The following is a 138661-nucleotide window of genomic DNA, read 5'->3' on the forward strand; positions in this document are numbered from 1 at the left end:
GAGGCTAGGAATAGAGGAGGCAATAGGGAATGTCATTCTGAAGGGCTGAATAAGGGCGCCGATTCAAAAGATAAGTGGCGGTGGCAAGCGCCTCGGTCCAGTATGGGGCGGCCAGGGAGGCGTGAATAAGTAAGGTGCGAGTCACGTTATTGAGGGTGCGGAGGACATGCTCGGCTTTCCCATTCTGGGGAGAGGTATAGGGACATGAGAGGGCAAGTGAATACCCCGAGAAATCAAAAAAGATGTGAGTCTTATTGACAAACTCGGTCCCGTTGTCAGCCTGGACGCTTCGAACGAGAAGACTAAACTGCGTATGAGCATAGGCGCAGAAGTCAATGATGTGTGTGGTGACTTCAGACTTGTGAACTAGAGGAAACATCCAACAAAAGTGTCAGAAGTCGTCCAAAATGACGAGGTAGTAGTGATAACCAGAGACACTAGCTACGGGAGAGGTCCAAACATCATAGTGAACTAACTCAAAGGGAGTAAAACTGTGAGAGCTAGAATGGGAAAAATGTAACTACACATGTTTCCCTGACTGACATGAATGACATAGAGTATGATTGTCTTTATTACAAGCAATGGATGAATTCTGTTCAAGTGTAGTGATAGTGGCAGGACCAGGATGACCGAGACAGAGATGCCACAAACTGGAGGAGATGGTGAGGCCGGCATGTGGTGCTGCAAAGCTGGCTGCTAGAGGCATGGTGTAAACATCACCAATGCTATTGCAGCGAAGAATCACGTGTCTAGTTGGAAAATCCTTGACAGAAAAACCAAAAGTGTCAAACTCTATGGTGCAGTTATTGTCCTTAGTAAACTATGGACAGAAATCAGATTACGAATTAAAGAGGGGACAACAAGGACATTGTTAAGACGAAAATGAGAGGTGGGGGTGGTGAGGGTGGAGTTTCCATGGTACGTGATGGGAAGGGTGTAACCGTTACCGATAGTAATGGAGGAGTGAGAGGGAGGGAGGCGGGAAATAAGAATACCATCCGAAGATGAGATGTGACCAGAGGCACCAGAGTCAACGACCCAGCCGCCGTTTTGCAGCGCCATCTGGTTCAAGGTAGCAACTAGACCCGCCTGGTCCCAGGTTGACGCCTGAGTGGGCGCCTAAGCGGAAGCGTAGGTGGCGTGGGCTTGCAGAAGGGGCTCATGAGGCCAGGGGCGCCGGCACACCAGCCCCCACCGGCCTGCGCACCGGCCTGCTGGAAGCTCGAAGCGCCATAGGCGCCGGCCCCTGGACTAAAGCAGAACCACGGGCCGGTGGGCCGTGGGGGCCCGCTGTCGTGGGAACCATCACCGCTAGAGGGCGCCTAGAAGCCGCTGCCACCCTTCTTCTGCTGTCACTTCTTCTTGCCGCCGCCGCCGCCGCCGGTCTGAACAGAACCAGACGACGGGCGACACCCGCCCGCACAGCCGGAGGATGAAGATGACGAAGAGTTCCCGAAGAGGAGGGCGGTGGAGTTGGAGACCTTCTCCTCGTTGGCGAGGTGAAGTTCCTTCAGGACGAGCATGTCCCGGCGACTTGTACCATGTCGGCCATGTATCCGGCTGAATAATAATCAGTTTATTCATATGAATCCTTTCTTGCCTCCTTCACCCTTAAGGCGATGCCCTTCGCATCGGCTATATGAACATGAGTTAGTAGGCATCGGCCGTGAGAGCCCGATATGCTGTATTATCAGCTAAGCGTCTACCCATATACTGGGATAGTATCTTTTCAAATATCTTCCGTTCAGAGCTCTTGTAAATTCTTCTCCCTCGAAGGTCTCCAGTATGTACGCATTGTCTTAAGCACATTGGCTAATCCGGTACGGCTAATGATCACTCTTCCTTTGCTTCCGTGCATCATCCGATACGTAAAGCTATATCTGGCAACGCACGCGCGCATAGTATATTCATTATATTGGTTCATCGCACAGGCTTCGCAGCCGCGCGCGAGGCCTCCATTTTTGAACTACACACGCGCATGCATGTCTTTCTTTTTACTTTTTTCTTTTTGAAAATTCACGCATGCATGTCAAAATGAGGATTTATTTTGTTTGGACCTGGCTGTAATGCACGTGGTTCGCAGCTGACTTTTGGATTCATAATGGTTACAAATCTCTTTCTTTTCCTCTACGTTCTTTCTCGCCGGTTCTTAGAGCTTTTTTAGCGGCAACTCTAGAACAATTAATAGCAGAGCTAAATGGAGCTACAATGAGTTATAGACTTATATATAGCTGTTAAATTAGCTAGATAGACCCAAATAGCAGTCTCTGCCCTGAAAAGGCTATTTAGAGAATGAATTGCATCAACGTAACTTGTTAGAGTAATAAACCGCTTCCCGCTCGTCTGACTCTCTTACTATCTTCGCTTTCTACAATCTATAACACCCTTATCTCTTTACCCACACATTCATCTCTACTGCTAGATCGGTCTTCCTATGCATTTCCTCTATGTCGTCTCAGACTCTCCTACCCTAACCTGAACTCTCTCTCCATCATGCCCAAAAGTTAGCTAGAGACGGAGGGGACGGAGGGGGTACGTAAAGGTTTTTGAGAAGCGCTTCACACGACTACTACTACAGCTCGTCATCTATCCCCTACATCGGCCAGTCACACGGCTTCGTCGTCTTCCCCATTTCATGCGAGTCGTTAGAATTATGGTTTATCCGTCTACAAAAGTTTAGTAATATGTGCGCCGCTCTTTGATCCAATCTTTAACCATATTATCTGATATATCATGGTTATGATATCCATGCACCAAGAATTTCATGCTAGGGTTTACTCTTGTCATGATTTATTTAATTTAAAAATCAATAATATTGTAATTATCTAATTATATTCAATAAAAGTTGTGGCAGGACGAGAAATCGTATAGCGTAGAGGCAAAAAAGATTCATGTGCGTGAAGAGGTTACTTGTAAATTAAAATACTATGCCCTACTAGCTACCCCTGTTTTCTTTGGGGTCGACGACCGGACGACGAAGCAGCAGCCATATATGCATGCACGCTCGTCAGCAACCACTGCTGCTACCTGCTGGCTGCTGCCGCCGTCACTACACCAAACGAAGAATCTGCAGGGCAGCAGGCTGCTAGCTACCTGCTGCGCCGCGCTAGCTTCCTTCGGCGTACGTCTCCCGGCCGGAAGAGTATTTTATCCGCCTCTGACCTCTTCCGGCGCGCAGAGGCAGGTCAATCCGCCCATGCAATATGCAAAAGGGGAAGGCAAAGCGTATTCAACGCTGCGTACTTTTCTTGACGACGACGGTTTGGTGATCGCAGATTCGCAGACGCCGGCTATATGCTATATATACATCTTGTCGCGCCTCAAGAGGTTCTCCAGCAGCAGAGAAGAAGCCTCGATTGGCCCATCGCCATTTCGGAGCTCGCGAGCTACAAACCTTCTCGTCGGCCAAGGGCCAACACAGCACCAGGCCACCAAACATGTCGACGGCAGCGAAGGCGAAGAGGTCAGGGGTAATCAGCCTGCAGGGCCCGAGGCCGCAGCCGCTGAGCCTGCCGGCGGCCGCGTCGCCGCCCCGGCCGTCCAAGAGACCCCACGTGAACGGCGGCGATGACGACGACGACGCCTGGAGACCGGCGGCGGCGGGGCCGGTGATCGTGTACGAGCACACGCCCAAGGTCATCCACGCCCGGCCGGACGAGTTCAAGGCCCTCGTGCAGAGGCTCACCGGCTGGGAACAGCCCGTAGTTCAGCCGGCGGCAGAGACGACGACGTTGTCGCAAGTATGGATGGCAATGGGTACAAATTACCCACGTGCCCGCGGGTAAAAACCTGTTAAGGTGAGGATCCGGGTGCCATTTTGCATCCACGGGTACGGATGCGGGTTTGCGTTTGTGCCTGAGGGTAAAAAATTTGCGGGTATAAAAATATCATACCCGTGCCCGCAAACCCGCCTGACATGTGGGCCACCTGCACAAGTATATAAATGATTTTCTAGGGTTCCCCTTATCCTCCCCAGCTCCCTTGGACCCCAGCCGCACTCCCGGTCTTCCGCATGCCAGGCCGCACTCCGCGACAGCGCAGGTAGGCGCGGCTTCCGCTCGATGCTTCGACCGCTCCCACGCGGCCATGCCTCACGCCGCCTCCCAGTTCCCCGCCGGCCACCGCTCCATCCACCCTCGCTCCCCCGCCACCACCTCCCCGCCGCCACCGCTCCGCCCACCCTCCTCCCCACCGCCACTCGGTCTGCCACCCGCCGCCCGCTCCGGCGGTCGCCACCAAAGAGGCCGCTCTGCCTCCCGCCAGCAAGGCCGCTCCGCTTCTCCGTCGGGCACCGCCCTCTCCGCCGCCCCTTTCGCCGCCGCCCTCAGCCGCCCGCCAGCGACCGGCCCCTCTGCTCAGCGATGTACTCGGACTCCCTCTCGGCAGTCGGCGGCGCCAGCGGGGGCTCCTGAGCCACCGGTCCCTTCATCTCCTCCGCGTCTCCGCCGTGGCTCTCCCCATCCTAGCCTGCCTCCGCCTCGAGGTATTCGACGGAATGATCATCCTCGTCCTTGGAATTTCCGGTGCCGACTTCGTCATCGGGCTCGACGCCGTGTGCGCGGAGCAGCGCGGCGTACGACACGACGAGCTTGGAGACGGCCGCGAGCCGGTCCTGCAGCTCGCGGTCCCGCTTGGCACGGCCCTTGGCGAGGCCTTGGCGCTCGTGCGCCTCAATCATGGCCACGACCTTCTTCCGTTGCAGCTGCGCGATCATCAGCATCGTCTCCTGGCCACGGTCTCTGCGATGCCTCGCTCCGCGTCCAGCTCCACTCGCAGCGCCGCCGTGGTGTGCTCCGCGGCCTCCTTCTCCGCTCGCAACCACCACACCGCCCATCTAGCTCCTCTGCTCTCCGGCCACACAGCACCTTTGGTGGTACTCTGGCCCTACCCAGATTGCCACGCGCTCTCTGTACTTAAATACCTCAAAAAATTCCACCAAGCCCCATATTCAAGATGATGTACTCGACGTGAAGCAGTAGAGAAGCAGAAGAAGCTTGAGGGACACCTCTCCAGAGAGCCAAGAGCCGTGCAGTTGTCGGAGGCTAGCGTAGGCGAACCTCTGCCGGTGTGATCACCCTGCGAGGAAGATCACACTGTAGTTCTGGAGCTTGAAGTCATCAAGATCAAGGTAGGATCCCGGTAGTGATCTCGTGATGTACAATCATTCATGGTGAAGTAATTGCTATATTCATGTTCTTAGCGATCTAGATATCTTCTTTGATGGTTTTATACTTTATCAGGTTTGCCTGTTTTTTAATCTATGAATCGATGATAGATTGCTTAGGGTATTCTTGTCGTCGTGTTGACCAGATTTGCATGCCTGATCTACCAATGAGTATGACACGTTCTCGTGATCGTGCCCTTAACCTGCTTGCGCTGATAAAGGTGATCGTAATAGGATCTTTCTTGTGTAAGGTGGGGGTTTCGGGATCCAGACCGGAGGTGTAGATTTAAAGATGCTTTTTACTAAGATCATATCTACCGCTATCCTTTCTAGCCGCTGCTACTCTTCCACCATCCCAATACACTCGATGCTGCCGTTGTGTGGGGCATTTCGATAAGCATCAGCGCGAGGACAGGAAGGAGCCGGAGGAGCCGCTTCGTGGGTGCTTTGCATGTGGAGCTATTTCTTGTTATGCTGTTTAGTAGGGCTCCTGCAGAAACCAGTGCCGGAGCCGTTTGAGGAGCCCTGCGAAACTTGCCAGAAGTATGCCATGCATCACCATGACCACCACCTATTGAGCCAACAGTTTCAAAGTGCTCCTCTACTCTAGACCTACCCCCATCAAGCGGATATCTACTTCCCCTCTGCGGCCTCTTCCCTCTTCTTGTCTTGGCAAGCAGCTATCTCTTAAACTTGAACCATTCCTTAGCTATGGCACAGAGGCACTCATAATTGTTACTCGCTCCATTACATAACTTAAGACATTTTAGTTTTTCACGACCATTTTCTTTCGAACATCTTCTTTCGCCGACAGGGATACCTCCTAAGTTATGGCACAGAGGCACTCATAATTGAGAAATCTTCTTTTGCCGACTTCTTCATGGTGAGCCTGCCCTTCATCTCCGATGGCATCGCGCGCAAGATGGCGGCCAACCCGTGATCCTTGGCACGCTCCTTGCATACTGCCTCCACGGCATCCTAGAGCTCCATCGCCTCCAGGGATACCTGCATAACCAAGGACCACTCATGATAATTGGTCTTGGTCAATAGCGGCAACTCGACAGTAGCGGCACTCGCCACCGTGACCGGACGTGGTGAGCTGCTAGAGCCGTTGTTGTCACCAAGGTCGATGCACGGCGTCTTCAGCCCAAGGGACGACATCTTCGATCACCTTTGCTCTGAATACCACTTGTTGGACCTCCTAGGATCTCTCAGGTGCACACATGCACCCAAACGCTCAAGAACAGAAGCAGCGGGAGGAAGAAGATGAACAGTAGCACGAACTCACTGTTGATGGTGACGAACGCCTGCAGCGCACACACGTACGCTGGAGTTTTTCTTGCTGTGTTTACAAACGAGCAGTACAGGAGGTTTTATAGCTAGGCTGACGCCGGTAGCACGAACTCCACACTGCCCCTACTCTGCCGCTCGATCCGCATGCTCCGGCCGCGCGCACGGCGCGTACCAACGCGCTCGACGCGGCTGCCTCCAACAGATCGCAACAGCCCCTACTGCATGCATCTCCTCCACGCTACATACGCGGCAAGCTGCAGACTGACTCAAACTCACGCACAGGCCCGGTCCTGAGGTTTTGGTGGCCCTGGTCGAGAGTAAAAATTGGGACCCTTAGTATGATTGCAGCATCAGCAACAGTATAAATGAAATGTACTTATAAACTCTTTAAGTGCATCCAAAAATAGCACCACAAAATCATATACATTTTATAGTACCTTAAAGTTTACTTCTGCAATTTTTTTAATACATCGGTAATTGAAAACTAGGGCAAAGCTAAAAATAAGTAGCTAATGAACTCGAAGGAATATTATGGATTACCAAATGGAACTCACAAATCCAAATAATATTCACCCTAACCAATGTTCAGTCTATCAATTTTCTACCATGCAGCAGAGGATGGGCAACTTTGATCACTATTAATCAAAGGCTCCAAGTATTAACCATCAAACACCAATAGATAGCCGACACTAGCATTAAGGCATAGAGCGCACAATAGGCGACTCGGCAAGTTCGTCAGCGTTAGAGAAAACGGAGTTGCCGCCGTTTCGGCATGCTGCGGGTGAGATCAGATTAGAGCATCACGTCACGAGAAGAGGAGTCGCACATGCTGCATAGCTAGCTCGGGCAGAGGGCCAGCGAATCGTGTTGTTGGTTCAGCAAGGGACTTGCGTGGCTTCTGGCCTACGCTGCTCAGCAATGCTCATCCTTTGGGCCTACACACAGCCTGCTGTACCTAGGAGGGGGCCACTTTGTTTTGGTGGCCCAGGGTGGCCGCATAGCTCGACCCCCCTCAGGGCCGGGCCTGCGCACGCACCACAACTTGGATCGCCACACGACGCACTCACGCCACTGGGTTTATTCCCAACATCTTCTTCCACAATCTCGAGCGGCAGAGTGGAGGCCAGGAAGACGACGAGGAGGAGACGGCGCAAAGGGGCGCCTTTGAGCTCCCCTACCTGGAGAGCGCCACCACGGTCTCGCTTCACCTAGGGTTTCTTGGCCTCACCGTGCCGCCCGCCGGCGTCTTCGCTCGGCTCACCGAGCTATGCCTGGATCGCGTGCGGGTCCACAGCCCATGTGAGCTTAGCGACGCTGTGTCCTTGCCGTGGTGTCCGTGCCTGCAGAAGCTCACCGTCCGTGGCGCCTGGGGGCTGGGCAATCTCGCCGTCCACTCCGATTCTCTCCAGCAAGTACGTGGAGCTTGATGAACTCCGCGGCTTGTGGCAGCTCATCATTGTGGCACGAGCTCTCAATTAAGGACTTGACAGTTATGCACTGCTTCTATTACGATCAGAATCAACCTGTTGGCAGCATATCCTAGCACCTTAGCTTGTGAACCTCACGTGGATGGATCCGTATGACCCGAGCTCCGTCCATCTTGACGAGATGGAACATCTCCAATTGCTGAGGCCTTTCCTCTTTCTTGTATATGGGCAAGATAGCTCGAGACACAATAGTTCTTGTTTACGTGTCTTGGAGCGTTTCAAGGTCATCGAATGTCTTTCTCTCGTATTGGGCCTATATGTGGGTGAGTTCACTTCCTTTCTTGCAATTTTTTTCATGTTTTCCTTGCCTGGGAACTGTTTTGAAAACTGGACACCAAGGTCCACGCATTTGTGCAATGTGGACAGGAATGTCTTAATAAAGGCCATACAGTAGACGTTTGCACAGTGTATTGAAAGGGCAGATAAAATTAAGTATCTTCCATATGATAGTACTTAATTGTACCATTATTACTTAGTTATAGAACATTGAAACAAACTGGTGCTTAGTTATCAAGTAAGGGATGGCTGGTTGTCTGTTTATCGCAACAGATTAATTGTGGGGAGGATATACATTTTTATCTAGATGATAGTGGTATTTGACAATATCCCTGGGAATAAGTTTCATTTTTTTAGTACAGAATTAGCCAGGCTTTGTTATTGTTGGTAGAGAACTATCATGCAATTTTATTTGTGGTCGCAATGCATGGCGGATTTTGTGTAAGAGAAGTAGTCCTAAGTTGACTAGTCACATAGTCGTAACAACCATGGGAAGCTTGTAAGTTTCCGGACTCCCTGACATTATGTTTTAAAACAGAAGAAAAAGACCTAGATCTAAAACACGGTATCCACCAGTATCGCGTTGACAAGAGCCCCGACACCCGCCGCTGCGACGCCATGGCGATGGCCGCCGGAGCCAAGAGGGAGAGGAGGGGAAGGCTTGACGAGGATGGAGAGGAAGAGCTCGTCGACCGCATCAGCCGCCTCCCGGACGGCGTCCTCGGCGACATCGTCTCCTTCCTTCCCACCAAGGACGGCGCCCGCACGCAGGTACTCTCCTCCCGCTGGCGCCCCATCTGGCGCTCGGCTCCTCTCAACCTCGACATCCGCACCGACGACGTCTCGCGCATCCTCTCCGCGCATCAGGGCCCCGGCCGCCGCTTCTGCGCTGAGTTCCGCTACTTCAACGACGACCCCGGCGACCCCTCCGCGACCCTGGACCGGTGGCTCCGGTCCCCCGCCCTCAACAACCTCCAGGAGATCAAGTTCCACCTCGGCATTACCATGGAGAGTCACCCGCTGCCGGCATCAGTACACCGCTTCTCGTCCACCCTTCGCGCCGCCAGCTTCGGCGGCTGCGCTTTCCCGGAAGGAAACCGCGCCAGCCCGCTTCACTTGCCACTTCTCAAGCAGCTAAGCCTTGGGGATGTCAGAATCTCGGAAACTTCTTTCAATGCCTTGCTCGCGGCCTGCCCTACCCTTCAAAGCTTGCTGCTAACTAACATCTTGGGCTGCTCTCGCGTCCAAATTGTGTCCCAGAACCTTAGAAGCATTGGTTTTCGTCATACTTATTATCGTGATGGACACACCAATTTGCAACAACTCATCATCAAGGATGCCCCATATCTAGAAAGGTTACTTTGTATTGAAAATGGTTCTGCGCAAGTCACCGTTGTCTCGGCACCAAAACTGCATGTTTTGGCACTACAGAGTGTTTACAACCTCACACACGACGTTGGCAGCACAACTTTTCAGTTTGGTAGAACAGTTTTTCAGGTATCACTTCCCTTCTCAAGTTAATATTCGTCACGGATCCAGGACCCTTTTTTCGAACAAACGGATCAAAGTCCCCTTGTCTGATCATGATGTTAAACTTATTTGTATTATGTGCTTTACTCAGAGATCATGCATTCCTAGCTCGACGACGGTGGTTCACAGCATGAAGGTCTTAGCTTTAATCCAGCCGGATCTTTGTTTGGATATGGTTATTAACTTGTTGAAATGCTTCCCCTGCTTAGAGAAGCTGTACATCGAGGTGATTAAACTTTTCCTCCATAATAGGGTGTCATCTGCATTCCTTTTCCTCCATTCTAATGCTAGGTCGTTACTATTGTCATGTTCATTTTGCCTTTTCAGACACAGAATGGAGGGAAGAAAAATACTTGGTGTCATAAATACAAGAATCTTATTGGTACCCTTGAAATTCGTCTGAAGAAAATTGTGTTGACAAACTATCGGGGCAACACATCACATTTTAACTTTGCCAAGTTCTTTGTTTTGAATGCGAGAATGCTACAGTCAATAAGGCTTGAGTTATTTCATCAAAATCCTAGCCCACATGGATTGAGAGACAGAATGCACTGCTCCAAATAAAAAATGCTTCAAGGGTCATACAGTTTGATTTTGTGGCTAAAAACAGCTTCTCTTTAATGCTTTCCTTTCTGTTTGCGAAGCAAGTACATGATTTGTCAATAGCTGACCCCTTTGTAAAGCTTCGTGATCGGACGACGACGACCATAAAAACCCTCTTCTCCTGACTTGGAGGTAATGCTATCCTTTTCTTTTCTAAGACTTGAGTCAACATGGAAGTGATGGAATGCAATCTACATCTGCATTTCTTGGCACACCAACTCCTGGTCTGCTAGTTGCCCTAGGCATTTTTAATGGTTTTATTCATACCGACCTGAAGTTTATGGCTTCTGTATATGAGCTATTGATAGAACCATACCTGAAGATTCAGTAGTAATTTTAGTCACCATTCTTTGCGGTAAACTAAATAGTAAAACAAGAGTCATTTTAGCAATAAAAGTCATACTTCTCCAATCCATTAGAGCAACTCCAGAAATAGTCCGTACTTGAGGTCCCTACTTTTCTGAGTAGGGGCTCTTACAGAAAAGGCTCTTACAATTTTCTGGGGCTGTGATTTTCACCATAAACTCCACCAACAGCCCCTACTATTGGTCTTACAGGTATGGTCCATCTGTCAGTGTCCTTTCATCTGTCTTCTTCCTCTGCTCTTTATCTCTCTGTCCGGCACTCTTCCTCTCTGCTCGATTGACGAGCTCAGGGTGTTTCTTGCCTCTCCGCCGACCAAAATGGGTCGCCTGAACCTCCACCACCGCGTGCCTTAAACGGCGAGCTCGGCCGGGCCATGGGAGAGCTTGGCTGGTGGTGGGAGCAGGTGTGCTTGGAGCCGGCGCGGTCTGCCCAGCCGCGATAGGAGCATGAGCTCCGCCACCGCCAAGAGCTCTCCCTCCATTGCTCCAGCCTTGAGCTCTCCTACCGCTGCTCGAAGCTCGAGTTCTCCCACCACCTCGTCCCCGCGAGATCTGGGGCACCACACCCAAGGACGGCCCAGGAGGAGCTCCATCGCGAGCTTGAGGGAGAGCGGCATGGGCATCTTGACCGGATTCGGCTAGGTTATGTCGGCGACCACATAGGCCAAGATATGTCAAGGAAGAGGTGCACGTGATGGTGGCGTTCTTGGGAAGGTAGATCCCGGGGAGGAGGAGAAGGAGATGACTGCCTGTTGCGATTTGGGAAGCGGCGGAGCTCTCGGGCGGCGGCGGTGCTCCGGCCGTATGAGCAAAGGCAAGGCAAGCGGGAGGAAAACAACTGCAACAGAAAAGTAGGGACCTTTCTAGCCACCCGTGGGAGGAGAAGAGGGGGAAAAGTAGGATCCTCCCTAGAGCAAGGACCCAAGTAGGGACCCGCTGGAGTGGGTTTTTTCACCCTTGGTCATACTTTTTGAGTAGGGGATTGAGTAGGACACTTGCTGGAATTTCTCTTAGCTTTTGCTAACATATCTGAAAACTAGAAATTCATGAGTTCAGAGGTTCTGACAATGATGTTTTATTTGTTAATTTTACTAAGATTTGGTCCTCGTTTCAGTTAATGATGTTTTATTTGTTAATTTTACTAAGATTTGGTCCTCGTTTCAGGCACGAACTGCATTCTCACCAGCTTTCGTATTTGTGGCGAGTCGTGAAAACCATGGAACTCATCTCCTCGTTGAAGAGAAATCCACGAGTTCAAAGGGATCTGAACATTGATGTTTCTGTTGTAATTTGACTTTTCAATCGGTTGGGACTGCTGCAAAAGTTGACGGTTAGCATTGTCAAGGAAGTAACCGCTACTAGTACCTTGTGATCTAAAGCCCCTCTGAGCTTGGTGCGGTATGCTGTGACTGTGTGCCAATGCACGTACTGAAACCTTGCAATGATATGATAGCCCATGTTGGTGTATGCTATTTCATAAGGCCCTGTTTGGAGAAGCCTGGTTGTATGACCAAAACCAGTGTAAATTCTAGATCCAAAAAATTTTACATTTGAAACTAAAAAGGTTGTTTGGGTAGCTTGTAAGTCCATTAAATTTACCACTGTATTGGACCATTCCAACTGGAAAATAAAAAATGCCTGTCGAGCCCCCACTAAAAAAACGACGGATGTCGGCATCACCCTGAGGCTTGCTTGCCGGCTGTCATGTCCAGCAGAGCTTGATGCTAACTGAGAGCATCGGCTGCTCTTGCATCAGAATCGTGTCCACCAGTACCATTAGAAGTATCGGGCTGCGCCATTCTTGTGGAGGCATCAAGATATGCCAACTCATCATCGAGGATGACCCGTGTGTCTAGAAAAGATTACTTCTTTTTGGACAACACTTGAGCGATGCTGCAGGGTTAGTCTTAGTTGGGGGTTTCTGGGGCGTTTTTGAATTTTCAATTGTTGGGTTAGTTGCATTGGTTATATTTTTCTTTCCTCATGCATAGATAAACCAGTGCAGCTCACTTGGGATTATATCATTTGCAAGTCAGAGGGAGGGAGACAGGGAAGTTTGTTTCTGCAGCACAGTCAAAGTGCAAAACCGGGGCAATTCCCTTGTGCTGACTGAGTTACGAACTTATATACTTTTGATTTATGAACTGTGAGTGATGACTTATGATTTATCTTATGAGTTCTGATTTTTTTTATGTTTGCACTTACGCCTGGGCATGTACTTATGAAATATGAGCTGAAATTTGTGACTTTTTTATTTTTGCATAATCGCTAAATTTTGTTGGTCCTTATGAAATTATGTTTTTTACATTGGAAATTACTAGAAATTTGGTATAAACATAATGTTTGGAAACTGGAATAAATTTGGTACAAATTCATAGAAATTAATAAACACTTAATTATGATTTCTATGATTTCATTTATATACCTTAACGTACATGTAATTATGATATCATGTGTTTTTGGAGTAGTTGAGAACTTGAGATGGCAGACGACGAGAATGCAAGGTTTATGCTGGAGGACATTATTGCTGGTTGAGATAACATAACGTACACCGAAGAAGAGGGTAACCAGGCGGACACGTACCTCAACATGTCCACCGATGGTGATGAAGAGCCCGAGCAAAACCTTGCCGCGGTGGAAGATACCGTCGAGGTATATGTTATAAAGGTATATATCATTTATAACGTTTTCCCATCCACAAGGTCTTCTTCATTATTACTATGTACTAATTAACAAATCTTGAACTGTTAGCCTTCTGGATCGACGAACCCTAAGAAGACCCGAGGTCGAACCATGGTGATGGATGGAATGCGGAAGCTACAGATCACAGAAGTGTCAAAAGACGGCAGGCTGGTTGCTCCTGACGATGTGGCAAACAAGTACGTGCCTTAGATTGGGGCAATTGTAAGGGACAACATGCTCATCAACTTCAAAAAATGGAGAGGCAAAAGAAATGATCCGGACGTGCTCCTGCAAATAGAAAAGGATATGTTGTGGGAACAGGTCAAGCAACATTTCATATTTCCCGATGGATATATTGAAAAGGATGTGAAAGCGTGGACGCTGAAGAAGATGGCCACACAATTTCAAACTTTCAAGAAGATGCTAGTTGCCATGTACATTAAGGAGGACAAAACTCTGGATTTCAACAAATATCCAAAGTTGAGGGGCCACTGGGATGCATTTATCGACTACAAGAGGAGCAACTTCGATATGCAAAAAGTTGACACCAACATTACAAATGCTAGTCAGAAGAAGGAGCACCATCATCTAGGGCAAGGTGGTTACAAAATAGCAGTGTCCAAATTTCGCAAGATGGAACAAGACCTGATCGATCGGGGTATCGTACCAGCAACTCATGAGTGGAGCCAACGAGCTAAAAATTGGTTTTTCGCTCATGGAGGCAAACTGAGCCAAGAGGATGGGACGTTGATCTTGACTGAGGAAATACGTCTGGACGGCGAATAGCTCGTCAAGAACATTGAAGATGCTAAGGCTGGGAGGTTGAAGGTGGACCGAGAAATTGATGAGCTTACATTGGCCCTCGGGAATCCTGAGCACCCAAGACGTGTCCGTGGGTTCAGGATCATTCTGTGGAAGTACGATTTCAAAGACGACAGCGACTCGTACAGAAGCCACAAGCGAAGAAAGGATCGGGCTGAGGAGAGCTGGCGGTGCAACCTAGAATCTCAAGTGCATTCTGTAGAACAAAGAATGCATGACGAAGTCAATTGTCAAGTGGCCCTTTCCCAATCAGGAGCACAGCCCAATCCACAGGACCAGCAACAGTTCGCTGTTGATTTCATCAGGCAACGCACCTCATGTGAGCTGCATGTACCGGTCGGCAACCTGACTGTTAAGATATACTCTTATACATAATTAATATTTATGCAATAATCTTCTCAATCCATCGATCCGGCCACCACGCCTCGTGATTGGAGTTTAATAACATCTTTATTTCTACTATATGTACAGGTAGCGTACGCGAGTGCCTTACCAATCTGGGCAACTCAGACGAGCCATGGCATGGAGATTCCACCTGGCTATGCTAGTGTCTCGGTAGAGCAGCTCGTTGATAGCCAATATGAAGGCTATGAGCTCGAGCTCCCGGGAGGTATTGGGGAAAGGACACTAGCAGATGCGGTTCAAGGAGGCATCATTCTATGGCGCAAATGCTCTTGGAAGAACTCGAGCCGCAACCATCTCCTCAAGTGTCAAGACCAACTTCTCCACCACGGTCAGTTCCAGGACCGTTAGCACCAGGACCATCACCATCAGGACCTTCAGCACCAGGACCGTCAATGCATGCTCGATCAAAGTCTCCATGTCCACATCCACCTAGCAACGTTGACGACAACAACACCCCTCCCCGATCACCGATGATACCGGGACTAAGAGCAGTCCTGAGCAAGGTACCTGCAGCCCCGATCAAGGAACATGCACCCCCGATCAAGGAACCTGCTGGAGCCCCGATCAAGGAACCTGGAGCACCACTTATTAAGAAGTCGCGACCACCGGCTCCCAAGCCAGCACATAAAAAGAAGAAAACAAATAAGGAGCCTGAAGTGACTCCTGAGGAATGCTGGGATGCAATGACTCACAAGGAATGCTGGTTCAAAATCCAAGCAGAATGCAAGGAGAAGTTTAGGAAAAGGGCTGAAGAAAAAAAGCAAGGGAGATGGAGCCACAACCAGTAGTTGATCCAAATAAATTACAATTTTTTATTCAGATGTTAGATTCAGCCAAGGAGGCGATTAATAAAGGGAAAAAAGAAAAGGAAAGTCATCTTCAAGTAGTGTTGATCGCCGCCTCCGTCATCTACCAAAAGGAGATGCTACAAGGATAGCAGCAATGCCCTTGTCTCAACAAGAACAAGTATTGAAATTCATGGAAGAATTGGGAGTGGGACTTGATGAATGTATATATCTAGGTGGTCACCAGCCAGCTGCTTCACAACGAGTTCAACCGAGATGGACATTTGAGTTAGGAAAGTCTCTGGTAAGGCCTGAGTTGGTAGGGAGTCTATCACCAAAGATGTACGAATTCCATGAATGGTACATGAAGACGTCCGCCGACCAGACTTCCATGTTCGGCCTTAACGTAAAACCGATAGATTTTTACGGTGAAGGCGAGAAATACCTCTGGCTCAAATTCAAAGATATATACGAAGTGTACCATCAAGATGCCCTAGATGTCTCTCTCATCAGCGCCTGGGCTCTGTAACTATACGTTTATCTATATGCAAATTTTGGACCATATCATTATTTTTTATGCATGCGTCACCCTACTAACTTTGTCTTCCTTTTTATGTAGGCTGCTAATTCAGGAGTGCCAACAAGAAGGATACCTCCATGTTGGCTTCATGGATCTGTCTGTAGTTAACCAAACCCAACTACGAGATTTTACAGATAAAACGTTGGTGGAATGTTTCAATATGCTGGACCTTCAAGGTGGCAAGAGCAACATACTACTTCCATACAACTTCAAGTAAGTGTTTGTACATATACCGTCTATAGTTTCCTTTTCCTTATCTGATTAATGCATATTTACGTACACAGTTACCACTAAATCCTAATAGTAATTGAGCTTGATAGAAGCCGAGTTACTGTCCTTGATTCCTTGAGGAAACCACTAGCGGAGTACCAAGAGATTCAAGACATCCTACACTTGTAATTAATAATTCTGGACCTTTATCTCAATACAAAAGTGTGTTTCCTAAATTTTCGCTGAACATTGTATCATTCATTATTTTAATCCGTAGGGCATAGAGACAATTCATCAAAAAACGACGCCAAGGTGCATTCAAAGAAAAACTTACATAGGACACAGACTTCCCTGTATGTATGAAGTTTGCATATTTTGTACATTCTATATGACGAATATTTTATAACTTATTTTTTCCTACTGAAGTGCTTAAGACAGGAACAAGGGAATAATCTATGTGGGTACTATGTCTGTGAGAACATGCACAGTTTTCTATCACACAAGGCCAAGTTGACGCCGTTGGAAAAATAGGAAGTACGTAAAATAAAACTATTAATAGCTAATTATTTTCTAGCTCCTTATATTTAATTATTCTGCATAATATTCAAGACAAGATCTTGGAGAAAAAAAAGAATAGACACAATATGCAAAAGTCTCGTAGGATTCCTGGTGGACGAGGTGATAAATCTACGAGAATTTCATTACGGTGGATGAAATTAAGAAGCACCGAGCAACACCTCAACGGGAAGACCTTGACGGGAAGATCCTAGAGCTATATAGCTAGCTAGCTAGGAATTAATTGTAATATATATATATACACACACACTAATTAAGAATTGTACATATACTAGCTAATTGTATAAGCTAAGTAATAGTTTAATTGATTCGTTTAAATACTAGTTTGATTGATTTCATTATAGAAAGACTTGTCAACTACTAAAGGTTAACTACGAACTTTAGTCCCAGTTTGTAACACCAACCGGAACTAAAGGGGTCTGTCCAGCGTCTAGCGTGGCAGCCCCACTAGTCCCGGTTGGTTTTAGAAACGGGGACTAAAAGGGGGTCTTATATCCTGTTTGAGAGATCCGTGATAAAAGACCCCCCCCCCCCCGCCTTTTATCTCGATGGATTAATCCCGGATGCATTTTCGGGAGATATGCACCCTATGAACTAGTACTAATACCGAGTTCTCTTCCAATGGCTCTTCAGGTATAGGGGCATAGTTATTTTTCTCACCTTCATTCATGATGGATCCATGTTCCATAATTTGGCTGATCAAGCTGTGTGTAAATTCTATGCTTAATTTCACTCACGGATCGACTGTTGCTAGCTTGACGACAGTGGTACCAAGTGTGAGCGTTCTAGCTTTATCTCGTATGACACCTTGTTTGGATGTGGTTATTAACTTGATGAAGTGCTTTCCCCTCTTGGAGAAGTTGCACATGGAGGTGACTCTCTGAACCAACAATAGAGTGTGCATTTTGCGATCTTTAATTTGGCCGCTTATTAGTATTATGTCGAAAGCTAGGCTGACCAATTTTATGTTGGGTTTGCCTTTCTAGATAACACACGATAGGGAGGAAAAAGCCGTCTGATAAGTATCGGTAACCTATCGGTACTCTTGACATCCGTCTGAGAAAGATCGTGCTAGCATACTTTCATGATACGAAGCCGGATATTGAATTTGCCAAGTTCTTTGTAATGAATGCAAGCGTGCTGGAGTCAATGACGCTTGAGTTAAAACTTGGAAGTGTTGGCAACAACGCGTGAATTAGAAAACAATGTAAGCTGTTCCAGGTCGAAAAGAGGGCTTCGAGGCATGCACGATTTGATTTTGTATCTCGTAATGGATCATTTAGTCTTCCTCGTACCAAGCAAGTACATAAACTGTCAATACTTGACCCCTTTCAAAGGATTCGTCAGTGGGTCTGGTAACACTAACGGGAGATATTTGGTTTCCATTGCTTCACATTTGTTATCTCTTTTCATGGAATATTGTAATTTATCTTCCGATTTGGTTGCAATATGTTTCATTTTTAACGGAGAAGAGCTCTTGAGATGCCCATTCTTCTTTTCCACCTGGTCGTCATTGGGATGATTGCGACAACCAAATTATATTAGAGCGAGGTGTTAAGATATACTACCTCCGTATCGATTTATTTGATGTTGACTAGTTCAAAAATAAACTATGCAATGTCAGATTAATCACTACGGGATACAGTAGGTTTGCCGAGTGCCACGGCAAATCCCTAAAAATACTCAGCAAAGGCTTTGCCAAGTATAACACTCGGCAAACATCACATGGCATAAATTTTAAAGGCAAAGAGCTCTTTGCCGAGTGTTTTTTGTCCAGCACTCGGCAAAGATTTTGCAGTGTGCTAAACTGACACTCGGCAAATATTTTTCGGAAAAAATAAAAAAAACCCACCCACCTCGCCTGCCGCCACCACCACCACCTTCATGCCGTCGCCGGCACCACCTACATACCTGTCGTCGGCCGCACCTTCGATGAGCTCGTCTTGCCCCCTTGAGCTGCGCGGCGGCCGAGCCCCCTCCGCACCAGAGCTCCATCCACCCCGAGCGTGCAGTCGCCGAGCCCCCTCCCATCGAGCCGCCGCTACCACCGCCCGGATCTGGATCCCGCCGAAGCCCCCTCCCCTCGAGCCGCCACCGAGCTCTGGATCTAGCCGCTGCCGAGCCCCACCCACCCCCTCGAGCCGCCGCAGAGCTCCGGATCTGGCCACCACCAAGCCCCTTCCCCTCGAGCTGCCGCCGAAGCCCGGAGCACCGGAGCCTAGCGCGCGGTGGGGAGATGTGGGAACGGGCGGCCGGGATGCAGCCGATGGGATCTTGTCGCCGCTCCTCGCCCAGCCACCGGTTGGGAGGGGGCGGCGGCGCCAGGGGAGGTTGGGCGGGAGGGGGTGGCAGGAGAGGGAGGGGGGGAGGAGGGGGCTGGCGGGAGAGGGTGGGAGGGAGGGGGCCGGCGGGAGAAGGAGGGGAGGGAGGAGGGAGAAGGAGGGTGCGGATCGGGAGTTGATATAGGATAGGAGCTTTGCCAAGTGTCCCAGATTACAAATTTGTTTTATTTTTCTCCTTTTCTGAGTTAAAAAAAGACCTTGTTTGCCGAGTGCCAAAAAAACACTCGGCAAATCCACATCTTTGCTGAGTGTTTTTTTGCGGCACTTGGCAAAGAGGGGGTTTGCCTAGTGTTTTTCGCGTAGCACTCAGCAAAGAAATTGTGAGTGCCCGAAGAATTGCACTCAGCAAATTGACTGTTTCCGGTAGTGAATTATATGAGTTGGAGGGAGTATTTTGTACTATTCAGCTATCTATGAATTGTAGCAAACCGTGGAGTACCATAGTTTCTCCGGTTTACTTATAACAGTTTATTTGAAATATTAAAAGCATCCATCGTTTCAAACTTATACATTATCTCTATACATTTAGAAAAGTATGACTAGAGCATGCTTAAAGGAAGTACATAGATTTACATGGCTGATATTTATTTATCACCCTAAGATCAAGTATAGCTGATAATTGTTGAATTGATCATCATCTTCAGGAATAGTATGCTACAATTACTTTTGGCATGCAAACTTTGCCAAAAGGAAAATAGAGTGCATAGTTTCTCCTCTCAAAGTCGACCACAAATGTTGATAGTTCGGCTGCCCACTTAGCAATTCGACCGGAAGCTTCTCTGTTGTAGAAAAGATCTTGGAGGGGTTGGTTCGTGACAGCTATAATTCTGTGTCCCTCAAAGTAGTGACGCAGTTTGCGAGCTGCCATGACCACCGCATAGGCAATTTTTTTCTAGTTCTGAGTAGTGCAGCTTCGAGCCACTGAGGGCCTCAGGAAGCAAAATATACTGGAATTTGCCTAAGCTTGCCCTCAAACTCTTTCTTCTGGATGAGGGCCGCGCTGACTGCGGTACCCAAGGCTGAGATGTATAATAATAGTGGCGACTTCGGTTTTGGCAGACACAGCTTGGTCATGGACTGCAGATAATCTTTTAGTTCCTAAAAGGCCTTGCTCGGTTCAACCCCCCAATGAAAAGTTTTGGAGCTTCGCATGGTCTTGAAGAAGGGTAGGCTGCGCTCTGCAGCACGGGGGATGAATCTGTTGAGGGCAGCTACTCTCCCAGTTAATTGCTGAACATCTTTGATCGAAGATGGCTCCTTCATGTTGAGGAGTGCTTGAATCTTGTCGGGGTTGGCTTGAATACCTTTGGTTGTGACTAAGCATCCCAGCACCTTGCCTCTTTGGACCCCAAAGACACACTTCTCAGGATTCAATTTTAAGTTCCCAGCTCTGAGGTTGGCAAAGGTTTCCATGAGGTCGCGTATGTGATCGGCCCTTCGGTTGCTCTTGACGACTATGTCGTCAATGTAAGCAAGTATGTTCCTGCGAAGCTGTTTGGTGAGGATGATGGCTATTATTCTTGAGAAAGTTTGACCAACATTTTTTAGCCCCTCTAGCATTCTTACATAACAGAATGTTCCAAATGGGGTTACAAAGCCTGTCTTTCCCTCGTCTTCCTTCTTAATTCTGATCTGATGGTAGCCCGAAAACAAGTCTAACAAGGAGAGCATCTCACTATTAGCAGCATCGTCGATGACTTTATCTACTCTTTCAAGTGGGTAGTCATCTTTGGGACAAGCCTTGTTAAGATCTGTGAAGTCAATGCACATTCTCCATTTCTTGTTCTTCTTCTTTACTAGCACAGTATTTGCCAGCCACTCTAGGTAGAGGATAGGCCTTATTACGTTAGCTTCGAGCAGCCTGTCCACCTCTAACTTTACTGCCTGAACCTTTCCGTCAGACATCTTTCTCATCTTCTACTCTTTTGGTTTCGCGCCAGGCATGATATCGAGGCTATGCCCAATGATTTCTCTGTCCACTCCTTGGAGGTCACCTGCCAACCAGACGAAGACATCCTTGTTCTTGTTGAGGAATTCAACTAGCTCGTGCTCTTCTTCTGGCTTGAGGTTGGCACCGATAGTGATGTATCTGCCAGCGATGTATCCGTCCAGTAACACCCTCTTGGTTTCTCCATCTACGCTAATTTTAATCTTTTCTTTGTCCCTCTTTGGCTCAACATAGGGCTTTTGTTTTTCTTGTTGGTCAGCTTCGGTCTGGTTGGCCAAGTGATGAACATTCTTCTGGCCCGGAGTTGTGACCTTTTCAATGTTTCTTGTTGTCTGTTGATCTCCATACACAGTGATGACTCCTTTCAGAGCTGGTATTTTCATGCAAAGGAACAGATGCCTGATGGTTGCGTTGAACTTGTTGATAAAGCCCCGACCGAGGATGGCAAAATAGGGATAGAGAATTTCGACCATGTCGAAGGTTATTCATTCCATTCGAGCGTTGTCAAGGTTTTCAAATGAGACTAGTAGTGTGATTTTTCCCAAGGCTCTCACTAGCCTTCCACCGAAGCCAAGTAGGGTAACCTCGGCCGGCTCGAGAAGGTGAGGATCAATCTTCATTTCTTGAAAGGTGTTAGCGAAGATGATATCTGTAGAACTGCTTGTATCAACCAATACATTCCCTATCTCCCAGTTGGCTATAATTGCCTTAATCACCATCGCATCGTTGTACGAAGCAGTTTTGAGCTTGAAGTCCTCCTCAGTAAATGTTATTGGCATGTGTGCCCATTCTGGCTTCGTGGGAGGCCCATCAGGGATGATTGTGTTGATCTGTCTGAAGTAATCTCGCTTCTGTCTCTTATTGTCGAACTCGAGGGAGTTTCCACCGGTGACTAGCATGATCATGCTGAAGGTTGGTATGGCATTGAAGTTATTTTCAAGAAGCTCAGATTGCGAAGATCCTCAAGAGATTGGTATTATCATGCCATAGGTTGGGATGGCTTTGGGGTTGCTGTTTGGTGAATTCAGCTCGGCTTTTGGGATTTCATTCGGTATGTTTGGTGGTGGTAGTGGTATCTCATGGCGAGGCTGTGGCTGCGGTTGGCCCTGGTTTGGCAAAGCTTGTGAGAAGTGGGGTTGGAAATAAGGTGAGGGTTGCCAGGTTACTGGCTGGTGGAAGCCTGCGAGGTTGGATTGGTTTGGAAAATACAGCGGGGGTGTGAAGAAAGTGGTGTGGTGAATAGTTTTGGGTGCTTGAGCTGCTGCCATTGCTGCCTCCTCCACAACCTTCTTTTCGGCTTCTTTTTTAGCCTTGACGTCGAGCGTCATTGGGCACCAATCCGTGCCATGATCTAATTGTTTTCCGTGGAAGGTGCAGTACAGCGGTCTCAGCTGCCTGTGATTGGTTGGCTTCAGGGGTGTGCTGGCTCGCCCTCTTCCTGGTCCTGAGTAGCCCCCTGTTGGCCGTTACCGAAGTTATTGTGACTTCGGTTGTGTTGCTGGTGGTTGTGGCCTTGATTTGGGTGCTGATTGCCCTCAATTGCCATGATTTGGTTGGCTTGGTGATGGCTATGACTTTGGTGTTGGTGGTGATTTTTGCTGTGGCTAGAGCTTTGGTTGTGGTTATAATTTTGGTTGCGGTTGTAGGGTGAAGCCTTTGATTGTTTCTTTCTGCCACCCTTCTTTTTCTGACCTGATGTATTTTTCCAGTTCCGCGAACAAGGCCTCCATGTTTGCCGGTTTCTTTCGTGTTAACTTCGAGGCTGTCGGGCCTAGGTTGAGTCCCAAGCGGAGATCGCAACGCTGTCAGCCACGCGTGGTGTTTGCGACCGAAGCTGAACAAATCTTCTGACGTAGCTTGTGAGGGGCTCCTTATCTTTTTGCTTGCAGTGAAAGAGATCAGCCTCATCGCTTAATGCTTGATGAAATCCTTGGAAGTTCTGGTTTAGCTTCGTTTTTAGGTTTATCCAACTGCATACCGAATGTGGAGGGAGTAGCGAGTACCAGTTCAGTGCTGCCCCTTCACAAGCGATGATGAATGATTTTGCGAGGATAACATCGTTGCCACTGGCCGAAGCTATGGCGGCCTCATAACTCATCAAGAATTGGCACGGATCTGTTTGTCCATTGAACTTCGGTAGAGTCACTGGCTTGTATGTTGCCGGCCAAGGTGCAGTTTGAAGTTTGATTGACAACGGCGAACTTTTGTCGATTACCATGCACATGTTCATCGCAGGTGGCTGATTGTGCTGGCCGAAGCCGGGGTTAGTGTAAATGATTCTTTCGGAGCCGGAGTTGAAAGCTTGGTTGGGTGGTGGCATTGGCTATTGTGGCGTGCCTTGGAGGTTCTCAAGCTCGTGTAACTCTTGCTATAATTCTTCGAACTGCTTTTTTACCTCGTTCAACATTGCTAGCCTGTTGGCTGCTTCTGTTTGAGCTTGGATTTGCTGTGCGAATCTTTCCTTTTGCCTCTTCACCTCTTCAAGCTGTCATAGGACCGAGGTTAATTCGTCTTCTAAGTCACTTGGGTGTTTATCCTCGGTGTCTGGTTGCGGTTGGTCCTCATTGGTGTCGTCCTGGATGGAAGCTGCCTTCAGTGACCTCGCTCTTAAGACATCTTCTATTCTCTTATATCGCTCTTCCTTATCTGTCAGGACCTGCTGGGCTGGTTCTGTCGAAATGATCTGTCCTTCTTCTGTGACTTCGGCTTGCGTAGTGGCTCTCTTCTGTCCTTCTTATATGGTTTCTTGGTGACCTGAAGCACGGTGGGCGCTAAATGTTGGGCCTCAGCTCCTTGCGAAGATAAGGCACAACGAAGCTAGCGCAACACAAGGGAATGTGAACCGTTACTTCAATAAATGTGGAACGTGAAAATTTACATCGGGGTCGGTTCCCCTTTTATAGTGTCCGTCGAGCTTCCGCACTTTACACATCTACCCTCACACATCCTTACATTTGGGTCATTTGTGGGTCACGTTTTTTAAGCCACCCGGTAGCTCCACAAATCACGCTCTCCAAAGGCTCCGTGACTTGGCGCTCCCTTGTCGTTCCCAGTCATTGCGCTTCCCGGCTTCGCTCTCAAAATCCTCCCAGCTTCCTCAAAGCTGCATCTGCCCGACTCAGCATCGCTCGACGCCCCCGTCTTCGGCCGGGAGGCTGGAGAGAGCTTCGGTATTCGTAGCATCGTCAACCGTTCCCCCTACATAACCTGCCTTCGGTCACGCACGCCTCCTTGCCTCCGGCTGCAGAGGATAGGAGCGGAGCAAAGGTTATTGGGTTAATTAAACATTCACCAGCGACTCACCTTGCCTTCGGCTTCATGCTCAACTTCGAGGAACCTGTTCATCAGGGTGCGCCCGAAGCTCGAGCATTCAGCTCGAGGCTAGCTCCTTCTGGGATCCCAACATATTGGCAACTACATTTGACACCTCTCGTATGGGTGATCATATGATTGAGCAATTTTGTGTTTTGAATTTTTAATTTGACCGATTAATTGATCCATGAAGATGGCGACCGGCCAGTCATTGGTTACTTGGAAGGGTTTCGGTCAACGTGTGATTGGGCCAGAAATTAGAGCTGCGGTGGGCCAAAAAAACGATTGGGCCAGAAAAACATGCGCAGAAGCCCAACTACCTCAATGTACTTCGCGGGAGCGGCCGCGTCTTTCTTCCCGATCTCCACTTCTCCCCACCTGCCGCGCCGCGCCGCGCCGCCATCGCCATGGGGGTGATCACGAGAGCCAAGAAGAGGAGGCTGGAGGAAGAACAAGAGCTCGTCGACCGCATCAGCCGCCTCCCCGACGGCATCCTCGGCGACATCGTTTCCCTCCTCCCCACCAAAGACGGCGCACGCACGCAGGTCCTCTCCTCCCGGTGGCGCCACATCTGGCGCTCCGCTCCCCTCAACTTCGACATCTACGGCAATCCTGTCAGGGAGATCTACAGCATCCTCTCCTCGCACCCCGGCCCCGGCCGCCGCTTCACTATCGACATGCGCTACGTGCGGATCGAAGACTACGCCGCCGCCGCCGCCGCCGCCGCGACCCTTGGCGCCTGGCTCTGGTGCCCCGCCCTCAACAGCCTCCAGGAGCTCGAGTTCTACCTCGGCCGTCCGCCTGACATTCCACCGCTACCAGCATCAGTACGCCGCTTCTCGTGCACCCTTCGCGTCGCCAGCTTCGGCGGCTGCAGTTTCCCGGACGGGAATGCCAGCGCGCTCCAGTTGCCGCTTCTCAACCAGCTGAGCCTTGTGAGTGTCAGAATCTCAGAGACCTCCCTTCATTCCTTGCTCGCCGGCTGCCCTGTCCTTGAGAGCTTGCTGCTAAACGACACCAAGGGCTTCCCTCGAGTGCAGATCATGTCCACTAGCCTCAGAAGCATCGGTGTGTGTTCTAGTTCGGGAAAAGACAGGTTGAGGCAGCTCATCATTGAGGATGCCCCATCTCTTGAAAGATTACTAATTTTCAAATGCATGAAGATGGAAATCTCGGTAATATCTGCGCCGAAATTGAAAATTTTGGGGAAGCTTTCTAGCATCCAGTTTGGCACCACAACATTTCAGGTACCAGCATCATTCTAACTTCCACCTTCATGAGCAATCCAAAGTCCCTTTGCGTGATCATGATGTTAATTCTGTGCTTAACTCAGGGATCAAGCATTGTTACCCTGACGACGGTGGTGTGCAGTGTGAAGGTTTTAGCTTTGACCGATGTGAATCTTAGTTTGGATGCAGCTATTAACTTAATTAAATGTTTTTCCTGCCTGGAGAAGTTGTACATCCAGGTGACAAAACCTACTATTTAACTGAGCGTGCATCTGCACTCTTTTGTCACTTGAATCAATGATTGGTCTAAATCTAGGTTTACAACTAACAACAATTTTATGTTTATTTTGCTTTCTTAGACATCAGATTTGGGAGAGACAAATACGTGGTATCGTAAATACTCAAATCTTATTGGTACCCTTGAATCGTAAATACTCGAATCTTATTGGTACCCTTGATATCCGACTGAAGAAAATTGTGTTATCTTACTATCAAGGCAACAAGTCACATGTTAACTTCGCCAGTTTCTTTGTATCAAATGCGACAGTGCTGGAGTCAATGAGGTTTGAGTTAGATGATCGAAACGTTCGCAGCGTGTGGATTGAAAGACAGCGTAGGCTGCTCCAAATCGAAAAGAGGGCTTCAAGGGGTGCCCAGTTTTATTTTGTATCTCGTAACAAATCGATTGGGTCATTTTGCCATATGTCTGCAGAGCAAGAGCAAGTGCATGATTTGTCAACAGCCGATCCCTTTGAAAGGTTTCACAATTAGGTCTGATTCCATTCACCATGGATTAGCTATACTGTTTTGCCCAGATCGACTTGATCAGTCACTCGTTAGTGGTGTCTTGACATTTGTTATCTCTTTTCCTGGAGTACTTTCATTTGTTACGAGATTAAATGCTATATCAGTTAATTTTAAGTTTCCTCTCTTTTCAAATCATCCAACAATATCAGTGAATCTTAGATAAGTTAATTTGCTCCTCTTTTCAGGCACGGGCTCAATGCCCACTGGGTTGCATTTGTGACGGGACACCAAACTGGAAAACTGAGGAGCTCAGAATTGGAGTGGAAATCCTAGAGGGTCAGAGCATTAACTTGTTTTTGTGAAGTGGCTATTCAGTTGGGCAACAGCGCTAACAAGGATAGTCGCAACTTCAATTTTATTCAGTTACTGAGAACTGGCAATTCAAGGATTTGTGCCAGATGTATGATTTGCAAATTAATATTCTCCAGACCAGAAATATGCATGGACGTTTATGTGTATCCAAACATGGTTAAGGTGTTGTATGCATATGAAGCCTAAGGTGCTACTTCAAATCACTTAAAGAGCTAGACGTAGTTTATTTAAAATGTATGGCATGTACTGGAATGCTTGAGAACATCAATATTTTATCTGATCCTTCTAAGCATGTTAAGCATTCTACATTTTCAATTGCTTTATGTTTGGTTTCTTTAGGGTTTAGGGTTTAGGATTTTAGGGTTTAGGATTTTTGAGTTTTATGATTTAGGGTTAGGGTTTAGGGTTTAGGATTAGGGAAGAGATTATTGGACAGCCTCAGCCTGAGGTGCTTCACTCGAGATCAGTGTTTGAACCAAATGCTTCAGGTCCATAGATTTTATAACCTCTAGTGCCAGCCTGCATTTTAAACAAAACATATGACCACATTAGAAAAACAGTTTATATTTAGATAATAAACATAACAGAATAAAAGAGAGATCCAATAAAAGAGAGGATCTGAAAGACTATAACCTTATATATCTGACAGATTCTGAGGATGTAGATATGATGATTCTCTACCGGAAACTTCAAATTTGCCGAGTGTTTTTATGTTTGCCGAGTGTATTCCCTCGAGCACTCGGCAAACAAGTTCTTTGACGAGTGTTGTGCTAAAAATACTTGGCAAAATAAAAACACACGGCAAAGAGGCAGGGTTTGCCGAATGTCAAAAAAAACAACACTCCGCTACCCCCTCCCCAGATCCGCCACCCCCTTCCCTCCTCCCGGCTCCTGGCTCCGTGGTGGCGTGGCGGCGGCGGGAGGCAGCTTGGGCGGTGTGGTGGTGGCGTAGCGATGGCGGGAGGCACCTCCAGCGGGCGTGGTGGCATGAGGCAGCTTGGGCGACTATCTGCACTGGTGGTGGCATGGTGGCGACGGGGAAAGGGTGGCAGCGGCATGGTGGTGCTGGTGGTGGCGAGCTGGTGGCGGCCGAGGAGGATCCTGCTAAGCCTGCTACTGAGGACACCAAGGGCGCGATAGCGACAAGGAGACCGACGGTAAGGACGCGGGCAGCATGGACCAGGCGTCCACCGACAACGCCAAGGACCAGAGTGTCGAGCAAGCGTTGACGGACACCAAGGAGAGCGCCAGGCTAGTGGTGGCTTGTTTTTTTTATTTTTTTTCGAAAAATGTTTGCCGAGTGTTTTTTGGGCACTCGGCAAAGTCTTTGCCGAGTGTCCGACAAAAACACTCGACAAATATCGGTTGTTGTTAAAATTTATGCCGATGTTTTACCGAGTGTTTTTGGGCTTTGCCGAGTACCCGGGTACTCGGCAAAGATATTGTATCCCGTAGTGATTGCATTCTGGCAGTCTGAAAACACAGTCTAAGGGGGTGTTTGGCATGGCTCCACTCTAGAACTACAACAACTCCACCAAGAAATCCAGCCAAACACCTCAACTCCAAAACTCCATGGAGCAGCCAACTCCATGGAGCTGTAGTGCAAATAGAACTGGAGTTTTGGAGCACCTCTTTTGCTGCTCCAAAACAACCTCTTTTGAACCTCCTCGTGGAGTTGGTGGGTAATTACCCACGAATGCCACTTGTTACACAAAAAATGTTTCATTCTGTTTCCTCCCTCCCACCCGTGACTATTTCCCCACCCCAGTCACCTGTCGCCCGTCGCCTCCCCGCCGCCCGTTGCCGCCCCGCCTACCGCCTCCCCACCGCTCGTCGCCGTCCCGCCCGGCCGCCCATCGCCGCGCCCCGCCTGCCGCCACCCCGCCGCCCGTCGTCGCCCAGCCCCGCCGCCCCGCCCCCGTCGCCCGTCGCCGCCCCGTCGCCCGTCGCCGCCCCGTCGCCCGTCGCCGCCCCGTCGCCCGTCGCCTTCCTGCCGCCAGTGGCTGCCCCGTCCCCGTCGCCCGTCGCCCCACCGCCCGTCACCTCCCCGCCGCCCCTGGCCGCCCAGCCCGCCGCTGGCTGGCCCCGTCGCTGCCCCGGTCCCGCCAGCCGCCCTCGTCGCCGCCCAGTCCCGCCGCCCATCGCCGCCCCGGCCCCGTCGCCCACCAGGCCGGGTAGCCACAGCAGGGCGCGCCCCATGGCGGTGGTGTGCGTGTCCCACTCGAGCAGCTCTTCGCGGCAGACGGCCGGGATGCGCGCCGGGTCAGGCCGTTGGGGCCCGAACGCGATCTGGACGGTGTCGCGCCAGCTCGTGATGGAGGTCCAGAACAGATCGACGTTGGAGAAGTACGAGACCCCGCCGGCCATGGAGCGGCCGTAGTGCGCGGAGCGCTCGGCAGCCGGGAGCTCGTTGAAGGCGCGCACGGCGGCGAGCGCCCACGCGGGGTAGTCCTCTGGGATGCCGAGGGCCTGGTAGTGGTTGATGAGGTGGAAGAAGCCCCAGCTGCGGGTGGCTTCGGCAGCGGCGGGCGCGGGGAGTGAGAGGTCGACGACGGGGATGGAGACGCCCGGGGGCGCGAGCGGCGCGGAGGCGTAGGGGTCCGGGTGCACGAAGAGCACGGGGACGGAGGAGACGCCGGACTCGACGAGGCCGCGGACGCCCATGCAGGCCTCGTCGAAGGCCTTGAGGAGCGCGGCGCGATCGGATGGGCTGCCGGAGCGGAGGGGGACGCCATAGCCGAGGCCCTTGGGATTGCGTGGAGGGGCAGACGCTCACTTGACCGAGAGAGATGGATGGTGCTTAGGGAGGATGACAAGTGGGGCCTAAATTGGGGGCAACAATGGCAATACACACTGAAATCGATCTTTTTTGGAGCTGAGAGCACCCATCTAGCCAAACACACCATTTTAGTTCTGGAGTTCTGGAGTGGAGCTGGCTCCATCTGGAGTTCTGGAGTGGAGCAGCTCTACTCGGAGTTCAAGCCATGCCAAACAGGGCGTAAATGCAGTAGAATTTGGGTAGGGAGTGAAATCACTACAGCACTTTGGGTGATAATATAAGAGAGTGAAAGGACCAAAACGAACTCAAGAGTGGCAACTAGCATACTGAAACTATATATACTATTATACTGAAAGGAGCAAAACAAACCCATGAGCAACAAACTAATATACTGAAAAAAAACTCAGATGTAAATAAGTCGCAATGTACATTCTTAGTGACCCTATTGTTGCTCCAGATTTAGAAATTGGACTAGCTGGTAGGAAAATCATCATCTTTGAAGTTTATCATAAGATTTAAACATTTGGCTTATGCATCAAACGAGATGTGTAGGAAACGAACCTACCAAAACCAAATTGGATCCCAAAAATATAAGAGTAATGAAATTATGTACCTGGCAAATTGTTAAACTGATAGATAGCATGGTGGAAAAGCTAACTGCAGATTTCGCGATATGCAGCATTGATTTCGCGCTGGTAATTAAGCAGATGGAGGGGAAAAGGATGAAGGTGGAAGACGAAGAGATGAGGCGAAAGTGGGGGAAACGAGGAAGGTGGAAGACGAAGAGATGAGTTTGACTGTCACACTTTCCAGCATTGATTTCGCGCTTTCCAGCACTGATAAGTGCCCCCCACCCCTGACCTCCTCTCAGTGACTCACTCCGATTCCCCAATCCCATGGCGATGGCCGCCCGAGCCAAGAGGGAGAGGAGGGGGGGAAGGCTTGACGAGGATGGAGAGGAAGAGCTCGTCGACCGCATTAGCCGCCTCCCGGACAGCGTCCTTGGCGACATCGTCTCCTTCCTCCACACCAAGGACGGCGCCCGCACGCAGGTACTCTCCCCCCGCTGGCGCCCCATCTGGCGCTTCGCTCCCCTCAACCTCGACATCAGCACCGCCTACGTCTCGCGCATCCTCTCCACGCATCAGGGCCCCGGCCGCCGCTTCTGCCTCCACCTTGATTTCCTCGACCTCGACGTCGACGACCACTCCGCGACCCTGGACCCCCGCCCTCAACAACCTCCAGGAGCTCAAGTTCCACATCGGCTTTGCATTGGCTTTGCATAAGGAGAGTCCGCCGCTGCTGCCGGCATCAGCACACCGCTTCTCGTCCACCCTTCGGGCCGCCAGCTGAGCCTTGTGGATGTCAGAATCTCAGAGACCTCTCTTCATGCCTTGCTCGCGGGCTGCTCTGTCCTTGAGGGCTTGCTGCTACAAGACACCAATGGCTTCCCTCGAGTCCAGATCATGTCCACTAGCCTCAGAAGCATCGGTGTGTGGTCTCGTTGGGGTGACGACAGGTTGAGGCAGCTCATCATCGAGGATGCTCCATCTCTGGAAAGATTACTAATTTTCAAATGCGGGGAGATGGACATCTCGGTAATATCTGCGCCAAGGTTGCATATTCTGGGGGAACTGCAGGGCAAAGGCCAAATGCTTCAATTTGGCGCCAGGGCTCTTCAGGTATTGGGGCATCATTATTCTCACCTTCATTCGTGATGGATTCATGTCCTATAACTCGCCTGATCAAGATGTGTGTAAATTCTATGCTTAATTTCACTCAGGGATCGACTGTTGCTAGCTTGACGACGGTGGTCCCAACCGTGAGGGTTCTAGCTTTATCTCATATGGAACCTTGTTTGGATGTGGTTATTAACTTGATGAGGTTAGCTCACCAAGGACTGCACAAAGAAGAATATCCATATGGAGACTGTCTCCTCAAGAAGATACTGGAAAGAATGAACAGTGATCTGTGTTATGGCATTATATGGGTGTGTTTGTTTCTTTAGGAGCTCCTAAAATTTCTATCACATCGAATGACGAATCTATTAAGCCTAATTAGTCCATGATTTGATTTAAGCCTAATTAGTCCATGATTTGATAATGTGATGCTACAGTAAACATGTGCTAATGATGGATTAATTAGGCTTAATAGATTCGTCTCGCGAATTAGTCTCCATTTATGTAATTAGTTTTATAATTAGCTCATATTCAGTCCTCTTAATTAGCATCCGAATATTCGATGTGACATGAATTTTAGTCAGGACTAAAGATCCAAACACCCCCTATGTCTCTAAGTGAAGACTCAAGGAAGAGCTGCAAGATTAAGAATATATATATATATATATATATATATATATATATTAACAACTGTACATGACTTGTTCAAGTCATGTGAAAGGTCAGTCCAACTCCCGCGATGTTTGGCATTTGGGATTCATTTCACCTCTGCCTCATTGTTCTCCCTCGTGATCGATAAATGGAAGTACCAACTGTCAATTGATCAAATTAAGTAGGGACCTGATAGAGCACTAGTTCAGTTTTCAACATAACAAAAGGCACACTCTGCACCTCCCTCCCCCACGGCAGTACCTTCTTGCAAATGTTAGTGTTGCCACTGTCATCACTCACCAGCTTCAGGAGAAATAACCACGATGAACATACCCTTTTATGATCAACATGTACTCGTAACTTGTTTGTTCCTCCTACTTGTGAGTCTATCCAGCATTCCAAACAGGCCCTGAGTCACTAATTTAAGCTGTACCAGTCACAATGGTCATAATTTAAGATGCCAAGTGTTTGGCACAATTGCATACTATATAGGCGAGACCTGACAGGTTCTTGAGATTGAGTGCAAGGTTGACAAGGAAAAGGCAGGGTCAGAACTTTAAGTTACTTTAGCTACATCTAAACTGCTGTGTACAAGTGAGTCAACCATGTTGTGATTTATGACACCTCTCTAAAAGGAATGTACTGCTTCAGTTTGTTATTGTACAGACTGCAGAATACATTGTATCTGCATTTTATTTCTACTTTATTTACTGTGCTCTTTGCTCAGATAATGAAATTGCTTGCTTTAATATATCATAATCAGTTTTGCTGTACTTGTATGAAGACTGAAGAGAATCGTTTTAAAAAGTTTTTTCTAGCATGGGAATATGGGACCTCTGAACCAGGACTGACTGAAGTCAAGCAGAGCCATTTGTTCAGCTTACAGCAAACAAGTAGCATACAGATATTTCCAATCTACAGTCTCCAATTTCCCATGTATCCTGGCAGCCAGCAGGGAGGAATCGACAAGATGGCCATGGCGGCTGGACCGTGCGTATCCGTCTCCTTCCTGAGCGCAGCAGCCTGCAGCGGCAGTCGCCATCTCAGCTGGCCGCGGCCGCATTCGCAGCACACCGGTGACGCCGCGGCAGCCTCCTCTGGGGCGCGCGCATTCCAAATTGTAGATCGTTTTGACTTTTCTAAGTGCATAGACATTATTATGCATCTAGATATAGTATATATGTCTAGATGCAAAATAATATCTATAAACTTAGAAAAGTCAAAATAACCTACAATTTGGAACGGAGAGAGTATCGATCCAAGAGGTGACCTCGACCATCTTCAATTCTTTATTACCTGCACTAGCACTGGTCAAACAAATGCAACACCTACACTCATCAAACCCAATCAGAGTGAGGCAAACCATGGAGCCGTCAGTAGTCGTGCGTAGTTGTTAAGTTTCCCAATTACTTTCTGTCAGCATTCTCCTTTTATGATTGATTGAACACATTTCAGATTCTACAATGTTGGGCAACGAACACTTGGAAAGTCAGCAGGTGCTGAATCCTAGTGCTGTCAACCAATTGCACTGCACAGTACAGTATATGTAGATGCTTGAAATCAGAGCAAAGCATCATATTGAATCGACATCATAAAGGAAAAATGCCAGCTTCGACACCCACATTCTGAGGCTGCAGGATGGAGGAAAGGCAATGCCACACAATTCAATAGATGTCATGAAAATCAATGCCTCAGCAGCGTGCATTATTCGATCTGTTAATACTAAAACACTTTGCACATGACTGACTAGGTAGTAGTGCACGACTATAGTTACACCAGGTTTATCTCTTGTGATCGTGACACCCTATCAAGAATAAACGTTCAGATATCCTTCTGGTTCTGCATAAGCGTGATCCTGAAGAAACCGACTTTATATATGTTTCATAGAACACTTCCTCTTCACAGCTCTAGACGTGTACATGAGTACATGGATAACAACAATAATCTGCAAGTAGATGGATCAAAAGGTAAATTTATCTGGGAATCTCAGCAGATGCTATGAACTCTTGCTCCAAACTGTAGCATGTTCGGCTATGAACCGAAGGAGTACCACCACCATTAGCTCTTGAATATATGAACGGCTGTATCTCTTGATTGTTTCCTCGAGCAACTTGGCATAATGAATTCAACCTTTCCATTCGCAAGTTGTGCAATGTTATCTCCACTTGCTTCATGGTCGGTCTCTCTTCCCCTCGAAGTTTCAAGCACATCTCAGCGAGGGATGCAATACTTTTAATCTCTTGTTCAGTTGCTTCTTCGCGGATATGAGCATCTACTATTTCTGTGATTGGCCTTGACTTCAATTCTGACAGAAAGTAATTGAACAAGTTCTGCTTTGACCCAAACTCATCCGTAAAAATGGGCTCCTTTCTTAGGAGCAGTTCAAGAAGCACCATACCAAAGCTATACACGTCACTCTTTTCATTTAGCTGTGTAGTTTGGTAGTATTCAGGATCTATATAACCAAATGTACCTTGTACCTTTGTATCAATGTGAGATTGATCAATAGGAACCAACCTTGAAGCTCCAAAGTCTGAAACTTTTGCAGTGTAATTTGCATCAAGTAGTATATTAGATGACTTGACATCACGATGAAAGACTGATACTGCAGCCGCAGAGTGAAGATAGCAAAGTGCACCTGCAGCTTCGCATGCAATTCTCATGCAGTCATCCCAAGACAATGTGAAATTGCTATCTGAAGCAGAATGAAGAGCTTGAAATAATGAACCATTTGGAATAAAGTCATATACCAGTAAAGGTACCTCTGTTTCAAGGCAACATCCAAAAAGTTTTACGATATTTCGATGGTTTATCTGTGAAAGAATGGCAACCTCATTGATGAATTGCTTGATCTCACTTTGTTGGATGATTACTGATTTTTTTATGGCCACCACACGTTGATCAGATAAGATTCCTTTGTACACCATACCGTGGCCACCACGACCCAGGATACGTGTGTGGTCAAAATTGTTTGTGCTTTTCTCTAGCTCTTCCAATGAGAAGATCTTTGTCATGTCCTTAGCATTTTCATCCGATGATATCAATTGTTCTAGTAGAAGGCCTTGGTTGTCTTGGAAATGCTTCTTGCGCAGTCGCTTTTGGACGTCTCTTCTCCATTTACGGACAAGAAATATTGCACTCAAGGTAAGTAGTAGAATTGCTATGCCAGCACTAAGGCCCATGACAATGCCTGTAGCAGACAATTATTCTCCTCAGCATTTTTCTTCTTTTTGCCATATTCATTGCAACATTTAACAGGGTTAGAAACTCACGTACCAAGCACGAAAACTCGGTATCTTTTGACCTTAATGCACTGCATTGTTGCAGTATCATACTTTGTTTTGTCGGGGCACTCGGTGCAATGGTAGCTTCCCACAGTGTTATTGCATAATAGCTCTTTGCAGATTCCAGGTGTAGTTTTGCACTCGTCAATATCTGCAACAACATTATATAGAGCGTGATGAGAATTACACAAAAACATAATGTTGTGCTATGTATACGTATGTATCTTAATGTGGCTTAAGAGAACCTTGGCAACCGTTTGGGACATAGGGATTTCCATGAAAGCCATGCATGCACTGGCACCGATAACCATTGTATTTCCATTGTTCTTGTACATATACCTTATAGGTTGAGTCGTTGCAATCCAAGCACATACTGTTGACGCTAACACATCCATATGCAGACGCATTCTTCTGCGCCTGCAGGCAGCTAAGATTGTCGATGGTCCAGTGCAAAGATTCGGAAGTCATAAAGTTACTGTAGACACGACGGTCCGGTTCAGCGACTCGGATGTCAGAATCTAGCAATTTAATGTCAATGATCCCTCCCTCAATATCGATGTGTGACACTTGAAAATTCGTATCAAGCTGTAGTGTAGAGGTTGCTATGTCTGTGCAGTTGAGACGAAACTCGGTCCTTGCTGAACAACTTTCTTCTAAGCCGAATGGAAAGGGGACGTTGATGTCTCCACATGATCGACTACAATTCACCTTCCGTGGAACAGGATTGTAGTAGTACGCTGTTGTTAGTCCCAAATTAACAGAATCATCGTCAACAAACAAAGAAATATGGCGTCAAATTTTACTGCACCAATCATTATTTATATAGATAGATAGATAGATACCGGAGGAAGGCATGTGAAATTACCTGGATCGACATGGGAGCAGCCATCCAGTATGTATGGGTTGCCAGCATATTCTGGCTCACACCGGCACGTGTACCAGTCAATGTTCTCATCTGCTGATTCGTTTTCGCAGCTGCTATTGTTACTAACACATGCATAATTGTTATCGTTACGCAATTCATCGCTGCACGCTGGATGGTCAGCATGAACAGACCAGGCAAGCAACACGTATCTAGAAATTACGCTGATTTCTCTGTACTTGGGGAAGCTTCCGTTAGTATGCCGGACAAACTGAAGCTGCATGATGTTAGTGCCGGTAAGAGTTTTAACGCAGCATCCGATACCATTACATCCCACCGAGGTAACGTTGGGGAACGTTTCGCCAGGGCATGTAAGTGTACATGTATACGCTGAATCATCGCTGAGGTATACATCAAAGCCGCAGCCCTTGATTACTACTTCTAAGCTGAAATATCTAATTATGCTTGGTGCTTTCCATGACACGTTATACACATCCACGCCAGATGTAACATGGATATCACGTCTGAAGAAAGTAGAGATATCTGCTGGCAAAATTAACAAAGTTATTACAGAAGGAATAAATTGGATCGACTTGTTCAGAAGATATCATCAAAGATGGATATTCTATATTTCGATTCAACAAGGTGACGATAGCTTTTGGTGTTGGCTAAGTGATTGAATCTTCGCCTTGGAATAAAAGAAATCAGTACTTGTCCTATCATACCTTCTTCGTGTATACAAAGTAGTAGACTTGACTAACTCAATTCTCAGGAAATCGCGAATCAGACCTCAACAAGAGAAACACAAGGACCCTCCTTTTCTTTTTGTTTCCAATTCACTACCAAGCAAGTTCGAACGAATTGACTATTCATGTGATAAATTCTTTGAGTACCTCGAAGAAAAATCCGATGTACGGCTACCTTGATCAATGATGTCTGTGAGAACTGCCGTGTCATTGTCGCTGAGGTAGAGCCCTCCTCCTGTGGTGCAAATGAGCTCAAACTCAGGGCTCCGGAAGCAGCCAACACCAATGCCGAATGGGTAGTCAAAGGTTATTCCGCCACAGCTCTTCGGACAGCTAGCCATAGAGGCAGCAGAGGGAACAATAGTAGTGCTGCTATTGCGGTTATCGTGGTTGGCAAGGATGGCGCCATTGACTGTCGGAGCTCCGACGCAGGCAACATGAAATAATAGACCAGCCAGCAGCGCGTCAAGGACACCCATCCTCGCCAAAGTGAAGCACTTGTTGCTACCTCTAATCTGCAGGAGGAATTTGTGATGATGAATATATTTGTGATGTCTGATATTTGAAGGTAGTGCAGCTAGGATATAAAAGGACGTGTCTTAAGTCAAACTGTAAATCTGCCTTTTAAATTTGTAAAAAGCTTTAACTCATTGGCGGGTGTCTTTCTGCCACTAATTCATTTTCCCCCTATTTACACGAGAGGGGCTCCCCAGGCCAAGCACAACACCCATTGCGTCCAAATCTTACTCAGATACTCCCTCCAACCCAAGAAAAATAGAATTCTAGTTTTATTGTAAGTCAAACTATCTTAAATTTGACTAAATTTATAAACAAAATATGCATAATCTGAGAATATATGAATCTAATGATACTTATTTGACATCACAAATGTTCATACTCTTCTCTATAAACTTGGTCAAACCTAAAATCTGACTTATAGGACAAAATATAGAATTGCATTCCTTTAATCATGCATGTATATCATTTGATCAATGCTACATCTAAGTTGGACAAGAACCTCAGATTACTATGTGTAGCTCTCATGTTCCAGTTTTTAGATTTTGCGATTATAATTTAAGAATTCGTAATATGTTCAAGACTGGTCATTAATGAGATATGAGGGTTAAGCACCGGCACCGACAAGGATTCCTGCAATAGTGCATGCAACATTGCCCAACCTCATGCTCCCTCAGCATAGGTGTGTGGTCGTGGAAGTCGCCTCCGGACCGCTATGGCTTGCATCGTGGTGTTGGGGATGGGTACGGGCATAATTAGGATTAGGGTGAAAGGAAGGTGGGTTGTTCTAGTGTGTGGGATCTGAAATATAAGGGATCATGGCTATACACATGGACAAGTGAAATCGTATTTGTGCTAAGTACTAATCCTAATTAAAATACAAGTAACAATAAAAAGAACATGCAGGAGAATTGGGTATAATATATTAAGAAGAAGAAAGGATGTATATAGAACCCTAACAGACTTACACAGGTTTTATAGACAGCCTGATAATTAAAATACAAGTGAGATTGGTATCCAGGTACTTAGATTACTATTGTTTCAAAAATAAACTAGGGTATAGTGGTCTAATTAAGCAGAAGTGCACTGATATACAGAAAGTAGAGCATCAGCAAAGTAGCAAGGGAATTGAGGAGGTAAACTAACCATCGCAAAGCTCCGTCCTGCAGATCGAAGCAGAGAGCACACACCAATATATGCGCTATACTGCCTACTGGAGATGGCTGTTTTACACACGAATTTAAGACATTCAATATGACACTTTGATTTGGCTAGCTGGGCGCATGTACGTTAAATTATGGGAAAGTAATTAAAAGCACATCCACAGTTCACTATCATGCGATGGAGGAGCAAAGGTGCACATGCTTTTTTATATTTTTATAAAAAAGTTCAAAGGTTTGCGCCTCGCTTTCGGCGCATGCTTTTGATCTAATTATACTTTGTCGATCTAGTTTAATTCGGGGCTTGTTAATAAGGCCCGATTGGATCCCTGTGTCCCTACCATATATATTGCACACTTCAACTTTTAGGAATCCAGTCAGGCAGATTGCACGATCTACTCCGTCATATTGTTGCACATTTAGGGGGTGGTTGGCTCCCACATGCTAAAGTACAGCACCTATCACATCGAATGTTTGGATATTAATTAGGAGTATTAAACATATGCTAATTACAAAACTAATTGCACAGGTGGAGTCTAATTCACGAGACGAATCTATTAAGCCTAATTAGTCCATGATTTGACAATGTGGTGCTACAGTAACCATTTGTTAATGATGGATTAATTAGCCTTAATAGATTCATCTCGTGAATTAGCCTAGAGGTTCTGCAATTAGTTTTATATTTAGCTCATGTTTAGTCCTCCTAATTAGTATCCAAACATCCAATGTGACACGTGCTAAAGTTTAGCACCTGCTATCCAAACACCCCTTAATAAAGGTTGAGCATCTCTCTCACAAGGCAAGTTCTGCTAGCTAGGAGTAAAGTGGGCAAGCATGGGATCCAACAACCACCACTACAACTCTCTCTCAGGAAATCAAATAATATGCGCATCCAATTGACCAGTTCAGTCTCTGTCATTCGTTGGTGGAAAAGTGAGCATTAATCCTGGTTGGAGAGATGCATTGGTCTCGAAAATCCAACCAGAACTAATTTTTCGAGACTAAAGGCCTTCCTCTTTAATCCCGGGTATTTCACCTGGTAGACCAACCGGAACTAAAAAGGTTCAAAAAATAAAAAAAATGGGCCACACCCACCATCATGACCGCTCCTGCACCAGGCCCATCCGCGCCGCGCCAGGCCCTCACCCGCCGGCGCCGTGGCAACGCAGATCCGCCCGCACTGGGTCGTCGCCTGCCAGCGCCGCATCGGGCAGCTCCGCGCGCGCTGGGCCATCTCGCGGGGAGGGAGCTAGGAGGAGGAGGCTAAGGAGGCGGGGAGGGAGGGAGGGAGCCGAGGGAGAGGAGGAGGCAGGAAGGAAGGGACGGAGCAGAGAGGGAGGAGCGCTAGGAGGACGGGAAGGGAGAGGGAGCAAAGGGTGGAGCGAGTTGAGGGAGAGGGAGCAGATAAGAGAGAGCAAGAGGAGTCGGAGAGATAAAGCTAGGGTCATGAATTAGTCCCGGCTGGTGGCTCGTATCGGGACTAAAAGGGTCCTTTTAGCCTCGATTGGAGCCACCAACCAGGACTAATTCATTTTATCCCGGCTGGTGGCTCCAACCAGGATTAAAAGCTCCACTTTTATCCCGGTTGGAATCACCAACCAAGATTAAAAGGGCTCCGACACAATACAGGAGTTAGATCCGGGACTAAATCTTCATTAGTCCTAGGCCCAAAAACGACTGGGACTAAAAACGCTGGATGGAAAGTCTACTAGTGATTGTTAAATTAACCTAAATAAAGTAACATTATATACACAAGTACACACTGCTTTCGGAACAATATCTATCCATCATTCTAAATTCCTCATCTCTCTCACCTGGGATCGCCAAAGAGCAAAGCAGCATGGATCCTGTAGCTACTACTGTAATAACCTGGTCAGTAGGATGGGTATGTTTGTGCATGACCAACACTTAGATCGGATCTGAAGTATGGTGGGAACTGGGAAATACCATCACTTGTCTAGCTAAGATGTTAGTGGGATGCACATCTAATTATCCATTTTACCTTTTTTCTAATATACCAAAAAACTAACTCATGACATGCATGCATGATATGTACCACCATGTAAGACTGTGTATACCAATGCAGAAGTGATGAACATATCGATTTCCATTCCAAATACAGTTTAATCAAAGGTTGAAATGCTCTCTAAGATCACATCACCACTGAGCAGCCCTGACTTCCTCAGCAATGTGCCGGAGGACACAATGGTTGTTGAAATGCTAAGCAAGTCACTCACAGTGGTGAGCAGGCTACTTATTACCAATCCTGGAGATGGGGACACAAGGCTGTGCCTGGAGCTTGCAAGTAACACGGAAGCTGTCAGCAATCTGATAAGTATTTTGGACAATGACAGCGAAGGTGCCCAACAATTGCATCAACAAGCCCTGGAGACTGATGTAGTTAGCCTTTAATGATTCTTTCAAGCTTATTTTCAAGGACTGCTACACATGCCACCAATAATACAGTGGAAAAGGCAACAATACTTTAGTTCAAGTTGAACAAGCAGACAGGGAAAACGCCACCAGAGACCAGACTGAGGGGAAAAGCAGAGGAAGCTGCATTGTTTTTTTTATTTGGTCTTATTTCCAGTTTCTAAGATGTCAGTTAAGTTCTCTTACTAATGTAGTGTAGAAATATTTTCTCCGTGCTCGGCAGTTCACACACATACAGTGGATCCAGTTCAACATCAGCATTATTTATGATCCAAATTATATATCATTCTAGCAAGATAATTTGTAACTGTTTGTTCGAGAAAGATAATTTGTAACTGTGATGCCATTTTTTTCTAGGCAATGTTGTCAGCAATATCCATCGTAGCTACTAAATGAAATTTGCATCCAATATTAGATATACATACATAATTATAAGGGGCCACTGTAATTTGTTCAAGTAATTCATTAACTCCTTTCAATAATTTATGTACAGAACAAAAGGCATCTTCCTTTGAAAATAGTGAAGCTTACCCTGCCAGATGGTTATAGCTATGAATCTATGATTCAAGTCAAACCCAGATGCATCCAACATTTCAAGGAACGTAATTTGAAGGAAGCAGTGTCCGACACATTGAAATCCATGTCAGAGGTAGATGAAAGCATGCTATTTGCTGGGAATGATCGTGAGGTGATCAAGCCAGCAAGGTCTCTCACTTCTCTAGTGGAAGAAGCACAGGACCTCCTAAACACAGCACAAGAACAGGGTAACTGATATCTCTGCCTGACGAAGGAGACATCTCTAAGTATGGGAAAAACAGGAGGTTGTGTTACCTGTTTGAATCTCTGAATGTGTTTGAGGTTCCACATCCCCTGGCAAAGCAGAGGGCAACTGAAGTCAAGCAGATGCCATTTGTTCAGGGCTCCGTACCTGACAGCAAACAAGTAAGCTAACTGCTACTCCTGCAATTCAGATATTCCCAATCTATGGCCTCCAATCTAATGTCCCTAAATTCCCATGTACCCTAGCGCAGATATGTCTATTCTCAGTTTGCAGCGGATGTTCCATCCGGAGCAACAGATGCTCCTTCAGTAAATTGAAAAGAAAAATTCAAGCAATCATCAGTGTATTCGACGAGATCAAATGGGATAAAAGAAATTAGAGGTGGAGCAAACTGCACCCTGACTGCCTTTCCCTCTCGCTCGCCCACAACCGGCGAGTAATCCTCTGACCCTGTCGCCGCTAGCCGCCGCCGCCGCCGCTGCGGACGGTCGTCCCGTCCGGGAAGCACGGAACCCCCAGCATCCAGCTTTCCCCTCCTCTTCGCTGAGCCAAAGAAGAAGGACCGGGGGCGGGGGCGCACGATCGAATCGCCTCCGGAGCAGCGAATAAGCCATGGCCCACGGGTGAGGCAGCGGAGCCGAGCCGGTCGCCGGAGTTCGGAGTGCGAGCTGTGGCCGACGAGCGAGGAGGAAGACGAGAGAGCGGCCACCCTGTCAGGAAATGGGACGCAAGCCACCGCGCTTGGCTATTCTTTTTTTAGTGGTTGTTCCCGGAACCGTGGTTCGCGCTCGCTGGGGCGCCTACCGCACTGGGCGCGACCCCGCCCTGCCTCGCCTCTCCGTGACTGCTCCACCAAGATCTGCAACCTTCTCTTCTGAAGAAAGCTGATACCGGCGATAAACCATCAAAACTTCAGAAGGTGTAGCCAGCCACTCTCCCAAGATGTGCAGATCTTGTTTGGTTCAAAAGACCGAAAGGATGCTAACCAAATCTTCAGAAGGTGTAGCTACTCTCCCAAGATGTGCAGACATGCAGATCTCTTTTGGTTCAGAATGTGTTTTGTAGGGAGGTATCGAAGACCACCATGATAGGAGCTCAAATTTCCCACTGGTCTTAAAAGTTCCATACATCACATCTTGGAGTCTTACCTTTGGAACCTTGTCTTGTGCAGAGCCATATTGATTAGAAAGAACAAAAACTTCAGATGGCGTAGCCATTCTTCCAAGATTCGTAGGTCTGTTTTGCTTCAGAAGATCAATTGGACGCTCACCAAATCTAGAGATAGGCTTCTGCAAAGACCCTCTCAAGAAGGTCAAAACCTTGGACCAAATAGGATGTCAAAGTTGTCCCTCAACAAACGGGCAGTGAAATTCCTGGCAATGAAGGAACCATCCAATGTACTGGCTATCTCCATGGTCAGGTGTGTGAGCCTTGGTTGTACCTTGGGATCCATGCTTCCAAACGCAAGTGTCTTGAAGAAATACCAGTACGCCTCACGGGGCAGATACTTCAAAGTTACAGCCCGTGTTGTTCCAAACTTTTTAATCTTCTCAGAGCGGCTTGTAACTATGATTTTACCACCGCATGGGACAAACCTTTTAGAAGCAGAATACAACCTGTTCCATTCATCTTCATTGAGATCCCCAACTAACTCGATAACAACCAGCAATCTCCTATCTTTGTTCGAAATCGACACATGATTTAGATGTATTCTTGCACATCCGTCTCTGAGAGTAGCTAGCTCATCATCTGTAAAACCGTAGTTTTGAAAGAACAAGATTTCCGAGAAATGATCACGGACTCTTTCATCCTTGCAAGCATGAGCAACAAGGGTGCTCTTGCCGACAAAGATTGGCCCGAAAATTGGTAGGACCTCCAGTTCTTCAGCACCATAAGGTTGTGTTTGCAACAGGAAGTTGATGACAATTTCAGATTCCATCTGGCGGCCAAACAGGCAGTTGCCTAGGACGAGATGCATGCAGTAAGGCTGGCGGTACAGGTGAGGGTAGCTCGTCAAGAACACAACCAACTCTTTCGCATCAAGGATCATGGAGGTCAATTCGTCAATCCCCTCTTGCAGTTGTTTCGAAATAGGTGTGTCTCTGTTGTAGAAACATAAGCTTTTCAGAGAACTTAGTCTAGACAGAGCTGAAGAGTTAATAATGACATGACCTTTGGTGTCCTCCTCGTGAGATTGGCACCTAAAGGTGTCGAGCATGCATATAATAGCCTCGATGCATGGCATCTCTCATCATGTGCAGATGCTGGACCATAGCTTGGTTGGAGATGTGCCCCCCCATGGCCTCGTCGATGATGATCTGTGCCCTGACAAGGACCCTGCTGAGGTGATCCTCCATGTCAAGTGGTGTCGTCTTTGGAGATTTTGCTGATGAAGAAATTTATGGATCTAGTGGACAGTTCACCCAGGACTGCAGAAAGGAACATCTCCATTTAGGGATTCTCTCCGTCAGGAAGATAACGCAGCAGCCAGCAGGTGGAGGCCATGAACAGAAGCTATGCATGATATGCTAGTCCACGATGCAAATCTGAAAGCTTGTGATAAATATAGCATTTGAAACTGTGGTGGCTTTTACCAGGCCACAGCCGTGTAGACTGTGAGAGGTTGGACCAGATCATCAGAAAAGTCTTTGTAGCCTTCTAATGCTGAACTATGTCTATGTGCATGAACTGTGAATCTTAGTCAAAGAAAAAATGAAGACCGAGCACTATCAGAAAGAAAGATGAAGGCTTTGCACTACCGAATTCTTTGTGGAAGTACACTATATATCCATTTTTTCAGAACCAAATTTCAGGCAGTCCCCAGCACACTTAGAGCATCTGGAATCCACTGCCGAATTCTTTCCAATTGCCACATGTCAAGTCGGTGACATTAGATGGGCTGGAAAGAACTGAAGATGGAGTAAATTCCAACAAAAGCTGAATGAGTTGTGCTTCAGAACTTTAGATCATCAGATGGGAGGTGAGGACCAAGGGCCAAAGCAGGTACCGGATAACCAGCGATGATTGCGTGCGCACTAAAGTTAATGATACAGGCAGATACCTCCGTGCTTGGCCGAGCTCGCCCTCCACTGTCCTCTTCTATCTCCGCCAGGACCGCGGCAGGCTACGGCCGAGGTGGCCTGTGGCCCGCGCAAGAGACCGGAGGCAGCGGCTTGGCCAGTGAAGTTGATGGAGACGAACGCTGGCATGCTTGGCCGCGGCAATCGTTCAGGCTCTCGTGATCCCATCTCCTCTGCAGCTCTCGGCGACTCCGCCTCCAATCGCGCCGCTGCGCAGTCCCGACTCCCGAGCGAAGCAGAGCAGGTGGGTGAGGAGGCGAGGGAGAGGAACGAGTGGAATGGGCCTTGTGGGCCCTTGGACGTGTAATTTTGGGCCCGGCAATTCCTTTGGGCCCTCGATCCAGAAATGCCTTTTGCTTTCTCAGTGCTGTCTGTCGTGGCGGTTGGCGACTTCATTGGCCGAGACTCCGAGAGGAAAGGAGAGGCGCGAGAGAAGAGTCAAAGTCAACGCCGGCCATGACACGGTGAGTCAGCAGTCCGGCCTGCCGACGTGCTGACTATAGAGTAAATCAATGAAATTAAATCCACAAAAATATGCAGTTACTTGCAAACATAAAGGAAAAATGCAAGTCTCAACGTCCACAATCCAGGGCTGCTAAATGGTGTAAGATTAAACCAATGGCAAGCAATTTACTATGTCTCATGAAAATTCTATGCCTTGGCGTCATGCATTATTCTGCTAATACTACCTCCATATCAAAATGTTTGACGAGCGACAAGTATTATGACATGGAGGTAGTACCACTACGCCAGAAACGATTTGTGCTGGTACAGCTAAATTAGCGTGCTGGCGGGTGTGATTGGCATCCGCTAGCACAAAACTTCCTTGGCCTGGCGGGGGAGCACCCGCCAGCATAGTGATCTCTGTGCTGGCTGGTGACGTAAGCCCAGCGCCAACACAGATCCATCTGTGTGCTAGCAGTCGACCTAAGCCCACCACCAGCACAGATGAGGTGATTTGTGCTGGAGGTTGGGTTATGTCGCCCGCTAGCACAGAGCTCGCCATAAATACTCCTGTTCATCTTCTTCCCCAAGCAACCTTCCATTTGGAGCTTGCCCGAGAGGAGCTCGGGAAAAGCTCCAAAAACATCAAATCTAAGGGGGAACAGCTCGCCGAGATGCAAAAGAAGGGTCTTTTTAAGACGAACAGGGAGAGAGATCAGCTAACCGCCACAATTGGAATCGCAGGGCACTTTGGGCGTGTTCGAGGGATGTCATCAATATTGCCCTGGGGTAAAGCATTCCAGAACAACCAAGCAAGCTACAAGAAGTGGGACCGTTATAAGAAAGATCTTGAGGAGAACATGAGAGATACCGCCAAGCAGGAGCTGATTGAGTTCTTCGCCAGCCATCAAGTACAAGGGATAACCAACCCAACAGCATCCGATACTCAACGACAAGCAGGCAGAACCAACCATGTAGCTTGCCAACACAGGATATGTTGCTCCAAGTAGTGCTGGCTCCATTGCAAATGTGAGGTATCCCATAGACGACATACAAGTGAATACACCATGCAGGTTGGTAATGCCTTATGTAACGAAACGAAATAAGTTTCGAGAGGTCGCAACCGGCATGGCAGTAACGACTCATGTGTTTCCAAAGGAACCCCTGCTAGAATACTTCTGGGTGCAAGTTGTTACTGTGTTGGATGAATCGTGCGAGCTTGACATCCCTATTGATGAGGGGATTGAGGTTCTCAGTGATGCGATGAACGAGTACATACTGTGGCATCGCTGAGATATTGTTCTGAATAATGCATCGCTAGAAACCTCACAGCCAAGTCAAGATGTACCCATGCTATAGTCAAATGTTGACACGGAGCAGCCGACGCAGTCACATGTGCAGGTAGCTATCAATGAGGGTGATAGCCAACGCAGTCACATGTGCAAGGAACTATCAATGAGGATGAGCAGCCAATGCTATCACTTGTTCTAGAAGGTCTCACTGAGGAGGAATGGACATCACTACTCAAGGCGATGAACGGGTAGATGATGTACCCATTATTGATCCAACATCGCCTTCGCCGCCATCTCCATCTCCCCAGAGGCTAGTGATACCTCGTATGGTCAGCACGTATGATCATAAGCCTCCATCAACAGAATTTTGAATTTATAGCTCTTCAAACTATCACAACATTCAACCAAAAAGATTTTAGATTTTTCGAATTTTTCAAACATTCACATATTACAATTTTTGGGAATATTACACTCAGCTCCGGGCGCGCGGGGAAGATGCTGGTGGCGGGGTACCTCCAAGAGATGACCTCGACCATCTTCGATCTTCCCTGCACTAGTAAAACAAAGGCAACACCGACACTCATCAAACCCGAGCAGTCAGGAGAGTGTCTCGTGTAGTTCTTGATTTAAGCTTCCCAGTAATTTTCTGTCGGAATTCTCCTTTGATGATTGATTGAACACATGTCACTTCTATAAAATTGCGCATTGAACACTTGGAAAATCAGCAGGTGCTGAATCCTGGTGCTGTCAACGAAAACCACTGCATAGCACAGTGTGTAGATCCTTGAAATCAGAGCAAAGCACCATACTGAATCGACAACATAAAGGAAAAATGCCGGCCTCAACACCCACATTCTGGGGCTGCAAAATGGAGGAAAGCCAGCGACAAGAGATTCATTAGATCTCGTGAAAATATAATACTAAAGCACTTTGATGACTAGGCAGTACTATAGTTACATCTTGGAATCTTATATTCTGAAATATGAACCTCCTCATCTGAAAAGCGTTTGACCCTGATGATAAAGCACGGAATCTTCAGAAGGCGTAGCCATTCTCCCAGGATTTGTGACACCCTAAGAAACACATTCAGGTATCTTTTCTGCATGAGACTAACAGTCAAGAAACTAACAATTCGTTACTCCATTTTTCATAGAACGCTTCCTCTTCACAGCTCTAGTTTTTGGCCCTTCAATCTCACAAGTATGGACATAGCTATAGTAGGGAGGTATCCTAGACCTCCATGCTAGGACATCAAATTTCCCACGAGGCATCACGCTCCCACATAGTACATCTTGGAATTTTATCTTTGGAATCTCCTCTTCTGAAGGGTGTTGACACCGATGATCAAGCACAATACATTCAGATGGCGTAGCCATTCTCTCAAATAGTACAGGTCTGTTTTGGTTTGGACTATCAGCTGGATGCCCACCAAATTGGGAGACAAGCTTCTGAGAATACCGTCTCAAGATGGCAAGCAACTCAGACCAAAATTTGACGTCAAAGTTATCCTTTAGCAAATGAGCAATAATGTTTGCGCTAAGAAGGTGGGCCCGTCGTCCCAGTGTCGTCTTAGCTATCTCCATGGCCAGGTGCGTGAGCCTTGGGTGCATCTCAGGATCCATGCTTCCGAATGTAAGCGTCTTGAAGAAATACCAGTATGCCTCGTGGGGGAGAAACTTTAGAGTCAAAGTTCGTGTTGTTCCAAACTTTACAATACTGTCAAACCGGCTTGTAACTATGATTTTACTACCTCTTGGCGCATACCTTTTAGAGGCAGAATACAACCTACCCCATGCCTCTTCATTAATAAGATCCCCAATTAGCTCAATAACAACAAGAAATCTTGCCTCCAAGTTCGATTCAGACACACGATTTTGATGTTTTAGTTCACATTCATCTCTAAAAGTAGCTAGCTCATTATCTGTGAAAGTCTGGATGTGGAAGAACAAGATTTCTGAGAAACGTGCACGTACTCTTTCATCCTTGCAAACATGAGCGACAAGGGTGCTCTTCCCAACATAGCTTGGTCCAACAATTGGCAGAACCTCCAATTCTTCATCAGCGCTATGATACTGTACGTGCAACAGGAAGTTGATGACTATCTGTGCTTCCAACTGGCGGCCAAACATACAGTTGGCCAGCTGGAGATGCATGCTGTAAGGCTGGCGGTACAGGCAAGGGTAGTTCGTCAAGAACTGTACGAGCTCATTTACATCAAGGATCATGGAGCTCAAATTGTCAAGTGCCCCTTGCAGATCTTTCAAAGTCTTTGCACCTCTAGTGTAGAGACGCATTGCAGAATTTACTTTGGACAAAGATGAAGAGCGACTCACACCCTGATTATTGGCGTCCTCCTCTTGGTGAAGTTGGCATCTGAAGGTGTCGAGCACATAATGGCTCCAGTGCACGGTGTCTCCCAGCATGACCAGCTGGAGGAGCATAGCTTGGTTTGTGATGTGCCGCCCCTTTGCCTCGTCGATGATAACTTGTGCCCGAAGCAGGACCCTGCGGAGGCGATCCTCCACGTCAAGTGTTGTCGGCTTGGAGAGTTTGCTAATGAAGAAATTTATGGATCTAGTGGTCAGCTCACCAACGATTGCAGAAATAAAACTCTCCATTCTCTCGCTAGAGTGGGATGAAATGGTTACCCCCTACTGCTTATATATATATTATAGGTAAGAGTGGTTACTAGTTTAAGTCATGCAGGTCAGTCCAGTTCAATAGTCCATGCACATGTGTTGACTGTATTCTTCCAACATATTTCTGGCTTTGGAAATCTAGATGTTAGATGAAACACAAAGTCTTCTTCTGGTTATTTCTCAAAGATCGTCTTAGTACAAGAGACATATTGAGAAGGAAACAAATGGATCTTGACTCCTGCACTTGCGACATATGCATCTTGCAAAAGATGGAAAATATGGCACATCTATTCCTCCAATGTAACTTTGCCAAAGCATGTTGGAATTCAATTGGAGTATCAATTATCACTATCAGACCAATCCTTTAGATATTCAGACAAACCAAGAACAAGCTCGCAGTTCCTTTCTTCATGGAAATCATAATTCTTATGACATGGAGTATCTGGACAACTAAGAATAATTGGATGTTCAATGGAGTAGACCCATAAGTGGAATTGTGCAAAAGGAAATTCATATATGAATTTTCCTTGTTACTCCATAGAGCACGGCACGCCTTAGTGCCTGCTATGAATGTCTGGTTGCATTCTCTGTAATCTCTTTAATCTCTTAGCTTGTACTCCCAGGGTTGTCTTCCCTCCTTTTCTTCTTCTTTCTCTTTACCCTCCCCCCTCTTTGTTTTATCTTGGATTTCTGCCGCCCTCTTTGTATCCTTTCTTTTTAATATATAATCAGTAAGGGTTTACCCCTCCTGTTCTTTCAAAAAAAAAAACTAGCTCAAATATTTGACATGTTCCCTACAGCATCCCAATTATGTTCTTCTGTTGCCCCCTGTTTGCCCAATTGATCCAAGTTACATGATTTAGAATTTTTCATCATCCAGTCCATGAGCAAACTTTGCAGCCGGACTGGCACATATGGCCCCCATAAGTCGAGCAAGTGAACGATGGTATGTGTCCTACTCCTAGTTCCCTGATCCTGTCTTTGCAATGGCTTAGTTTTTCTAGCTGACTTGTCTTCTGTTGTATATATAATTGCCCAGCAGGCATTATCTTACGTGGTAAACATCTGCATGCGTGGGAAACCATATGGAGAGTGGTTGGATAGCTGACGAGGACCAGAGAATGAAACAAATATAAAGCTCTGAACATCTCCCCATCTATGCATCATCATACAAGGAAGGAACTCGACCGCACCCACCCCTCACCAGACACCCTCATCGGTGACAGCCTGCCTTTCTCTAGTCTCCAGTATTTCGTCTATGCATCCCGGCCCATTTCCCGTCCTTGAAGAAGTGTGCTAGGGACAGCACGAGCCCATTCATTGAGGCATGTCAAGTTGTCTGCGTGTGGTCAACATTGTCCTAGCAATCGCTTCTTTCACTGACTTTGGTCGAGCAACCGAAACATTTCTTGAACGGCAACTGCAGTTTTCTTTTTCTTTTTCCTTTTTTACCAAAGGGAAATCCCCTGACGGGAAACCGTATCCATCCAATACACAAAAAGGAGGCCGAGAACATGTTCCGGGACTGAAACATATTCAGGCTGCAACTTCGGCTCACACGGATGCAAAATGACCCAATTACTGAAAAGTTCTTAACAAAAGTAGCTACACACTCGAAAGTCACATAGAAAATAAGAACAAGTGATGATCCTACACTTATAAGCCTACGCTTACAAATGCACTGCATTCTAATCTCCCATGTAATTGAGTAATTCCAAGCATATACTCAACTGGTGAGAACCAAACATCATACATACAGGACACACAAATTGAAACCAAGTTCAAGTGATGTGCTACAGTTGCATAGGTTCCTAATGTAGAACATAGCACTTCTAGATCCCAAAGCTGTTGTGGTTTTATTTTTCTTTACCCTCTCTTCTTTAATGAAATGATTTAGAATTCCAGGTGTAACTGTGGTGCTGCTATCAAGATTTCTTTTTCTTTCCGAATCCAATTCCTGAGCGACCTTTGCAACCGGACAGGCACATGTGTAAACCATGAGTCAAGCCAGTGACAGAGACGTATCCGACCCCGAATGAGCTCCTCATCATCTCCTTGAAACAAATTTCTTTTCCTAGCTCCCCTAGAAGTGCTCCGCCTTCTCATACTTGATCTCCATGCTCTCATGCATGGCTTCTCAACTTGAATACGTGCAAAGCCATGTTTAGACTTCCAAAGCATTTGGTAAACCATTGCTTCAGCATTCTGGCGGAAGTAATCTATTGCCTTTGGCAGCATAATCTCTTCCAGCTGTTCCAGGGTAGTAATGTCTGTATGCAAGAAATGTTGCTCCTTGCGGACTATCGCCTTTATCTCAGAACTCCTATTCACTGGCAGCATGTCCTCTAAAGAGCCATGGGGTGAAAAAGCAATCCCAGCTTTCAGATATGGATAATCTTGCAGAGAAATGAGGTCTTCAGAAAGTGAGGTCTTCTGTTTTCTATACATAGGTAGTGAAATGTGGCAATGCAAAGCAAATTGAATTACTGGTTCTAGCAAACCATCTGATAATCCTGCCATGTCCATGTTGCTAAAATGTCGAACCTCATGCTGTCCATGCTCCTTGCAACAAAATGGGTTTGGCCGGGTCAACTGAGAGAACAAGCTATTGAATTTGTTCCAATGTTCTTTATGGTCCGAATAAAAAGAGGGCCCCCATGAGAAGTCTTCATTGGGCAGTTGAGTAAGTTCATTTCTAATATTTTGAAAGTTACACTTGAAATGAGGGGCAAATAATTGGAGGCACTTAACTGCGATCCCAACTATGTCTATAGTCTCCGAGAGCTGTATGACCAAATTAAAGCAGATATTACCCTCTGGTGTACCATCATACTGGATAAATATTAGGCTAACATCTATTCCATGCACTGGATTATGCATGGGAGTCAACCATAATTGAAACAAAGGATACTCATTTCCTCGAACAATTTTATGATGTAGTTCCTTGCCTGCAAAAAGGTTTTTGATAAGAGATTCAAAGGGCATGTGACGGCATGGTGCGCCACCAAGCTCTATGAATCTCAGAAACTCACTAGCACCATCTGCATACCACTCAAATCTTTGAGCAATGGATCTTCTCAAGTCATTATCATTGCGTTTAAATATGGAGAGAGCAAATGACTTGGTAGCATGCACAATACGGTTAGGGAGGGAGGAATTCTTTACCTCCTGTTCCATTTGTTCGTCTTCTAGGATTCTCTGCTTGCATTTGTGTAGTGTGTCATCACACTCTTGAGCAGCACGCTTCAGGTTCCTACGCCAATGCAATAAGGATGCATCAGTGATCTGCCACTTATTAGATGTCTCAAGAGCAGCTTCCAGCCTGATGTGTGCCATCTCTAGCCTCTCCAAGTTTCTTTTCTCATTTGATTCCTCTTTCTCCTCATATTTTTGAACCAGACCAGATAGGATTTGGCCAACTGTCTCCTGGACAATCGCAGCGCTGACTAATTCTGCCATTAGAGTTCAAGCATCGCTCCCCTGCTCAGAAAAAAGTAAGATATAACAATATGCATGAGAGATTAGATGATGAACTTTGGATCATGAGCAAAGATTTAGCTTAGTGGTTGTAAGAACATACTGTCAACCGGATTGAATGACAATTGTGGACAGCTAACCTATGTGTAGAGAGATACTATTATGGGTGTTAAAATTGAACGAGAATGTGGCCCAAGAGGCAAAGACGTTGAAAGAAAAAAGAGGTTGATGGGCCATTAATATAGATGAGTCTGATGGTGAGTGGTGGAGCAGTTGGTCTCTACAATGGGAAAATGTTGACAAGGAAGGATTGTTTCTGATTTTAACTTTGACTTGACCGAAACATGAGTCTGTTACGTTGGCTAGAAGAATTGCCCAACAGGCATATATAGTAGTGAACAACCGTGGTAAAAACGAAATGGTGGGTGGTTGTGATGACATACTAACATTTGACCAAGAAAGCTAAGGACAACAAAGCAAATACAACTTGAACACCCACCAACAAGGAATTCAGCAAAGCCTTGGCCTATGAAAGTCAAGTGCTTGAGGATGAAGCAAACAAATATTCCATTTCCGCTAGATTCAAGCGTCCTAGTATAAATCCATCGCATATTTTCCTGTGAATCATCTTTCTCAACATAGAGACACGGAAGCCGGAATATTCAAGTGCCATGTTAGGTGGGGAAGCAAATTGATCGTACCTCGACTCCACCTGCATATCGCCGGAATAGGCAGAACCTCGAACCATGTCTCCGGCAGCTCGTCATCCTCCACCGCGCCTTTCCCTCTCCTTCCATGAGCCCCTAGCCCCATCATAGCCATACTCTGCACCACCCCCGGCGGCGGACGGTGGCGGGCCATGTGGGGCTCGGAGTCACCTTGCTAGGTAGTGTGATGATGGGCCAGGGCGGGCCGAATTGAATTAATTTTTGTATAGTAAGGCCCAACCCGGCTGACACTCCTTCCATCGTCATCCAGGGACCGCAGCGGCAATAGCGCCGTTCGCGGCAGCGATGTGCTTCAACCACTGTGAGTACTTTAAGCACAAAACTGCATGTAGTCCAACTTTTTTCAGATGTTACTCTGTCATTATGAATTGGTATCTATTGGTGTTAAAATCGACGAACACATGAATGCACTCAAATGTGCAGTGGGTAAGGGCGCACCTTGCAGTGCCTCTGCACAGGCCGGTTAGACCAATTCGATAGACTGGTCAGACCAGTTCGCTAGGCTACCTGACGACCTACCAACGAATAGTCGCCTAGGAAGGATCCCGTTGGGGCAAGCGCACGCAGGGTTGCTTTAGGATTGGTATGTGTTGGCGCTAAAAATCGGCCGATGACATTCAGCGTCGGACACACGACCCGGGAGAATCTGCTTAACTCCTGTTCGGGTGATCGCCCTGGTGCAGTTCACGCGGCGTGCCAGTCAATCTGACCTGTTGATTGACAAGGAAAGAAACGTATTAAATTCCAAGGGTTTTGATCAGTTAAAGTTCCGATCTGTCTCGAAAAGCGTATCAGCGAATCGGTCGATTTGCTATAAAGATGATCGGCTATGATGCAGCCGATAATCATGTAGTGATTGCAAAGAAAACTACTAGAGTAAACTAGACAAAGCTACGAGGGCAACACTTGAAATAGATCTAATCGGCTATGCGATAATGATAAATAAAAATAACAATGACAAAGCCGACAGTTCAAATCTCAAGCTGGATAACTGGTGATAAAGCTAAAACAATAGATAAAACCTATAGTTCTAGTTAATATCGATAACTTGTGAATAAATCTAAACGAAACGACAGCTATGCGCCCGAAGTTAAAGGTTAGATATCACTCGATAAACGGAACTTACAGAATCGGCGACCCATACGAAGTCGTGAAAGAAGATGTATTGGCGAAGTCGCCGACTTGAAAGTAAAGTACAATGAAAAAGTAGATTGTTTTGTATTGAATTATGTGTTGTTTTACAAATCTCTGAAGATGGCTATTTATAGCCTGTTACAACTGATTTCCTAACTGACTAGGATCTATCTCTAATTTTAAACGAAAACGAATATTTATAAGCACAACTCGTATCGGAGTTGGTTATCATTCTCCACGGGCCAATCTTTCTCTGTCTTCTTTCTCTAGCCCACCTTAAGCCCATATTGGCCCAGTCGCCCCATCAGCCGACCTCCACCAACTCCGTGCGCCAATCGCCCGAAACACTGCAGCGCCAATCGGCCGATTCCCAACTGTAGCGCCAATCGGCTGATTTCCAATTGTAGCCCTTAAGTCTGCCGCATCGGCCAATCTCTTCCTTCCCTGACGCCAATTCAAAACGTGTCAAAATCTAGCGTCAACAGTATGCCACCTAGAACGCCCTCAATCGACATAGAGAAGGAAAAAGGTAAAAAAGATAAAAGATGTGTTTTTGATCGATTGGATACCCTCAATCGGCCGTGGCTAGGGAGGGGAGATCTTGCCTCTAATGGAGTTGAAATCCTTATAAATCTCATGAGAAAATACAACTCCTACTCGGACTCTACAGATCTAAACCGGTCTAACCGGTTTGCAAATTGGTCTGACCTGTCTCCTCAGGGGTTGATCTTCCTGAGGTCATAACTCTCTCATCCGAACTCCAAATCGGACGTTCTACGTATGCATTTTGGTCTAATTGACGAGAGCTACGTAATGGTGAAGTCCAATTTACATTTTGAGCACTTTGACCAAACCGGTCAGACCGGTTTGAGACTTGTCTGAACAGATCTGTTCAGGTGTGTTAGTTTCGGTCACGAACAATATCTAACCTGTGGATCTGCCATCTTAGCTAAAGCTTTCAGAAACTAAATGGTTTTCGACAGCATCTTGAATCAGAGCTGCAACTTTATGGGACAACAAGAACTCATGTGTCAGACCAGTGCGAAGCAGGAACACAAAAGTATACGAACTAATGGTCGTCATCGATGTAGATGTAGTTGTAGATCAGAGGCAAGTCCAAGAAGCAACCCATGTGTTGACTGTTTAATCCTGTCCTCAGTTACAAACAATAGCTCCAATATTATTTGACATGTTCCCTAGGACATTCCAATTGTATTCTTCTATTACCCCCTGCTTCTCTTTTCGATCCATGTTACATGCATGATTCAAACTTTCAGATGCTGCTTCATTTCCTTTCTGCATCCAGTCCATGAGCAATCTTAGCTGGGACTGGACAACTGTGGAACTGACAATCTCTGCCATTAGGATTCAAGCATATGTAGTATCCCTTCCATCCATGTTCAGGAAATATGACATATAACAATATAGATGAGAGATAGATACATGAATTTTGGATAAGAAGAAAAGAGTCAGCTTAGCAGCTGCAGGAACCTTCCTTTGATTGAATAATGGTAAATCATACTGCGAGCCAAGATGATAACTTAAGGAGAAGATAGTGATGTCCAAGTTAGACAACTTCGGTAGTTAGAGGTTGTATGGATTTGAGATTCTTTAAATCAGGAAGTCTCATTTAAGTCAAACTAGGCTTCAATAAACTAGGCCAACATGCATTACATGAAAGAAAGTGGAAGAGGTGCATCAGATCGTGTGAAAGTTGGGTTAGTTTGGTAACTAACAGCGACATGCGGTTAGGGAACGAAAGTGAAAGCTTGAAACACAATTCAAAAAATATGTATCTACTGTTTCATTTTTCTTTTTGCTATCATGTAATTTGGTCCAACGGACTACCGTCAATGAAATGGACCATGCTTGATGAATGAAGCTGCAATCTGGAACAAAAAAGGGGCTATATCTGTATATGATGGATTATATTACACTGACAAGATCATAATGTCACCCAACTTATAGATGGATTTAATCCCACATCTACAGATTGTAGCGCCACATAACGAGATAATGTTTTTTTGGCTTTAATCCTCCTCACAGGCTAGCTCGATCACAGATCCATCTTGCTGTCGTAATCACAACAAGTTAACGACCTACCTTGTTTCTAGTTGGATTACTTCCAAGACCCAGTGAACAAAACATAATGCGACATATCTAATTTGCACACCACCCACTGAACAAAGAATTCAACAATGTCCTCTTTTTTGAAAGGTTCCAGATGAATGAACTGCCACTTGTCAATAACAGAAAATATTCGAACATTCCTAGTTTGCAGGAATAATTTTCATGCCGTGCTTATGATGCCAACTTAATGTTGCGAGGAAAGATAAAACTTAAGAAGAAGTGATGCCCAAGATTAGAGAGGAAAAAGAAGAAGACAAGTCACTAATAGAAGAGTGAGGCATAGGGAGGAAAAACAGAACATTGATTATAGAAGGATTGCTTTTTTTTCTTACTTCCAGCAGCGCAAGATTATAGTGTAATGTTCGATTTAACCACCAAATCATAATAAAAAAAGAAGACAAAGGAAAGACGGGATTCGTAACACCTTTCGGAACATTCTGTTGTGTAAGACTATCAAAGGGGCTGAAGAATGCCAGCCAGACCTTCTCAAGAATGATCGCCATTATCCTCGCCAAGCAGCTCCCTGGAATATACTCGCCTACGTCGACGACATAGTCGTCAAAAGTGACAAAAGGCTGACCACATCCGTGACCTTGCAAAAACTTTTGCTAACCTCAGAGCGACAAATTTGAAGCTAAACCCCAAAAAATATGTATTCGGGGTACAACGAGGCAAGGTACTAGGCTGCCTGGTCACCACCAAGGGCATTCAGGCCAACCCCGACAAGATTCAGGCGCTCCTCAACATGAGGGAGCCGGCTTCGGTCAAGGACGTTCAGCGGTTGACTGGGAGAGTGGCTGCCGTCAACAGATTTATTCCCCACGTTGCAGAGCAAAGCCTACCCTTCTTCAAGGTCTTGCGAAGCTCCAAAACCTTTGAATGGGACGAAGAGCAAAGTAAAGCATTCCAGGAGCTCAAGGACTACCTACAATCCATGACAAAGTTATGCCCCCCTAAGCCCAAGTCACCACTGCTACTTTACGTTTCAGTTTCGGGCACGGCAGTCGGCGCTGCCCTAATTCAAGAGGAGGTCGAAGGCAAGCTAAAGCAAATTCCAGTCTACTTCGTGTCTGAGGCTCTTAGTGGCTCAAGGCTACACTACTCAAAGTTGGCGAAAATCGCTTATGCAGTGGTAATGGCAGCACACAAATTGCGTCACTACTTTGAAGGACATAGGATCGTGGCTGTCACAAATCAACCTCTCCACAACCTTTTCCCCAATAGGGAAGCTTCGAGCAGAATTGCTAAATGGGCATCCGAATTGTCAGAGTTCATGATTGATTTCAAAAGAAGAAGTGCTATAAAGTCTCAAGTCTTGGCTGACTTCATCGTTGACTGGACATCTCCAAATGCGAGTCACGACGAAGTTGAAATGCCTTGGGTCATTTTTAGTGATGGCACCTGGTGCGATAGAGGGGCTGGAGTAGCAGCAATCGTAATGATGAGGACACCAACTACAACACGGATACATCTACACCAGCAGCACCTTCTCCAGTGCCACCAGATGATCCTCCACCCCAGGCGCCACCTTCTAGGCCAATTACCCGGGCCCGTGCGAGAGAATTGACCTTCGTCATGCTACTAAAGAATGAAGGCCCAGAAGAATAGAAGCTGGCCCAACAGGAGGCCCATGTGTGGGCGCCTAGGGTTAGGCGCTAGGGGCATCCACGCCCCCCCTCCTTGCCGTGCGCCCCTCCTGGTCACACGCCTCCTCTTGGCCGCTAGGGGCTGCGCCCCTCCTCTCCTCTATTTAGATAGAGTCTATGTTTATTTCTAGACTTGAGTTTTGTTTTACATCTAGCTTTAGCTACTCTCGAACACGCGCAAATACGCGCTGTCCTTGTGTGATTCAGAACTCCACCTTTGAGTGATATTTAGATTGCTCGCCTCTTTTTCTTGTTCGTTCTTCGATTGCGGACAGGAATCGATCTTCGTGATCAGGCTGATCTTGCACTGGCAAGGTTGGTAACCACAGGGAGTTGGTTCAGCGATTGCATTGACGCTTCGGGTTCACTCATCATAGTCGGATCCTGAGGGTCTACTTCCACCAAGTCGAATTTATCTTCACTCACCGAAAGATCGGGCACTCCGACTCTATCACGTAACCTCACCAACCAGTGTAAAAATAAGATACACCATGAGGCTAAACTTCCCTGATGCAACAAGATCAACAAACAACACAACTGAGTATGAGGCACTGCTTCTGGCACTAAGAAAGAAGAAAGACATAGGGCAACAAGTCTTTGTAGTAAGAACAGACTCGAAGGTGATTAAGGAGCACATTGAGGAAGAGAGCGAGGCTAAAGAGCCAGAGCTTGTAAAGTACCTCGCAGCGGTAAGAACGATGGAAAAACAATTAGGGGCTTCACTATCAAATATATCCCGAGGTCAGAAAATGATGAAGCAGATGAGCTTGCAAAGGCAGCAGCTCTGAATGAGCCCATTCCCCCTGATACATTTTATGAAGTCATCAAGACACCTTCAACAAAAGAGTCGGCCTCGAAGTCCGTACATGCGATCCAACGCTTTGACTGGTGGGCCAAAATAATGGCATACATGAGGGGTTACTTCGAGCTACATAATGAAGTGGAACTCACCAAACTCAAGTAGAAAGCCAAAGGCTATGCTATCATAGAAGGAGAACTGTACAAGGCCAGGATCTCAACACCCTAGCTCTGCTGCATCGATGCTGAAACAGGCAAAGAACTCCTAGCCGACATGCACAAGGGCTTTTGCGGGTCTCACATTTGGTTCTAGGGCCCTCATGAGCAAGGCTATAAGACAAGGCTTCTATTGGCCTTCGGCTATCCGTGACACCCAAGTCCTCGTCCGAGGCTGCGAAGCCTGTCACAAAATAGCAAACCAGGGACACTCGTCGTCTCCCAATACAGCTCATACCGCTGTAACGAATGAGCCAAACCATGCACCATTAAGCATAAGTGAACTCATTAGAGCTAAATTGAACAGTTGAACACATTTGAACTCAAGTAAATTTACCATATTGCCCCTCCTAAGACATTTGAGTGTTCAAGCCATAACTCAAAATGTTTCTTAAGAACTTGAGAAAATGTCCAAATAGGAGTTGTAAAATTAACATAGGCAAAGAACTTTTGTATTTAAAGTTTTGTCTGAATTAGAGCAGAAGAGACTCAGAATTTCGAAATACAAAATCAGCCGAATTCTGAAAAACACATAAAGTCCCAACTTTGGAGCCTTTTATCTTGCCATTCCTAATGTAAACTCAAGAAAAACATTTTATAAAAGTTTTAGGTCTACAAGCAGCGAGAAACTTTGATTATTGGAGTTTGATAAAAATTTGTGCAGAAGGGTTTCAAAAACGAGGTCAAACCGTGCCAGTTTGGTCAGCCCGACAGCTATAGGCTGAAATTGCGTGGGAGTCCAGAATTTCGGTTTTTGGCCGATCTTTGGCGCGTTTTATCTCTTAAACGGTGCCGAATCTGAGCAAATTCCTTTAACAAACATTAAACCTGGTTCTAAGGTCTACAATTTTTGTGAAGGGAGTAGGTGTCACATGGTTTGAAAATTTGGAGTAAAATGGCCCCGAAGATGGCCCTGCAACGCTGTTCCGCGTGTCCCTCGGCGCCAGAACACGTCCGCGCGTGCCGTCAGGGCGTCGTCGCCGCGTGGCGTTGCCGCGCTGCCGTCGCCCGCCCCGTGGCGGTGCCATGCTTGCCTGGCATCCCTCGCCTGCAGCGCCCGACCCGTCCGGCTCCCCGCGCACGCACGCGTCCGCCTGCACGCCCGCCAGATGGCGTCGCTGTCAGACCGCGGCCGCCAACGCGCACGCTCGCCCCTTTCTCAGCCCACAGGCCAGCGGCCTCGCCTCGCCCGGCTATAAGACGCCGCTAGCATGCTCGCACTCGCCCTTTCTCCGCTCGCCCCAGCTTGCCGCGCCCTTTGCTCTGTTCCACCGCGCGCCACCAAGCCACCTCGCCGCGGAGGGCCTACCTCCGCCGCTCCTCGCCCTTCGCCATCGCCGCACATTGCTTCGCCACCACCTCGCGCAGCTCGAGCCGCAGTCCGTTGCCGTCGCCGAGCATCGATGTCGCCGGAACGCCGCCGCTAAGCTCCGCCGCCGCCCGCGGAGCCCCTGTGCGCCGCCCCCTTCCTCCCTACCTGCGCTGCTCCAGGGAGGCCCCTTGGTCTGGGCATGGCGCCGCCGCCCCTATCCCTGAAACCCCTCTGTTTCCCCCTGCCGCCGGCCAGGTCTGTGCCACGCCTTGCCCGTGATCTGTTTCCGTACGTGCTGCCCAGAGGTAGAAGGAGGGCAAGGGCACGGTTGTGAAAAGAAATAAAATTTCAGGGAGTCCGGTAGAAAGCTGCAGGCTTTAAGAGTAAATGTGGAATCTGTCCAGGGGTGTAGGCGCAAGATCCAAGGACGTTCGCGCAATTAAATCGTAGACGCGAGGGCTAGATCGAAAGTTTGCCTCGGTATTTTGTTTTAAATCGGCAGAAAATTCAGTGAACTTTGAAAATTCACCTAAAATCGTAGAAAATTCATAAAAATATAAAATTAATTTTTTTGGACTCCTTGCACTGTCTAGTTTCACTGTAGAAATGTTGAAGTTATGATTTTGTTGACATCAGATTTCGTCACTAATAAAGTCGGCGTCACTAATAAAATCGGCGCCAAGAAGAGAGGAAATTGGAAAAACACAGTTGGGAATCGGCCGAATGGTGCTACAGTACGAGATCGGCCGATAACTTCTGCCTCGCTTCGGGTCGAGTGTGCCGGGTTCCCAATCGGTTGCCTCTTGCCGATAAGGAATTGGCCGATTAGGAGGTTGGGTTAATTGGGCCTGTATGGGCTTGGAAAGGGTAAGGGGGAGATCAGCCCATGAAGCGTATAATAACCAACCTAGCACGAATCGTGCTTGTAAATATTCGTGTAAATATTCGTTTTCTATTTAAATTAGGGATAGAATTCTAGTCAGTTAAGGAGTCATCTGTACGGGGCTATAAATAGCCACCTTTGTAAGTCTGTAAACATTAACAAATCAATACAACCAACTACTTTTTTCCTCGTACTTACTTTCAAGCAGGCGACTTCGCCAAATACTTTCCTTTTTCACGAGCTCGTACGGGTTGGCAGGGCTGCATCAACTTGATCTCCGGCCGATCTTGTAAGTTCCGTTTACCGAGTAAATTCTAAGCTTTAACTTCGGGCGTATCGCTGTTGTTTCGTTTAGATTTATTCACCAGTTATCGATATTTACTAGAATCATAGGTTTTACCTGTCTTTCTAGTTTTATCACCAGTTATCCAGCTAGGAATCGGTAGTTTCGGCTTTCTTCACGTTCTGCTATTAAATTCATCTATTGCCGATTAGATCTGTTCCTAGTGTTGTTATCACAGCGTTGTATCGATTACTCTAGTAGTTTTCTGTCTACAAGGCTACGGTAATCGGCTGCCTTATAGCCGATTTCTTTATTACAGCAAATCGGCCGATTCGCTGATAAGCTTTCTCGAGATCGGAAACTTAGCCGATCGTGATTTCTGGACCTGACACGTATTCTTCCTTGCCAATCAACAGGTCAGATTGGCTGGCACGCCGCGCGAACCGCACCAGGGCAATCACCCGAACAGGAGTTAAGTAGATTCTCCCGGGTCGTGTGTCAGACGCTGGGGATTCGGTTGACCGATTTCTAGCGCCAACATATTTATTTCTTGTGTAGGCTTTGTAAATCTTTATAAATCAAAGAAAAATGATAAAAAGATAAATCCAATTCTGTAGTGTGTGTTTCTGAGTATGGAAGCCTAGAAAAATGGTTAGGAACTTGGCATATACTTTTTAGTCACTGTTCTAGTTTACTAATTAGAATCTGCAGATAGACTTTTCTTTTTGCATAGTGATTAAACTAGAGATGATAAAAATGTGAAACCAATTGGATTAGGTCAGCAATTGGATTAGGTCAGTGGTGAAGTTTAGTTCGCAGGAAAAATATTGAACCTGGTCAGAAACAGAGAGAAGACCACTTTTTCTTTTTAGAGAAAGATAAATAGGGTGAATATATGGAAAATAGATGTCCATCTCAGAAAATTATGAAAAAATCACCCAAGCATGTACATCACCCCTGAACCCACTGGTAAAATTTCATAACTAGAGACACTGTAGATTGTGAGATAAAAATAGATAATTGCTTTCTACCTTAGGCTAACTAAGTAAGTGTAATTATTTTTTGCACCTCTTTTGGACCCTAACTTTTTACAGCTTAGTAGTGACAAGATTAGGTTGCTGGTAAAGTTTCACTTTCTTTCGTCGCTGTTTAGTTAGTCAAATGAATTTTGGACACTTTCTTTCGTTGCTGTTTAGTTAGTCAAATGAATTTTGGAAGATGGACCTTACTTAAACGAGTTAAGGAATCCTTTAGTAAGAAAAAGGATAACGAGTTAAGGAATCCTTTAGTAAGAAAAAGGATAAAGAGGCTATATTGGAAGAGGCACAAAGTAAGAAAAAGGATAACGAGTTAAGGAATCCTTTAGTAAGAAAAAGTATAAAGAGGCGAGGCACAAAAGAATGTTCAGAAATAGAATAACTTTCCGATCTAAAGTTAATAACCTTAAGTTGTATATATGAACCTAATCACCATCAAGTTAGGCTGAGCCTATAAATCATAAAACGTGTATTTCCGGCAAAGTCGAGCTAAGCATCGAGATAAGTTTTGTATATATGAACGTAATCACCATCAAGTTAGGCCGAGCCTATAAATCATAAAACGTGTATTTCCGGCAAAGTCGAGCTAAGCATCGAGATAAGTTTATTTAGTAGTATGTTGAAGTTTACATTACAATAATATATGAGATGCCATTATATATGAGATGCCATTCAGATCCTTAAACTAATTTCAAGTTTTGCATTGCATATCATGTAGAATTGAACCTAGCCGACGGCACCTACGAGCTCCACCCAGTCCAGGAGGAGGAGGAGGCCGCTGCTGACTGGGACTCGCTAACTTCAGCTGAGACTTGCTAACTTCAGCCGAGGGGGACTTGCTAACTTCAGTCGAGAAACTTCAGCTGAGACTTGCTAACTTCAGCCGAGGGGGACTTGCTAACTTCAGTCGAGAACGAAGGAAAGCTCCGGAGCATAAATTCCTATCTTTAAATGTTTGCAATACAATTAATTACCTAGATTCTGCATTTACGTTTTATAGTTTAAATGTTTGCAATACAATTAATTGCCTAGATTCTGCATTTACGTTTTATAGGAGTTGCAATGAAACCTTAGATGCATGAACATAATATCCTTGATCGAATATAATACCCTTGATCTGAACACTAGTATGATAGGCCGAGTAGTTGCAATGCTTAATAGGATTCAGTAAAAGTCGAGTGATTGCATGTCACTCGTGAGGTATAGGAGTTGATTGCTTTACTTATGTTACAACTATAAGTTACAACTATAAGGATGACGGACGGGGCAGGGCTTGTGAACTGTTTTTGTGGTCGGTGGATTGCCCCGTTTGTTTACATGAAATTGGACTAAGGTCGAGATGTGATAGTGTTCGTGATCAAGTGTTTGAAAGTACTAATCTCATACTTAATATGGGACAGGGAAGCCTAGTACCTAATTGAATCGGGACATGAGCGGATCGCCCCACTATTTCTGGAAACTGTGTTTTCCCCTGGTGCACCACGTGGTGACAAGTGCGGTCACAGTACGGCAGAGGTCGGGACTGTGGATCCTTATACCAAGGGCAATGGACCCGACACGGGTCCGGGGATTGATGGGGATGGATGACAGATGATGCGGTCACTTGTGGCACGCGGATGTCGTGAGATTAGGTTCGCCATGTATGTTTAATAAATTTGAATTATTCGTCTGCCTCTCATAGTTTGGGACTGCTTGATCGCTATGCTACACTGAGTAAAAATGGAATATGATGATGATCTAATATTGTTGCTTGTCATTAATTGCTTGGAAAACTATGCTTGTTCCGTATAGTTGCAAATTTAGACTGGTAAATGAATGTAGAACTTATGGCTAAAATGTTGAAAGTAAGGACCTACACTAGTCGCTTTTGGCAAAACAAACTCCTCTAGCCAAAATGCTTGCATATTTAGTGGTTGGTGGTTTAGTATTACCGGTCGGTTAAGTCTTGTTGAGCGTAGTCGCTTAGCCTTACTTGTGGCACTTCTTTTCAGGTTTTGTTGCTGATGAGTTTGTTGCAAGTGTTACTTAGCTGTCCCAGTTTCTCCCAGGATGGACGGTCGAGTGGGATTCCGCCTCTGACGGTGATGGCAGGAACCCTTGATGTCATGTTTGGCTTCGGCATGATATCGCGTGACGCCGACTAGTTTCCACTTGTTTCTTTTTGTTTCCACTGTTTGCAACTCTGCAACTATGTTTGAATTTCGAACTTATGTTGTAATAAATTGTTGCACGAAGTTTATTTCAGTTGGACTGTTGTATCTCTATAACCACTCACCTTCGTGTGAGCCTTGCTTTCTCGATCCTGTGTAAGTGGTTTTATCGGAAGAAATCCGACAGACAACCGAGTTAACTCGTTTAAAGTATATGATCGCATATTAAGAGACTTATGTGTGCTTTAGCCAAGTTAATTTGGGCGGTTCCGCCACAACCACCATCATGGCCTCTACAGAGGTGGGGAATGGATTTGGTAGGCCCACTCCCAACAGCCCAGGGCAATCACAAGTTTGCAGCTGTCGCTATGGATTACTTCACGAAGTAGATTGAAGCCAAACCATTAGCAACGATAACCTCAGCTTTGGTACAAAAGTTCTACTGGCAAAACATTGTCTGCAGATTCGGAGTGCCAAGGAAGCTAACTGTGGATAATGGCAAGCAGTTCGACTGCATCGACTTCAAAGAATTTTGTTCCAGCCTTGGGACGAAGGTCAAATTCTCCTCAGTTTACCATCCACAATCAAATGGTGCAGTAGAAAGAGCAAATGGGTTAATCTTCTCGGCAATCAAGAAGTGCCTATTTGATCAAAAGAAGGGAAAATGGGTACATGAGCTCCCAAAGGTAATCTGGTTGCACAACACTACCGAATCCTGAGCTAAAGGCTTCACACCATTCAAGCTATTTTTTGGCTCCGAAGCTGTGACACCAGAAGCAATCAAGAACACCAGTCTAAGAATCTTGTATACCAAGGATATCCAAGATGCCATCAAAGTCGAAAAGGACATGATCTAGCTCGACATAATTCAAGCTTCGGACAACATTGATAAGTATCAAAATGAAACCAGAAAATAGAGAGACAAGAAAGTGGTGCAAAGAGAAATCAAAGTTGGTGACCTCATCATAAAAAGAAAGAAAAATTGGGAAAGCCCCGGCAAATTGCAGGAGGCATGGGAGAGACCATACATTGTTACAAAAAGTAACAGGCCAGGTTGATTCCATATGGCAGACCATCATGGCACGGAGTTACCGCATTCCTGGAACATAGACAACCTACGAAAGTACTACCCATAAAAATCGAGTCACCTTCGGCTCGTGGAACTATAAACAACACCGAAGTTGACAATTTTATTCTTTTCGCATTTATTTTTCATGTTATAGAGCTTAGACTGTACTCTTTTTCTTGCTAGGGGGGTTCCATTTTGGAGGCAAGATTTTTAATGGGGCAGATCCATGTACAATTTTCATTACATAATAAAGCAAAGTTCCCCCTATGACCGCACAGAGTGCAACAACAAGTTGTGGGAGCTCGCGCTTTCATGCGGAGGAGAAACATATGTTTCCATCACAGAGTGCAACAACAAGTTGCGGGACCTCACGCTTTCATGCGGAGGAGAAAAATAAGTTTCCATGACAGTGCAACAACAAGTTGCGTGACCTCGCGCTTTCATGCGGAGGAGAAAAGAAGTTTCCATGACAATGCAACAACAAGTTCAGGAACCGCACGCTTTCGTGCTAAGGAAAAAATGTGTTTCCACGGCACAGCGCATTAACAAAGTCACGTACCTTCGCGTTTCTAAACGGAAGGCAGTAATATAAGCCTATATATATAGCAGGCTACGTAGTACACTACAAGGCGCACTACGAGCGCAAAGTATGTACCTCTCACACCCTCTATTCTCAAAACAACAAAATTTTGCAAAATTTCTCTTTGCTCTCGGCTAGAGCTTCTTCCTTCCTTCCCTCTCCTTCTTAGCCCCTGTGTAGAAGCAAGGCCTGAGCATCAAGAAACAACATCTAGAGTACAGCAACCCCTCGAAGTCAGCGTTAACCAAATTCGCGGCTCCGGTCCTTCAGCCTCTCCCTCCTCGCGAAAGCTAGAGGGGGTGACATTTTTTGTCAGTAAAACCAGCCCTTCTGTCACCCACGAAGACACTTCGAGGTTTCGGCCTGGCGCCTCAAAGTCAAAGTCCTCATAGCCTCGCGGTACGACGACAAACAACTCCTTAACCTCCGACCGATTTTCTCCTCTCCCCGCCAAAGCTAGTGGGGGTGATGTTTTTTTTCAAAAACAAACTTCTTATCTACCTTTCGTTGGGAAAGTCGTAACCTCGGTCCAGAAGCCAGGACTTGCGCAACAATTTTACCCCGGCACTTCCTCCCTTCTAGCAAAAGCCTGAGGGGGGTGACATTTTTCTTTAGAAATTTTTCCTGTCTGCCTTTCGCAAGAAGGGATCGCAGCTTCGGCCTACCGGCCTACCCTCCCACGCGAACCCTTGAAGGGGTGTGACGTTTTTTCGAGAAATGCTAGCTACCTCTCCACCTTTCTGCGAGGACTCGCGACTTCAGCTCGGTGTTACAAAACTTGAAGGGGGTGACGTTCTTTCAAGAAGTATTGTTGTCTGACATAAACTCCCAAAGCTTGAGGTTGAAGCAACTGTAAGTTGCGATATCAACCAAACTTATGTTGACTTATCTACGTGACCTTCACAAAACGGCTTAACACGTCTAACGAAGCCTATCCGAAAGAAGAAAAATTTTCGACCCAACCTCAAAAAAGCAAAGGAACGCATGCACACAAAAGCCAAATTAAGGGCGCGTTCACTAAAATCAAATCGCGTCCACACAGGAATAATATCAAGTTACTTCGGTCTGACGACAACAAAACTCAAGCAATTTCACAACGATATTACAAGGCAGGCAAGTGTTTTGCGTCGAAAGGAAGCTAAAAAATCCCACCACCACAACATTAAAATCCATCTAAGGTGCGCCAGCTTTGTCAACGCCATCTTTGCTCTCGGCTTCGAGCTTGGCCGCCTTCTCCTTCTCTTGCTTCAATCGCTCTCTAGCAAGCTCTTGGATGTACTCCTTCCAAGAAGCAGCCCACAATTGTCTAAATATCCCTAGCTTCGTTGCCTTCACATTCCCAGTCTTCTCTCGACTGCCCAGTTCCGAAGCCGATGGGAAATCGTAGTCGTCCGCAGCAAAGTTCAAGAAGTGATCGCAGTCCTCATCCTCAAGAAATTGAAGGGTGCTATCCAAGCAGAAGGATGCTGCATAGTCGTTAAGCCCAGTTATAACCTCGGGCAGGCTCTCAAATTCGTTTTTCATCCATTCGAAAACGTCAACGACGTTACCGTCAGCTGGATAAGGATAAGGCTCTGCACCAAAAGGATGAAGCGCAGCCTTGTACTCCTCGTAAAGCTCCAAAAACTTTTCTTTCAGAATTCCTTCAGCTTTGTTGATGTACTTAGTCTTTTCTTCAAGCTCCAGACCAATAAGGTCTATACACTTTCTCTGCTCTGCGATAATATTGATGCTTTTTTCAACACTCGTGCGAAGCTTCTCTATAATCTCAACGTTGTTTGCCTGATCCCGCCTGAGCCTTTCAATCTCCTCGCGAAGTTCATCCCTTTCCAAGGTAAGCTCTTCATTACTCTTAACCACCTCCTCCAAGGTCTTCATTAGCGTGTTCTTATGCTTCGTCAGGTCTTCGTTCAGATCTTTGTATTTATCCGTAAGACCGCACAACCTCCGGTTATCGTCCTTCAGCTCTATGACTTCAGCTTCGAGAATAGACACCTTCTCAGCCTTATCTAGCAAATTCTTCGCCTCATCATCTATTCTCTCTTTCACCTCTCGCCTGGCTATCGCACAATGCACAAAATGAAAAAAGCTTTAGGCAACCAGAAAATATCCAAAAAATAATCTAAGACACCACCAGGTCAAACCTTTTGCCCGAGGGTAGCAATCATCTGCGCAAGATCACCGTCACCCAACTGCTTAGTAACCCCCTCAAATTCTGCACAAAGCCAACGGTCAAAACTTCGCTAAAAAGTTTACAATGCAGTAAATAATAGTAGGACCAGGTCAAAGATTCTTACCTTCGGAATTAAACAACCCGCCCACACCTGCGATCACATGTTCCGGCTTGCCCTTGCCAGTTAATTCCACGGGACCAGCCTCGCTTTTCTCTTCTGTGCCCGCCTAGTCTTTCTCTTCCATGCCCCCCCAGCCGGCTTCGGTGTTATCCCTTGCCACATCATCTGCTCCACCCTCAACCCTTTCAACTCGATCCAACCATGGCAGTCGTAAATTCAAAGGATTGTATGCCTCACCTGACCCCAACGCACCAGCGGCAACGACCTCCTTCCTCACCTTCGTACCAAGAGCTTCGTTGAAACTCTCCAAGGATGGAGGCAGCCTCACATCTGCAGGGTAACGTCTCACCATTAGCCTTACATGAGATTCACAATAAACTTCACCAGGAGCGGCTATAGTACTCTCCAACTCCAATAAAAATCTCTCCGAGGCCCCAATATACCTAAAAAATCTCAACCTAGGCAGATGTACAACAACATCTTTACCTCACTTCGCCGCCTCCGACAATGGGTCCTTAATAGACCTGGCAATATCATCAACCTTTCTCCTAGCTTCGGTAAGCTCCTCCAAAAGCCTCTGCTTCTCAGTTTTCTTCTCAGCTCGCGAGAAGGGCACTCCTGCCCTGCTCCCAACACCCTGCTCGCGGGGTACTTCAGGCCCTTTCCCTTTTAAGTCCTCGATCTCGGCCCGTGCTTCGGTAACCCCAGTGACAGTCGTCATCCCTTTCAAACCAGCAGCTGCCTTCGATTTCTTGGCCTCGCGCCTGGCCCTAGCGGCAGCAAGGGCTGCTGCGTCCACAACACCCGCGTCGTCTTGACCCACAATTTGAGAAAACCGAGGTTTCTTTGTAGCTCTCTTAACCTTCGAGGCAGCTGCGGGTGCGTCCTTTCCAGCTTCGGGAGCATCGTCCGTTGGAGGGGGTCTGGGGGAGATTAGCCTTATCATCTTAGGAGCGTTGTGTGAGGGACCTTGGGTAACTTTTTCCTTTTTCTTTTGTGACTCAAGAGCGCTCGTTTTCACCCTTGCCCTTGCGGCCTCTAGAGTGGAACTAGAGCGCCCGGCACCCCCAGAAGAACTCTCCCTTTTCCTTTTCTCCTTCCGCTGCTGCCCAGGCCACGGGCCTTTTTCCCCTCAAGTAACGGTCACGGAGGCAACTCGATGTTAAGGCTTTCCAACACCCGATTCACGCGAAGCCCGTGCTTAATCACCAATTTAAAGGATTTTATCTCTGGCTCAAAAACAGGCCCTATGATGTCAATAGCGCGCCTCTTGACACTCTCGACGTATAGGTTCGGTGCAAAGTCCTCGGGTAGCTCTTTAACATCAATACAGGGATAAGGCAGGGGACTGCTCCTCCAGGGCACCACCCTAAGCTCCACTTCAAGCGGCCCCAGCCAGCCGTAAGCGGCCACTTGTTTGCCGCGACATACTCTTCCACCAAGTCCCTTCCGAACACAGAGCCCGAAACTACCATGAAGGCACCCTCGCACTTCTTAACCATTTTAGAGCGCACGATTGGTGGAGTTGTCGCAACGTCCATGGGGGTTATGGTCGTGTGAAAGGGAAATATCACTTGCATTGCCCGCTTGCAGCATCCTTCATCTCCACCCTAACGTAAAACCAGTGGTTTAACCAATCATTGTCCCACCTGTTCTTCTGAGCGAAGGAAAGCTGAATCCTGTCCAGACCTTGTTTATCATTCTTTCTCTGGGTTTTAAACGTACAGCAACCAAAATGGTTCTCGAACCAAAATGGTTCTCGAAGGTTCCAGACATGTTTTCAAAAACAACTTTCTTCTTCTGCACATGCAACTCGAACAGCTGCATGAAGCCATCCACATCAACAACGTCATTGAAGGTGTGCTGAACCTAGTAGAACTTCAATAGCACCACAAAGGAATTAGGGGTTAGGTGATGTAGCTTGGCCTAGTATCGATTCAAAATGTCTGGCAAAGACGGATCGAAAGGAAACCTCAACCCCACAGTAAAAAAGTCCCTGAAAACAACAGCTTCGCCATATTTTGGCATCGGGATGGCCTCATTTTCGTGCGCTCTGCCAACACCCTTTGAAAAGAAACCCTTCTCAACATACAGCTCTATGCACTTGTCGGTCACCAGCGACCGCCCGAAGTGCGTCGTGGGAACGCACACCGTCTTGATGAGCACAAGCTCGCTCACATCTGCATCAACACCACCAAGATCCACGCCACTATCACCATCATCCCTGCCATCAGCCTCGTCACCATCCGAGGTAAAATCTGACAAATCACTGCTTGACGAGCCTCCGTCACCGGCAGCAAGGTCCACAGCTTCGAGAGAAGACCTCATCACCTAACCCTCCTCGGAAACTCCCTCGATATCGATGTCCTCGGCCGACTTAGACGGACCAGCCTCAGCGCGGGACTCGGCTTCGGCAGCAAGCTCCTCCATAGTCTTCGGTCGAGCAGTCTGCATGATGCGAGCCAGCTTCACAAGGCAAAAACACAGCTCGTTAATACAACAATAAAAAAGGTTAAAAAATTATAAGCAAGGAGCGTTACCTTTGGAACGCAAGAAAACGGCAAGGCCAACACTAAAAAAGAATTAGACTTCGGCAGGAGAATCAACGAGCGCAAGGCGATTGCAAACAAAGTGTGTGATAGCCTTGAGCGCATGGGTGAAAGAGACCGTCACCTCCCCTTTTATAGGCACAGTACAAGGCACGAAATGACGCCTGTAACCACACACCCGGATGTGAAAGGTCCTGCAGTAAAAACCCACCACATCAGCTCGAAAAGGTAACCGTTGGCTTGATTCACACCGACGCTCGAGGGTGACGTTTTTTGGGCAGAGATCTCTAAATTCGTGGGTTCAGTGGCCGGTGCCTAACCTCGCCCACGAGGGGCTACTGTTGGGGATTGCCCAATAGCACGGTCACCCTCGAGGTCACCCCGGATCGAACAACACTGCAAGTCCCTGCAGAACGCCCAGCTTCGGAGGCAAGTTCCTAGCTTCGGGCGCGTCACGAAGAGCAGGCGTCCCATAAGGCGAGGTCGAGTCCGAAGGTAAAATGAGTATATTTTCCTAACCTGGTAACATCGCCCTATCATCATTCTGTGCAGTAGTGAAGGAGGCACTACTGAAGCTAAGCGAGCTTGGGGAGTGGTTGAGGACAACGCTACACCCGAAGCTCACCTAGATCGCCCGCTCCGAAGAGGAAGGCACAAGAGGAAGCTCGAAGCTGAAACGTGGAGTGCGTGCAACCTCGAGGCAACCAAGATGACCGAAGCTGTATTAAGCTTTGGGTGCAAAGCTGAGGAGCGCGATGACGTGAACTACAGGGAATCGCAAATCATGGAGCTCTGTGAGAGCGCAAATCACGGGGATGTCAGGCTGCAAGAAAAACGTGATCCTCGAATGACCAAAATGTAAAGAATATGCTGAGAATGAAGTAGTTGAGTGAGGGCAAATTTGTAATGCGTGAAGGTCCTCCAGACATTATAAAAGGGGGGCCTCACCCCGGTGTAAATTTTCACGCTCAACATTTATTGAAGTGACGGTTTGCATTCCATTTTGGTGGGTCAACCTCATTGAGTCTTGACTTCGCAAGGAGTTGAGACCCAACAAGGCATACTGGTATTTCCTCAAGACGCTTACATTCGGAAGCATGGATACTGAGATGCACCCAAGGCTCACGCACCTGGCCATAGACATAGCTAAGACGACACTGGGATGAAGGGGCCACCTTAGCGCAAACATTATTGCTCATTTGCTAAAGGATAACTTTGACGTCAAATTTTGGTCTGAGTTGCTTGCCTTCTTGAGACGGTATTCTTAGAAGCTTGTCTCCAAATTTGGTGGACATCCATTTGATAGTCCAAACCAAAACAGACCTGTACTATTTGGGAGAATGTCTACGCCATCTGAATTGAAGATATTGTGCTTTATCATCGGTGTCAACACCCTTCAGAAGAGGAGATTCCAAAGATAAAATTCCAAGATGTACTATGTGGGAGCGTGATGCCTCGTGGGAAATTTGATGTCCTAGCATGGAGGTCTAGGATACCTCCTTACTATAGCTATGTCCATACTTGTGAGATTGAAGGGTCAAAAACTAGAGCTGTGAAGAGGAATCGTTCTATGAAAAATGGAGTAACAAATTGTAAGTTTCTTGACTGCTAGTCTCATGCAGAAAAGATACATGAATGTGTTTCGTAGGGTGTCACAAATCCTGGGAGAATGGCTACACCTTCTGAAGATTCCGTGTTTTATCATCCGGGTCAAACGCTTTTCAGATGAGGAGGTTCATATTTCAGAATATTAGATTCCAAGATGTAACTATAGTACTACCTAGTCATCAAAGTCCTTTAGTATTATATTTTCATGAGATCTAATGAATTTCTTGTCGTTGCCTTTCCTCCATTTTTTTCAGTATGGACAAAGATATGGTAAGGAGGTATCCTAGACCTCCATGCTAGGACATCAAATTTCCCACGAGGCATCACGCTCCCACATAGTACATCTTGGAATTTTATCTTTGGAATCTCCTCTTCCGAAGTGTGTTGACACCGATGATGATCAAGCACAATATCTTCAGATGGCGTAGACATTCTCCCAAATAGTACAGGTCTGTTTTGGTTTGGACTATCAAATGGATGCCAACCAAATTGGGAGACAAGCTTCTGAGAATACCGTCTGAAGAAGGCAAGCAACTCAGACCAAAATTTGACGTCAAAGTTATCCTTTAGCAAATCAGCAATAATGTTTGCGCTAAGAAGGTGGGCCCTTCGTAACAGTGTCGTCTTAGCTATCTCCATGGCCAGGTGCGTGAGCCATGGGTGCATCTCAGGATCCATGCTTCCGAATGCAAGCGTCTTGAAGAAATACCAGTATGCCTCACGGGGGAGAAACTTTAGAGTCAAAGCCCGTGTTGTTCCAAACTTTAAAATACTGTCAAACCGGCTTGTAACTATGATTTTACTACCTCTTGGCGCATACCTTTTAGAGGCAGAATACAGCCTACCCCATGCCTCTTCATTAATAAGATCCCAAATTAGCTCAATAACAACAAGCAATCTTGCCTCCAAGTTCGATTCAGACACACGATATTGATGTTTTAGTTCACATTCATCTCTAAAAGTAGCTAGCTCATCATGTGTGAAAGTCTGGATGTGGAAGAACAAGATTTCTGAGAAATGTGCACCTACTCTTTCATCCTTGCAAACATGAGCGACAAGGGTGCTCTTGCCAACAAATCTTTGTCCGATAATTGGAAGGACCTCCAATTCTTCAAACCCATGAGATTGTGTGCACAACAGGAAATTGATGACAAGTTGTGCTTCCATCTGGCGGCCAAACATGCAGTTTCCCAGCTGGAGATGCATGCTGTAAGGTTGGCGCGCGGTACATGCGAGGATGGCTTGACAAGAACAGGACGAGCTCATTCACATCAAGGATCATGGAGCTCAAATTATCAAGTGCCCCTTGCAGATCTTTGAAAGTCTTATTAGCACCTCTACTGGAGAGGGACCGTGCAGAATTTACTTTGGACAAAGATGAAGAGCGACTCACACCCTGATTATTGGCGTCCTCCTCGTCTTGGTGAAGTTGGCATCTGAAGGTGTCGAGCACATAATGGCTCCAGTGCACGGCATCTCTCAGCATGACCAGCTGGAGGAGCATAGCTTGGTTTGTGATGTGCCGCCCCTTTGCCTCGTCGATGATGACTTGTGCCCGAAGCAGGACCCTGCGGAGGCGATCCTCCAAGTCAAGTGTTGTCGGCTTGGAGAGTTTGCTAATGAAGAAATTTATGGATCTAGTGGTCAGCTCACCAAGGATTGCAGAAATAAAACTCTCCATTCTCTCTCTAGAGTGGGATGAAATGGTAGAGATGTATCAAGAAAAACTCTAGAGTGGTTTCTTTTTTATGGAACAGGAGGTGTTACCCCCTACTGGTTATGTATATATTATAGGTAAGAGTGGTTACTAGTTCAAGTCATGCAGGTCAGTCCAGTTCAATAGTCCATGCACATGTGTTGACTGTATTCTTCCTGATTGACAAGCACTGAATGCGTTTTTTCCCAGCTCCATTTTTCCTTCCAGCTTTCCTAAGGGGCACTGAGATAGAAACAAGTGTCAAGTCTCGTACCAGTTAAAGTGGTACAAAGTCGATGATGCACAAAGAAGACTAGTAAAGCATTAGAAAAATTGTGTTGACTGAAGCATTGGTTTTGCCATTTTACCAGATAACAATCATGTACACCATGAATTTCAGGTTAGAAGCAGACCATATAAGCCAATGTTTCTTTTAGTCTTCTAATACGACTATATGTGAGTGAAGCATGGTCAAAGAAAAAAATGGTGGTCAGTTTCAAGGCCACGGCACAGGGATGTAAAGCCAACCATACTGCTTTGTTAAACTGAACTGGTTAATAGAGATTCAGTGCTAATCTCTATATTGTGCCAAATTATCTGATGCATGTAAAACCAACCATAGTACTGCTCTATTAAGCTGAAATGCTGAAATGCTTAATAGAGATTCGGTGCTAATTTTATGTCAAGATATCTTAAGCTTACGATGTCTTTTTATGTGAATTCAGTGCTAACAATTCAAGGATATATGTTTGCGTTGAGTGCAACCCTCCGCGTCGGTGTGGTTATTTCAAAAAGCACTGGTCCTTCTTTGGCATCATAGTTTAACTCTCTGCTCTCGATAAGTCCACTTTCTACATCATAGTTCATTGCAGATACCCTTCATTTCTATATAGAGAAGGATTAGTGTAACGATTAGTTTTTCAGATCATGGAGTCTAAACTTTCGTATGAGGATGCTTGGAATGGGCAATCAAAGAGAGCGTATATTAAAAATTCACTGTGAAAGTTGTTTTCATGCTCATGTTATTGCTGTAAAAAAATCATCTCTCGTAGCACATATATACAATAACCATGAAGACGAACCTAATGCGTAGGACAGTAGCGTCTTATGCTATGCTATCTATATATCGAAAATCAAGAATAAGTGCATCGTTATATTTGAATTGTGTGTGGAACCAATAATAAGATCCCTTAGTAATTCAGGTAAAAGCTTTGAAACAAATACTTAATTAGTATATCGACCTATTTGAATTAGGTGGATTTTTCTTTTGCCCGTTGCAACACACGGGCACGATCTGGGCTGATTGCTCGTGTGGATGAAGCACAAGCACATGATTTGTCAACAGCCGACCCCTTTGTAGGGCTTCTAGGGGTGCACCGTTTTGATGGAACTTGATTAGTCACTTGTCTGCAGTATTTTAATATTTGGTGTCTCTATTCCTAGAATATTGTAATTTGTCAATAGACTGATATATTCTGTTATAACTAGACCTCTTCATCTAATCTTTCTTGACATGGGGCAAATTGTTCTTGTAGGTAAGGAATGCTTGTAGCTTTGCTTCCCGTTAATCAATTGAATACTTTTGATTTCACATGAATGATGCTGTCCAGATTTAGTAGCGAGAGGAATAACAGAATTATTTGGGCTTATTTTCATATTATTATTATCATCTTGTTGAATGCTTCGTATATTGCAATATAAATATTTTATTGCCCGTAGCAATGCACGGGCATGATCCTAGTTATCATAACAACCTGACTTGTGTGCCTTCCTTAGCAACCAGCAACTAGTTGCAGATAAAAGTTGTTTCCATGGTTTCCCTGACCTATCCATCCAACTACCCAGGAAAAAGAAAGTAAAGCTTTCAGGTGGAGAAGAACCAAACATAACAACTGCAATGCGCCAACAAAGTGAGCCTGGAGAGAAATTTGTACTCTTACTTCTTATGATAATTTTTGATAAAATAATTTTCTTTTGATAATATAGCATTCAGGCACAAGTAACCATGTCAGGGATTACTTCTTCAGTATTGTGCTCAAGCCATGAAGCCATAGCCCACATGATGTTGAACCAAGACATGGCAACTCAACAGTCTTTTCTTCCTCATAATTCAGAACTCATACACAAGGCAAGTTGTTCGCACGTGATAAACCTAGCAACATCTAAAGTCAGTGGTATCACCGGCTTTTCTCCATTGCTGCCTCAGATGCCCCACAGGAATACGGCATACATGAATTCCATCATCATCAATTTGTTACGTCATTAGGTGCATTTGTTGATGGGGATTTGATTGCACATTTTCATTATGGACAAGGGCCAAACCAAATACGAGATTATCAGAGATGATTGCGCGCGTAGTGGAGTCTAGGGATTTAGTCTATGAATAAATACCTTGAGGTGGAAATCTGGAAGGCGCGCGTAGTGGAGTTTCCTATGCGAATTTTGCACCGTACGACCCAGCTCAGTCCCAGCTTTTGCTCCCACCACCGCCGCCGCGTTCTTCCCTTCGGGCGGTAAGAGCAAAGCCCCACCTCACCAATTTCTCCGCTCAGGCTCTACTCCTCTACAACTCGCCGCCTCCAATGGCTGCCAATCCTGAGCAGTGGGCACCAGGTAGGCAAGTGAGCTGAGGCAGAAGAACATGACCAGCTGCTAACCTGCAACATGTGAAATGGGCCTTGGGCCTATACACGTTCAATGTTAGACCTAGCCTTTTCTTTGGGTCTTCCCTCCTCCGACAGGCGTTTTATTTTCTCTTTGCTAGCGTGCGGTACTAGTATACATCGCATATGCGATGATTTCTTCATCTATCGCATGAAAGAATGTGTACGTGGGCTGTTGGGTAAACTACGTAGCCCAATAACCTTTTCAGTGCAGCAGGAGCCTACGACCATGCACGCATCTAGACAGAAGTGAATCATTCGATGTCAGAGTGGTTGTTGCATGGACTTTTTTATCTCTTCTTCCTCTTCTTTTGATGCATACGTTGCTACTGATTTTGTTGTGTGGTTGTGCATGCAAGCATGTCAAAGCCCAACGCGTCCCTCTCTATTTTCTCCTTCTCTTATTTCTTTCCTTTTTATTGAAGGCTGTTTTTTCTATTATTTTCTTTCTTCCTTGTGTTTATCCATTTATTTTTTCTTTCCATTTGTTCCTTTATTTAATTCCAACACTTTGCCTTATCGTGTTCCGTTTCTTTTTTCTTCTTCTTTTTTCATTCTATTCATTTCCTTCCATGTTTTTTCTTCTTTCATGTTTACCTTTTCCCTTCTTATGTCAATGTGATTTTGCCCTTTCTGTTTCCTTGTGTTTAGGTAGTTATTTTGTATCAAATTAGTTTTGTGAGTTCTCATACAAATTGTTTTAGATATATTTCCTCTGTCCCATAAAATTTATTTATATGTACATATTTATTCTCTATATAAAATTATCTATTCACGTGTGTGTATATATTTTGTTCACATTTACAGATTTATTTGTTCATGATGTTATTATATTTCTTTGATTTATATACTAAATTGTTCAACAGTCATGATATTTTGTTCACTTTATAAAATAAATTATTTGACAGTAAAAATGATGTTATAATATTTTTTTGGGATGTTAATTATTTATTATTTTATATAAAATAAATTATTAGTTTGTAATAATAACTAGTTTACATGTGGTTCCTGTTTTTTTAGATTGATTTGATTGTGATGCTAAATTATTTGTTGGATCATTTAGACTAAGTTGTTCGACGTTGTGGATTTATTCGATTTATTTGTTCATGATGTTCAGTTTTTATGTTTTTTCTTGTACAATCAAATGTTTGTGATGCTGCATCTTTTTGTTCACATTATGCTATTTTTTGCTCATCATGTTTAATATTTTGTTCTCAAAAAGGTTGATTTGTTCGTGGTATTCAAGAATTTGTTTGCATTACTCACAACTAAATAATTCTTATTTAAAAAATATTTTCAAAAAAATATTATCAAAACATAGTCAAGTGGGGTCTTGTTTTTAAGATTTTGTCATAAGAAATACAGTGGTGCCATCGAAATCCAATTTGGATGCTCGGTTTATGAGCTATGACTTTTTTGTCATCAACTTTGTCTTCTCTTGCATGCATGTATGGAACAGTTGTTTCTTTATTCCTCTTCGCACACACGATTTTCATGATAAAGCTGGACCTTATTGTTCCTTATGATGTTCGGTGATAAATATAGAAGGTGACATTGGAGGATTTTGTCGCCTCTTGTGACACATAGACACACCCTGTGGCACTTATCCTTTTTTATCGAGAGGGTGAGAAAGACGGCAAAGAAAGTCCTCACATAAAAAAGGAAAAAGGCTTTCCCCAAATTTGCAGGATAATACAAAATTTTGGGAAATAAAATTAATTGGCTATTCAATTTTCCATCAATAAATATTTGTTTCTAGCCATCAAAAAGGGATCAAAAAAATCTGTTAATAGCTAACCAGAAAGGAAAACAACCTCACATTAGTTTTCCTCCAAAATTCCTATAGATGCATGCATCCCATAAGACTCCTTCATAGGGTGCAATCCTTTGTTCCAAAGAAAAATAGGAAGTTCCTTTTATTCTTTTCCCATAAGAAGCACATAACTCCTATTCATTTCCTTCCTAGTTTTTCTTCTTTTGTCTATACTTTCTCGCATCTCATGTCAATGTGATTTTTTCCTTTCCATTTTGTTTTTCTTACTTGTGTTTAGGTAGTTATTTTGTATCAAATTAGTTCTATGAGTTCTCATACAAGTTATGTTAGATATATTCCCTCTGTCCCATAAAATTTATTTATAATGTACATATTGGTTCCCTATATAAAATTATCTATTCACATGTGTATATATTTTTTACACATTTATAGATTTATTTGTTCGTAATGTTATAACATTTGTTCAATTTATATACTAAATTGTTCGACAGTTAGAATATTTTGTTCTCTTTATAAAATAAATTATTCGACAGTAAAAATAATGTTATAAAATTTGTTTGAGATGTTAATTATTTATTCTTTTATATAAAATAAATTATTAGTTTGTAATAACAACTAGTTTACATGTGGTTCCTGCTTTTTCGGATCGATTTGATTGTGATGCTAAATTATTTGTTGGATCATGTAGACTAAGTTGTTTGACGTTGTAGATTTATTTGATTTATTTGGTTGCGATGTTCAGTTTTTATTTTTTCCTACACAATCAAATTTTTGTGATGCTGAGTCTTTTTTTCGTATTATGCTATTTTTTGTTCATCAGGTTTAATATTTTATTCTCAGAAAATATTCATTTGTTCGTGATATTCAAGAATTTGTGCGCAGTGCTCACAAGTAAATAATTCATATTTAAAAATATTTTAAAAAAATATTATCAAAATATTAAGTGGGGTCTTGTTTTGAAGATCTTGTTATAAGAAATATAGTGGTGTAATCGAAATCCAATTTGGATGCTTAGTTTATGAGCTATGACTTGTATGGGTGATGTCATCAACTTTGTCTTCTCTTGCATGCATGTCTCGAACTCCTCTTCGCACACAGAAATGGTGAAGAAAATCCTCACGTAAAAAAGAAAAAAGACTTTCCCCAAAGTTGTAGGATAATACAAAATTTTGGGAAATAAAATTAATTGGCTACTCAATTTTCCATCACTAAACATTTGTTTCTAGCTATCCAAAAGGGATCAACAAATTGTGTTAATGGCTAACAAATTGGAAAACAACCTCACATTAGTTTTCCTCCAAAATTCCTATAGATCCATGCATCCCATAAGACTCCTTCATAGGGTGCAATCCTTTGTTCCAAAGAAAAACAGGAAATTTTCTTATAGAATTAGAATCCATCAAATACTAAATTTTCTTATACGATTGGAATCCATCAAATATTGTTTTCCTTTTGTTCTAGAGGAATAAGGAGTAAGAAGGTGCGTAGGGCATTTTTGCCTTTAGGTTTCACATGGGGCAAGAAGGATATTTCATATTGTTATTACTGTGACAGCTGGGTGCTGAGATGCCCTGTACATGTGGGCCTCTATGTCATGGATGGACTATATTGGAGAGATTCAAACCTTGCAAGAGAATTTTCAAGGACTAGGTGGAAAAATCTAACATTATGAGAACCAAATCGAATTAAACTTCAGGGACCACAAAGTCTATTTCGCTAGCTTGAACCGAGACTTTTCAACCTGCTTACCCAATCGTCGAACCATCATTTGACCCTTTTTTTGTGATATACAAAAGTTATCCAGTGTCTTATAAAAAAACAAGAAAGGTTATCCAGTGACAGTGAGCATCAGCTTGCGAGAGAATTGACGCAAGTAGCTAGCGACTGCACTGCATCTTTCAATTGTCTGCACACCTCCACTTTATATACCTACCTGTGTTCGCATCATTTTTACAACAGCTACGTCCTTATAGATGCTACGGTAATTTTTCTCGCAAAAAAATGTTATGGTAATTAATTCTAGAGTTGCTATTCACCTGCCCTAAAAAACATTGGACTTCCAAAACCTTCTTAAGGTGGCTAAATAATACATATGCGTATATCCATTCTAAAATTTAAGGCATTTTAGTTTGTCATAAGTGAAATCTCTTAATCTTTGATATAGCTTATAGAAAAATGTATTAACATCCATAATAAGAAATAAATATACCATCAATATATATCTATGATGGATTTAAATTAAACTAATTTGATGTTATATATTTTAGAATTTTTAGTATATTTTTCTATAAATTTATCAAAATTAAAGAAGCTTTACTTGTGATAATAAACATAAAACGTCTAGCCAAAAAGTAGAGGGAGTATGCATATATGTAGGAAAGGTATTAATCCTTGTTAGGTTGAGCTTGGCAGAGCAACGATTTACTGTTGAAGGCAGATTTAAGCTATCTTATCCGTCCTTTTTTCTTCAAAATACTTTACGTATACAAATGCTCACATATATGCACACACCTTCTATAGAAGTAATTTTGAGAGGCACCGAGCCGGTGGATTTTGAGATTGACAAAGTCATCACGCGCTTCTCACCGTCGACGTTCAGTCGTGTCAGTGCTGAGGTCAGGCTTTTAAATAAGGTGAGAGTTTTGTGTCGGTGACGGTTCCTGCTCGATCGTTGCACAAGTCCAGGACGGTGACCAACTCCACAGCACGATTGACCCAGTCTGATCCATATCAAAAGATAAAAAGCAAAGGAACTGGGGAGAGATCTGTTGTAGTACATGCCGGCCGGGCAGGAGCAAAGAATTAGGATGGCCTGTGAGGCTACCAAGCTTGGATTACCCCCTGTCCAAAGCTTCTTCATCACCATCCTCCTAATCATATGTCCACTGTTCTTCTCCCCCTTGAAACCATGCACATGCTCCAGCTCCAACCAGAATCGGATTGCTAGGTACTCCTGGAACACCACCTTCGAGCAGATGAACCAGGGCCTCTTGTTCCGCCGCCGCCGCGGCGACGAATCGTCGGTGACCTTACAACCAGGCAGCCTCGGCTACTACATGAGGAATTCATCTCAGCTTGGGTTCAACTTGACCGATCAGGGGTGGTTCGTCATCCCCAAATGGTTTGATCCATGGAAGACGAGCCGCGGTGACGAAAGGATGGACCTGCATGAGGCATCTTTCAGCATCGTCTTCACCCTGACCGTAGTAAGCACAAGCAGAAGCACTCTCTTATTCGACATCCTCCCGAGACTTGAGCCTCCCTCTGACGACACTGGGGGTTTTAGGCCCATGAGCTTTCAGCCTGTCAAGATCGACACACTGGAGAACACAGCGTTTCATTCTGGAAGAACAATCCGGGTTACAAGTGTCTTCCTGCCACGGGAAAACGATGATCCTAACAATAATGCAGGGAGACGATACGGCGTGCGGATCGATTACGATCGCGCTGCGCACAACCTCTCTGCTTACCTAGTTCTTGATGGAGGAACAGAGACGGTGCCTGACGAAGCCACAAAGCAACTGGATGCCAGAGACGCCCTTTCTCCGGATGGCTTAGTCTTGGCCCTCTCGTCCACCATGGGTCAGCTCTTGCAGCTCCATACCTGGAGCTTCACGATCGAGGTCCCGGAGACTGTGCACTCACAGGGGCCCAATACTGTCACCATACTGTCTTCCGTCCTCGGATCAGCGGCTGCAGCATCCGCCATTGCCGCCGCTGTCTACCTCTACTTGAACTCCAAGTACTGGAGGTGGAAGAAGGATCTGGACCAGCTCTCCAAGAATATGCAGCGCCTTCCTGGTGTGCCGATGCAGGTCGACTTCGCCGACATCAGGAAGGCCACCAACAACTTCCATGAGAGCACGAGGCTGGGCCAAGGCGGGTTCGGCGCCGTTTACAGGTGCAGGCTTCCTGCTGCGAAGAAGGGAGAGTTCATGGAGGTTGCTGTCAAGAAGTTCACCCGGGCCGATAGCCGGGGGTACGAGGACTTCCTGGCGGAGGTCAGCATCATCAACCGCCTCCGCCACAAGAATATCGTTCCTCTCGTCGGTAAGCTTAATTCTACTCTCTCTTTTTTTGCATAAGTTGTACTATCCATTTATTATGAGATAGTCCTCCCTTCCAAATTATACTTCATTTTGATTTTTCTAAATGAGTAAATTACATCCACTATACAACTTGTAAAATAATCGATCTAGTACAATAACTTGACAGGTGGGTGCAATTTATCCAACAACTTGTAAAATACTCAATTTAGTACAATAACTTGACAAATAGATGCACCTACAATCAGTGGCAGAGCTTGAGCAAAGCAACAGGAAGGGCCAGCCTAAGTAATTAGAAAAAGCAAGCTCTAAATACTAATAAACAGTAGCCATTTTGGTACTGCATATGCAGAAAATTGTGTCTCGCAGCGGCCGTGGCTCACTATGGCCTCCACTAAGCTCTGCCTCTGCCTCTGCCTACAGTCCAAACTTTACAACGATAACGTTTTAAGCAAAGTAGATATATGGACATGTGTATTATTATTATTTTACAATAAAAATCATAGATCGTGACTAGTCTGTTACTTCAGAACTATGTACGTAACTTATTTGTTTCCTAAGTTGTTTACTAGGTAAAATTGAAACAAATTTAGAATTACGCCATTGCCATTACCGAAAGATCAAAGTCCATAAAAGAGATCATGGATTTTAGGTTTTTCTTCCGCGTTTCTGATCATGTATTAAACAACTATAAAGAAGCATGTCTGTTTCTGTTATTTTAGCTCATTTTACTTTCTGAACAAATACATGATGTTTTAAAAATATTTATGTGAAATTTGTAAAAGGTATTGTCAGTATGTATTAACATATTCAGTTTTTAGCTGAACAAAAATGCAAATAATCAAACATGTAAAAATAGTGAGGGTGAATTTATCAACGTTGAGTATGAAATTGAGTATTCTTAATTAAAATTAAACCATTGTATGAAAACAATTAATACAAAAATATAACATTAATTTTTCTAATCGTTGAAGGTTCTAGTCCTAGCCGAATACGCTACCATTGCGATACGAATATCAATGGTCAAATAATGCTCAATAACTTATTTTGACGCGAATATACTCTAGCCTAGCATTAGCAAATATGTTATTTGTCATATAATTTGGACTGTAGATGTGCCGATTTGCCAAGTTATTGCACTAAATTGAACATTTTACAAGTTTTTGGACTAATATGCACCCCACCTATCAAGTTATTATACTAGATTGAGCATTTTACAAGTTGATGGACCAATCTGCACCCACTTGAAAGTTATTGTACTAGATTGAGTATTTTACAAGTCAGTGGACCAATCTGCACCCACCTGACAAGTTGTTGTATGGTGGGTGCAATTTACTCTTTCTAAATTCATAGCTTTTGCTATGTATCTAGACATAGTGTATATCTAAGTGTATAGCAAAATTAATGTATCTAAAAAAGCTAAAACAACCTAAATTGGAGGGAGTATACGGTAATTAGAGAAATTTAAGAGTGCTTGAAAAAAATAAGAGCCGTCCATCCGGTGATATGTTCTTTGTTGGTCATATCTAAAAACCATTCTCCACCTTTGGTCGAAAAATATGTTCCATTCTGTTTGGTGTATTTTTTATAAAGAAATTTTATTGATTTTAAATGAGAAAGATTTTAGATCAAAGTAATATAATCCATCTAAAAATACTGCCTTTTTTCGTCTACTCCTATCTTTGACTCTTAGCCGCATACAACATGTGGTTGATCTTATTATAAGGTTCAGGTGAGATGTCACATCACACTGAATTAGTCCATGCGGGTGGCAAGTATCTTGCAACAACAGCTACACTTTACCAAGTACATATGCCATCACCAAATCCATCAACACCACACATCTTATCCCACACACAACCGTTCCACCAAATACATCTATTTTACACCTTATGCAAAGGCATGAATTTTTAATGATAAACAATACGATGTAATTTCGTTCTTTTTAATATGATTGGCATCTCTCATGCATATCGGTTCGTTTAAAAAAAATACGACGTGACTTCAGATCTTTCATCTATCTTCTTGTCGGCATAGTCTAATGTCCACCACCTTCCTTTTACTCTTTGCTCGACTGAAATCTCAATGATGAAACCAATCCAAACTCCAAGGCGCAGGAAAATCATGGAAACCGTACAAAGGTAATAAGCTGGGTGGTGAGGCTACCATACATAGTTGACTATTCAAACCGTTATCTAGGTTGAGTAAGAGCTATTCTAAGGACATAAAACATAATTATGCAAGTTTTTCCCTATATATATAATTAATTAAATTGATTACTAATGATATAACGAGGTATAACGACAATAGGAAACTTTTAAATAATTAAATTCAAATAAACTCTAAAAAATATGAGACCTTTTTCCAATCTAGCCTCACATATACTCCCTCCCTTCTCTTTTGATAGGGATATTTTCAAATTTATATACTCCCTCCATTCTCTTTTGATAGGGATATTTTCAAATTTTCAAATTTCTCTTTTGATAGTCTATTTCAGTCTAACTACCCATCCAATCCATGGTTGTCTCAAGCCTAGCGTGTGACCCTTCATTCTTCCACATGAGATTGGCTATGTGAGCATCTAGAAGTCAGGACCTTGATTAATCGCTTGTTTACGAGGAATAGCTAATGGTATAATTAAATGAATGATAAGTAGAATTATTTTTTCTGATCATTATGCCAAGACAAAATAGGACTATCTAAGAGAATGGAGGGAGTAGTATGCATCATTATATTAGAAAGATAGTCGACTGACCCGGGGATACAAATTCCAATAAAAACCTTATGATGCTCTTCTTGATTCAAGTCTAATATATATCAACAAATTTTTTATTTGCACAAAAACATTCAGGGTGGTCTTACAACAGAGGAGAGCCTATTCTTATCTATGAGTACATGCCTAATGGCAGCCTAGACCAACAGCTCTTCAGCAGGAGCGGCGATAAGCAGCAGAGTTGTATTCACCAGTGGGGCACTCGCTACAACATCGTCAGGGACATTGCAACTGGATTGCAGTACGTTCACCATGAGTACGAGCCCATGGTGCTCCACCGCGACATCAAGGCGAGCAACATCTTGATCGACCTCACCTTCCAAGCTCGCCTCGGCGACTTCGGGCTCGCCTGCGTGCTCGCCGACGGCAAGAACTCCTACACCGACCATGGTGCCCCTGGCACCATCGGTTTCCGGTCGCCGGAGTACATATACAATGGCAGGGCCACGAGGAAGACGGACGTCTTCGCTTTCGGAGTGCTCGTCCTCGAGATCGTCACGGGGAAGAGGGCAGTCGGCAGGGACGACGTGCAGTTCGGGCATGTCACGGATTGGGCGTGGAAGCTTCATGCGGAGGGTAACCTACTCGCCGCCGTCGACGCCGCCGTGCTCACCGCCGGCGGCGAGTTTGACGCCGAGGAGGCTATACGGCTTCTGAAGCTCGGCATGGCGTGCAGCAACCCGAACCCGGCCGACCGGCCGAGCATGGTGGATGCGGTGAGGATCATCGCCAAGTCGGTGCCACCGCCGGACATGCCTCTTTCCAAGCCGCCGATGGTGTGGCCACCGGAAGGGTGGGACTCAGTGACATCTGATTGTAGCACGTCAACGAGTAACTTCAACAGGACCTCATCGACGTTCATGGTTGAGACGATGACGTCGGGCAGGGAAAGAACACATCTCTTCTGAAAATGAACGCCGCGGCAGATTGACAGGTTATCACCCCACCAGAAGGTTGATGATGAATTGAAGGTATTTTAGCTAGTACAGCCATGTTATGTACGAATAAGGTGGTTAGCGAAACAGAATAGGTTGGTACCATTGAAATGAAGCATACGAGATCCCGTGGATGTTCTAGTGTTTGTGATGAGTAATTTGCTAACAAATTGATCCCGTGGATGATCTAGTGTTTGTGATGAGTAATTGCCAACAAATTGGTCTGAAATCTTAGAACGAACCGAATACTACTGATACATGATTAAGGAAATAGAAGCAAACTCAAGTATACGTATCACTTCCAGGTAGACCTGCCAATTGGATTGGGTTTAATGGTTTTAATGGATCGGGTTTCTTTTGGAAGTTGTTTAGATCGGTTATTAATAGGCTGATTTATCAAATGGTTGGTTTGGATTCCTCCTAAGAGGAAATAGTTAGGGAGTGGTTTAGAGTGGGTTCCATTGGTTTGATTCAAAAAACAATTTAAGGATCCAATTCTTGATGTGGGCCCACATATAAGTCCAACTATACTTTTTCGCATGAAGTAGCTAATTATTAAACTAAATCATCTTCAATAAATTTCAATCAATTTGGTTAAAATTTTAAAGTGTGAAAAGGAGGTTTTAGTTCGAGGGTCCGACTCTTGATGTGGGGCCCATATATATGTCCAGCTATACTATTTTATACAAAGTAGCGGACACTTAAACTGAGTCATCTCCAACAAATTTCAATCAATTTCGCTAAAATTTTAAAGTGTGAACGTGAGGTTTTAATTCTAGGGTCCGGCTCTTGACACGGAACCCACATGTATGTTTAGCCATACTAGTTTACACAAAGTAGTGGGCAGTCAAATTGAGTCATCTCCAACAGATTTTGATGAATTTTGTTAGAATTTTAAGGTGTGAATGTGAGGTTTTAATTCTAGGATCCGGCTCTTAATGCGGGGTCCAAATGTATGTTTAGCCATACTATTTAGCATAGAGTAGCGGGCAGTCAAACTCTATCATCTCCAACAAATTTCGATCAATTTTGCTAAAATTTTAAGGTATGAACACGACGTTTTAGAGTCCGGCTCTTGATGTAGGACCCACATGTCGGACTCACATTTATTTCAAATATCTACGAGTTTTTTATATGAGCCCATAGGTTTATATAGCAGACCATGGTTTTTAATAGCAAACTTATGGGTTCTATCAACTAGTAGGGTGGATTGGTTTGGGTTTAAATAATATAAATACGGGATGAGTTATGTTGAAAAAATAAATTAACTTGATGTGAATTGGTGTGGATTAGAACTGGATTACAATCCAATTAGCAGGCCTGGTGCTATAAGCATGAACTGAAAAATAACTTCAGCTGAGATATCAAACTGAAACATATTTTGACACATGCCCATGAAGAATTCGACAAAAAGGAAAGATATGACCAAGATGACGTACTATCACTGTTCTTAATTAAACTTCTTAACATCTTCAACCCAGAACTTCTCCTCAGTTAGCACTTGATTCACCTATGGCAATGTACAGTAGACAGGCAGCATGATTACAACTTGGTCAACTTGCAAGCGAGACATACAGTTCAGGTACTCTATTTGATTAATGAGAAAGCATTATAACTCTGCCCCTTAGTCAAACTGAACAAAAATAAACATCATCTAGTTCTCAGGTCATGCACACAACCAAGATGGAATTTGAGTGCCATATATCTGACAGTTATGGTGTCAATACCGAATCAATAACAAAAGCAACCTGGTAAGGTTGGTTATTAGGGAAAAAAAAAGGCCACACCAACCAGAGGACAGATTCCTTGAAAAAAAGGCAGAAACCCCTGCCTGCATGGAAAGCACACTTTTTTTTTTTTGACTGAATCATCGAAGCACACTTAGACAGCAAATAGTTGCCACCAATCACCATAAAGCCTATACTATTCACTATTACCACAACTATTACCGGCATCAAATTTCTTCTTGAGCACCTTCAATTTGTCAACCACTTGATGCATCAAGTTTTTGTCCCTCCTGTGCTGCACAAATGCCTGAAAATTTTGAAAATAGCATTAGCTGGTTGAGGAACCGGTTTGCCCTCACTGAACCATGGATAGGAGGCATGATGATACTAGTTTCCTTGTACGCCTTCTTGACACGGCCCGACATCAGATCTATACTGTAGATCCCATCAACTGTCCATAGAAAAATGATACGAGCGCCATCCGCAAAGCCAACCACTTCAAGCGAGCTCGAGTAGGCGGCAGCAGGGAGCACCGCCTTGAGCTCGATGGATCTGCTCTGTTGCGCGCCTCCACCGGAACCAACTGTGCTAGAGCACATGAAGAGATTGGAGCCCACCACGGTGGCGAATCCCAGCCTGCCGTCCTCCGTGCTCATGAGAACAATGCGCTTGTAGTGGCATTCATCTGGTAGGACGCATCGAGGAAGTGGAGTGCGTTCCCAACGAGCAGGCTTGGCGCCAAATGGAGGACGCATTGAGGTCCCTGAGCGTAGGTCCGTTCGCTCCATGAGTTAGCATCTGATGAGTAGATGTATGCGAACATCTGCGAGCCATGCATTGGTGCCCACCAGCACGACGGTGAACGGCCTGCGACGGTTGCGGTCGCCGGCGGCGCCGCTGGCGGCGGGTGCGCAGAGCACCGCGGCGTTCCAACTCTGGTTGTCAGCGCGCGCGTAGTGCGGCAGCTTGGGGAGCTCCCTCCGCTCTTCGGCGACGGGGTCCCAGACGACGAGGGAGGCGTCGAGCGGGTTCCGCCCGACCTGCAGGGGCGCGCCGTGGAGGAGGACGCGGCCGTGGCGGGCGTCCAGGGCGCGCCAGCAGCGGGCGTGGGGCGGGCAGCAGAAGGAGGAGGCCGGGACGAAGTCGGAGACCGAGCCGAGGTAGCCGTGGAGCGGGGGCGGCGGGCGGTGGAGCTCGCTCCGACGGCGGCGGAAGACGGGGTCGTCGAGGATGAGGCGGCGCCAGCGCTTGCAGGTGAGCGACGCGCGGACACGCGCGGACGAGGATCCGCCGGGATGCGGAGGAGCACCTCATCCTCGAGCTCGGCCATCAGCTCCGGCGCCATCCTACGATGGCGTGGTGTTGGACGCCGGCCGAGGGTTTCGTCGGCGGCGGCGGAAACGGTCGGCTCAACTACACCAACCTGATCGAGCTCCCCGAAGGTGCGCCAGCGATGATAGGTACCTGCCTTGTCCATAATCAAACTGTTGTTGTTTTGTTTGATTCGGGAGCATCCCATAGCTTCATCGGGAATAAGACTGGTGAGAGATGTAAGCTGAGCATTGGTCGCACCAAAGGGTCATATGTGATCTCTACCCCGAAAGGGAAAATAGCTTCAGACAAGATAGCTAACCTTGTGCCTATCCAGTTAGGCCAGACTCTTTTTAGGGAGAATCTCATCATCCTTGACCTAGAAGGAATAGATATCATGTTATTGATGAACAAAGTTTGAATTGGAACCGGACTTATATTCATTTTTTGTCTCAAAAAGTTAATCAGCTTAGGTTCATATATATAGATAATAAAAAGAATAATTTGGATCTGCCATGTACTATTAAAATAAAAATGTTTCAATCGCGATCGCGAGAGCAAGACAATAAAAATTGGGTCTTGAAAAGCATTGTGAGCCGCCATGTGGGCGTGCCAGCATGGAACAAATTGGCATCCTAAAAGTATTTTCATATGACTCCTCGCAAAAAAAAAGCATTTGCTTTTGACGAAAGGCATGCGATGTGAGAAACCTGACACTGGAAGAATACAACCTCTGATGTCAAAACAGCAACATCAGCAGTTCTCTCTGCTACCACCCCCGGCCTGAACATTTCAGAACATTGATGTTTGTTTCCTGCTACAATAAGAACACTTCATTCACTCATGCAGACTCTGCATTTTACTACCTCTGCACACTGAAATTTTTTTATAAAAAAAATAATATAACAATTCATGACAAATGGTGATTGCATACATTTGATGACGAAGACCACCTGATTGCAAAATGTTCGTAACAACATTACTATGGTTTATGGAGTTTCCGAAGGAAAAAAACATGATTTGCAGAGTCTTTAGGGTACCGGAAAAATGTGCGGGTAGCCAGATGTACATACCAATCCAATATTTCAGCAACAGAAGAAAGGATTAAACACTCACATTGTTGGCTGCGTACATTGGTTAAAGGAAATATGATTGCATATAAACATGACAGTAATATGATACCAGGGAACCGATAAAACGTGCATACAGGCATACAGCTACATGTGTAAACCGATCCACCATTTGCACAACAAAAGAAATAACTGAACCTGGTTAATGTGAATCAGAAAAGTAAGTCTTCGAAAAGGTGCATTAGGGTGCAGAATTAACTCTAGAACAGTCAAGTTGTTCAGTGTCATGCTTCAGAACTCGTACACGAGGCAAATTGTTTCACTGTTAGAAACCTAGCAATCTGAAACAGCTGAAGACAGACAGTGGCATTCACCAGCTTTTCTCCGTTGCTGCCTCAGATATTCCGCAGGGAAATGGCATAAATGGACACTAAAGAAATTACACATTATGCGAAAGAAACATGGCTTTCCTTCTCAGCTAAACCATATAACATTTGGTCCAGCCTTAATCATTCTAACCTTAGCAGCAAAACCAAATTCTGAACATGAATGCTCACAGGCAATGAAACAGAGCAGATACCGAAGAAATGAACTGTGCAGGAAAGTAGCAAATGGAATACTTAAGATTCATATAGTTAGCATCACTCCCCAGCACAATAACCAGCTAGAAAGATTCAGTTTAACTCTCAGAATACAAATATGCAATCAGCAAGTTTAGCCCTCAGCAAAGAATAATGTGTTGACTTCACAGCAAAGACAGAAGAAGCTCCTAGATTCCACAGAACTTCACCATCATCAATTCCGCAATAGTGAGCAAGGCTTGCTTGAATTAATGTTTCATTTTATTCAAAACTGACAAAGTATTGCCCAAAGCAACCTCATAAGCATGGATCTTAGCGAACTAGTAACACCCTAACATCTCATTCACAAAGACGACGTTATGAAATGAAAGTGGCTTCTTAGGATCCACTGGATATCGCTGCAGAAGAGGGCGCACTCGTGATCCACTGGATCAGAGTACTTAACTTGCATAAAAGCAACTAATTCTAGGAGATAGGCTAGCTAAACTGGAAGCAGGCGACCAGTACAACATTAACGTCAAATTTTTCTTCGATTTACATTCACTTCCCAGTTCCACTGCGAACAGAGTGTTATTCCCACCTGTAGCATATTTCCTACTTGATTTTGAAGCCCTTGCTCCATCATCTTGAGTTTTTTACTTCATCCTCTTGATCAACTCCCGGCGTCTCAACGGTAATGACTGATCTCAGTGCCGCTGAAAAGCATAAATATTGAAAAATAAGATTGGCTGATTGTGGAATTGATATGCCATCAGATAAAGTTCTGTTAAAAACAAACCACTTGTTCCAACAAGTTGCTAAGTAGCTAAACAGGAACAGTAACTTTTATCTCAGCTCCAGCAGTGAACAGAAACATTTGCACAAATAGTTAAGAGGAGATTAACTCAAACCTCCTGAGGAACACCTCTCTTTGTTTAAGACACATAGCATCATCCATATATTTTATGTTATTAAGTGACATTTAACTGATCAGACTCAAGAAATGTGCAGCATTTAACACAGACACAAAGTAGGCATCTGGAGCACAGAGTAACGACTTTACTGTGTTTTCAGCCTAAAATTGTCAGGACCCCATCGTATGCTACAGTGCTGCGCAGTGATTTTGGTTGTCCAAAATCGGGCAAGGGCCTAACTTACACTTTTTTTTAAACTGAAAAGATTGTTGGGCTCGTATTACTTAAAAGAGAAGGTAATACAAGACTACAACCTTGAGAGGTTATAGGCAGGAAAATAGAAAAGAAATGAAAAACAAAGAAAGGATGCTCGATTGGATTAGGACGTCAACATGACCCACCACACCACTCGGCGCGGCAGTGAAACCGGAATCTTTATAATATTCGCGGCATCCACCAACAAGCACCCTCGTGTAGTCGCCGAAACCTCCATGGGTAGCCCTGCGTCGACAGGGAATCTAACGGAAGCAAACTGCACCCCACCAAGGAGGCCATCGCCATGCAGGACCCTCCGCCGAAGTGTCGTTGCAGACACTGTCCTCCACCTGACAGAGTGATACCACCGAATCTGAATCTCTCGCAGGCTACCTCACAACACGCAGGGGCCTCGCCATATCCGTCGTTTGACTCCATCTCACTCTCATCACATACGGGAGCCTTGCCACACCCGCCTCGAAACTCCATGTCACGGATCTGTTTCTTTTATCACTATCGGTGTGAGGAGCGATTCTGCCCCGCTTCCCCAGATCTCCATCAAACAGCTGAGCCGCCGCCGCAATTCGGCCTCTTCTCGTTACTTCACCCGCGCACATAGCCTTCACCGCCACTTCAGGGAGTCAAGTCTGTCGCTTGCGTCGTCTTCCAACGATGTACCGCACCGGATGGTCCAGCCTAGCTGAAAAACCCACCGCGATCCGCTGCAAACCTAGTCATCCCACGATGTCGTTGCGGCAAACGCCGTTCTCAAACGCAGTTCCACGCCGCACTGGCTGTTGCCAAGCAACGCCAGCCGCCGTGATCCGCTGCAAGTCAACCAACTGACAATCGTAAACAACCCCTAACCGCCATCATGACTGTGATTGCCACCACGCGAGCTCGGCAGCCCCCTTCGAGCATGCCACATGGCGGGATTGCTGCCATCAGCTGTTGTCGCCCATCCGTCGCTCGTCCAGGATTGGATATGGTTTTCACCCGGAGGAACCCCGTATAGGAGGATTGTAGCTCCAAGATGACACCCCAACAGGAAAACAATGCCCTATGACACCATCGTCATCTGCACTGGCACGAAGGTCAACGAAAGCTTTCGTCTGGAGCATTCCAATCCGTCGTTCATTGAAAATGATCCACGCGCCGTTCATTGAATAAACTCCCATATCAGCGACTCATGTGACACGCCACGTTAATTAGCAAAATTACCCTAGCTAAAATTACGGCCACATTAAAAATGGGTGGATGACGGCTCGTCCTGACCTCACCTTGCAAAACCGTTTAACAGGTAGTGACCCAGGAAAGTTGATACTATGTACAAAACCACCGATGAAGTTGTGTATACCGTTTTTACTACTGCTTTTAGACATGCATAATAATATCTATGAACTTAGAAAAATTAAAATAACCTACAATTTAAAACAGATGAAATATTTCCGTGAGCTGAGGAGTCAGATGAACCCTTATAATATCTTAGGAGTTTATGTAAGCTTATTCCAATTAAAAATGGCGACGGTAAACCACTTTGAGCCAATTAAAAATGGCGACGGTAAACCAATTATATATATAAATAATTTCAGCCAGTTAGTTATTGAAAATAAAACCCCCTTCTTCTGGCACCATCAGACTTGTATTCTAGAGAAGAAGAGATGCCAACGAAAAGTCAAACTGCGACGTCCTCATTTGGAGCTCCACGGCTAAAGTTTAGTCCAATATTTTGATGCTATTTAGGACATGCAAATATGAGTTAATTGTAAAACTAGTTGCATAAGTCGTGACTAATTCGCGAGACAAACCTATTGATCCTAATTAGCTCATGTTGTGCTATTACAACAAATATGTGCTAATAATGGATTAATTAGGTTTAATAGATTCATCTTCCGAATTAGTCACGACTTATACAATTGGTTTTATAATTAGCTCACGTTTAGTCTTTCTAATTGGTATCAAACATCCGACCCAGACTAAAAATTAGTCCATGGATCAAACAACCTAGTCAAAGAACTTAACCCCATCGCCATCATCCTCGCAGGTCCTGACGTGGCGTGCCAGGTCATCCTCCTCCCCGTCCCCGTCCACGGGCCTGGCCCGGCACTCGACGCCCCGGGGAGGCGTCAGGTTGCACGGCTCCATGGACGCGGCCCGCCGGCACGGCGGCTTGGGGACCTTGTGTCCGTGCGCGGTGAGCAGGATCGTCGGCCGCACGCCGGCGAGGCTGCTGCTCACGTACCCGAACGTGGACATCCCGGAGGTGAGCAGCTCCTCCGAGAAGCTCAGCAGGTACACCTCCGCCAGCGCCCTCTGGTTGTGCGCCAGGCTCTCCGTCGCCTGCCGCTCCTCGTGCGTCGGCTGGAACACGCCCACCCACACGCCGCCGCTCTTGCCGGACGCCGCCGCATGCTCGTAGTACCTCGCCCGAAGCCGCTCGTAGTAGTCCGCGTACAGCGACGCGATCAGGATCGCCGTTGTCTTGCCGCCGGTGTCGGTATCAGCCGCCGCCGCGGCGGCGTCGCCGTCGCCATCGTCGGTTTCCGGAAGTATACGCTCCTGCCGGGAGCACGCGAGGATCTGGTTGTACATGTCGTCGACGGGGATGGAGCCGAAGCCGAACATCCTGATCTGCACGCCGATCCTCCTTGTCGCCGGCGCGAGGTAGGAGTGGTAGTACCTGGTGACGAGGCCCCACACCGGGTTGCTCGGGTGGAGAAGGTACCGGAGAAGGAGGTGGGACGCGGCCTCCTTCTCCGGGAACAGCCGCCGGAGCTCGTCCCGGAACTCGACGGTGACCGCGTACAGCGACGGCGCGAAGTAGAGGTCGCTGTACAGCAGCAGCCAGCTCACCTTCCCGATGGCGCGCTGGTGCTCGCCGCAGAAGAAGAGCCTGTCCGTCAGCTGCCACCCCAGGCTCAAGTACACGTACGCCGGCGCCGCCGTCGCGTTGCTCGCGGCCGTATCGTCGTCGTCGTCCACGACGGCGGCGATCTTCTTGTTGTTGAGGAGGGTCGTGTACGACGCCTCGGGGCTGACGCCGAGCCCGAAGAGGTTGGCGACGGGGAAGTCCTGGTGCGGGAGCAGCCACGTCGTGCCCGGGAACGGCTCGCAGAAGAGGTCGGCGGAGTCCGGCGGCAGCGCGACGAGGAAGACGCGGCCGGTGAGGAGCGCGTATAGGAAGCCGCTGGCCATGGACAGCATGCGGTTTCCGAGGCCGTCGAAGGGGAGCCACACGACGTAGCGGCACTCCGCGGCGGCGCTGCCTCTGCGACCGGAGCGGAGCATCTCGACGGCCTCGGCGTAGAGCGGCGTGCCGGGGGCGCACCGCCGGTGGCGGGCCTCGTAGGCGCGCAGCGCGCGGAGGAGGTGACGCGACGGCGCGTAGGGGAAGTGCTTGAAGTACCGCCACGACTCGTACCGGCTCCGGCACGACCGCCTGTCCATCCCGGGCGCCAGCAGCCCGCCGAGGAGCTCGTCGGCTTTCCCCTCCGTCGCATTGCCGGCGGCGCCATGACCATGACGAGAAGCGTCGTCCATAAACCCTTTGTGAATTCGAAGCAACCATTGATGAGAGCTCAGATTTGTATATATACATATATGCATGTACTAGCAAACATGCAACGCGAGAAATGGCATGGAAATGATGGGTGACCATCGTAGGTACCTCCTCTTCCATTGTTCATGGCGGTGAGCTTGGCACTCGCGATCTCCCAGACCGTCGACGCGCTCTCCTGGCCGAGGACGAAGAACGCGAGGAGAAGCAGCGCCATCACGCCGGCGACGAGCATCACCCGGCAGCGCCTTGCCGGCGGCCATGGCTCCGCCACCGCCGCCGCCGCCGCTGGATCCTCCTCCTGCAGCTTCGGCGGCACGGCTCCGGCGACGCCGCCACTGCTCATCTCCATGTCCATCGATCGTGATCACCTCTGCATGGCCTATCGGAAGAACTGTAGCTGCCGGCAAAGGCTAGCTAGCTTAATTGAGGCTGCCACACGTAGCTACACCTGCACAAGTTGGAAGCAGGACTTCCTGCCCCCGTTCGTCACAGCGATCCGGCCGTGAGGGCGCCGATCATCTAACGCTGGTACATGTAATGAATTGACAAAAGAATTAGTCTTGGACTACTTGTATTATTTTTTTCGTTTTTTTTCCGAAACGAACCGGACCGGACAGGAGAGTTGTCGATTATATTAAAAATGAGGAGTTTCAGATTAAGGGCCTGTTTGGCCAAGGACTAAATTTTAGTCTTCCACTTTTAACTTAAAATTTAGCTCTTGGGATCCAAACAGGAGGGCAAAAAGTGGCAAATAGCTAAACTTTGGGCTAAAAACTTTAGCTCCCAAAGAAACGCTAAACTGGGCTAAAAGTGGTCCTCCCCACCATTTTCCACCCCCTGCCCCCCTTTCCTCTCTCTCCTCCGCCTCCCGCCCACCGACACCCTCCTGTCCATCGCCGCCCGCCCCTGCCCACCGGCCTCCCTCACCGCCCGCCGGCCTCCCTCATCACCCGCCACCGTCGCCGCCCGCCCGCCCGTCATCGCCCGTCGCCTCCCTCACGCGGAGATCTGTTGGCGCCACCCCGCGATCTTGCCGCAGCGGGCAGCGGCGAGTCCGCGGGAGACCCTGGCCTCCGCCACAGTCGCCAGCGATGACGATGACGGCGCTGCCGCCTCGCCTTCCGCCACCTCCTCCTCTGCCTCCGCCTCGCCCCCGCCACCGCCGGTCACCTCCTCCTCCACCTCGCCAAGCCCCCACCACCACCTCGTCCTCCGTCTCTGCCTCGACCCCGCCGCCGCTGGCCTCAATGCCGCCGGCCGCCGTATCTAGGGGCCACGGCCGCCGGCGGGGAGGAGAGCGCCGCGGCCACCGACAAGAGGGAGGACGACGAGGACGAGGAGCTCGGCGGCGGGGCGGGGCGCGCCGGGCTGCGTGGGAAGGTGTTGCGGATGGTGGAGATCTTGCGGGCCTCGGCGGCGGCGCGGCCGAAGGCGGCGGTGAGGAAGTTGAAGGGGGGCGGGGAGGCAGCTGGTGGGTCCGGCAGCGAGAGGCGGTCGATGAGGAGGCGCTCAGCAGCGGCGCGCAGGGCGAGGAGCGGGCGCGACTCGGAGAGGAGCTCGGCGGCGGTGAGCTGCCTGCGAGTTGGTGGAGAGGAAGGGCAGGGAAGAAGGGTAAAAGGGTCTTTGTTGAACAGCATTTATGGACTTTAGTCCATTTTAGTCCATCGATCCAAACAGCCCAGCAGAACTAAATTTTAGGGGCTAAAGTTTATGAGCTAAAATTTAGCTCATGAACTACTGATCCAAACACCACCTAATTAGATGGACTACTTGTATTATTGGCAAAGCTGACATCGCTGCTAAATGAACATCATATATATCCTGATGCCTGAATTCATTTGAGAATTCAATTGTGTAATGGTTGCTCTTTGTTGCTTGCCTGTTTGTTTGTTTTTTCTCGAAGCTGTTTTAAATTTATTTGTAACAATGGTTGTTTATTTGTTGCTTCTTCAACTTGTGTTTGAATTTTATCCTGACGGTCCCTTTCACTGAAGCTTCTGAATTTGACCGCGCCGTATACATTTTGGCAAACCAAAATAGGCTACGCAGCAGCTTCCGCGCGCCTGGTTGGGCATGTGATGAGTCAGCTACGAAGTTGACATGCCTGTTCTTTTTTTTTTACTGATGGATCTAACCACTCCAAATATGAAAAACCGATGAATTTAAATTTGTCGCTCATGTCCAACCAATGGATAGAGATGTTCCTGATCGAGATGGCGCTAGCTGTACGCATGGGTTTACACTCGAGATGAAACTTAGTTAGTTGCAGATATGCTAATTTAGTCCGAATATAAAATTCAGAGTCAAACCGAGATCTCAGTTAGTTAAAACGGTTCACGAAAATAATATTCTCCTGAAAGGGATTATGTGAAAATAGTTGTAACACCCAAAATTTAAATTTTCCAAACTTAATAAAATTTGCCAAATTAAGGTTGTATTTAAATTCTTAGGCATTTAATAATCTTTCCAAAATTAAATTAATGCATCATAGGAGTTCATTGTGCATTCATGCCGGTACATATTTTTGTTTGCTTAAGTTTGATTTTGAATTTAGATTTCAAATTTGTTTTCAAATCCTTTTCCTTCTTCTTCCTTTCTTCCTTTCTTTTGGGCCGCAGCTTTGCTTCCCCTTTATTTTTCAGCCCAGCGCCCAGCTCTCTTCTTGGCCCAGCTCCGTTTCCTCCTCCTTCCGGGCCAGCAGCTCGCCCACCGGCCCAAACCGCCATGCCAGCCCAGCTCTTCCTCCTCCTCCTTCAGCCGCCGACAGGTGGGACCCACCTGTCATCCCCAACCCTCCAATCGCCGCCGGATTCCTCGTGCACCTTCCTTCCGCCGCTTCGCATTTTGTGCAGTCCGTCCCGTCCCGAGCTCGAGTCCGAGCCACGCCCTATTCCACGTCTGCTCCTGGGCTCGCATGTCGAGGGTCCCTATAAAAGCTACCGTTCCGAATCCTTTTCCCCAAACCCTAAGCCTCGCCTCCTCCGCATCTAGCGCCTCCACTTTTGAAGCTCGAGCGCCGCCGCCGTCGCCCGAAGCTTCGCGTACCGGTGAGGATCCCAGCCGAGTTTTTATCCGTGCGCCGCCGCATACGCCTCTGCCCGCGCGTGTTCGCCGGAGCATCACCGCCGCTGTTGGACGTCGCGCGCCACCTCCACCACGACTCGTTCGCTGCCGGCCCTTCAATCACGTTCTATGCATCCCTCCTTTCTCCCTGGTTCAACTCATGCTCGAAACCGAGCCTCAGAGCCCTGTTTCGGCCAACGCTAGTGACCCGCCACTGCGCGCTGCCCGTCCGCCGCTAGATCCGAATCCGACAGCCCGCGCACGAGTCAACTCGTAGTGGACCAGTCAACTGTGTCGCGCCACTATTGTTTTGCATTTAGGCCCCTACAGTTTTCAGGAATTTGCTCTGCGATCCAAATCAGTTCAAAGGTATTTTAAAACAAGTCCCGGTTTCTTTCGTTTTCTCACAGATAGACCCTGTAGCTTGTTTTAGCGTATCCTTTGCATCCTAGCTCTGTTTTTAGCGTTCATAATGTCCATGTGTTTGTTTTAATGCATAGAATAGTTGTGCAAGCTTGTTTTCTCTATTTATTATGATTGGTATATTGTTTTCTTATGTTATGCAATTGTTTACTTGTATGTGCTCATGTGGTGCGTGTAGACGGTCAGCAGTTCGAGGGATTCGAGGCTCAAGCTTTCGAGGAGTACGAACAGCAAGAGCAAGGTCAAGAAGGCAAGTCATGTCCTTGATCACTTTTATAAGTCCTATTCACCTTTACATTCATGTTCAATACAACATTGCTATGCACATAATAGTTTAATCTTGATAGGTCTCAATTACGGATGTCCTAGATTTCATTACCTTTGCCTTGACCAACCGGGTTTACTTTTATGTTGGGTAGCTCATGCTTATCGCTTACTTGGGTTATGGTGGTTTAACTGAAATCAATGATTAATCCTGTTTTACTCATGCTATACCTTTCATTAATACAAGATCATAAATGTTTAATCGGAACATGGAGAACCACTTAGGAAAACAGTGCTACCACAAGACTAAATGGCTCTGGTCTTGGCTGAATAATTAGAAACTCTAGTCTGGGGTAATCTTACCAAAAGGGCAAGAGGGGATGGCGTTGATGGGGTATAGCACTCGCTCTCTTGGGAAGTGGGCTTTGCTAAGACACTGAGTTAAGAGAAAAAGTAGACGGAGACGACATCAATCCCGAGAAGTGTGTTTGCTCTAGCGGGACTGTTATGCTCTGCTTGGCCTGAAACCTTAGTGGGTTACCACTTACTAGCGAATCCTTGTAAAGGTCTCATAGCGTTCCTATGCAATCACACCTCGAAAGTGTGGTATGGTGCCTTCCAAACACTGCATGGTTGGGTCCAAAAATTTTTTAAACTTTTATGCAACTTGTGGGTAAAGATGTACTACCTCTATAGAGTGTAAAACTGATCGATCAGCCGTGCTCACAATTAAGAGCGGCCTAGACCCTCACATGATAACACTATTGAAAGATGGACTTAAATCGTTGTTGTTTCATTCATGGTTATGTTATTTACTTTACTTATGTTCCTGTTTAATTTCGGGTGGTATAAACTTATACTTAGTTAATTGCTAATAAAATTTGACCAACTAAATTAAAAGTCGATGCTGATTAAACCATAGCCATACCTTTGATTTGCCTTACACTACACTGTTCCCTATGACTTGTTGAGTACCAACCATAAGTGTACTCATACTTGCAAAACTGCTGTTCAGACCAAGAAAATCTGGAGGAGTATCTGCAAGACTTTGAGGAGTTCTAGTCGTACGGTCCTTCAGTCAGCTGTCTGTGGTGTCATCGCTTCCTTTTGAAGTCCGCTGCGTAATAAGTTAGACTTGTATTTTATTAAGACATTCGGTCATGTAATAACTGGTTAATACTCTCTTTATTCACTTTGGCACTATCTTTGTTATTCACTTATGTCGTACATGTGTGTGCGCACATGTATTCTTTGCACTCGGTTTTATCCTTAAAATCGGGTGTGACAATACTACATGAGGTAATGGTTTTTATTAGAAACAAACAAATACAACAAGCATATAGTTTGTAGTAAGCTCCGTTGCCAAGGAAAAAGTTTCGAAATCTGAGAATTCAAGTTCCAGAACATATCGTTTGCGAACAAAAGTTGAGTTCAGAATCACCATAACCTTTGTAGTAAATCTGTCATGAATAGCCGGACGAAAAACATACCTTTCAGACTACAAATTTAGACGAATTTGATGCAGTATTTCAGCAGGTATATCAAAACTTGGCTACTTTAACTGAAACCATACGTATATATGGAACCTTGTTGGCTTGTTCAGGTCAAACTGAAAGCTGAGCAGCGGGCCTTGGGAAATAAAAGAAAAAAAAACGAAGCATATGTAATCCAAGTGGCACGCTGAGAAATGATGCTAGAAATAGAATAGTGGCGATGAATAGAAATTTCAAGATGACAGAGACGCAGGACGAAGCGCTGCAGCCGTTTTGCGCGCACGAGGGGGCACGACCGCACGAAGACGAAGAGCCGTCGAGCGAGCAAGAAGTCCGAGAGCCGCGGTCGCTGTCGACGAGGAGGGATGGCTGACACAGCCGCCGCCTTTGGAAAATGCAATGGAGAAGTTGAAGACGGAACGTGGCGTTGAGCCATTGACTGTTCTTGGCCGGTGGCCGCCGCCGCCGCCGTCTTTCTAGCTCTCTCGCCAATGGCGTGTTCGCCGCCGCTAGGAACTACTCCGATCCGGCGATTCAATTGAAGAAGAAGACGAGGAGTGGAGAGCTGCCGCTAGGAGCTCACAGATGGGCGAAGAGCAGGGTGTGGACTGGGGCACGCGGCCGGGACGGAAGGCGGCGCCGGCCGCCGGCCGGATGGACGGAGGGAGCGCCGCGCCAAGCCAGGGGGTATTTGAAAATGCTTGGACGCGATCCAAATTAGGGGTGTATGTGCAAAAATGTGGATCGCGACTATTAATCGTTATCCAAATTACGGGGGTACGTGCAAATATTTGGATCGCGATCCAATCCAGGGGTCAATCTGAAAATATCCGTCCCGGCGACATGGCACCCGACGCTGGGCGCCCGGGGTCGCGCCACCGCCGGCGACGTCAACCAAGACGCCGGCGAGGCAGAGGAGCAAGAGGGAGATTCTGCTCACATCTCCCGCGCCGCCCTGGTCTGCAAGGGCTGGTGCCGCCTCATCTCCGGCACCAGCGGGCTTCCGGAATAGGTTCTTCCGCAAGTTCCATGGCACGCGGCCGATGCTCGGCTTTCTATGCGACCTCATCGATGACGACGCCAACACCGTCGATGGGTCTTTTATTGTCAGTTTTCTGTCCCACGTCCTCCCGTTCACCGCGCCCCCGCCCTAGCTGGCAGGCGCTCGACTCTCGCCATGGCCGTGCCCTCTTGGCTCTTGCACACTCTACCCTATGAGGCCGCGAACGCAGAATAGAATGATCGTGTGGGATCCCATCACAGATGAACAGGTGGAACTGACGGGGGAGCTCTACTAGCTTGTCAGAGGTGTACAGAGACAAGGTGACGGGTGTCAGGAGAGTGCGTGTGTCAGGAGAAAGGAGAAATGCGGTTCAGGGTTGTGTGCACGGTTGTGTGCGCGTTTCAAATTTCAGTAAACCAGCGGAACAAGAAAGGCTGGGACTCAGGCCCGTTTGGATACCCCGTGCTAAAGTTTAGCACATGTTCCATCGGATGTTTTATGCTAATTAGGAGTATCAAATATAGACTAATTAAAAAACTAATTGCACAGATGGAGTCTAATTTGCGAGACGAATCTATTAAGCCTAATTAGTCCATGATTTGACAATGTGGTGCTACAGTAACCATTTGCTAATGATGGATTAATTAGGCTTAATAGATTCGTCTCGAAAATTAGCACAGGGTTCTACAATTAGTTTTATAATTAGTTCATGTTTAATCCTCCTAATTAGCATCCGAACATCCGATATGACACTGCTAAAGTTTAGCACCTAGTATCCAAATACCCCCTGCTTGGGCAACCTTGTACGTCCTTTTAGTATTGTCCTAAGTCAAATCATCTTACGTTTGACCAAATTTATATAAAAGTATATCAATACTTTTGATGTCTAACAAGTTTCATTAGATTTATTATGAAATATATTTTCATAGTATACCTATTTAGTGTTGTAAATATTGATACTCTTCATTGTAAACTTGGTCAAACTTAAGATAGTTTGACTTAGGAGAAATTTAAATGGACACTCTTTGTGGGACGGAGGGAGTACACCTTAGAACATCTCATAAACAATATTAGAACAATAAAAAATACAAACAAGGAACATATAATGGTTACTTAGAAAAACTATACAAAAGACCATGGAACAAATATGCTTGCAAAAAAAAAGATGGAAGAAAAAAAAACTAAGAAGATTGTTGAACATGAAATTGTGAAATAATTGAATTATGTTAGCAAGACAGTAATTTGTTTATGAATGAAAATTAATCAAAATATAATGTTGGAGCAACTCCAAAAAAAAATGATAAGGGCAATCCAACCAAACACAATTTTGCGAAGAAGTATACGCTACATGGGCCGAACGGTATGGAAGAATTCGGCCCTAATCAGCCCAATAAAAGAACAGAAGGGAGTGAAGAGGAGATCCAAACCCCCCTCGCTCTCACAACCCCACGACGCCAAACCCTCGCGCCGCCGCCCGCCGATTCCAACCAACCAAGCAGCATGGCGCCGCCGCCGCTGAAGCTGTTTGACGACCTCGTCGAGGAGGTACTCCTCCGCTTCCCGCCGGACGACCCCGCGAGCCTCCTCCGCGCGGCGCTCGTCTGCAAGCAGTGGCTCCGCATCGTCTCCGGCCGCCACTTCCGCCGCCGGTTCCGCAGCTTCCACCGCACGCCCCCCATGTTGGGTGCCTTCACCAACCCCCACGGCTTCGTCCCCACGTCCTCCTTCAAGTGCCAGGTCCCCGCCGAGCTCCGCCACGGCCGGATGGTGCTCGACGCCCGCCACGGCCGCGTCCTCTTCCACAACGTACGCCACGCGAGAGAGTGGTGGGATCCAACCCTCTCCCTCTGGTACCCCATCTCCGGCGAGCAGCTGGAGCTGCCCAAGCTGCCGCGGGTGCCGGATCCGCACGAGTGCTCCTCGGGTTTCGCGGTGCTATGCGCCGCCGCCGGCTGCAACCACCTCGACTGCAGCCACGGCCCCTTCCTCGTGGTCGTCGTGGCAGTTGGCCTCAGTGAGGTCTTCGCCCGCGTTTACTCGTCCGAAGTTGGGGAATGGAGCGAGCCTACCTTTGCTCCGCACATCAATGACAGTTTGCGTCACCCTGACAGTTTGTATTTGATGCCCGGTGTTCTTGCGGGGGATACCATCTGCTTCCTGCTTGACACGGCGAACGCAGTCGTGAAGTTTGACCTGAAAACGCGGGAGATGGAGTGGATTCACCTGCCAGTCACAAGCTATTCGTCATGGCCCATTGCGCTCATTACCGCAGAAGATGGCAGTCTCGGATTCGCTAGAACAAAGGGGCGCACACTCCACCTATGGTCGATGGTGGCTGGTCCTAGCGAGGAAGCCAGATGGGCACAAAGCAGAGTCATTGAGCTCGAGACGTTATTCCCTGTCAATGCCCTCAAATGCACACCTATTATGCTTCGCAGTGTTGGTATCATTTATTTCCTTTGCACGAATGATAGAGGAATATATAGTGTTGACTTAAACTCCAGCCAGGCAAGGAAAATGCCTAAGGCCCCGTTTGGATCCCTTCATTTGAAGGAATTGGAATCTACTTAATGGAGTAGGCTAATTTATCTTGGAACGTGGCATTCCACAACCTTCCAAAGTTTAGATATAAACCTATCTTAAGTTCATAGGGTGTGGGATGGAAATTGATTCTATAGATTATGATTATTAGAATGGAATTCAATTCTTATAGCACGCTCTTGAACTCGCTCCCCTATAGTAGAAGTGCAGCACATAAGTATCTCTCCCATATCACCAACAATAATATACAAATATATTCCACATACAATTATATTAGCTTAATTACTTTGTGTCTAAATTATGATTATTAGAATGGAATTCAATTCCAATGATCCAAACGGGACCTAAGAGTTTTGGCCACCCCAATTATGCTGTTCCCTTCGTGAGCTTCTGCACTCCAGGTAGAGTTTTCTTGATGCTTAATTTGCCATTTTTAGCACTTACTGGTGTTTCAGAGTTTTCAGGAAATTGTAGACGTTTCTGTTAGCAATGTAAAAATATAGATGATGGTAATATGATCAATAGTGCTGAGCTTATTTGAGTCTCATATCTGCAAACTGTGTGACTTTCTTGTTTCTGGAGTCCTTGAAACTGGCTAGATATGCTAGATTTTATCCATCTGTTGAACATACCATTTTGGATGGGGTCTTGAATATTGATCAATTTAGGATGAGACAGGAAGTTTTGCAGTAGTAGAAAATTAGCTGTCACTCATGTACCAGTTCAGATGTTTGCCGTGTGCCCATGCTTAACATTGTACATTCCTTAGCTATTGGATGATAATATTTGGGCTAATGCAAGAGGCATGTTCCTCTAGAATTTGAACTTCATCTTCTCTTACTGATTTTGTGCAATTAACTGTTAGCTTGTGGAGCTATGGATAATATGCTGGTGTTGTTTGGTTAATCGTTGGTGGCAACTTGCTAATCATTTTGGTTGGTGAGAAACAAAATAAATATTGATGGCAAATCGATTCCTAAAGTAGCTGAAACTACTTTCAAAAATTGTCCTGCAGCATTGGGAGCAGCCTCGACAGATGAGGCACCAAGAGATAGTTCTTCAAGTGCATGAAAAAACTCAAGTTGCTACTGCAAGGTTTTTAAGATGAAGAAGGAAATGTGTACTGGGCTACTGGCAACCGAGACGGCATATATATATGGCTTTTGTGGCTTGCACTTTTCAAAAATGATATCTGCAGTTCTGCTTGCCGTCATGCTTTCTGGATCTTTGTTAGGTTTAATGGATAGTTACTAGCGTGTCTTAGCTGTGATGTTTTTAGCTTGCTAGTTAGTTTAAGGCGTCTGTTGGACTTGTCTGTAAGATGTTCATGGCAGCATGATCCTGCTCTATATATGCACTGAAATTAAAGCTTTATATGCACTGAAATTAAAGCTTTGCAGTGAGATCTTGGAATGAATAGAATATGTTTCCCTTGTCTTCAGTTACTGGTACTCAGGTTCCTGTGGTTGAAATTCCTTTTGTGGCCACTTGAAACTTATTGACTGAACCGCGCATCGTGGAAATTTTTATTGTCTTGTATTTTTAGCATGCAATTTCTTCAGGTGAAATCTTCAGGCGGCCCTGATGGCTTTGCTTTGGCAGTTGCAGATAAGAGCTTCAGTCTGTAACTTTTATGTCCTTAAGCTGATGGTGAAGCATCTGATGTCAGCATGTGACATTCTCTCTCTGCACGCCTTTTCAGTTCACTGTAACTGTATGCAGATCATATCAATGTGTTGGTCCGATAATGCCACAGTTTGCAGAAGCATATGGGTTGTGCTAGCTGTGTTAACCTGAGTTCATGTTCATATACATTGTAGCAAGAACAGTGACGTGAATGAAATGTCAGATGCTGGTTGGCACTCTACCTGGGAATAACTTTTTTTTTGCCTGTGTGAAAATGAATTGGAATCTTCAAGCTTGAATATTCAGATCCAGCTTCCGATGCTCAAATGGTAAAGCTTTTTGCCCCTGCCTGAAGAAGTAACCTGAAATCTAGAGACTCGGTGGAGCTGCAGCAGATTGGATTTTTGTAATGTCATAGACTGACGATTTGATTGCAATTCAAACACTGGTAACGTTTTGCAACAATAATACACCATTCCAACAGAGTTCTTGACGAATTTATGGATGGCATGGCAAATTCGAAACTTTGAACGAACTTTAAACAGCAAATCGATTCCAATCAGCAGCCAAAACGTTGCCGAATTCAGCCTCGTGGGGGTCCACCAGCCATCCCGCTGCTGCTGGCCCCACCTGGCAAAGGCAGAGGGGCGTCCACCCCGCCCCCTCCCCCAGCCCCCGCGACGGGAATAAATAGGGGATTCGGACACTGACCAGGTCGGCTTCTCCACCACGCATTTCACATCCCCGCTTCGCACCAACCAAGCAGCATGGCAGCACCGCCCCCGCCGCTGCCGTGGCTGCACAATGTGCTTGTCGAGGAGATCCTCGTGCGCCTCCCGCCAGATGACCCCGCGAGCCTCCTCCGCGTGGCGTTTGCCTGCAAGCGGTTCGCCCGCCTCGTCTCCGGCCCGGGCTTCCGCGCTCGGTTCCGCGGCTTCCACAGCACGGGGGCCCATGCTGGGCTTCCTCTGCGACGTCGGCTGCCTCTACGACATCCCAGAGATGTTAGGGCCGTACCCATTGCCTTGTACACTTCCATAGCTATGATTTGTCAGTGTCGCTAATTGATTTCGCAAAAATGTGGGTTTAAGTGTTTGGTAAGCCATTTGCTGCAACTAGTTGGTCCTTGCCGTTGGTGAGAAACAAGGGTATATTAACTGCAATTTGATTTCTCAATTTGCTGATGTTATTTTCATACTTCTATGTTTCGGTAGCACTGAGAATAGCGGCTAAAGGTGATGGAGACAGACCAGGTGCAGATGCATGAGAGCCTTAGGTGCTGTTGCAAGGTCTTCAACTTCTAAGAAGTGTTGTGTGGTGATCATAGATGGAAGGCACTAGGTGGAATATGTGGGCTTTGTGATCGGATAACTCTTGAGGAACTGTGACTTCTTTGCTGATAGTGTAGTGTGCTGCTTTCCGAATCTTCAGTATGAGTCATATCATTAGCTGTGATGCAGTAGCATTCCATTTGGTGTAAAGGTTAATGTGGCTTTATCTGTATGGGGGTGACCCAAGCAGTATGTTACTCTCCATGTGCTACAGTACTTTTATGTTTCCATCAGACTTGGGAATGGATATAATTCCTTATGCCTCTATGTCCTGGTGCTCAGGAAAATGAGCGCGTGATATTTTGTACGGAGTGTATATGTTCCAAGATTAATATACGAAATTAAAATACTGCAAGTTCATATATATATGCCATGTCACGGAAATGGTTTGATTTAACTTTCTGTGGCTTGAAATTTGATAGACGACTACCTGAATTTTTTGTTACTGAACCCACATTTCTGTCTTGTACTTTACCATGATCAGGAGTAGACAATTAGCAAACTGCTATTAATGCATAATTCTTACCTTATTAGTTTGCCTGATTTAGTATTCATGACAGATATGGTGTTTCTGTATACGTTGGGAACATGACCATAGGTCATTAGGTGTAAATCACTGATCACAGTTGAGGTTGAGTTCTTGTGACAAGAGAAGAGCGCTGGCACCATAAAAGTGTGTACCAGTGCACATATTTGGTGTCGACAAACTGAGCCTTGAGCAATGTATGATTCGTCGGTGTGCGGCCAATCTTCTTTCAGAATCAGTACAAGGGCGCGGCGATTACATCTAATCAGCCTTTTCGCCTAGTTTCTACCTCTTGCTTCAGGTCTTGAGTTGTGCGTTTGCTTTAGTTTTCCTTTCCTTTTCTTTTTCTTTGACTTGGTTTGGAAGACTTGCAGCTATTTTGCGTCTAAGAACTAGATCTTGGTCCATCAACTGTAGAGGCTGCTCCCAATGCTGCGAAAACACAGAAATTTTGAAAAGCATGCATATCAGCCTTGAGGAATTTATTTGCCATCACCGAAACTTTCATTGTTCAGAAATAACAAAGGCCAAGAATTTTCTGTAACAGTTGGCCATAAAACGCAAACTTATTCCCCACAACTCTTTAAGCAAAATCACTAACAGATGCATGCTTAAACTACGGATGAGAAATGTACATCTCTCTTTGTTTAGAAAGGATTCCATCATATAGCAGCCAGATCTAAGAAAGGAACACATGAGTTAGACACAAACATGGGTGGATGAAGCCAATATCGTCAAGAGTGTGGAAGCTATTATAGCCAATTACTTCTTTAGGTATTTCCTTCCTGCTGGATACCTTCCAATACCTCAGCCTAGATTTAGATAAATTGTTAAAAAGACCTGCAGATCCTTTGAACTTTCAACCATGGTTCAATAAAGATTAGGTAGGAGCACATATACCATTGTCCATGTGTTTTCGTGTCAAGACTTTAAGAGATACTCCCTCCATCCTAAATTACTATTCGTTTTGGCTTTTCTAGGTACATAGCTTTTGCTGAGTATCTAGACATAATATATATCTAAATGCATAGAAAAATCTACGTATCTAGAAAAGTCAAAACGAATTATAATTTGGGTTGGAGGGAGTAGCTGAAATAACACACAGTATGTTTTGAATGTAAGGAAAATCATAGAGGAGGAAAGCTGAACCTGGAGTGTGGAAGCTCAAGTAAGGAACAACGTTTGCGAAGGCATGGTAGTACCTAGTAGTAGGCACCTTCCTGACCTGCTCAGACTTAACATCCATGCTGTATAAACCATCAAACGTCCATATGAAATTTTTCAAGTCCGGCACCATCCGCAAAACCACTCACGTGAGGTGAGCTCTTGGGTGCATTGAGCGCCTTTGGAAGATTAATGACCGCATTGAACAAATCCGATCCATCTCTAGCTGTCTGGACCAACCACACCCTTGACCATAGGTTCAGGTTGCACAACGTGTTGCGGTTGGAATTGTGGTGGTATGCCAATCGTAGATGCTTGGCCGCGTGCTCAAGTCATACTTCACGATTCCGGGGTTTAAGTGAAACAAGAAGTAGAGCACGTTCCCCGGCCATGAGGACACCGGCCGGGCTCCGGCTTGAAGTGGTCATAGGAATAAGGGGGATCACTGAAGGTTTGCTCGCTCCATGCACCGACCTCGGACGAATAGATGCACGAGCATATCTTGTCGCGTTTGATGTCCACCAAGACAACCAGGAAAGATCCCCAGTGGCAGTCGAGGTGGTCGCAGTTGGCACCGGCGGCGCAGATCACGGCCGTGGTCCAGCTTCTCGGGAACAGAAGCTGCTCGTCGGTGACGGGGTCCCCAGACGGCGAGCTTGATCCTCAGATGATCGTTCCCCCATGGCCACCACTCCAGCAGCACGCGGACGCGGCGGGCATCGACGGCGCGTCAGCCGTAGCGCGCAGGATGAACCAAGCGGAAGGAGGACGTGCACGTGGGAACCAAGTGTGCTGTTGGCCGGACGTCGCAGTCACCGTGTCTGCTGCCCCGACATAGGACGCCCAGGAGCGGGGCCGTGCAGTGGAACGCCCGGAGCCGGCGGCGGAGACGAGGCGGCGCCAGAGCCTGCAGACGAGGGCGGCGCGGACGAGGCTCGCGGGGTCGTCCGGCGGGAAGCGGAGGACCTCTTCCACGAGCTCCTCCAACAGCTCCGGCACAGGCGGATGCAGCGGCGCCGCCATGCCTGCTTGGTCGGATGGAGGCGATCGAAGCGAGGGTTTGGTCGACGATTGACGACAAGGGCGGGTTGTGGGACGCGATCCGCTTTGCCTGGTCCGGTTCAAGTTCAACCAGGGTACGGTGCCGGCCGTTGTCCATGCCCGATTCCGGTTCGTATGAGCCAGGCCGAATACCACGCCAGCCTTTCAGGTACACGTGTACACCTTACCTCTGGTATCTTGTTTGGCTGAAACGCTAACGATTTGGCACGATCTCAAAGGGATACAAAGATGATGCTATAAAAATTCAGTAATCTTATTTTTAGTTGATAACTCAACCGTCCAATGTCAATCCAACCATCAGGATTGGGCGAAGACTCGAAGGATACCAAAGATTAAAGGATTATATTTTCCTAGGGTAATAATTTTCAAGCTTCATCCTTCCTTGTATGGCTTCATGTTCCTCTTGCAATTCGCTTGCCACCTGTCTCCCACCGATAGCCGTCACCACCTTGCCACCCAATTATTCCTTCACGGAGCTAACGTGTATCCGAGGATCTCAAAACTCTACGTCGTCTATATGTACAACCTCAAAACTTGGAACCTTAATATGTGCAAGAAAAACTATATTAGAAAAGGGCAAAAAAGAAAGGATAACAATTACTCGCCCATACACACATTTCCTCAATCTTATCCTATCGCCCACCATCCTCTTTGTCTCTTTTAATTTGTCATGTTGCCGGAGTTGATGACTGCTTCCGTCGCTAATTCTAGTGAAGTGCCCCGACCTCCATTGCCTCTTACTTGACTATAGCGACATCATCACTGCCCTCAACCACCACCAAACACTAAAATCTTGTTCGGTTTGAAGATCCCCAACAAGTCAAAATCCCCCTCAATCCCCTCCAATTCTCTTGGGTAGAGGATTAATCCATCCGCCATCATTTTTGCTCAGCTAGCCCATCGCCCCCACGCGTGCGAAGCCCTTGCCACCCCACCTCATCGCCATTGCGTATTTCACTATAATAGGTAAAACAATAAAACAACCTTCTTAGCTACCCCAAAACCCTTGAAGCCTTAAGATCTTAGGCCTGGTTTGGTTCCGGTGACTTATTTTTAGCACCCATCACATCGAATGTTTAGATACTAATTAGGAGTATTAAACATAGACTATTTACAAAATCCATTACATAAGTGGAGGCTAAACGGCGAGACGAATCTATTAAGCCTAATTAGTCCATGATTTGACAATGTGTTGCTACAGTAAACATTTGCTAATGATAGATTAATTAGGCTTAATAGATTCGTCTCGCCGTTTAGCCTCCACTTACATAATGCGTTTTGTAAATAGTCTACGTTTAATACTCCTAATTAGTATCTAAACATTCGATGTGACACGTGCTAAAAATAAGCAAAGGTAACCAAACGCACCGATGGCTCTTCCGTGCTAGGAATAAATTTTTATTTTCCTTATTATCCTTTTTTCTAAAAAAAATTTCTGCCATTTTGTGTCTGCAGCCGGGAGCCTCCTAAATCCGGCGGGCTAAAAAAATAAGCATTTTGTGTGTCGGCACGCCCGAATTGCTAAATGGATCAGTAATAATTCAGTAATATATATGCAGTGCCACTGACTCCTGGCCCCCACATGACAGAGCGCCGCTCGATCTGGACCGAGAAATTCCCCATCCCCACCCAAATCCTCGCAAATCGCAATCCCCGCCACCACCGCCGCCCAAATCCTCGGCGCCGCCGCTCGCCGGAGTCCGGGGGTTCGGCCAAGCAAGCGGCATGGCGGAGGCGCTGACGGACGATCTCGTCGAGGAGATCCTCGTCCGCCTGGCGCCGGACGACCCCGTGAGCCTCCTCCGCGCCGCCGCCGTGTGCAGGCGGTGGTGCCGCGTCGTCTCCGCCCCGGTCTTCCGCCGCCGGTTCGCCCTGCGCCACCGCGCGCCCCCCATGCTCGGCTTCCTCGCCAACCTCAGGGACGGCGACGATGACGACGGCTACGACTACGTCACCCGCTTCGTCCCCGCCACGCCCTTCCGCCCGCGCCACGCCGAGCGCCGCGACCGCCGCGCGCTCGACGCCCGCCACGGCCGCGTCCTCCTCGCCACCATGCCCTGCGGACCCGACCTCGAGGTCTGGGACCCCGTCACGGGTGACCTGCGGAAGCTTCCCGCGCTGCCGGTGCGCTCGCCTTTCAGCTGGAACGCGGCGGTGGTCTGCGCCGCCCACGGCTCCTGCACCCACCTCGACTGCCGCCGCGGGCCCTTCCTCGTCGTCTTCCTGGAGTCCGACCTCCCTGATAAGATGCGCGTGTACGTCTACTCATCGGAGGCTGGCGCCTGGAGCGGGCCGATCTATGGCCCTCCATCCCCATCATATGGGATCGAATTGGTTCCTACTTCCCTTGTGGGGAATGGACTCCATTTCTTGATTGATGCAACCAACAGCATTCTCAAGTACGATTTGACCATGAGGAGCGTGTCTGAGTCTGAGGTTCCCTTGGCCATGAGGAACCCGTCTGAGATTCCCCTGCCTCCCGGTTTCCATTCGGACTTTGCGGTGCTCACGACATTGGAGGATGGTGTGTTGGGATTCGCAAGGGTGGAGAACTACAGACTCTGGCTCTGGTCAATGGAGACAAGTCCTGAAGGAGATGCTATATGGGTACAAAAAGGATCCATTGAGCTCGAGACGCTGCTTGGAGTTGATGCCTCCTCCATCCAAAATGATTATGTTGGCTTTGCACACGGTGTTGGGGTCTTTTTTGTGGGGACGGAGGATGCTTGGTTCAGTATTGATCTGAAGTCCGGACAGGTGAGGGAAGAGGACTGTGGTGATGGTGACACCTTTGGTGTTGTTCCTTACACGAGCTTCTACACCCCAGGTACAGCTTTGCTTAGTCCATTATTGCCAATTTCTAGAACTTTGTACTGCTAAAGTAGTCAAGTTAGCAATACGAAAATATGGATCAGTGAACCTATCAAAGTGAAGTAAATGTAGAACTTTGCTACTTCTAACTATTTTTGGTTGTGCATCCTTGAAACTGGTTGGAGATGCCTATGAATTAATTCATCCATTAGGTGGTTATGGATGGATGATGATATCTTGGCAATTGATCTAAATTTAAGCTGAGCTAGAAATTTATTATTTATCCAGCAAACCCAAGAAAGTCAGATCTGGGTTTATTATCATTTGTGCTTTCTGCTGAGCATTTTGAGTGAGAATAATGTTACTCCACCTGCGTCCAAATGTTGCTTAGCCTGTCAAATGCTTCGTGCGCACATGTAAAAAGAATGTTTTATGATCATACTTAAAGCGGCCACTTGGAACTGAATGTACATATATTCACTCTGTTTCTCTGTTCTGCAGATCTTCATCAGTATGGATTAGCTCCTCTCTGAACTGATAAGTGCTGAGCAAGCAGTAAGTTGTCATGCTCAATTGTGGTTGTTTCAAAATTCGTCCTGATCATGAATGATGAACACATGTCTGGCCATGTTGGAGCTTGTTGAGCGCTTGTTTTACAGAATGTTTTACAGAATGTTTTATCATCAATGTTTTACAGAATGTTGAGCGCTTGTTGGCAAAGGCCCACGTTTATGCGGTGTTGTGGGGGGTTACTTTTTACAATGTGGAATGAAATTAAATGAAACACTCCATATGCACAGGTCCATCTCACTACTGGGATTGCAATATTTTGTGGAAACTGGGAGCCCTCCGGTTTTACTATGAAGTTGACACAGTGGATTCTACCATGAAGTCTGCACATAATGCTGAGCACTGTACTTGTTAATTCCACACATCGCATTAAAAAATGTTAGGTTGAATCATTTTTGCTTAGTTGATGTGCGCAAGAGTGATGATAGGTTGCTCACATTTTAAGATATCAAAAGTTCTTCATTTGTTTGATAGCCCAATGTGTTGTTATCTCGAAACTTATGTGTGCACTGCGACTGCTTGATTTGCTACTCAGTTATCAACATTGGCAATCTTATGTATAAGATGGAGGGTAATAACTGAACAGGCTTATAAGATGGAAAAAAAAAGAAGTAATGTGTGGACCAGCTGATTTATGCTTATGCTTGTCAAGGCCAAAACAATGCATGTTTTTGGAAACTGGTGTGGACTTGCAGAATAGTGTGTGTTTTTTTAAATCCAGTTGTCACTTGATAACTCACTGTTAACTGCTTTACCTGCAGGCAAACAAGGTGCTTAATTCTGGATAATGGAGAATGCTAGTTTCTGCAGTTTGCAACTTCATCAGGCAAACACTCTGCATGAGGTCTCACAGAAGCAGTAGGGGGTGAAAACTAACGCAAAAACCACCTTGACCGTCGAGTTCCCCTAGAGCTTAAGTCTGTAACTGGAATGCCATCATGTACTTTTGTTGTGCCTAGATCCATGATCAATGAGCAAGTTTCCGATCATTTTTTGTTCCTGTTAAGTGACATACTGGCTCTGAATGTCAGGTTCTGTGCACGCATGTAAATGGCTAAATGGAAGTAGACAAACTCAGATGTTACTGTTACACACTCCCCTTGCCTCACATGGAAGAGTTGTCTGAAATCTGAATGATTTGGTTCGAATGGTGGCACACTGAATAGTGCCTGAAACCCAAATATGCTGGGGTTGCCAGAGGGCAGCAGAGACAGTGAGTTGAGCTACCGGTAGCGGTAGATGAAAGAGGACTAAAGGAGAGAGGGATATTTGCTCCAAATTCTCGTCTCTTTGACACGGTTTTGCTCAAAATTTGACTGAACTTGAGTTCACGGAGCTAAATACTTTGCAACTCAGTGGTAACATGCAACTGAGATAGTTTTATGCAAAGATAGAATTATAATATCAAGGAAACGAAGCAGTCGTATAGTAACTAATACTCCCTCCCTTCCAAATTGTACTCCCTCCCTTCCAAATTGTAGGTCGTTTTGACTTTTCTAGATTTATACATAATATTATGCATCTAGACGTACACTATATTTAGGTATACATATCAAAAGCTATGCATTAAAAAACTAAAATGACCTGGAACGGAAGGAGTAAGAGGGAAAAAACAGTAACTCTGGCCATATGCAGACATATGGGGTCAACAACTAGTTATTGACTACACAAATGTGTCATGCTAAAGTTTATCGACAACACAATACGGGTTTGGAAAAAAAAAGATTTTTCATTAGTACAATCCAACAAGGCCACAGCAAGTTAAATAAAACTACTGCTGTAAAAGTAATTAAAATGGTACGATCATTTAACAACAAAAAGGAATACCTCAATTAATAGTTAAATAAAAAAGGAGTGCCATCCTGGTTGAGCAATTGGATGGCACCAGAAATTTCAGACTAGGGGAAACATATTCATCCCCAAATCGTATTGCAAGTTGCAAGCTGATGTTCTGTAGCACACAGAGAGTAGGATACCATTACCATTTCACTTTACTAATAAACCCAAGAAAGCTAAAAATAATTCACAAGCTACTAGCTATATGGCAGCTTGTTGTAGAGACCCGAACTTTAGGAAAAAGTCCATTTTTACATTCATCTAAAAAACTTCATTCCTCTAAAAAGGCTATAAGTGTATCTTATCCAAAGATGTAGAAAGCATGAGCCATGAAACCTAAAGACCTTGCATCAGCAAATTTTCAGTCGATTATGCACTTGAAACACTAGCTTCTGTTTCGTCGCCTTCGAGAAATGCTCCGAGTGCTGCGGAAAATAAAATAAAATTTCAGAAGTAACATAAGCCAAATGAGAATGAACTTGTAGTCCTGTATATCATCACACACAGTCAGCTAAAAACCACTGGACTGATCTGGACGATGTCTGACATCTCGTGGACTACTCCAGAAGGTAAGGTGCCTGAAACTACAATTTGGGCTTCATGGATCTAGCTAGGTACCATTGCACCACAATTTTCTGGACCGTCCATTATTTACCCAAACAAAAATAAGGTTGATGGAGCAATAATTTGAATATGAAATTGTATTCTTTTACTAGCTAGTAAATTCAATATATTAACCACATACCACAGTACATTAGAGTTTAGGGTTTTAGAGTTTAGGATAAAAGTTAATTAGTAAGTGAAGGTTCTATTACTTAAGAGAGACCATAGAATCAGCATTATTACTATCTCCTACTATCAAAATTAAATGCCATCAATAGCAATTCAAACAACCAAAGGCATTCATGAAGTTCTGGTAATTACAAAACATGAGCATGAGGGCTAGTACCGGGAGTGTAGAAGTTCTGGTAGCAAAACATGGATTTGTGGGATCGGAACGGCATGGCCGTCCTCCCGCATTCCTTCATTACCCGTCCAGTGTTTTGCCAAACAACAAAGATGCTATCTTTTGCAGTTCCGAAGATGATATCGGTGCCTTCTCCAAAGCCAACCACATCCAATTCATCGGTCGAGGGGCCACCGGTAGTATCCGAGGCCGCAAGATGCAGCTTGATGACCTGCTCGTTCACCCATCGCTTAACGCCATTGGAACCAGCAGCCCGCCATGACCAAAGGTGGAGATTGCATCCCTTAACATAGGCGACGCCAAGCCCACCATCCTTCGTTGCCACGAGGGACACCTTTCCTTGAGCATGCAAGGAAAATGGCGGGTCGATCATCGATATGACATGGCCACCCAAGTCATACTTGAGGATCATGTGCTGCTCCCCATGCATGAAGTAGATCGCATCACCGATGACGAGACCGGGCCTGAGCATGGAGTGGGAATTCAAGGCGGCGTCAAGGTGGATCGAGGATGGCTCGCTCCACGCTGCGGTCTCAGACGAGTAGGTGTAGACGAACATGTCCTTTAGGTCAGTGCCCACAATGACGACGAGGAAGGGCCCGCCATGGCAATCAAGGTGGTCGCAGGTGCCGCTCGCGGTGGCGGCGCAGAGCACCACGACGTCAGAAAACTTGTAAGGGTACAAGTACGGCAGGGGCACCTGCCACTGCTCGTTGGTAGCAGGGTCCCAGACGTGGATGGCGGCGGACGCCGACGGAAGATTCAAATCCTCGCCGACTGGAGGCATGCAGCGGAGGAGCACGTGGCCGTGGCGGCAGTCGAGCACAGCCTCGCCGCGGCGGTCGGCGCGGTGCGGGAAGGAGGCGCAGGCCCTGAAGCTGGCGACGTAGGCGTCGCCGTCGACGGCGTTGTAGACGACGCCTAGGGTCGGTGGCGCGCGGTGGAACTCGCCGAACCTGCGGCGGAAGCCGGCGTCGGAGACGATGCTGCACCACCGCTTGCAGACGAGCGCGGCGTGGACGAGGCACCCTGGCTCCGACGGCGGGAGGCGGCGTAGGATCTCTTCAATGAGCTCGTCCATCAGCGCCGCCATCGCCATGGTTTCTTGGCGGCTCTGCCGTGTGCGTCTGGTTCGGATGGATCGAGATCGACAGGCCTGCGACAAAAGTGGGGTTCGAGTTGGTTGGAGACGGCGGCGCTACCATGAACTCTCTCGTTACACGTAGCGTCTTGTGGGATTTTGTTTCACGTACGGCTGTTATCTACTTACCTATTTACCAGTCTTTACCTATTATTAAAGCAAGTAACGTCTCTGCTTGGATTTTCCGTCCGTCGGGCTATTTTGCAAAAAAAAACCTGACATTTCGTGATATCAACCCGCAGTCCAATCTGAAGAGATGGGGGGCTCGGGTGGTAAAAAGAGGAAAGCGAGGGATTATAGCGAAAAGAGTTCAGCTCCCTCGTTCCCTTCCCCTCCCTCGGGGGATCGAGTTTCGCCACACTCCGTCCGGCTCCGGTCCCGTCCCTCGGGGGATCTAGACGCCGCCGCTCCGTCCGGCCCTCCACCAAGCTCCCTCGTTCCCCTCCCCTTCCTCCGCTGCACTCCGTCCGGCTCCGGGCCCCTCCCTCGAGGGATCTAGACGCCGCCGCTCCGTCTGGCCCTCCACCCCATGTCCACCGACGACCTCCCGCCATCCTCCGACATCGAAATCATCATCCTCCGTCGACATCCCGCCGCCGCTCCGTCCAGATCCGGGGCCTGCGGTTGGTTCCCACCTTCGCCCTCCACCCCATGTCCATCGACGACCTCCCCCAGTCCTCCAACATCGACGCCATCATCCTCCGTCGACATCCCGCCGCCGAGGCCGTCGGCGGCAGGAGGTGGGCGGGGGAAGGAGCGGCTGCAGGAGGAGCTCGGGCGGGCAGGTGGGTGCTGCCGCTATCAAGGGCCATCGTCACCGCGCAGCAGCAAGTACAGGTAATTGAATCAATCTACGCTGTCGCAAATCCGAGTTGTTTTGGTTCTTCCATCGTCAGATCTGACAGTGTTTCTGTGTGATCTTGGAGTTCACCAAGGTGGCGGCACGGACGGCGATCGGGTTGAGGAGGAGGAAGTGCAGGAGGAGCCGCCGCAATCAGCGACAGCAAAGCAGGAGGAGGCAAAGCGGCGTTGGGGTCAGAAAGCTGTCCAAAACCCTCCACCTCCAATTTCTCAGGTGCGATTGATTATACATCATTTCTTATGCTCCTGTCGGTTTCAGGTGATGTTGCTTTGCCTATTACAGAAAATTCGAATTGAGAAACTTGGGTACAAAATGACTGATACTTTATGGTATTCTGATTCAGGAACTAATGGGCAGCCAAATGGTGTAGCGATAAGCCATACTTTGATCATTCAGTCCCTTGCAAAAATTGCCATGAAAATGGCTTCGGTGAGGATGATGTATGATATTAAGATCCAAGTACTGTTATATTACAGTTCCCCATGAACATAATGTTGCCCTGTATGTCATTAATAGATTTGATGAATCACCAACATAAGTTTTATATTATGTTCATAACTTTATGCAATTCAATTTGAGTTTAGAAGAAACAATAAGTGTATGACTTCAATAATTTGCCTTTGTTGGTTTGCAGGTTTACCTGCATATGGAGACTCTTTGCCATATCAGAGGGGATCTCCTCATGCATGACTATCCCTGATGGCCAGAGGTTGTCATGTCCTGGTACCGAATTTGACACCAAATTAGCCTTTGATGCCATCAAGGAACAAGGAGTGACTTCTTTCATCATTGTCCCTGCGATCATGGCTGGCATACTGTCCTATGATAGGCATGAGATAGCGCTCCTGTTTTCTGAAATCCTATGAATGCGCAACTGTAGACTACAATCGTTTCAATGACAACGATTTCTAATTATTTACCAATGTGATTAATCCCATTTGATGCTAAAGGCTATGCTATACTCTGAACTCGTACAGCTCTGAATTGGTTACCCTTTAACCAAATTTAGTAACAAAATTACATTACCAAAGTTGCATCAGTGCTGTTATTTTTCCTTGCACGAGATGACTGGTGTTTTCTTGCTCCTCTTCTTTTAATATCTGATTGTGGTGTCAGCTGATTTGGAGGGCAGAGGAGCATATGCCTCAAAATGGATCTCTTACAATGGAAAACCAATTCCTAGAAGCATAGCTCATTTTCCTTTTTAAGAACAAATTGAAAACGAGTGAATTTTCCCTACAGGCATTAATATTATATGGTGTTATTTTAAGATACTCCAGAGTACAATCCATATTAGTATCAATTGTTGTTCTCTACTTTTTAAGTTAAGGTGCAGTTCTGTACAGTGTAACACACAATAAACAGTCAATGATGTCCCACTTGGACGAATTCGATAACGACAACAACGAATTCTGGCGTAGCAACGCACGGGGCATTTTGATTTTTTTACCGTAGCAACGCACGGGGCATTTTGCTAGTAGATGATAAAAGGATTAAAGGAGACAGGGATATTTGCTCATATTTGTATTTCTTTGACACGGTTTTGCTCAAAATTTGGCTGAATTTGTTGAGTTGACAGAGCTATGGGGCCCAGCTGGCAGAGCCGCTGCTCCCCACCTCAACCTGATTCAACCAAACCGAACTCTCGCCCGCGCCGCCGCCGCCACCGGAGCCTAACCAAGAACTATGGCGGAGGCGCTGTTGGACGAGCTCCTCCGCGTCGTGCCCGATGACCCCGCGCTCCTCGTTCGCGCGGCCCTCGTCTCCCAGCGCTGGCGCCGCACCGCCGCCTCCTCTCCGACCCTAGCTTCAGCCGCAGGTTCCGCGAGTTCCACCGCCGGCCTCCCATCCTCAGCTTCCTCTGCAACCTCAGCTGCGACGCCGACCGCGACCCTTTCATTGCTTTCTTCTACGTGCCCCGTGTCCGCGCTCGCTTCGTCCCCGCATCCTCCATCACGCGCCCTGCCGATCGCGGCGGCTGGCACGCGCTCGACTCCCGCCACGGCCGCGTCCTCCTCCACACGTCGCCCTGGGTTTACGACGTACGAAGAGAAATTTCAGGTATGGCCGTGTGGGATCCCATCACGGATGAGCAGGTGGATCTGCCCCAGATGCCGCGTGACCACTAGTAGAAAAATGACTTTCCATCCACCCCCTTTTGTCCCGGTTTAAAGTTGGCCCGGGACAAAAGGTTCACCAACCGGGACTAAAACTCGGTCACTGGTGGGGGGCTCACCAACCGGGACCTTTTATCCCGGTTGCAAAGGCTAGTGGGAAAAAAAGACTCTGAGAGGCATTTTATCCCAGTTTGAAACACCAACCGGGATAAAAGACCCCCCCTTTTATCCCGGTTGGTAACACCAACCGAGATAAAAGGGTCAAGAGCCTTTTATCCCGGTTTGTAATACCAACCGGGATAAAAGGGGGTCTTTTATCCCGGTTGGTGTTTCCAACCGGGATAAAAGGGTCCCCCACGAGTTAATACAAAAGGATAGTATCCCCTACATAGTCAGATGTGGTGTGCAGGTGGGATGGCACGCGCGAGGCTGGAGGTTGTGGGTTCGAATCCCACGAACCGCGCACGCGCATATTTCGCGTGAAAAATCGCGTGACTTGTGACTTGCGACCCCCCTTTTGTCCCGGTTGGTTTATCCCGGATGCATTTTCGGGATCTTTGCACCCTACCAACCGGGACTAAAGCCTAATTCTCTACTAGTGGACCCGTTCCCTTACGGCTGTGGTTGTGACCACCTCGGCTGCCACTTCATCGTGGTGTTCGTGGGATGTGATGCGGCAATGGGGATTTTCTCCTGCATCTAGCTACTCATCGGAATCTGGTACATGGAGTGAGGTTGCCTTTGCTAAGCCCATGCCCATCCATGGCCATGGCAATTTGCAGTTGGATCAACCTGTGCTTGCTGGGAATGCGCTCTACTTTATGATTCAAAGTCCAGCTGGAATCCTGAAGTATGATTTGGCCACGCAGAAAATGCCTGAAATTCACCTACCAGATACAACGGCATGTGGTGCCGCGTTGTGCTTACGACCACGGAGGATGGTGTGGGATTTGCCGGAGTGGAGGGCTGTAGGCTCCGCCTATGGTCATGGGATCGGAGGCTGGTTCTGCCAAAGGTGCCAGGTGGACACAAACCAAAGTCATCGAGCTCAAGACGATACTGATAGCAAACTTCTAGGTGCTAATCTAGCGGGTCTACTACTTGATTTAGATAAACAACATGATGTCCTAGATCTACACAGTAACATCCTAGAGAAAGAGTAAGAGACACCGACCATCGGTCTTGAGTGGTGTGGTCGTCGAGGATGCCATTGGGCGTTGTCGGGGTAGGAGAGGGGCGAAGTGTAGCGCAGACTAAAGGGGGACGACGCAGCACAACGTCGGTGGTGGAGCTTCCCGCCGCTGCAGCGCCTCTTGCAGATCGGATGCTAGGGTTTTAGTGTCGGTGGGATTGTGGCACGGCAAACATTGGTTCGTGTGCCCCGGCCCCCACATCCTTTTATGTGGCGCTGCGCGACAGGGGGCCCACCAACCATATATGGTTGAGGCGCCCCCGATCAGGGCACTGATTGAGAATTAGGGTCGGATTTGGCCGTTGGGCCAAATCCGGCGAAGATCAATCCTAACAGATACTCCCTGTTAATGAGCACTTGATGTCAGCTCATGTGCTTGTCTTTGCCGATGGTCTTGGTCTTATTTTCGTGTGGACAATTGCTGGGTTATTCACTATTGATCTAAGATCCAACCAGGTCAGGAAGCTAGGACATCTAGGAGAGTGCAGTAGAATCTATAACATTATTCCTCACATAAGCTTCTGCACTCCGGTCTTCAGGTACATATTTCCTAAGTTTTTATGTGCCAATATTCAGAATGAGACTTATTCCAGTTAGGAACATAGAAACATGGATGATGGTATATGTGCTCAAGAACGGTACACTTATTTGACTGGGATGACTGCAAAATCGTGTTACTTGGATCAAGGTTTATATATTTTATGTTTATTGGATCATCTTTGAAAAATGTTTAGACGTGAATGTATTAAGCAAATAAATTTATTCATCTGGTATGCATATTGTAGACAGATGATGCATGGAATCTTGACGATTTACCTGAATTTAGGCTGAGCAAGAATGTATCCAGCACGGGAGAAATCTAAAGAGTTATGACCTCTACATGTGATCTTTTACACTCTTCAACACTGTATATTCCTTAGCTAGCTGTGGTATATCAGTGCCACTTGTGATATATATGCTAAACAAAGAGAGATGTCCCTCTAGATTTTTTAATTCATCCTTAAACTCCAACAATAATATTGTGTGCTTTTGTGGCTGTTAATTGGTGGACCTGTGGATATTAAGTTAATGATACTTAGTTTTTTAATAACTTTTGCTGTTTGGTTAGCTGTGGGTTGCAAAATGTTGGTTCTTATTGTGGGTTTTCAGAAGCAAATGTTCATTGATGGCTTAGTTCCTCAATTAGCTGATGCAATTCTAAATACCATTTTTACTTTTACTACAGGTCAGAGACCAGGAGCTGTGCTCAAATGCATGAAAACCAGAAATTTCTGTCTGGTGAAAGATCTTCTAAACCATGAAGTGTCTAGCGGTGATCTCAGATGGCATAAATGCCATTGTTTGGTTTCAACTTCTTTGTGGCTTTAAATTGGTTGGGTAGCTACCGAAGCTTATTTACTGAATCAACACTTTGTTGCAGAAAGTTTGCTGTCTTCCTGTACACATTTTACATGACACATTTTGTATCAATAATGGAAGGAAAGTGCTAGGTTAAATAGCTAACTACAGTTTTATGCAATAGTTACTACAACTTGTGCATGCTTTGTTCAATTTCTTACAGTTACAGAGCATGCTATCGTTATTTGATTGTGAAGGTTGAAACCGCCTTACTTTGGGAGAAAGATCAGTGAACATGAGTTTGAGCCTGAGGCAACAAACAGTGGTACCATCAAGCATCACGTCAGTTTTATCTACAACTACAACATACATCTGAAAACGTTACTTGAATCTTGATTCAGGTTTAGCAGTATGATTTATTCTGCTAGACATATACTTTTGTATTTATCATTTTTTGGCTCACAAGATAGGCACAGTGGTTAACAATAAAGAGAGCTGTCTGGACTCTAGCTTTTTCTGCGTGGAATGTTGATGGTAGTTCCTCACAAAGCGAGTGTTCTGCTCCTGCACATGCTCTGCTCTGCTGTCTGGACACTAGCTGATGGCCAAAGGTATTTTCAGTCCTCGCCTCAGGTTCCACCTCATGATTATTGCCCAACGACACTGAAATCACCTGATCATCATCTTGGATTGTGTACTTGTGACTAGACAACTGCCAATGTTCAGAAGATTCAAAGCCTGTGCTTGAAGAATGCATCAGGTCACACCTGAACTGTCTGTCTTTGCTTGTGCTTCAACGAAGTTATAGTTTTGCCACTGGTTCCTGATCCATGCCATTGCCATAGATGAGTCCGGTAAGAATTTTAAGGGTGAGCCCATTCTCGTGTCAGGGGTGAAGAGCAGGCTTACCTGACAATCAAGAAGCGCATCTTTTCAAGTGCAGGTTTGAGCTGTTAATAACTATAGAATCCCAATATTTCTCACGCATGAATAATCAATAATTGGGAAAAAAATAATGGTAATACCAGATCCTCAATTAAATGTACAGCTCCATACCTGGAGTATACTTCCAAGCGCTAACCCACCATTCATATTTCATCAGGTCCAAAAGTACATAGGACCAAAGAAAGTCCTAGTGTCTTATGGCCATGAAACCATGCATGTACAGAGATCACATTACAGCAAGTGTTTTCATGGTGACCAAGCAAAAAGGAGCACGACAAAGTTGTGTCATAGTACAGCAAAAGGAGCATGGCTTACAGATGTGTCACATTCACATTATTACAGCACTGTTGCTCACAAGCTAAGCTTTCTTTTGCTTCTTGTTGACATCGCTGGGCCACTTAGAAATGTTGTTTTGCTTCTGGTGCCCATTGCAGGTCCATGAAGTGATGGATCATGTTTCAGCTTCTTTTCCTTCTTTATCTTTTCCTTCACCCCAGCCCTTTTCTTCCTTCTAGTTTTGGTTGCTGCCTTCTCAGTTTCCTCATTTGAGCCACATCTTGACCTGGAACTAACATGTATACATCACCCGATCACGAGAGTAGAAGGAAAATAAAGTCGGGAGCTGAGGTAGTGCACACAATATGGTTTTGATCATTTACCTAACTGACTTTCCCGAACTTGAGGTGTCACTTTTTCTTTTTTTTCTCAGTTGAAACTTCAGGGCTTTGGCTATGAAAGAAGACATAATTCAAATCAGTGACTACTACTTGCTACTGCTACCAGTCCGAACGGTAGGAGGCCTAACCTTGGTGGCATGCAGGGTGCTGGTCCCAGTGCTGCAGGAAAACACAAAGAATAAAAAAAATAACATGAGCTAAATGGAGCTAGCATGTAGTCTTGTATATTATCAATTTATCATACACAGTCAGCTAAAAACCACTGGACTGTTTCGGACGTCTTGTGAACTCCAGAAGTTTCCCTGAAGCTGCAATAGACTTCATAGAAGTTTTCCTGAAGCTGCAACAGACTTCATGGATCTTGTCACCACTACGTACAGAACAACTTTACGGACCGTCTGGGTATTTTACTCGAACAAAATAAATAAGCTTGGAGCAGATAAGCTGAATACGAGATTGAATTCTTTCAGCTATGCACGTACGTACATACTTCTATTAACCACGCATGTACCATAATCCAGATTTTTGTTCAGTAAGTGAAAGTTCTATTATCTAGGATAGCATACATCGCAGAATTACTAAATGTCATTAGCAATCATTGACAAATTAAAACAACTACATAAACATTATAGATAAATGCGCATGAGGCTAGTACCGGGAGTGTAGAAGCTCTGGAAAGAAAACATGGGGTTGAGGAATCTTGCCATGACGGCCCTCTTTTCGCCCGCCTTCATTACCCGTCCCGAGTTTCGCCAAACAACAAAGATGCCAGCATTTGCACTTATGAAAATGATATTAGTTCCTTCCCCGAACCCAACCACATTGAATTTGGCCGAGGGGCCTAGGGTAGCAATGGAGGGCACCATATCCAGTTTGATGACCTGGTCCTTCACCCATTGCTCAATGCCATTAGAACCGGCAGCCTGCCGTGACCAGATGTGGAGATTGTAGCCCTCCACATCGGCGACGCCAAGCCTGCCATCCTTCGCCTCCACGAGGGCCACGTTTCCCTTAGCGTGTAAGGATGGCGGGTTGATCATTGATATGACATGACCAACCAAGTCATACTTGAGGATCTTGTGGCCATCCTCAAGCATGAAGTAGATCGAATCACCAGAGACGAGACCGGGCCGGAGTATGAGGTAGGAATTCAGCGTGGCATCAAGGTGGATCGTTGATGCCTTGCTCCACGCTGCAGTTTCAGACGAGTAGGCGTAGATGAACACGTTGTCGAGGTCAGTGCCCACGAGGACGACGACAAAGGGTCCGCCATGGCAATCGAGGTGGTCGCAGGTGCCGCCGGTGGCGGCGCAGAGCACCACGACATCAAACTCGTGAGGGTACACGTCCGGCACGGGCACCTCCCACTGCTCGTCGGTGACGGGGTCCCAGACGTCGACGACGGACCCGTCCTCAAGATGCAGATCCTTGCCGACCGGAGGCATGCCGCGGAGGAGCACGCGGCCGTGGCGGCAGTCGAGCACGGCCTTGCAGCGGCGGTCGGCGCGGGGCGGGAAGGAGGCGCAGGGCGTGAAGCGAGCGACGTAGGCGTCGCCGTCGACGGCGTTGTAGACGGCGGCTACGGCCGGCGGCGCGCCGTGGAACTCGCGGAGCCTGCGGCGGAAGCCGGCGTCGGAGACGATGCCGCACCATCGCTTGCAGACGAGAGCGGCGCGGACGAGGCACGCTGGCTCGGACGGCGGAAGGCGGCGGAGGATCTCTTCGATGAGCTCGTCGACCAGGGCCGCCATCGCCATGGTTTCTTGCCTCGTTGCCTCTCCCGTGGGTCTTCTGACTAAGATGGATCGCGATCAACCGATCTGCTACTGCTAGAAAAGCGGGCCTCGGGACGGCGGCGGCGGCGGCGGCGGCGCTGCCATGGATGAACTCTCTCGTATCGTCCTATGGGATTGGATTTGGCTTCACGTATGCTGTCACATTCGTATATACCATATATATATAAGGATCCTGACGATACGGGGCCACCAGTAAGCCTAACAAAAAGACATGCTAATGTTGGGGCAAATTAACCACATGTTTAGTTATGAAGATATACCAAATCATCAGCCAGTGATACACAATCCACATCCGAATTCGTTTCATGAAATATGGAATACTGTTCGTCGAAAAAAAAGAATATGAATACTCTGATTGCAACTATTATAAGTCGTTTTGGATTAATCTAGTCCATCAAACTCTTTTAACTTATAACCTATTATTTTTTATGAAAAGTAATATAATTGACAACTCGTGGTTGATGTAATTTTATCTATAGATCCACATGAAAAATAATTCAATAATATATAATTTTATATATTTAAAATTGTCATTTCCACAAAGATCGAGGGTTATATTTGAGTTTTGTATCGATGTTCTAAACAATTCAATTTAAGGTGCATTTGGCGTGGCTCCACATGGAATGGCTCCAGCTCCTGCTGCACTGTGCGCTACTATTTCCCCTGTAGCAGTTGAAAAAGGGCTCCAGCTCCACTCGGTTTTTCCTAGGGATAGGAGGAGCCGGTGGAGCTGTGTTGGAATGGCCCCCGCGGCTCCATCACAGTGGCGCACAGTGCCGGAGCTAGAGCTGGCAGGTGCCACGCCAAACACGCCCTTACTCCATATCTGTACGACATATTTTTTTAGTAAAGCCAGATGATGCGTATAAATAAATGAATGAGATAGAAAATACCAACAATAATCAAAACAGTACGGTTTAATCGTGTGAGGTAATCACAGTTCCGAAAAAACCATACCCTGCATGGTTTTCAACTTGGGCTGTTCAAGGACAGCTTAAGCCAGTTTCAGGTGGATTTATGAAACAAGCACTATGCTCCTGGGTTAAGCGCGGTCTGGTTTCAATGGTTTGTGTGGTTTAAACCTTCTCTACTTCATATATCTCCTATTTAATCATGCATGATGACTGTTGTTTCAGTTTATGATTACAATAATGTTCATAAACTGCTCGATTACTCACCTCCGCGCCCGCCCCTTTCGATTTCCTTACTGCTCGATCCGTTTTCCCCTCACCTCCGAAACCGTTCCCGAGATCCCGCCTCGTGAATCCGCCGGCCACCTCCTGCCCCTCCTCCCACGCCGCTGATGGCACCTCCGCGCCGCGCTTTTCGACCCACCGCCTCCCCACCACCCCCGCGCCTGCCACCTCCCCTGATTTTTTGCAGGACCACGCCGGTGACGCCGATACGGACGCGGATGATGGGGGCGGCGATGGCGATGGGGACGGCCGGTGACGCCGATACTTCCCTACGGAGGCAGCCGCGCGCGCGCTGGTGGCCCGCCGGCAGCGACGGCGATGGCGCGGAGGCATGCCCACGACGTGATTCTGCTCTCCGTGAGCGCCATCACGTATCTCTACGACGCCATGCCGTGTGCCTCCGACGCCGTCTCCACCACGGCCTCCTCCCCTTACTCTGCTCCCGACTCCTAGCTATCGAGTACCTCGACGTCGCTGAGCAGGTAAGCCAAATGTGCTTCCATGTTTCAGAGGGTTGAAGTGTCAGGTACGTAGCAAATCAGAGATTCGGAGAGTCATCGTTAGAAAATAAATCCGAGTGCAAATCTCTGCTATTTTCATGCCAAACTGCTAGAGGTCATTTTGCGAACGTCCTGGGATCTTGTATCTTGTGACTCCGCGCACATTGATCAGGTATACATTCAAAAGTTTTCCCGTTGGTCAGGTGTGTGCATACATTCAAAAGTTTTCTGGTTCAACCGTTTCTTGGAGGAAGCTCAAGAGAGAAATAGGAGAAAGTTGGGCTTTGGCTAACGCAGGTGGCCGGCGGTGGTTACTGATCAGAGGTTGGTCGCTGACCAGAGAGGTGACAGTGGCAATTCTCTTTGTTTGGTGCATGTTAGCCTTGTTCCAGTTTTGAATGCCGCTGGCAAACAGGTATATTTGGACAATAGTTATGCCCTACTGTCGTATGTTAGTCTTGTTCCAGATTGGACAATAGTGATGATCCCCATAACAAGACCTCGTGTATAAATTTTTATTCTTGAGGTAATTATTGTGAGTGGCATGTACAGCCTTTTTGCTTAACCCAACATGCACATTTTCAATCATGTTTCTCGTAGTTTTATCACCTCCCTCGCCAATTTTTCAACTTTTTAGGTATGTCAATGTCAGATATGTTGATCAGAGGCATCAGCACAGATATGAGGTCTGTTTATTAAAGCTTGTGTAAATATGCCTCTAAATGCTATGAAATTATCTTGCTTTCTGCTATGATGTTCCTACCGCCTGGTCTTTGTACTGAAATATTGTTGTCATTACAGGTGAACCCTGATATGGTTCCAGTGTTTGAAAATACTATGCTTCGATTTGTTGGCAAAGATGATAGGTTTGAACTGTGACTTGCTTGAGAAACTTTTATTTTCATGAAATGAATCTCTTAATCAACTTGTTATCTTCTACATTATATTTAAATACCCAATAACCGATTTTTTGGTGCACAATTCCATCTGAGTTCAAGTCAAGATCTTCAAAGCCATATCTCCTATTTGTGGGCATTCAAAATGGTTCTTTCAGATTAAAAGATTGGAGTGCAGAAATTGAATAGCCTAATTGGGAAGCAGAAGCTTGTGGAAAAATTCTTGGTTTATGTTGACAGTTATAGCTCATGTTTTCTTAAGTTATGACAGCTAGAAACAGGAAAGAAATTTCAGATATGCACTTTCAGGTAAAGAGAATTGTCCTCGTACGGGCAAATTCACACTTCTTGAAATTTCTTACAGAAATTTGATTGTTTCAAATATGCAGCATAATGATGATATCACTCATCCCTGACACCAGACATGCAGGTTGTTCTAATCAATATCTTTGCTTAAACACTACGGGAAACCTCAAATTTGCCGAGTGTTTTTTCTTTGCCGTTAGCTCGGCACTCGGCAAACAGCTTGTTTGCCGAGTGCCGAGCAAATAAGGAGCTTTGCCCAGTGTCAAAAAAAATACTCGGCAAACAAGGGGCTTTGCCGAGTGTCAAAAAATACACTCGGCAAACAAGGAGCTTTGCTGAGTGTTTTTTTTGACTCGACAAAACAATTAGTTTTTTTCTCTTCTCATCGTGAAATTTTTTCTACTCCCCATATACAACATGTGGTACTTCATATTAAATTTGGTATATTTTTGGATTTGTTTTCTATATTTAATTAATTAATTGCATTTGAAGGGAATTTTTGGTATAAGTCAAATTTGAACAGCAAGTGATTCAAATTATAGAATAAAATGAGTAGCAAAATGATATTTATGTTATTTAGCCCAGTTTGAGGCCTTACTCATGAAATGAAAAAAAACTTCAAACATCTTGTGCAGGAAACACAACCACGAACATGTGACCTAATGATTTTTAAATTGTAAAAAAAGCAAACGAAGTCAGAAAATTATGAGATTTATCATGATGTGATGGTATCATATATGGAGGTTGTGGTAAAAAATTAAGAAAGTTTCACATATTTTATCACATACAATGTTTACAAACCGAAGCATCTCAAAAGAAGAATCGTAGCATTGAGAAGGATTCGATAAGATTTGGAGTCAAAGTGACGGTCAAATTTAGATTTGACTACAAAATTTTTGTATAGGCAATAGAGAACATATATTGTTTCACGTGAAATTTTGGTAATTTTTTGGAACCATTTTTATAATTTTAATGTATTAAGGGCAATTATAGAATTTTAATTGATATAAATTAAATTGAAGCTATAAATGCATAAAATAATGTAATAATACGAGTAGAATAATCAAATATATATTGTTGAGTGAATTTGATGAGGTATTGTTGAGTTTATCAAAACAAATGTAGAAGAAAATGTTATAAAAAGGAAGGGAAAAAGGGGGGGGACTTTGCCGAGTGCTCCCCATCTAGCACTCGGCAAAATAATGCTTTGCCGAGTGCTATACTAGAAACACTCGGCAAAGGAGAAAAAACCCACCCACCCTAAAATGACCCACCCGCCTCTCTCCTCCCTCCCGCACCCATCCTCCTCCCGCACCAGCCCCCTGCCTCCTGCACCCGGCCTCCCCTCCCCCTCCATCTGCACCCCCGGCCCCTCCCTCCACCGTCGGCCCCTCCCCTCCCCTCCCTTCCCTTCTTCTTCCCCGCCGGCAACCGGCCCTTCCCTCTTCCCTCCCCTCCCTTGTTTCCATCGCCCCCTCCCCTTCCCCTCCTTCATCCCAATGCCACCCTGGCCACCTCTCCAGATCCGGCCGCCACCGCCGCGCCACCCTTCCTCCGGGCCGGATCCAGCCGCCACCACCGCGCCGCCCCTCCTCCGGGCCAGATCCGTCCGCCACATCGCCCATCCTCCAAGCCGGATCCACTGGCGCCACCACCTCCCCTCTGGATCCGACGCTGCCGCCTTCCCCCCTCCAGATCCGCCGGCACCGCGACCTTCCCCCGGATCCGGTGCCGCCACCTCCCCCTGGATCCACCGCTCCCTCCCCTTCCTCTCCAGGCAGCTCAGGCGGCGGTGGGGAGGGGGCCTGACAGGGAGGGGGCTCGGCGAGAGGCAGCTCGGGCGGCGGAGAGATGGAGCAGCGGCGGCGCACTCCAAGGCGGGCGGAGCAGGCAGTGGTGGCGGCGGCAGAGCAGCCGGAGCTGGTGGCCCGGGTGTGGTGGTGGCGTCGAGCAGCTGGAACTGCGGCGGATGGCCTGGGCGTGGTGGCGGCGTCGCAAGGGTTGAGACGGTGGCGGCGGCGAGCAGCTGGAGCTGCCCCTGGTGGCCTGGGCATGTTTTTTTATTTTTCTGAAAAAATTGTTTGCCGAGTGTTTTTGGGACACTCGGCACACCCTTTGCCGAATGCCCGACAAAAGACACTCGGCAAAGTTTGTTTGCCGAGTGATTTTTTGTTGTGTGCTCTTTGCCGAGTGTTACACTCGGCAAACACTTTGCCGAGTGTTTTTAGGGTTTCGCCGAGTGCCTGGGGCACTCGGCGAAACATCCTGATTCCCGTAGTTAAGGTATGAGCACATGAATTCTTTTCTCCATTATTCAGTAATTGCAATAGCCATTCCTAAATGGATCTGTTGGAAGCGAACTATGTTCATAGGCAAGTTCTTTGGATGTACTAATTCTCCAGGAAACCAATGCCAATATTAAAATTTTGGTCTTATCAGTATTTACAGAGGATTGTGCTGATATAAGTTTATCTACAGATTTCTCCAATTTGTATATGTTTCAGTTCTACTAAAGTTTTAATATATTTTCGAAATTATTGATCAGTCTTTCAGAGGCTTCTAGGTTGGACTCTGGCCACCATGACCACAAGGTGCAAGAACAACAGCCGTGTGGAGTACTGCAGGTTCAGTGAGTTGTGCTAATAAATGGGTTAACAAGCATGCTGTGGTCACCATTGAGTTGATAATCTGTCTGTTCTTCTTGCAATTCCAGTGAAATTTGGAGAGGAAGACTAAGGGCTCGATAAGAAAAGATTTCCATTTGGGGCTAGGTAAATCACAGAATCAAGTTAGCATAAATTACTATAAAAATTGAGCGCCTTTGGCGCGCGCTTGGTGGCCTGTCACACAAGGGTAGCAATTTCCGCTAGCATTATCATTGACGAGTAGGCAACATTAAACCCTGCAGTAAAACTACAGTACTGTACAGCATAAGCAACTGAATGGATAATGACTTTGAGGCAACATTAAACATTTGAATTTTGCTCAGTTGAGGGGCTCTGGTAGTGTTAATGTAGATCAGTGGATAAGATTTTCAGATACGATCCCATGGGATTAGAATTTTGGGCATGATAGGAATCAATACACCAGCCACATTTACATTTAAGGTACTCTCAATGCATCCATATTTAGGCCCAATTTGGTAGGGCTCCAGTTCCTCCTCCACCATCGATCTCCTGCTCGGTCACTTGATCAGTGCCAATGATATGATGATGAACGTTGATCGATCATTCAGAGATCCAACGAACAGAACCCCAAATTCATGAGCCACTTGAAGACATTGCTCCCCGATACGAAATGGATCGAGTGGGGGCGCCAGCAATCAACTTTTCTCCATTTCGAATCCGCTTCCTCCGCAGCACCTGTATCCATGGACCAGAGGAACATGCGGCTGTTGTAGATCCTTGCCAAATCCAATCTGCCTCCTCCCGTCGTCGTGAGAGCGCAGGCGCAGCTGTCCAATTCTTCGGGGAGCGGGATCTTCCTCATGTCCCCAGTGGTCAGATCGTACCTCAGAAGCGTGCGTCTCGCATCAATGAGCAAAAAGATTGAAGTACCGACGAGAGCAGTCGGAACCGGAGGGCCATGGACAGCCTCGCTCCAGGCATCAGTATCTGAATTGTACATGTGAGTGCGCATACGCTCACCGTCGGTGTCTAGGACGACGACGAGGAAGTGGCCGCCGTGGCACTCCAGGTGAGCGCAGACGTCGTGGCCGTGTCACATGGGGGCCTTGTTTTTATGTATACACGGTGGCAATTTGTTTTCCTATTTTCTTTCTTTTCTTTTCGTTTCTTTTTTCTTACTCTTATCTTTTTTTTTGAAAAATCAAATTCTCTGTCCGAACTATAGAAAATTTAAATATGTAGTATCCTAGCATGTTTTCGTCATTTGAAAAGTCAGCTGGTTAGGTGCAACTCCGTGCTGACGGTGTTTTCAAACTCAAACTGAACTACAGAGTCATTAGGCACATATCCAATATAACATCATTCCCAAGAGGCCCTGCTAAACATGAACTGAACAAAAGCTCCAACAAGGCCAGACATACGTTCATCATTCATGGTCAGGGCGAATGTTAAAACAACCATAATTGAGCATGACAACTTCTATCCGCTGGTACACTAGTCGAAGCAATTGCAACATTCAGTTCAGTTCATCAATGTCCCAGCATGTTTTCAACCTTCGAAAGTCAGGTCAGGTGCCACTCCATGCTGACGGTGTTTTAGCCGTCGAGCTCAATTCATCTATAGCGCGTGTGCAGTGAACCCAACAATTCATACAGGCTTTCAGCATTATCTTCATATTTCTGTGCAACTGAAAACAGAAGCTTAAAAGTTCAGTGTCTCAGAAAACAGTTACAGTAGCATGAGTTTTTCTACTATACATTGCAAGCAACTGGGAAATGAACTATATATGCATGATTGTTTCTACTATACATGTCAACAGCTAACAGAATTCAATTCATCGATGTTCAGAACTCGTAGAATGTTGTCAGATAATGATGCATTGGTATATCTGAACTGCCCGTCTTCCCCGCACCTCAACATAAGTTACAGTTTCCTACTGATTGCCTAAGCATGGCGAATTTGAAAGCGTTCAAATCATGGATTAAGGCACTAAGCATCTTAAGCTCTGACTGACAGAAGCACACTGAATTCATGAACATTGACACCGTATGTGTTTCCAAGTTCACCAGATAGAAGCAAGAACTATCCTAGCTGTGTAGATTTTTACAATGGCTATTTGCATGCCCTCTGCAATTGCAATGAATCTCAGTGCTGACGATGCATCTGTTCACAGTGGAGGAGGGGGGGGGGGGGGAGATTTGCTCAAGGCCATGGCTCATGCTTGCTTGGGGTCACTGAATCTCAAAACAAGGCGATGGGTGGAGTGATCCTTCCCTGAAGCATCTCCCATTCTTCCACCTCCCTGTGGCGCGCCGGCCTGAGCAATCCTCGTCCCCGTCTCCGATGTGGATTTGGCCGGGGCGACGACGGCCTGCAGCGCGCCAATTTGGAACCCGCACTGAGGGCAGAGCAGCTGCTGGGGCGCCGGGGCGAGGGCGATGACGGCCGACTTCCTCATGAGCGCCGGCGCCAACGCCGACGCCGACGCCGCGCCGGGGCCCTCGTCGCCCGCCGTCCTCGCCCTCTTGCGCGCAGTCGTCGACGCCGATGAGTCCTCGTCGCCGTCCGCCGCTCTCTTCTTTCCCTCCTCGTTCCCACGCGCCGCGGCCGTGGTCGCGCCGGAGATCACGTTCTCGTCGTCCGCCGCCGCCTTCTCCTTGATCCCGGGCGCCGCGGACGTGGCCGCGCCGTAGACCTCGTTCTCGCCGTCCGCCGCCTGCTTCTTGAGCCCGGGCGCCATGAGCGCCGCGGCCGCGCCCGAGGTCTCGCCGTCCGCGTTCTTGATATGGCGCCTTGGCGTCGCCGCGCTGGACCCCTCGTCGTCGTACGCCTTCCTCTTCCCTCCAGGTTCCACCACCGCGACAAGCGACGCGTCGGAGCTCCCGTCGCTGTCCGCAGCGTTGCTATGGCGCCCACCTGGCGCCGTCTCCGCCGCCGCGCAAGATTCCTCGTCGCCGTCGTCGGGCGCCGCAGCGGTCTCCGGGTGGCGCGGGCTGCGGTACACCTTGCACAGGACGAGGCCCTCCAGCTGATCCCCAAGCCCGCCGCCGCCTTCGCCGTCGTCGTCGTCGTCGTGGAGGCGGAGCTCCAGCATGATCCACCCGGTCCTGACCGGCGCGCCGTCGGCGCCCCGCCTCATGAAGGAGAAGCTCTGGCGGTACCCGACCTTGCGGCGGCCGTCGAGCGGGTCGAGCACGGGCTTGGGCCCGGCCTCGCCGTGCCACCACCCGGTTCCTCCCTCGACGGTGCGCGACTTGCGGCGCCCGCGGGGGCTCTTGGTGCGGAGCGGCGAGAGGAAGTACCACGCGCGCTCGCCATCCCGCGCGACGGCGGCGCGGTGCCGGCGCGCGAGGTCGCCGGGCTCGGCGGCGTAGAGGTCGGCCGCGTGCACGAAGGCGCCCGGAGGGCGGACGCCCTGCGCGACCCAGGGACGGAGGTAGGACTTGACGAGGACCACGTCGGAGGGGTGCGAGTCGAAGGCCGGCGCCGCGGCCGCCGCCAGCGAGGACCTCGGGACGGGGACAGGAGGGGGCCGCCGCAGCATCGTCGTTGTCGTCGAATTCGGAGGCGATATGGAATGCACGCGGCGAGGGCGCCGTGGTTTATAGAGGGGGAGGCGCCGCCGCGTCGGTTACCTCTCCGGCTCTCCGTGTCCCGCTCCGATTCCGAGTTGGATTCGAGGAGGAGGCGTACGGCACACGCGAGCCGGAAAGCGGTTACGAATGGACTCCGACTCCGGGTCGGATGTTGGGCTGGAAAGGTCGGATGTTGGGCTGAAGCAGGGGCCCTGGTAGACAGACGTTGTAGGAGTCCTTCTTACCGGGCCTGTTGGATCTTCTAGAAGCCTGGTTTCATGATGAAAGCCGCTGCTCCCTCCGTCAATATTTTTTTAAAACTCTCGCTACCTAATAAGTCAACCGATCTTAAATTTGATCAAATTTATACAAAATAGTACTAATTTTTATGAAAAAAATAAATATTAATAGTTTAGACTACTTGGAGAGGTGAATGTTAGTACATTTTTGTATAAATTTGGTCAAATTTGAAACTGTTTGACTTCTCGAGAAGCGAGAGTTGCATTCTTTTTAGGATGGAGGGAGTAGCCAAGTGAGACGACATTGGCCTCGTTTTATTTTGTTTTTGGGAAATTCGCCTTTAAAAAGTGATTGTCAAAATACTAATATACTACAGATATTGCCAAATAGGAGCACGTGTGTCTATGGTAGGTCCCACGGCGTGACCGATGTTATTTCGACAATATCAAAACTTTGGATGGTATTGTTAAGTATTTTGGCAAATTTATTGTTTGTCATAGAGGGCGATTTTGCCTCTTTTTGAGGGGCACGTGTTCTGTTCCTCCTCTTCTACTGTATTTTTTGTGTTGCGAGGACTCTTCTACTGTATTGCAAAAAGAATTTTAGACAAATTCATGGGATTTCTATTTAAACAACTTCCACATGCTCTGGAATCCAAATACTCCCGTGTTTAAAGTTCATCACTGAGAAGAATACATACTCCCGCCACGGCCGCGTCCTCCTCTACCTGCTGTTTAAAAGGTTTGCGCACTTCCGAAACATCCTCTGGGTGTGGATCCCCACCACGAGCAAGCAGCGGTGGCTGCCCAAGCCGCCATGGCGCCCACAGAGCTGGAGCACCGTGTTGGTCTGCGGCGGCACCGGGACATGCGGCCACCACCCCGGCTGCCACCGCGGACCATTCCGCGTCGTCTTCATGGGCAACGACAAGGATGGCATCTTCTCCTGCATCTACTCGTCCGTGGATGATGCGTGGAGCAAGCCGGCCTCTGTCGAGCACCCTAAGGACCCCCCCCCCCCCCCCCCCCCCCCCCTGTATGTCTCGAATCTGTACCCGGTGTCCTTGTGGGGAACGCACTCCACTTCCTGTTCCAAATGAGTGCCAGCATACTCAGGTATGATCTGGGTGCACGAGAAGTGACTGTGATTTGGAGGCCGTCGGCATGCACCGATTTCCAGGGCCACCCTCTGCTCATGAACATGGAGGATGGTAGGCTGGGATTCGCCTCTGTGCACAAGTCCAGACTGTGCCTGTGGCTGAGGGAGGTCGGCTCTGACGGAGAAGCAAGATGGGTGCAGAGCAGAGACATTAAGCTCAAGATGCTGCTCTCTGTTGTTGCCCTTTTGACCTTGCCTTATTTGATTAGCTTTGCTGATGGTGTTGGAGTGCTCTTCGTGTGAACGGTTGTTGGTGGGTTATTCCTCGTTAATCTAAAATCGGGCCAGGTGACGGAGGTGGATATTGGCACGAACATCTACGACGTTGTCCGACTTGACCACAAAACTCAAGCACACAGCCAAAGTGCTTCAGAGTTGGAGCAGTCGAAGCATCGGCCAGATCAAAACACAATTGCCCATAGCCAAAACTCTCATCCTCTGGCTCGATGCAGCACAAGATCATAGAAGTCTCACGCCTGATGAGAGGGAGCTACGCAAGCAACTAAAATGCAAGGTGCTCGGCCTGACATCGCTAGAACGGACGATGGCAAGAATGCGTTCTAGGATGCTGTTCTTGCGCGACGGAGACGCGAACACCAAGCTATTTCATTTGCAGGCAAGTTACCGCACTAAGAAGAAGTACATTGCCAGACTGGAGCAAGATGATGTGGTGGCAGTAACACACGGGGACAAGGAGGAGCTCCTATACAACTACTTCAGCAGAATTCTGGGCACACCTTCGGCCAGGTCTGAAATCATTGACTTGATGGAGTTGGATGCACCGTTCTCTGAACTTGAAATATGGAAAACAATCAGAAACCTGCCAAACGATAAGTCACCTGGCCCGGACGGGTTTACTGCCGAGTTCTACAAGACAGCTTGGTCGGTAATTAGAGAAGATGTGCTGGCTGCCTTTAACAGAAACGCCTGTGCTCAATTCGGCAGCCTCAACGGAGCACTGATGACGTTGATACCTAAAAGGCAGGATGCCAGGTCCCCCGGGGATTATAGGCCAATAAGTCTCATACATAGCTTTGCTAAACTGGTAGCAAAGGTGTTGTCATGCCGTCTTGCTCCCGAGTTGCAGAAGCTTGTCGATGTCAATCAGAGCGCATTTGTGAAACAAAGATCAATACACGACAACTTCAAATTTGTTGAACAGGC

At 46.6% G+C, this 138661-nt stretch overlaps 12 protein-coding genes, 1 long non-coding RNA gene and 1 pseudogene across 14 annotated transcripts; 5 read left to right on the top strand and 9 right to left on the bottom strand.

Moving 5' to 3' along the window:
- The first annotated feature begins 8838 nt into the window (after positions 1-8838).
- LOC117842760 (F-box/LRR-repeat protein 13) lies at positions 8839-9741 on the top strand. Its single transcript, XM_034723267.2, has one exon. The coding sequence runs from the start codon at positions 8839-8841 to the stop codon at positions 9739-9741; it is 903 nt and encodes a 300-aa protein (XP_034579158.2).
- A 14850-nt stretch (positions 9742-24591) lies between these two features.
- On the top strand, positions 24592-26689 carry LOC117842772 (F-box/LRR-repeat protein At3g03360). The gene is made up of 4 exons (XM_034723283.2): positions 24592-25627; positions 25714-25848; positions 25969-26036; positions 26602-26689. The coding sequence occupies exons 1-4, from the start codon at positions 24788-24790 to the stop codon at positions 26687-26689; spliced, it is 1131 nt and encodes a 376-aa protein (XP_034579174.2). The 5' UTR covers positions 24592-24787.
- A 492-nt stretch (positions 26690-27181) lies between these two features.
- On the bottom strand, positions 27182-29392 carry LOC117842775 (DIBOA-glucoside dioxygenase BX6-like). Its single transcript, XM_034723287.1, has 2 exons — positions 28895-29392; positions 27182-27247 (listed from the first exon to the last, which is right to left on the bottom strand). The coding sequence occupies exons 1-2, from the start codon at positions 29390-29392 to the stop codon at positions 27182-27184; spliced, it is 564 nt and encodes a 187-aa protein (XP_034579178.1).
- A 4115-nt stretch (positions 29393-33507) lies between these two features.
- On the bottom strand, positions 33508-38977 carry LOC117843018 (wall-associated receptor kinase 5). 2 transcript variants are annotated; one of them, XM_034723569.2, is made up of 6 exons: positions 38392-38977; positions 36877-37244; positions 35987-36526; positions 35367-35858; positions 35114-35272; positions 33508-35027 (listed from the first exon to the last, which is right to left on the bottom strand). In XM_034723569.2, the coding sequence occupies exons 2-6, from the start codon at positions 36938-36940 to the stop codon at positions 33811-33813; spliced, it is 2472 nt and encodes an 823-aa protein (XP_034579460.1). In that variant the 5' UTR covers positions 36941-37244; positions 38392-38977; the 3' UTR covers positions 33508-33810. The 2 variants fall into 2 exon arrangements, with proteins under 2 accessions (XP_034579460.1, XP_034579458.1); XM_034723567.2 differs by having other exon boundaries at positions 36905-37244; positions 38392-38968.
- Positions 38978-40494: 1517 nt separating this feature from the next.
- LOC117843369 (uncharacterized) lies at positions 40495-45306 on the bottom strand. The gene is given in 5 exon segments (XM_072292017.1): positions 40495-41580; positions 41670-42952; positions 42955-43837; positions 43839-43982; positions 43984-45306. Coding segments are annotated over 4 exon segments (1485 nt in total). The 5' UTR covers positions 44071-45306; the 3' UTR covers positions 40495-41580; positions 41670-42581.
- A 1532-nt stretch (positions 45307-46838) lies between these two features.
- On the bottom strand, positions 46839-52897 carry LOC117843197 (putative disease resistance RPP13-like protein 1). The gene is made up of 3 exons (XM_034723756.2): positions 52655-52897; positions 52240-52554; positions 46839-51858 (listed from the first exon to the last, which is right to left on the bottom strand). Exon 3 carries the CDS (start codon positions 49051-49053, stop codon positions 47560-47562), a length of 1494 nt encoding a protein of 497 aa, XP_034579647.2. The 5' UTR covers positions 49054-51858; positions 52240-52554; positions 52655-52897; the 3' UTR covers positions 46839-47559.
- Positions 52898-67463: 14566 nt separating this feature from the next.
- LOC140221783 (uncharacterized) lies at positions 67464-69920 on the bottom strand. The gene is made up of 4 exons (XR_011897465.1): positions 69298-69920; positions 68815-69141; positions 68662-68732; positions 67464-68577 (listed from the first exon to the last, which is right to left on the bottom strand). It is a non-coding gene; the product is annotated as an uncharacterized lncRNA (long non-coding RNA).
- Positions 69921-72881: 2961 nt separating this feature from the next.
- Positions 72882-74705, bottom strand: LOC117846145 (uncharacterized; annotated as a pseudogene).
- Positions 74706-81685: 6980 nt separating this feature from the next.
- Positions 81686-87055, top strand: LOC117842777 (L-type lectin-domain containing receptor kinase IX.1). Its single transcript, XM_034723288.2, has 2 exons — positions 81686-83151; positions 85999-87055. Exons 1-2 carry the CDS (start codon positions 81879-81881, stop codon positions 86826-86828), a joined length of 2103 nt encoding a protein of 700 aa, XP_034579179.1. The 5' UTR covers positions 81686-81878; the 3' UTR covers positions 86829-87055.
- Positions 87056-89373: 2318 nt separating this feature from the next.
- Positions 89374-89927, bottom strand: LOC117842785 (uncharacterized). Its single transcript, XM_034723297.1, has 2 exons — positions 89892-89927; positions 89374-89829 (listed from the first exon to the last, which is right to left on the bottom strand). Exons 1-2 carry the CDS (start codon positions 89925-89927, stop codon positions 89374-89376), a joined length of 492 nt encoding a protein of 163 aa, XP_034579188.1.
- Positions 89928-94362: 4435 nt separating this feature from the next.
- On the bottom strand, positions 94363-96799 carry LOC117843130 (probable fucosyltransferase 8). Its single transcript, XM_034723692.2, has 2 exons — positions 96360-96799; positions 94363-96237 (listed from the first exon to the last, which is right to left on the bottom strand). The coding sequence occupies exons 1-2, from the start codon at positions 96604-96606 to the stop codon at positions 94697-94699; spliced, it is 1788 nt and encodes a 595-aa protein (XP_034579583.1). The 5' UTR covers positions 96607-96799; the 3' UTR covers positions 94363-94696.
- A 7198-nt stretch (positions 96800-103997) lies between these two features.
- Positions 103998-106109, top strand: LOC117842788 (uncharacterized). The gene is made up of 2 exons (XM_034723301.1): positions 103998-104607; positions 106054-106109. The coding sequence occupies exons 1-2, from the start codon at positions 103998-104000 to the stop codon at positions 106107-106109; spliced, it is 666 nt and encodes a 221-aa protein (XP_034579192.1).
- A 6235-nt stretch (positions 106110-112344) lies between these two features.
- Positions 112345-115218, top strand: LOC117842917 (uncharacterized). Its single transcript, XM_034723441.2, has 3 exons — positions 112345-113574; positions 114060-114113; positions 114890-115218. The coding sequence occupies exons 1-2, from the start codon at positions 112473-112475 to the stop codon at positions 114089-114091; spliced, it is 1134 nt and encodes a 377-aa protein (XP_034579332.1). The 5' UTR covers positions 112345-112472; the 3' UTR covers positions 114092-114113; positions 114890-115218.
- A 1666-nt stretch (positions 115219-116884) lies between these two features.
- LOC117842793 (uncharacterized) lies at positions 116885-118147 on the bottom strand. Its single transcript, XM_034723307.2, has one exon. The coding sequence runs from the start codon at positions 118028-118030 to the stop codon at positions 116885-116887; it is 1146 nt and encodes a 381-aa protein (XP_034579198.2). The 5' UTR covers positions 118031-118147.
- Between the last annotated feature and the right edge of the window lie 20514 nt (positions 118148-138661).

The sequence above is a fragment of the Setaria viridis genome, chromosome 2 (assembly GCF_005286985.2).
Source record: "Setaria viridis chromosome 2, Setaria_viridis_v4.0, whole genome shotgun sequence".
Taxonomy (NCBI): domain Eukaryota; kingdom Viridiplantae; phylum Streptophyta; class Magnoliopsida; order Poales; family Poaceae; genus Setaria; species Setaria viridis.

What these genes read in the sequence shown, in the direction of transcription:
- LOC117842785 (XM_034723297.1), bottom strand. Translation starts at nt 89,927, where the DNA reads ATGGCGCCGGAGCTGATGGCCGAGCTCGAGGATGAG. An exon ending in TGGCCGAGCTCGAGGATGAG is followed by an intron (nt 89,830 to 89,891) that starts GTGCTCCTCCGC and finishes CTCACCTGCAAG; the next exon opens with CGCTGGCGCCGCCTCATCCT.
- LOC117843018 (XM_034723567.2), bottom strand. An exon ending in CACAGACATCATTGATCAAG is followed by an intron (nt 36,527 to 36,904) that starts GTAGCCGTACAT and finishes TTTTGCCAGCAG; the next exon opens with ATATCTCTACTTTCTTCAGA. An exon ending in ATACCGAGTTTTCGTGCTTG is followed by an intron (nt 35,028 to 35,113) that starts GTACGTGAGTTT and finishes TGTCTGCTACAG; the next exon opens with GCATTGTCATGGGCCTTAGT.
- LOC117842772 (XM_034723283.2), top strand. Translation starts at nt 24,788, where the DNA reads ATGGGGGTGATCACGAGAGCCAAGAAGAGGAGGCTGGAGGAAGAACAA. An exon ending in TTGGCACCACAACATTTCAG is followed by an intron (nt 25,628 to 25,713) that starts GTACCAGCATCA and finishes TGCTTAACTCAG; the next exon opens with GGATCAAGCATTGTTACCCT. An exon ending in CTTATTGGTACCCTTGAATC is followed by an intron (nt 26,037 to 26,601) that starts GTAAATACTCGA and finishes TCCTCTTTTCAG; the next exon opens with GCACGGGCTCAATGCCCACT.
- LOC117842760 (XM_034723267.2), top strand. Translation starts at nt 8,839, where the DNA reads ATGGCGATGGCCGCCGGAGCCAAGAGGGAGAGGAGGGGAAGGCTTGAC.
- LOC117842793 (XM_034723307.2), bottom strand. Translation starts at nt 118,030, where the DNA reads ATGGCGATGGCGGCGCTGATGGACGAGCTCATTGAAGAGATCCTACGC.
- LOC117842777 (XM_034723288.2), top strand. Translation starts at nt 81,879, where the DNA reads ATGCCGGCCGGGCAGGAGCAAAGAATTAGGATGGCCTGTGAGGCTACC. An exon ending in GAATATCGTTCCTCTCGTCG is followed by an intron (nt 83,152 to 85,998) that starts GTAAGCTTAATT and finishes AAAAACATTCAG; the next exon opens with GGTGGTCTTACAACAGAGGA.
- LOC117843130 (XM_034723692.2), bottom strand. Translation starts at nt 96,606, where the DNA reads ATGGACATGGAGATGAGCAGTGGCGGCGTCGCCGGAGCCGTGCCGCCG. An exon ending in CATGAACAATGGAAGAGGAG is followed by an intron (nt 96,238 to 96,359) that starts GTACCTACGATG and finishes GAATTCACAAAG; the next exon opens with GGTTTATGGACGACGCTTCT.
- LOC117842917 (XM_034723441.2), top strand. Translation starts at nt 112,473, where the DNA reads ATGGCGGAGGCGCTGACGGACGATCTCGTCGAGGAGATCCTCGTCCGC. An exon ending in CACGAGCTTCTACACCCCAG is followed by an intron (nt 113,575 to 114,059) that starts GTACAGCTTTGC and finishes TCTGTTCTGCAG; the next exon opens with ATCTTCATCAGTATGGATTA.
- LOC117842775 (XM_034723287.1), bottom strand. Translation starts at nt 29,392, where the DNA reads ATGGGCGTCCGCGGCCTCGTCGAGTCCGGCGTCTCCTCCGTCCCCGTG. An exon ending in TGCTGTGGCTACCCGGCCTG is followed by an intron (nt 27,248 to 28,894) that starts GTGGGCGACGGG and finishes TTTAAAATGCAG; the next exon opens with GCTGGCACTAGAGGTTATAA.
- LOC117843197 (XM_034723756.2), bottom strand. Translation starts at nt 49,053, where the DNA reads ATGGAGAGTTTTATTTCTGCAATCGTTGGTGAGCTGACCACTAGATCC.
- LOC117842788 (XM_034723301.1), top strand. Translation starts at nt 103,998, where the DNA reads ATGGCGCCGCCGCCGCTGAAGCTGTTTGACGACCTCGTCGAGGAGGTA. An exon ending in CAGTTTGCGTCACCCTGACA is followed by an intron (nt 104,608 to 106,053) that starts GTTTGTATTTGA and finishes ATTGTCCTGCAG; the next exon opens with CATTGGGAGCAGCCTCGACA.